Raw genomic sequence first — 144,179 nt, forward strand, 5'->3', positions numbered from 1 at the left:
CATTTAGCTGAAAAGCCATTTAACATCATCTGTAATAAGTGACAAAGAAAATTATGATAGAGAACATCTCTTGAGAAAGATGAGAGATGACTGAGAAAGGGAATCTGATCTGTAATGAATGCAGTACAACTGCTTGTTTACAGTGATTGCTGCATTGTAGCTAAAGGGGGTGCATGACAACCATGCAGCGCCGCTGTGACAGCTTCCATTTCACTAATAACATCACAGCCTTCCTGGTATTACTCTATCAGATGTAACATATAAAATAGTGCATATAATTTTCAATAATGTGATATAATTATATGGACCTGTACAGATGAGTAGATTACATGAGCGAGACACCAATTTTCCAGCCAAAAACAAAGAAAGACAAGATATACAAAGATAAATCTAATACAATTTACACCTTCTTCTTAATGATTATAGACTTTCAGTCTAACAAAGCCTTATTTTGAAAGGAACTGTTATTTTGCCTTTTTGCAGCAGATCTTCGTGTAAACACAGACACTGATATACTCATTGTGCAATCACATGGGAAAAAAATGAAGTTGATAAAACAAGTTTATTATCTGAGGGTCCGTGATCATCATTCAGGGCCTCTTTTCTTCTTTGAAGTCAGTGGAATTTTATCATTGCCATTAGAGGAAATACAATCAGATTCTCAGTCCACGTGGATATATTTGCTATGTATTATTACTTTCATCACAGAAAGAGCTATTTCAGAACCCCTAGTCAATCAGGCATTGTTAGTAAGCACACCACCCTAAATCCACTTTCATGCTGTGTATACCCCCCACTTCCTATTTTAGAGAGAAAGCAGATGACACCGAGAAAAAGGAGTGGGGCAATCTGGTAGAACATGGCATTGACCATGCCTAGATCTGGCAGCACTAGCAGCTGAAGCAGAAGAAGAATTAAGCCTTGGAAAGACCTGACAAGCTTGTCAAAATGGAAACAGAAGTAGATGATATGTGTGATGATTTGCCTTTGACACAGATGAAAACATTTGACTTTTGATAATCAGATAATCAGCTAATAAAGCTTCGGGCTGTGCTAATTTGTTGGAGTGGAATGTGTTTAGACAGGATGATGAACATGTTTTGATAAGGCATTTGTGAGACAACACAGTAGTGATTCCAAGGAATTTTGTAAGATGCTTGTAAAGCCACTCTAACCCTAACAGTGTAGTCAACGTGAAGGTGATGTAAATGCAAATGAAACTGGTCTCTAAACAACCAGAGTAGAGGTGCAAAGTGTATCTTCCAATATATGGCCATGTGTAAAAGTAAAATAATGTACAGATCAGATGGCTTTGTGTATAAAAACCATGTATTTGCACTGGTTCTTTGGAGGAGGCAAAGATGAGTGATGAAAGAGGGCGGATCGTTTAGATGCATGTGGCTGTGTGTGGAAAAGAGGTGTAATGTGAGAGGACAGGGTAAGAAAGCATTGGGTGTGAGAGACTGAGTAGGAGGATAAAAGATGTAAGAGATAAAAGGGGGAGATGCAGACAAGAGAAAATGTATGTCTGATTTTAAAGATAAGGGTAAATACCTTCAGTTCAGTACAGCAAGCAATAGGAAGCCAAGCAGTGATTCATACAGCCGAAACAACAGGAGAGGAGATGACACAGAAGCCTAATTTTGGAGAGATTCTTGGAGAAGATAAGCTAAAGGAAAAAAAAAAAAAAAAAAAAAAAAAAAACATTAGAAAGGCAATTACAAATGAGTACCCAGCTATATATGAAGATACTAATAGGTACTAGTCGTAAAGCAAATATATTTCCAGTTATCCCCTAAATATTTGCAGGAAGTCTTGATTTTATGGCATTTAATATTATGGATGAGTTTAATTCGTGGCGTTTCTTTCTGAAAATAATACCAAATAAAGGTGTCTATAGCCATGTATTTATCATTTGCCAAACTTAGTTTTTAATTAAATGCATTAATGTGGTATATGAGAGCATAAAGGAGAAAACATCAAAGTTGCTCTGCTTTGCTACTGTTAAAATGGGAAAACTGTTTTTTCCTTTGGAATTTTAAGTTTTGCATTACATGATTTAGCCCAAGGCAAATATATTTTATGGCTGAATTATAAACTTCCTGAGAAACAGGTTTATAACAGAAGTACAGACAATCTTCAAAAAGGTGCTCTAAGCACCAAGTCAAATTATGAAGCAGAGATGGGCCTCGACCCAAACCCCAGAGCTAGCCACTCCATTAACTTCTACATGCATGGGATTCAGACTCAGTCTTTGTAACACTAACTCATCCTTGCCATAAAATCCCATTACTGATGTGAAAATGGAGAGCTGAACGAACGTGTAAGCAGTTGCAGGATCAGAACCTAAAATACTAATACTAAAATGTGAGAAGTGGATTATAAAAAGAGACTTCTGAATGTTTCATTTGATGACAGTTCATATTCAAGATGATTAAAGCTTAAACATTTTGAGATAAGTGTATGTAAACCAAGGAAAGAATGTCTTCACTCATCATTTCAGGTCAGTGCATACACGGAAGATGTATGTGCCTGTGTTTGTGAAACAGAGAGAAAAAGACGGGTAGAAAAAAACAGACCGACGCCATCCACATTGTGATAGGAAGGGACATTAACGTACCAGAGCTATATTGGCACAGGCTGCTCAGGGAGGTTGTAGAGTCACCATCCCTAGAGGTGTTCAAGAAAAGGGTCAATGTCATACTGAGGGACATGGTCTAGAGCGGCCACAGGCACAGGCTGATGGCTCGACTAGATGATCTTACTCTTTCCAACCTTCACAATTCCATGACTGTATGATATTCTGCTGTATTTCCTAAGACTCTCAAGAGTTTTTTTCAAGAGAAAAAAGGTGTGAAATCCAGAAAGCCTACAGAGTGCTGAGGAAAGGCTGAAGTCCTCATCCATGGCCACAAAGGAGACAGCCCTGCCCGGCTGTCCCTGCAGCACATCTCTGAGCATGAAGAGGAAGCACTGATATTGGAGACCCGAGTGTGCTGCAGTCAGGCCTGGTGTGTGCATTGGTGGCTACAAGGCACTAGCCCTGCAATTCATCACACTGCACCATCTCACTAATGTACATGCTCTACCTGCATTTTAGGTATTTAATTTTTCTTTGAGATAATGGAACTCCTTTAAAATACACCATCTAGCAGTACACTGTGCCTGAACCTATAGAAAGTGACTTTCTAATCTGATACAGAAAGAAACTGAAAGAACCCTGCTGTTGCTTGGTTTGTTTGCAGCATCTTTAAGCTGTACAATTGGGAATGGGCATTGGCTCCCTTCAGATTCATGGGCACCGCCTGACAGGAGAGCAGTGATGGAGCCAAGAGAGCCACTGGAGTCAGAAAATAATTCTAACTGTTAATATACAGAACCTCCAGTTATCTTCAATTGCATTTCACTTACAAAATTAATTTTGGTTTCTGAGACTGAGCTTTTAAAACTAACATGTACGTATACACTTGTGTATACACCAATTAGCTGCCATCAGCAGGGAACTTCAGAATTCGGAAATAGATGTACTTTATTTCGAAACATACATTGTCTCTCAGTCAGTTGCAGACGACAGTGTGCTTCAGGACAGAACCAATTTATCTCAAGGACTGTCCAGTAGCATGAGAGCTTTAATCATCAGAGAGCACTGCTAGCTCTCCACTTCCCCCCTTTTCTGGTAACTTCGCTAAAAGAAAAAAATAAGGGGGCTTGGTGTGCTACCCATAAAATACATATCCCAATCAATCACAGAAATGCCCAAGGGCTGTATGTGATGATCCAGAGAGTGCCTAAAGACAGAGAAATGAGTCTGAACCCAGTAACTCAGTCTGACTGGTTCCGACCTGTAGACACGGGCATGGGCATGGACACGGGCAGGGGAACTGGCATGGGCATGGGCAGGGATGAAGGTCTGAGGAAGGGGATGGAGTGTGCAGAGAACATAACAGGATCAAACAGTGCTTCGGTGTGTAATATTACAGAACTGCAGTCACAGAAGAAAGCTGAGTGTCTGGCAAAAACTCAGAAAGTAGCAATGAAAGTGCGCGGTATGAACCTAGCAGACAGATTTCCTACAGACTTAATCTCCAGACTTCAGCTGACCTTAAAGTCAGGGCTTCAAAAGGGCAGCAAGGGAGAGGGAGAGGGAGAGGAAGATGGAGAGAGAAAGGCTGAGACGCGAGGCTGGAGACAAAGAGATGGAGGAGGCTGAATCTCCGTACGATGTCTGAACACAGATGTAACACATTTGTAGTTAATCTGTGCGGCTGCAGACTTACAGCTATGTTTGAAGATTATTTCAAACATAGTTACATCTTTTGAGCGGACGGGGATTTACAGCTGCGGCCGCACGGGGGCTGACCCCCAGCAAAAGCCCACTCTTTTCCCCGGCAGCCTTCAGAGGGGCTCCTTGGGAGAAGGACCTCCACGGGCCCTTTTGATGGAGCGTGAACAGGGTTCACTAGCTGTGCACCGCTAACAAATCGTTTCCAAACTTGGCAGCGGGATATGCGAGTGCCTGATATTCACAGAAGCCCCGGGTCATTTCCTAGCACAGACCCATCTTTGGGGACCACTTAACGCCATGGTTTAGCTTTCAGCCTACGAGCTCTTGGTGTAACCCCTGCCGCAGCGCTTGACCGCCTCGGCACAGAGGGAGCTCAAAACACTCCATGTGAAGGGAGCACTAGGGTTCAGCAGCACTGACTGCCAAGGCACAGTTGAGCCTCTGGGACTGGGCAGTGGGGCAGGGCAATGGGGCAGACCCCATTGCTGGCCAGCACCACCTATCCAAAGCCACAGGACTGGGAGTGAGCTGTGCTCTCCTGGATGGAGATTTGGGGCTGCACATCCTCCCTGGGGAGCAGAGCAGGCCTGGGGAATATGGACTGCTTCTCTGCTCCTTGGGGACTTTGTGGAGGACGGACAGAATGGTGACAGTCGAGGGGACACGAGGGGAGGGGGTCGGTGTCGGGAGTGGGAGGGTGCGAGAAGGTGCCCAAAGGGCGCAAAGGGGACAAGACCAGAGGGTCCGGCTGAGTCTCCAGCAGGGGGTCACCTCGCGGGAGGACAGAGAGGGCAGCGGCCGGGAGGTGGGCACGGGGCCGGGCCGGCACCGCACGGCGGCGCAGGGCCACACAGGAGTCCGCGAGGCTCAGGTGGGTGCCCCCGCCCGGCTCGGCTCTACCTGCCCGGGTGGGTGAGGCTGCTCCCCGTCCCCCCGTCCCTCCCTTCCCCTCTGAGTCTCACGGAGCGGGCCCCCGCCCGGCCGGCTGTCAAGGCCGTGTTTGTTTGTTGCCTCTTCCGCGCCGCCGATGTCTTGGGGGGCTGAGGAGGAGGAGAAGGAGGAGGAGGGCGGGGAGGGGGAGGGGACTGGGGCTTGGGAGACGGCGGCTCCTCGGCCTCTCTTATTGCCGCTGAGTTGCGCTCCTCTTCCTCAGGCTGCGAGCAGGAGCCGCCCGGGCGCTTCCCTTTCCCGGCCGGCACTCCCCGCGGCAGCGCCGCGCTCCCTCGCTCGCTCCCCGCAGGGCAGGTGAGTGCGGGGCGCCGCCGCCCCAACCCGAGCCCCAGCCCCGCAGGGCACCGCCGGGCACCGCTGGGTACCGCTGCTCCGGGGCCGCCGACCCCGCGGGATCCGCGCCGCGGATCAGAGCGGAGCGGGGAGGGCTCGAGAAAGCACTTTGCCGAACTCCGGCGCTTGTCCCCGCTCACCGCCGCTCTCCTCCCTTCTCTCCCCTCCGCAGAGCCGCCCCGCAGCCCGCCCCGGCAGAGCGCTCCCGAGGTGCCAGCAGCAGCCGCCAGGATTTTTGTCTGTCTTGTTTGTCTGTTTGTTTTTCTTTTTCTTTTTTTTTTTTCCTCCTCGTTTTCGTTTGGCTTTCTAGTCTCTCTGGGAATGGCCGGGGCAGCGGCGCCCGAAGCGGGAACAAGTGTGGGGAAAGGCAGAGGGAGCCAGAGCTGAACGCCAGGATGCGGGCGAGCTGAGGCTCAGAGCGGGCGGCCAACCTCGCTCTGCCCCTAGGACTGCCCATACGGACCGTGCCTTCTGCTCCCGACTCCGGCCGGAGGATTTAAGACCTAGGAAGAGTTGTGCGTGGAGGGCATTTTTTTTTTCTTCACATTTTTGTCTTTTCCCCGCTCTCGGAAGGGAAAATGGATTGGGGACTTCTCCTGCACTGCGCAGCCCTCACCTTCACTCTCGCCAGGGCTCTGAGAAGCGGTGAGTGTCGCGGGGACGGCGATTCTGAGCCTGGGGGGCGGCTCCGGGGTTGCGGGAGCGGAGGGCGCGCAGTGGGGCCGCTCCGAGCCACTTCCCCCCCTGGAACTTTCCGCTGGGGGACGGGAGCGGTGCGGTCCTCCCCCGGTACCTCCGGGCCGGGCATTGCCTTCTGAGCTCTTTGGGGTGCTCGTACCGAGCAGGTTGCTCGTTCTCACAAGATCAGGATAGACAGTTATCTTAATAGCGTTTCCTCCCATCGGCAATTAAATAAGTCTCGCCTTCGGTATCTCAAAGATAATGAACGCTGAAGGCGAAAGGCTCTTCCTCGCCCTTTCTTTCCCCAAAGCGAAAGGTGTCGGAGTGCCTTGCCCGTTTCGGGCTGTCCGTGTACCTGCGGGTGTCACAGCACTCAGCCCACCCCTTCCCGAGGTGCGCAGTTTGTGTACAACTCACGCAGTGCCCGAGGGGGAGGGGAGAGGGGTGGGCTGAGCCGCCCCACGAAGGCTCAAATACTCTTTTAGGAGAGAAATCCTGTAACAGATGACCGATGCAGTTGGTTTACTGTCAGGCATCCCCTGCAAACACAACAAATTGAAAGCACCGCGCTCCTCTTTCCCCGAACAATGCCCGGGCACCGCGGATGTGTCTGTCACTGCCTGATGCATTTCTCAAGACGCTCCGGCTGTGGGAGCGCTGACGTTCCGCTCCCACACAGCGAGCAGCTCCTGCGAGTTTGCCTTTCCCGACAAATCCCGAGCAATTATTATTAACTAATTATCAAATATTTACTTTAGCCTGGTTGGGGTTTCAATCAAAGTAATTAAAAGAAGAGAGCACACTCCGCTCTGCGCTGGTATATTGTTTTAATAAGAGACCGCGAGCGGAAGAGAGAGCATTAAAGCCTCGTGGTTTATGACGGGAGTTCATCTCCTTCGCAGCGTTTGGAGGAGGATGAGTTTAAGTGGGAGAGCCGCCTCCCGACACAGAGGCACAGGAGCGGAGGTGTCGGGGGGTGCTCTGGTGGTGCCCCTGGCCCAGGTGAGGGGTGCTGCTCCCACATCACCCAGGGGTGCCCCAGCCCCGCGGCTCCAGGGCTGTCCTCTCCTTGGCCTTTGGAAGAAGGTGCTGGGCAGAAGCCTCCGTCTGCTGTGAGCGATGGGCGCGGGACCCTGCCCCAGACACAGAGACGATAACCTCCCTCTCACCCACCGATGCCAACTTCACCGACATCCAGCGCTGGTGTCTGCTAAATTAATTCATTAACCTTATTTAGAACTAATGGTCCAAAGTCATTAGAAACTACTCTTCTTAATCAAGTGTGAGAGAGATTGCGCAGAGCCGCGGAGCCGAGCAGGGCGCATTATCTTATTACTCTGTCACTTTCCCAGAAGTCGCAGATTAAACAGCGCTGGTGGTAGTGAGTCCACCTCAGCGTCCTCCGAACTGACTCTGTCGAGCGAATGGGAGCAGCGCTGCTTTATTTCAGGCGTTTTAGCAGATGCCAGACCCTGCCATGTTGTTTGCAGGGCTGGAGTGGGCTTAATGAGACGGGATCACTTTCCAAGGGTGCTTACAGCGGGAGGAAAAGGCAGGGTTCCCCGGAGCCCAGGCGGCGGATTAGCGAGATCACCAGTGACAGCTTTGAGCTCTGAGCCGCAGCGCCTTTTGTTCTGGTCAGGGGAAACAGGCTGTTCTGCAACGGCAAGGCGGAAATAAATAACAAGATAGCCATTCCCAGCAGCGTGCTTAGCAATATCTGGTTCTTGACCACACAGCTGCGTATGTATCATCCCCTCCTCTCTTAATTTATGGCAAATATTCTCTACAAAGCATGCAGCTTAATGCATTTTTGATGTGTTCTTCCTCACTCATTTCCATTTGACCTGGTTTTTCTACAGTAAAATCCTGTACATTCATAAATTCATGCTGAGAGTAAGGAATGCCATTTTGCTTTTGCAGAATGTGTATAAGATACAGCAGTGCAGTCTGTGTGTACCATTATTGGGATGTAGTGACATACAGGCTCCATTTTCAGTCCAGATAGTCTTCCTGTCTGTAGTTTACTGTCACATTTTATTGCTCAAAATTAAACAGTCACTCTTTAGGGAAAGTTTTCCTTCTCTGAGCATCCAGGCGTAGAAAACCATAGTAGAAAAATAAGTGAAACCAGAAATCTGCACTGGACAGTGAAGTGAGTGACGACGTAGACTGAACCTCTTGTCTTTATATTGGTCTCTTTATTTTTGCCATAAGCCCTAAAGCACAACCTTGGCAGTGCTGCCCAGAGAACCAAAATATGACATGATACTTCTCACAGTCACGCTCAGTCACTCCAGGAACTTTTGCAACTATTTTGCTATTAGAAATAAACCTTTGTTGTTGTTGGGGGGGGGGAAGGGAGGAACAGAGGGGAACGGGGAAGGATGTTGTTCTGCTCCATTACTTTGATGCAGCCTCCAAGCATGAACAAACTTCCTTGAAGGAATAAATAGTGGGTGATTTCTGCTTCACTAAAACCACTTTGTTCTCTGCCAGCCTGGGTTTGAGGAGCAGAGATAATTTTGGTCTGCCTAGATTTATGGCCTGATAAGCAAGGGGAGGGTCTGCTGCAAGGAGCAGGAATCCCTAGGACCATCCCAGTGACACTGACCAGGCTCATTTGGACAGAGGTCAGGCGGCCTCCTTTTAGTTGCCCTCCCACAGCTTTCCTTAAAACTTCATCGTTAAGGAGATTATACTTTGGGGGATAATTGGGTCTGTGACACCTCCTGAGCCAGTGTTAGCAGTGTTGGGAGGAGAGAGTCGAACACCGTATGGGCAGTGTTTGCTTGGGAGAGCTTTTAAAGATCAGGAAGGGGGGATCTTGTGCCTGATGTTGGATTTATGGATGGATGCAGAGAGTCAGGCCTCTTCCTTTCAGAAAATTTAGCAGAGATGGCTTTGTGCAAGCACACAGCAAAAGTTTGCTTGAGGAAGGCTGTCATCCCCTTGAAGTACCAAAAACAAGCCAACCTGTTTTCCTTCCACTACAGATAAATGCGGCGACACGATCAAAATTCTAAGCCCCGGGTACCTCACCTCCCCCGGCTACCCCCAGTCCTACCACCCCAGCCAGAAGTGCGAGTGGCTGATCCAGGCCCCGGAGCCCTACCAGCGGATCATGATCAACTTCAATCCGCACTTCGACCTGGAGGACCGCGACTGCAAGTAAGTGCGGCCGCCGCGCTGAGGAGCGCTATGGCGCCACCTGCCGGCGCAGCTCCGCGCAGCTCCCATCCTCCGCGACGCTCCGCAGCGCTCCGCGTCCCCCCCCCACCGCAGTGCCCGGGGCCGGTCCTCACCGCTGCCACGGGGCTGCGGGCTCCGTTCCGCTGAGCCCGGCCGGGGGGAGGTGGAAAAGTGTCTTTGCAACTTTTCTGTGGGTGATCTGACATAGGTTTGAATTCCCTCTGCCTCGTGGGAGAGGCAGGTGGGTGATGGTGTGTGTTACAGGAGTGCAATTAAGATGAGGCGTTCTGAGCTTGTTTGACTGTTTGCTTTTTTGAATAAGTTTCTAAAAAGCTAGGAGATACTTCCTCTTCTTTTAATATTTCCACAACTGCTAATAGCCTGTGGCAGAAATGGGCAATCTATAAACTGTGAACTCCTTTTATTAATGCAGAATATCTGGTATTTACTCTCACCCATTAAGGAGCAGTGAGCTGCAGATACGATAGCTGTACATCCCCTTTTCTCCCTTTGCTGCTGATTTATAGCCAGGATAGCTCTTATTCCTCCTCCTGCTCTGCTGTAATTCTTTGGGAGGAGGAAGGGGAAAATTGAGGCATTCTGTGCATACGTTTCCATTGACCATCTATAATGGGAGTGGGACTCTCCCAGAAAATTGTTCTCCACTTTTCCCCAAATCTTTGAGTGGGATCCATTTAACTTGAATAAGGCAAGACACAGTCAGGTCATTCCCCTCTTCAACATACCCTCTAAGTTCAGCCTACTTGTTTCACGAAAATATTTTAATAACTCACTATTAAAAAAATTCTTGGGTATCATGGAGTTTTCAGCCCCTTCTGACAACTGCAAGAGAGAGTCATTGTTCATTAATGCTATCAGTCAAGATTTTCTCTGCATGTCAGGAAGGGATTAAACTCAGTTCCCATTAGTGTTTGACATTTCATGAGAGTTCTCAATATTCCACAGCCTCTGGTACTGTAAAATGATGCTCAGCATCATCAGGAGTGGTTGTCATGGACTGTGAAGTGGGACTGTTGGACTTAGGGAGCAACTGTATTCAAGCACTTAATTTTTACTATGCGTGTTTCTGTTCCTACTACTTAATAAATAGATTACTTAGAACATCATTATTGATTTCCCTTAAAATGAAGTTCTTTAATGATACATTGTGGCACTTAGTTGCTTTGTTGTTGTTTCTGTAATCTCTTGTGTATCAGCATTTCAGTTCAAGTGATAATGCAGGAAAACCCTGTGCTATAAAACTAAACGGACTCTTTGTTAAAATGGATTTTTATTGTGATGTTGGAGCTGCAGCTCATATTCACACCATATGTTCACACGCTCATTTCCCGTTCTTTAATTTTTAATTTGCTGTGCTCAGGCCATGATTCACTTCCTTGTGTCTTCTTTGTATGGGTTTTACTTTCTTTCTGTGGAACGGTGCTAATGCTTAAAAATGGTCGTGTGTGTGTGTATCTCTTTGTCTTTTAGACAGAGATTGAGAAATTAAATCAGGCATATTCCAGTGTCAACCCCTTTTTTGTTCCTTGCTAGAATACATGTTCTTCCAATGCTATATAACCAATGTGGTCTTTGACAGCAGTAAAGCGGTGCACAGCATACAATTATTTAAGGAACAAGTAATCTTTGTGGCGTAGTGTTGTGCTAAATAGTGCCAGACTGAGCTGAACGGGGTCCAGGGAAGAGATTGACTCCCTCCCTTCATCGCTCCCTTCTCAATATTCATTGTCCACTCTCGCCCTTGCATTATTCCTTCCTCTGAAAGGGGCCCAACGCAGTAATGAGATGGCAGTGGGTGGGAGGGAGTCTCTGAACAGGGCTGTTTGCATTGTCTTTGCAGTGTGTGATGGTGATGACTTTACTGTCATTTGGTCTATGCTGAAATGCTAATCTTCTAGGCTATGATAAATTACTCAGCTGCTACTTCACTTATACTTAAAATTGCTCTTTTTAAGTTGAGAAGGATTGTGTTCGTGCCAAGAACCTTAGGACCAGAATAATAGAAAATGATTTCAGCAACAGAAATTTGTCAACAAGCTCTGTGGTTTCACATTTCACTGTCTGCTTAGAAAATCCACATTCCTTTTACCGAACACCGGGTGCAAGCGATGATTAATGCAGTGAAACATATCATGAGATTTTTTTTGGTTTTGCAACTAAGTACATTTTGATTTCCTAATATTCTTAGTTTATTAGCAACCCAGTGTGCCATCTCGAAATGTGCAATTTAGGTTACGCACTGGCTTATTGAAAGGTTTAGCACTGGAAATTAATAAGCACTTAAATATGAAAAGCAGATAGAAAATGAGAGATAGGGGAATTCATGTCTGGGAACAAAAATGCCCCATACAATTAAAGTGGACTGGAGGAGAAGATTAACTTTCTGGCCTAGCTCCCAAGATCCTCTTCATAATGCTGTTCCTTGCATCTTATACCTCAGTTAGAGTTGAAATAACTTCAATAACAAAAACCCCTGCGCCCGGGAAGGGGAACAGTGTGACTTTGGACAGGTTACTCTTGTGGTCTGTAATGTCAATGGGAAAACCAATAGGCCTTACCTTACTAGTGAATATCACCACGTGTAGAAGACTGGGCGTATTGAAATGTAAATCTGGTGAAAGGTCAATTCTCCAAGGAGAATCAAAAGCAGCAAATCTCAGTATCAGCTATACTGAATCTGTTCGCAGTGAGTCTCTTTGAACATGAGGGTTTGGGATTCATTTTGAAAATATACTCTTGATTTACCTATGATTATGCTGTGCTTTAATGGATACGTGTTTCTCAAATGACTGCTAGTAAAATTCATGTGTGTGTGATTTTCTCATGATCATTTGAGTTGTTTTAAGCAAACACGGTGAAAAATCCTGTTTTTCTGGAGGCAGTCCAGAAAACTTCAGAACTTTCACAGTTCTGAAGAATAAAGATACGCAAATAATTAGAAATACGTTCACACAAGCTAAGTTCATCTGACAAAAAACTTTCTAGCCAGAATTACTGAACCAGCATAATGGAAACACTAGGTCTCAACGGGAAGCATACAATCATGTCAACCACAGATTGTTATCAAGAGTATTAGCACATAATGAAAAAATACACAGTCTCTTTTTAACTTTTAACTTTAATGAGTGTTATGCCTCCTCTTCGGGAGGCAAAGAAACAGCAATTACTGTTTACTTTAAGACAGCGCTAGCTTGTTTGCTGTTTTGCCTTTTCTCAAGCAAGCATGGATAACATCCATGCATTTTTGGAGTCAGGAAGATGGTTAAAATGAATAGAAGAGACAAAACATATGTCTGAGTATTAAAATGCTCCAATGTTTGTTGCATGTGGTAAATGCTTTTCAGCACTTGGAGCAAGCTGTATATGTCTCGTGTCACTGAAGGAGCCTACTGTGTAAATGTAGCCATCTTGAATCCAGTAAAACTTTATACCTAGATAATAAACAAGAATGTCACTGATACAGTATTTTGAATTTATGGAACTTTTCCGGTTTCCCAGCAATGCACACTATCAGCATGATAATTTATAATGGTTTGTGACAAATGTTGCTGAGCAAAGAGGTGTGTGGTTACATTCAGATCAGATGTCATTATCTGGGGAGCAATAAAAATTTCACAGACACTAGGTTAAAAACATTAAGAAAATGAATGTGAAGCTTCAGAAGAAAAGAGCTTAAGAAAGGTGGAGAACAGGGTAGAGAAAGCCCAAAAGTGGTTTTCTTACTGACAAATTATTGACTTGGTTGCCAGACTTGACTATATTGCTTTTCAAGGTCTTTATATATACTCCATGCAGTACAGTTGTTTTATTGGCCATCATTTATAGATGTATAGAGTAAATATCATTCTTGCTTGACAATTATAAAAGGTGTACACAGTGCTGTCGAACTGGTCTGAACAGAAGAACTGCCCATTTTGGAAACATTTGTGTCTTAGATGGAAAGATGTCATAGATAATTTTTCTTTATACTGCTTTTATCAGGGATTAGGTACACTGATGAGATTAGGGCTGAGTAGAAATTGCAGTTAGTTATAGAATACAGAGAAAATAATACCCACCTGTGTTTGTTTATGTAGAAGAAAGCAGCTCCTGCAGATCCTTGAGTCTGCAAGCAGAAAGGCTGGCCAGACTGAGCGCAACTGTAGCCCTACAAACTTCTATAGCCCTTAATGATGTTGGAAATTCATCCATCCATTGTATTTCTAAATAATGTCAATGGATTTATGCTGCAAATCTGTAGGCATAACAAACTGAGGCTGGTAAAATAAACAGGAGCGAGGCAAGCCATGGCTCAGCCTTGCTTTAGTTTCTGCAAAGTTTAAGCTTTCATTTACTTTTGTTTAAATCCTGGTTCCTATTTCTCCACACAGTGACAGGCTGCCTTCGGCAGACTTTGTGGTTTATGTTTTTCTTGTGCAAAGGCAGTTTGAGCCCCAGGTGGCACTGAGCTGCTTTGGCTATGCAGTGCTGTCCTGGGAGACCCAGTTAAACCGCATATGTTGGAACGGTCTTTTGAACTGCTAAGGCTGCACACATTACAACTGCATTCTGACTGCCCAGAGGTGTGCCTGAGACCTGACTCCAGGTTTACCAACCCTGAATTGCTCCCAGATCTGTGCAAAGGACACCTCAGGAGTAATGCAAGATCTGGACTCCATGCTGTCTTGTTATCATTGAAAGCAAGGGGAATTTTGCCCTCCGCTTTCACAAAGCTGTATCTTCTTTTTTTTATGGCTGTGAGGAATGGTGGAGCACAGGCCCTGTATGACTGTTTTATAACTGTATCAGTCATTTTGATGGCAAATGTCAATCAGAGCTTCCTAATTTCATCTCCTTCAGTAGCTTTTGAACTCAGTAGGCAGTGAGGTGACTGCAGCTGATTATGGCAGCTAAGCAGCAGAGATAGTAAAAGAGCAGATTAATTCGGGCCTGTGAAAGACAGGAACCGTATTTCTTAGAATCATAGAATCACAGAGTAGTTTGAGTTGAAAGGGACCTTAAAGAATGTCAGTTCCAATTCTGTCCATGGGTAGGGCTGCCCTCCTGCAGCTCAGGTTGCCCAAGGCCCCATCCAACCCAGCCTTGAATGCCTCCAGAGATGGGGCACCTACAGCTTCTTTGGGCAGCAATGCCAGGGCCTCATCACCCATTTCAGCATGGCTGAACTCAGTAGAGGAGCCTGAATGAGTCAATGCCTCTGAGCTTTCAACCAGAAACATGGTTTTAGCAGCTTGCTCTGCCTGTCTAGGCACCAGTGCCATTTCTTCTAGCCATTTGTCTCAGGACCAGGTATCTAAGGCAGACATGAATGTCCACTTGCCACCTGCTGAGAGTGGCTGAAGTGATACCCACATCTTGTGTGTCTTTTGAGTGAACCAAAGCACCCAGCCCTTACACCATGAGCACCTCACAGGAGGAGGCTGGCATATACCTGATGGCCTCACTGCTGAAGCCAGGTTCGATGTGATCTCAAGAAGAATGTGAATCTCAGCACTGTCCTGCAGGAGAAGCTGTACCAGGGCCAAAGAGTCAGTTTCTCCACCCCTGGTCTCTCTCAGAAACCTCTCCCTCAACAGGAGCATCAAGCTGTTTGAGATTATTGAGATATTATTTGAAATTATAAAAGGAGTGGAAGTGATCATCGTTCTGGCCACCAAAACAAGAAAAAGGCCTTCTGAGGTAGTTTAGGATGAGAGTTGTTGAAGTGGACTTTTAACATCTGTTTCTGGGTGCACTCTTAGAGCATTTCTCTACTTTAAATAAAAGCACATTAAGGGCTTCCTCAGGCAGCGTGCTGTTGGTGACCATTATTTGATACCTATTTAAGGCTAACAGTGCCAAGTAAGGGGGTCAGCCCAGGGCCTGCTTAGAATCAGGAAAGCAAATAACTCTTGTTTCAGTACAGATGGTGTATGTTGCATACAGATAATATTTTTCCTTTACGTAAAGTTTCTGAATCATAGTCCTTTCTCCTTGCTACAGGATTCGGCATGTATTTCCAGACATTTATCAGATGCAAGCATCCAAAGATAGCTCTATTATTTTATTGTGTTTTAGAGATTAAATAAGAGTTTAAAGAAGTTGGAAATTAAATTGTTTTTGCGATTACACAGTGCCATAAACAGATTCTTTTGTTGTTTTTCCAAGCAATTAACTCGTGTGAAAGTCTCAACTGCTAACCTGGTTAACAATTCTTTCTTTCAGAGTAGTGGCAGGAAAATACGTTAGGAAAATCATGACCAAATTACCTGGTCATACCTGGACATCTGGGCATGTGTGCATTAGGAACAGAGGTACTGGATACAGAGCCTGGTTTTGCACTCTGTGGATGCGGGTACATCCCTGGCGCAGTAGAGCCTTGATTTGGGTCTCAGTACATAGCATTTTACAATTATAATAACAATCATATGCAGATGTTTATATTAATGTAGACGGTTAAGTGAACTGTGGGGAAAATTATGTCTTGACGTGCTACAACCAGATGCCCTTCAGACAGGAGAAAATCTTCAGGGTCAAATGTAGATTCCCGTGAGCCTCATCCTTCAGCTTTTCTGTGGACAGAGAGGCAAATTTAGAACAGAGGGCTGAGTCCTTTCTAAAATGAAACCCAGAGTTGCAGACATTGGCCCTATGAACCATTCAAGATGCTTTCAGTCAACCTCATCTTGCTTTCCTCTTCACCCCCCTCCCCCCCCCCTTGTTAATGTAATTAAAATAAAAATCTACGTGTTGCTGAAAATTAGTTTCTTAATTATAGCTTACTGCAAGCTATAACATTAGATCATAATTTGATAGTTATGATATAGAGACAGCTGATATAAAAGCAAATTGAATTATTTTCTTTTGTAGTATTTCCAAAAGATGAAGTTATGTCTGAAAACAGGATACAAATACTCACATGCGTATGTCTAGTCATAAATCATACGGAACAACTTGATCACAAACATACATGTTACATGCACATCTTTAAGACTGTGCATATGTACATGCATATCATATAGAATTGTTAGCTTATATAGGATTTCCTAAAGTAAATCTGCTAATTAAAGCGCTAATACCCATCTTAAGGCTGATAATTAGGTATAAAGAGAAAAAGAGACAGGATTAGTGTTCAGATCATGTTCCAAATGCCTCTTAATTGGGTGTTTGTAATCAATCCTGATTGCAAGAGGCAGTGGTTTGGCAGTACAAAGAACGAAAAACACTTAGCCCTACTATTTTCCTGTTAGTTGACTTGGCGATAGTATTTAGGTCAGGATCCAGTGTCAAACAAGGTAATTTTGTCAGTATTAGCGATCCTCATTACACATATAAAATATTTTCTATTGATAATTTCTTTCAAACTAAAAACTCTCTCAAAGTAGAGAGTTACTTTTATCCAGGATCTTAAAAGTGTTTTCAAGCAAACCAAAGAAACAACTTTGTTTCCCTGGCCCCCATCCACCACTGACTTGTGAAATCAGGTCTGAGTTCACTGTGTGTCTTTCATTGCAGTGACCTTGGCACTTTTCTCACCAAGCCACAGTTTTCCATCACAAAACCACACAGCTTGGTATAATGATTATTTCTTTTTTCCTAGTAACCAAACAATTTTTTAAATAGGGTGACAGATTTCCCTGTTGCGCTGCGGGAAGCAAGCACCTGGTCATTTCCAAATAGAGTTTTAATGAACTTCCTGAAGGAGATTTGAGAAACGTTTAATAAGTCACCTGCTAACTTTCTGGGAGCATAGGTCATTTTCTTTTTTTTCTGTAAGAATTCACAAAAATGTGAGAGTAACCCCCCTTCCCAAGTCCTATACTTCCATGGAGGAAATTGACTTTTGTTGGCAATATCAAAGGTTTATAAAATAGCAACTTCAAAAAATCAGATTTCTGATTGTGTCTCACACATGAGGTAAAGTGAAACCCTGTGAGCCACAAAGCTGGCTGTGAACTGTGTGAGGTTGATCATTATTCATTTAAAGTGAAAAAGATTGTCCTTATTTATACCTATTTTGCATGTTAATAACATTACAAATATTTTACGTAATGCTGTAAAATGAAGAATTTAGATGGCTCAAAATATGAAAGTATATGTGTATATGGAAGGACACCCATCTGATATGATGATTTCTTCTGGAAGAAACTACGTGCATCCCAGAAGCACTCTAACCAGCTGCTGTGCAGGAGAAACTGGGGCACTAGTCTGCTGCTCTCCATGCTGATGTGGAGTTGCAGTAGCCCCATGCCTCCTCAAAATACAGATGCCTCACACTGAGTGGGAGCCTGGACTTATCCTTTCTTTGTGCTCCACCAGCTCTCTGTATTGCACATTTGCACTGTGGTCTGCTCGTGGCCCATGTGCAGATAGAGCCCATCAGGGCTGTGGGGTGGACCAGGTGTAGGAGCCCCCCAGGGTACCGACACACTGCCCACATAGCACAGGCTTGCACTGGGGCTATTCCACTGTGTTTCATGCTGGAGAAGAAGACACTAATTTCTCTCCTTTCTTTCTTTTTTGTTTTTTTTTTTTTTTTTTTAATTTTTAATATGCTCCTTTGGCAGTTGGTAGCTGAGAACCTAGGGAAAATTGAGAGGTCTGTTCACAGCCATGTGATTATTCAGCCTCGAGCTCTGAGAAACGCTCCCTTACAGCCAAATTTTTCCTCATCTTATTCACATAAACAGTCCCACTGAAGTCAATTAAAAGCACAGACTCACTTGTGCAGGGCTAACAGTGCTTGAAAGCTAGGACATACGTTTATGGCAGTATACAAATTAGTAGTTACTTCTTGCAACAGTGGATTTCAAATGCTTGAAGAGTAATTTACTGTACAGTAGAAAATTCAAATTCAATCCCCATTGTCACCTCAATTTGTATCACCACACCATATGCAACTTATCATTTGTTCTCTGAAATCTTAGCTCCTAATAGCAGAGTTTTAGGACAAATTGCTAAGTGCATGGGTAAGAATCAAAGTTTGTCTCGTTGCAGAATCTTGTGCCAATCTGTCATTAAGCCAGGCAACTTCTGCCGACTTTCCTCTGATGTATTCATCTGTAACAAGGGAAGCAGATCAGCAATTTGGAAAAGCTTTAGCTTGATCACCATGCAGAAATGTAGACTACACTGCCTATTTCCATAGTGATCACTCCACTTTGCCAGATGCAAAATGGAAGACTTACATCCCCCGTGCTAAAACACTTCTTAAACAAATTCCTAGCCTGCTACATTTGAGTAGCTTTAGATAAGTCTGGAAAACAATGCAAAGGTAGCTCTTAAGTAAAAGCCTTTTTTTATTTCTCCTTTTTCACAGATTTCTCCATGACCTTTGTTTTGGAGACAAAGGCATCCGATATCTTAGCATGGAAGGCATATGTTCTGGTTGTGAAGTGTTTTTTAGGCATTCCCACGAAACCCCTGAGACTTCACGTCACAATTCTATAAACTTTATCTATTTGTATATTCATATCTGGGCTCAAATCCAAAACTTCCATATATGCATTTGTAGCAGACAGTTCAGGTTCATCCCCTTGTGTTTCAGATGGCAGGCACTTAGAGCAGGTACACGTTTTAACCACTCTACATAGTCTAGCACAATTCTAATATATTTCTGAAGTTTTCTGTTTCAAATAGCACACGCACACTATAGTGTAGGCATATAAAACAGATACAGGACCGCAGTGAGTTGAGCAGCAAGTGAAGACAGCTCCACTGATACCAATAGACTTGCACCTGCTAACAGCACAAATACAAAATACCATAAGCATATCGTATTATGTTCCTAACTGGTTTCCATTTTCATTCACCCTCTACAGCTATACTAGATGATGGCCTTCAGACAGTATAATAGTCTTCTTTATCTTATCTCTCTGACATCATTTTCAAGTTCCTTATTACTCTTGAACAGTGTTGCTAATAGTGCCCAAATTGCTTCTCATTTTTTCCCATCATAGCATGCCATTATTCAAGAAACCAGTGCTCTCCAGCCTTTCCCACATAAGTAGCTCTCCCCCAAACTAAACTTACATTTACTACCAAGAGCCAGTCTTACATTTCCCAAGCAATCAGGCTATCCCATTGCCTATTACATTTTTAATTTGTATGTTTTTGCACTTTTATTTTTAATTAACCATACTTGTGTGTTACTTAAGACTTGAATCTTTGTCTTCTAAAGCCCAATCTTCATGCTCTGGCTTTTGTACTTTTATTATTTCAATTAAGGAGTTGTTTGTGTACAGTTAAAACAATTCAGCACACATGAGGAGATAGGTTTATTCCAGTATCAAGATGCCTTATGTCAGTACTTTTGCAGAAATAAACCTTGCTTTTTTCAGCAGTGTGAAACACGTGTCTTTATCTACAATGGTTTCTAATGTGATATAGCTAAAGTGGCTGTAAAAACAGTATATAGACTGTGGTAAATAAATAGTCACAAGTAGTGGTAGAGATTTTTTTGATAATGTAATAGCTAATTTGTGAGCAGAAATTGGTAAGATTCCCCTGCTGCTTGCAAGCTTCAGACTGCCATATGCATATAAATATATGTGTACATAGTGAGTGACTTAGTGGCAAATCCTTTTCCTCCCGGCTTTGATTCTTTGAACACTGGCTCAGGCAAAGTGTCTGCACTAAGCAGTTCCTCTGCTTACTGTAAGTTATTCCTTCCAGGAAGGCTATTTTTTTTTTAACTCGCCTCACTAGGCAGCTAGATAAATTACTGCATGGTGACCTTCAGGCACCTCACTCACTCCGTGGAAATCATCCATATGCACACTCTCACCCTGTGGTATTCCATATGAAGTGCAATGTAGCTTATCCCCTTTTTTAGTTATTCCTACCCCCCACCCCAGCCGTGCAAACTAAAAACATGTTCATAGGTGTAGCCACAGCTCAGTTGACAATCACCGGGTAATTTTCACTTGTCCCCATATGCTCAGCATAGAAAGGAAAAGATATTCTCCCTTGCCACATCTCAGCTTCATCTCTTTGTCATCTGAAATAAATGTCAGATTATTTCAGTGTAAATACCTGAAGAAAGGGAGCTGTTTGTCATTGGTCCAAAGTACGTTACTGAAGCTTGTGTTATATGCCAGCTGAGTGAGGAGCTGACTGTGCAGTTCAGCAGTACCCTAGGAATTTTTCGGAAGACGAACACTGCAGCTCCAACTGCAGTAACTCAAAGTGAAGGCAGTTAAAGTTCTGCTTCAGTGCTTGTGCAGAATGGGTAGGAGGTTCTCAAAATTAGGTATAATAAAGACCAAGGTCCTCCCACCATGTATTCAAATCTCTTTCCATCAGCCCTAAAGAAGTATACAGAACTGGGTGCTAGGGCATTGTGGATGCAAACCCTCTCATCCATATTGATCTTAGGCAAGTCAGCCATCATCTCTGTGCCTCAGTTTCCTTGCAGGGGGTAATATCTTCATGTTTTGAAGTATGCTGAGGATGCATTTACTAACGTTTGTGAAGTCCGTAGAGGTTTCTGGGTGGAAATGTAATGCAGTTTAATAATTATTTGCTATTGTTTTGTGTTTCTTAATCTTCTAGCCGTTAATTTTTTTAAACAATATACTGCTGTGTATAAATGCAGTCTATTGACTTTCAGAGAGAAGCGTTATCCAAACAAAAATGAAGAATAGTACTCATGCTCACAGGAGACATATTATCCGTGATGAGAAGAATCCATAACAGACACGGCACTAACTCAAAACCGAGCACGATAGCATCCAAATGCGAGCAATTTCCAACGTGTGCATATTGCAGCACAAAACCAGGCCATTCTGCTAGCACAGCAGCCCCTGAGGAGCTGTGAACCACGCAGCAGCAGCACTAATGGTTGTCTCCTCATGTGCAGTGAGGGAAGGCAGCACTTTAGAGCCGCCTTGGGCAGCTTTTAGGTTATTCATTCTTAACTTACTTCTATAAAGCTATTATTGGGTGGAAGCAGATGACACAAAGATTTGGGGCTGCTCTGTCTGCATCAGGGAGGACTTCCCCATCTTTGCATGTAGGGTCAAATTATGGCTTCTTTTAAGTCAGTGACAAAACTTCTCCCTTCTTGCATGGAATCAGGATTTCACTTGATTTTAGGCTCCAAAATATCTTTTTCTAAAGAACATTTCTCTGTAGCCAGTGTATGTCATAGGTCTTTTCTCAGTTTGGACATTATTTTCCTTCCAATGTAGACAGTGTGTGTAGGGGAGAAAAGAGGCCCATGAGTTTCCAAATGCATTCATAATACAAGAATAATGATTAGGCAGGCAAAATACTGAATTTTCTCTTGTTAGAGTACAGTTAATCATAGAATGGTTTGGGTTGGAAGCCCTATCCCACAGGCAGGGTTCCTACCCAGCAGCTCAGGCTGCCCAGGGCCACATCCAACCCAGCACTGAGCACCTCCATGGATGGGGCACCCACAGCTTCTCTGGGCAGCACTGCCAGGGCCTCACCACCCTCTGAGTAAAAAATTTCTTCCTAACGTCAACATAAATCTCCCCTCTTTTTGTTTAAAGCCATTCCCTGTCCCAGTGCATGGAGTACTGTGCTAAGTCACCTACTTGGTTTCATAATTTACTTTCAGAACATTTTGGGCTGTTCTGTGATTTACTTGTTCTACATGATGCATGTTCCCTCTCTATGTTCTCTCTGTGGGCAATTTATTCCATCAACTGAAACAGTCGTTTTCTTTCTTAAGAGCATCCACTCCAAGTTTTGGATATCGTTAGTCCTCAAAAAAATATGAAACTTTATAAAAGTATCACAAAAAGTACTGAGGATTTCTTTTTCCTTTTATTACATTGCTGGGGATTACATTGTTGGGGATCCTTCCTTACCACAGTTGCATTACAGCAGTGGGGCTGCTCTGGTGTGCAGCCGCTGAGAAGCAGCCGTGTAGCTCTGAGCTCAGGCAGTTCTGAGGACAAAACTAGTTTTCAAAACATTTTTATGAAGTCAGGGAAATCTTAATGTCTATATCCACTCCAAGTTTTGGATATCGTTAGTCCTCAAAAAAATATGAAACTTAATAAAAGTATCATAAAAAGTACTGAGATTTCTTTTTCCTTTTATTACATTGTTGGGGATTTTATCTGTGATAATAACAGCCATAAAATTCCTTCATCTTAAATGAGAAATTTGGCATTCCCTGATATCAGCAGCTGATGCTTTAAAACCTACCATCAAGTTTCACGAGACCAGTGATAAAAATCATGAGAACTGGCAGTGCTGGATTCTCCTTACAGTCCCAGCTTCCTGCTGCTGCATCTTTCTGCAGCCACGGCCCTGGGACTTCCACTCAAGTGATAGATTTGTTGAAAAAATACAATCAAAAGGAAATTAAAGCATTAATCTCTATTACTTTCACTGCTTGGTTATGTTTCTTCACCCCTCACTGCATGATCAAAACTTTAAAAAAGCAAAATTCACCCAAGGTAAAGAAAAATCCCTTAGTTCACCAACCTCATCTCTGTATATACATGCAACAGCATAGAATCATAGAATCATGGAATGACCTGGGTTGAAAAGAATCACAGTGATTGTCTAGTTTCAACCTCCCTGCTATGTGCAGGGTTGCCAACCACCAGACCAGGCTGCCCAGAGCCACATCCAGCCTGGCCTTGAATGCCTCCGGGGATGGGGCATCCACAACCTCCTTGGGCAACTGTGCCAGTGCTTGCTTCACCATCCTCTGTGTGAAAAAGCTCCTTCTAATACATAACCTAAATCTCCCCTGTCTTAGTTTAAAACCATTCCCCCTTGTTCTATCACTATACACCCATGTAAACAGTCATTCTTCCTCCTGTTTATATGCTCCCTTCAAGTACTGGAAGGAAGCACTGGGCATCCTGTCATTAAGGAAGCTAATTTTTTGTTTGGCTCCAAAACCAACTTACATCCATGAGAAGAAAAAAAACCAAAAGAATGATTAGAGGTCAGTAAACACAAGGGTGTGACTTTGATTTTGGAAGACCCTGATCTGCAAGCTGCTGGCATATTTTTGCTCACACTGGCTGCTGCAGGGTGCTCATGCTCTCCTGCTGCTCTTCTCTAGCAAGCTGTACTGAATAGCTGGCACTGACATTAAGGGTCCTGTTTTTATGTCTGTATATCTCTAGTGAAGACAATAAAGCCATGACTGACAGTTGTGTATTTCCCACAGAGGCCGGATCCTTCCTTACCACAGTTGCATTACAGCAGTGGGGCTGCTCTGGCGTGCAGCCGCTGAGAAGCAGCCGTGTAGCTCTGAACTCAGGCAGTTCTGAGGACAAAACTAGTTTTCAAAACATTTTTATGAAGTCAGGGAAATCTTAATGTCTTTATTCTGTTATTACTTTAAAATAATAATCCCGAGCTGACCTGGGAGCTATTACTCAGTGAGCACTAGCCCCTCGGAAGGTTTCAGCTTGTCAAGTTTAGCCATTTTTTGAATGCTCAGAGGAAGTCATTAAGGCACATCAGGCTGCTGATTGCTATTAAACTCTGCGGAGAGTTCTGTGTAAAAATCAATGCCATAAGATGGCTACAGGAATCCAGGAGGCAGGAAAAGCGTTTCTTTACCCTCTGGATCTTGAAAGTGGATTAATAGGCTTTGCGAAACCTCAAAAAAATATCACCTTTGAGCTGGGGGCCACATGTAAGCCTCTGTGACAAAATAATACAGCTCAGAAAGCTCCAAGCATGTGAAAATGGGATTATAATGGAACCCTCACCGCTATAACCTCAACTGTACATTTCTGTGTTGGAGAAATCTCACACATCTGCACGTGTACCCATGCACATGCTCTTTTATTGTATCCCAATGAAGACCTTTTGTGTTCTATCGCCACTAAGAAATCTGGAGGGAGAATTGCTTTTTAGTAAGCGATGATTGCATGTAGCTCGTGCTAAAAGAGCAGTGAAGGACTTCCCAGATGAGTTCAGTCTCAGCAATAGTAAAACTGTTTCTTGGATGGCCAGTGGGTTCTGCTTGTGTGAGAACTGCACTGAAAAATGCAGCACAGTTTACTATTAGTTGAAGGCTTTTTACCAACTTTTTTTCTTTTTCATGGGAAAGAGTAGTTTAAATCATATTAGGAAGTTTTTCTGTAAACAAGTCATATACAAACAGACAAAGCCCATTGGCTAGGAGGCCAATTGCTGTGGAATGGCTAAAATTCAAACATTCCAATTCTCAGAAAGCAGAGTGGCAGCATTAGATTCCATTTGGGTCATGAATTTCATTAAATTTCTAATGAGAATATGTTGAAAATTCTTTTTAATTTGATGATTTTCTTTGATTCTTCTATGAAAATACAATTTCAATGGGTTGTAATTAATTTTTTTCATTCCATCATAGGATCGTTTGGGTTGGAAGGGACCTCAGGAAACCATCAACTCAAATGAGTTGTATTTTGTATGAAAAAAGGCTAAAATGAAGTAATCCACGTAAAACCAAATGCTTCCATTAAAAACAAACAAACAAACAAACAAACAAAAAACCCAGACATTTTCATACTCAATTAGGATGATTAAGAATCTTTATTTCATGTTATATCCCAGCCTTTCTGCTCATATCAATACTGGTTTCTTGCAATCTCCCCTTGTTCATTTTAAAACCTTATATTTCATATTTTTAATTAAAAAAAAATCTTTACTGTTATACCATTTTAAATACATGGTAATATCAGGTAGGGTTAACCACTGTAGGCGGAGAGCTGAGAGGCAAGGCCACTAGCCTGGTCCATCATCTCAGCTAAGCCCAGAAAATACCTTTTTAAAGAAGGAGCTCAAGGAGTCTCAGCACCAAACCTTGTGACAGACAGACTCAGGACTGTAATATACACTTCTGGTCCAGAGGGAGAAAAATTTTTCCCAGATCTCTCCCAGGCTGCAAATGCCCAACAATTTTCCCTTTGTCTGGGGGAGCTGCTCCCATGGATCTCCCCATGTCCATGGCAAGAGCATGGGGTTGGGGATGCAACTGATATTGGCAACCCCGTCATCAAGTCCAGATCCAAGGCTGGGGTCTGGAAAGAAGAATCAGAATTAGGCTTTCTGCTAAGGACTGACTCAAGCACACACAGTGAAAAAACTCTTAACAAGTGAGCTGTTAAGCCCATTTTAGTGCGTATGGTCTGGAGTGGCTGCAATGAGGGGGCAGCTCGCAGCATGGCGTCGAGGACAGAGGCTCCTACACTCTCATTATAGTGGGGAAAAATCCACTTTTCTTGCATGGATAATTTGGATGATATGAATCAGCCTGTTGTTTTTATTTCAGTGGAGTACAGACAAGAGTTGTGTAAAATGAGGCTGCTGCCTGTCTGTCAGGCAGCTGTAGTTTTTACCCTGCAGCCTCTTTTAATGCGCATTCTTGGCAAATTCTGAAGAGAAGCAGTCACAACTGTGCACTCAGACATTCGAGCAGCCCTCTTACCATTGTCATTGAGCTGAGGACTTCACTCGTGCATTGTCCTGTGTTTGATGCAGCCATTAGGCATCCTGACCCAGTAACCAGAAAACTGGTTCAGTATCTGAATCAAGAGGCAGTGTAAAAATATTTTATTGAATCATCCATTTTTGAAAAGACATTAATATTTTCTTGCAGTATAACTATTTTTTCCAGGTGTTAAATTGATCATTCGCTATCTGCTGGTTCTTGGAGTTTTTTAAAGCAGGTGTTTAAGGCTATTCCAGCCCAACACTACAGGGTTTTAAGGCATAAGAGACAGTTATCTGAAGAAAAAAAATGCCCTTCACTCAAATAATTAGTGTTATCTGTCAAAAAAAGAAATCCTCTGAACTGACTACAGTAAGAAAAACTCTTCATCTTTGGCCTCTTTTTCACTCTCCTTGCCTTTCTCCCTATTTTCCTCTTGCATTTTCTGAGCAGGCTTTGCCAAAGGAAATACTGATGAAAGTAACTGTCAGTGGCTGGGCAGTTCCCTGAGTCACCTCCTCCCAGTCCGCCCCCTAGATTGCAACAGACTTCTGCCTTTGTACATACCATGTCAGAGTCCAGAAGAGATATTATACGTTCATTGTTCCTCCAAAATAAACAAAAGCAGCACAGCCAACGCAAACTGGCTGTAGATATCCCATTGCTAATAATGGAGCTATGCTGCTAATTGCTAATAATGATGCAGTGTTTCAGCATGGGAATGCAGTTCTAGCTGTAATGTGGATCTGGCCTGAATAAAGTGACACAGATGGTAACGTTATTGCATATTTCTTTGTAGGGGAGGTTGACATTTTACTGTGGGAAAAAAATCCATTCCTACATTTCCTTCCAGTTATTTCTTTAATATCAGTAGTGCTGGCATACTTGATACATGAACTGTGTCAGTGGCACATAAGGAATTTGCAGAGGAGCCTGCAAAGTGAGGAGAAACAATTGTTTCCACTTAAGCAAGGAAAAGCTTAGATGCTGTTTTACACAACTGTATTTGCCTTCCTTGGCAGGGATGACCCATTTTGATCACACGCAACAGCCCAACAACAGCCGATTTGCAGCAGCTCAGACTTTAAACCTCTCTGTAGCTGCTAGCTGAAAGAACTCAAGCTCTGGAGTCCCCTCTCACTGATGCATCTGCATATCCTTGTTCTTTGCCAGCCTGCAGGCTGCAGACAGCAGGGACAGCACCTGCCTTCAGCTGCCTTTTGATGCACATTCCCCAGTGGGAGCACCCAGTGTCTTTTGTGTGGGCATGCATAAATCCTCCTGCACCCCTGTGAGCCAAAACCAGGGAAAGGGCATACTGCTGCTTCAGCCTGACTGCAACACGCTTCCTTTGAAAGGTGTTTGTAAAGCTGTGGCAGCTTATCAGAGATAAGGGAGGCAGGAATCAGGTGTGTTTGCCAAGCGTCTGCCTGCATTGGCTCTGTCCACAGAGCCGCTATCCTCACTTTTGAACTCTCTGATCTCCCTGCGTGCTCACCCACAAAAATCGCTAAGCTAACCCAGAGCCAGAGTTGTCCTTCCTGCAAGATTAGGTCACTGCATTTTAGATCAAAGCCCTCATATGCCATTTTATACCACGTGGATGCAACAATCAGCCAAGTTTCAAGTCCTCAGCACAGGTGTCTTTGAGCTGCACTATGTACACATGAAAGTTCAGGCCAGGAGCCAAAGTTACGAGCTAAATTCCATCTTGTTCCCCAGCATTACACCTTTTTCATCCACCCTTACAACTTCATTTCCAATTTAAATTGCAGCAGATTTGCAGGTCACTGCTGGTGTCAAAAGCCTTCCTGCTTTTCTTTCCCAGTTTTGCAGTCCTTTGCAATTTTCTCCCTCTCTCTGGCAATTCAGAAGTGAGGTTAATAATGTGTTTAGAAAGAAACAGTAGAGAAAGAATGATCCACAAACAAAGCTTCTTCCTGCCAAAAGAAGTGCTGCACAGTATTAACTAACATGTGGAGGGACATGCAGCAAAAAAAACGGTGCTAGTATGCATGTAGGCAAAAAGGCACTGTATTTGCTACAGTTGCCATGCACCTGGAAGTGCAAGGCTTGAGCCACAGTGATAAGCAAGTGCCACTTAGTAATGGTTAGGAGAAAAATAGTGACAAAATGCAGAAAGATTAGCCCTCATCTCATTTATTTACTCTCCTAAAAGCTTGTTGTCTCCTTTAAACTGGATCCCTGGCCTTCTCTTGTGGCTTATGGGAAGAGAGATACTAACAGCAAAAGTACATCCCATCTTACAACTGACCAGCAGAGTGAATCATTCTTTTCAGGTGCCTCTATCTCTCTGCACAGACTCCCAAGAGATAACTAGCTCAGAGCTCCTCCCTGACCTTTAGATAACTGCTGAAGGTGAAAAAAATTCCACCTGAAGACCTCAGAAGTAGCTGCCCAAGCAGACGGGAAGGTGGACAGGTTTTGATAGCTGTAGCAGCTCACTTGTGCCATGGTGAATGGAGGGCTGACTGCCAGGGCTGATGCACGCCATTGCCCATATCAGTGAGGCTAAAAACATTTCAGAATTGTTTGCCACGTGATGGGCTTGATGCACAAGCACTGTAGTCACGCTACAGTAAAATGAAAACAGAAAATGAACATAAGAACTGTATGTTCTGTTTTTGTGGAAGTAAACATTTTCTTCCAGAACTGAAACTGCTGTTATAAAATATGTCACATGTTGATGTGCCTACAATGTAAAATTACATCTGCTCAGGCACTGCTACCTGCAGCTCAGCAATGAGTCTTACTACTGTGCTCAGCACAGAGCCCTCCTGAGACTCACCAGGGCCAGCTGGCAATCTGTGCGCCCTGCTCTGTGGGTCACTCACTGCAGAGCACACACACTGCAGGAGCTCCAGTCAGCAGCCAGAGATCTCCTGTGGCAAAGCAACTTGATAGGACATAAGAACATGAAGTGGAAGGGAGTGGAAAAGAAAATGCCAGAGTATAAGTGCACGCAGCATAGTCTAACACAGTAAATACAGTTCGCCCACTTAATCTTCCTCCATCTTCTCTCAGCACATCCCAAGCCCTGTTTAGTATATGTTTAAACTCCACTTAATTTTATGTGGCCAACAGGTGCTTACTATTAGCATGTTCCCTGCAACATGACTGAATCAAGGCTCAAAGCATCAGCACATGAACACGACTGTCGTTCATAAGGAGAATCAGCCACAAGGCCCTGTAATCACTGCAGACCACTCTGTGTAGAAGATGAGGCACTGTGGAATGCTTCTATTCAAAGCCTGTTCATACAGGTTCACTCAGATCCAAGCCCAAAACTTTTTCTTAATCAAAGTAACAACCCTGTCTTACGGAATGCAAATGCTGAAGTTGCTATTGCTGCGGAATTCTCACAGACTGCACATCAGTTCATAGATTGTGGGCAGACCATCAGGGCAGCTTCCTCGGGAGGGAAAAATGAAGGATGCTGAGCGGTCATTTTCAAACTTTCTCTACCTTACATATTTAACATAGGGTGGATTTAAGCATCACTAGGTTTAGTGGTAATGACGCCAACATTTTCTTTTGCTGAGGCATTAACAAAGCCAAGGATACAGTGTTAAACTAGAGTTGTTTCTCTTTTTCCTTAAATAATATTTTTATTGAGCAAGAAGCGGATGTCAGAATGGCCTTTTGATCAACTAAAAACAGCAGTGTCTCTAGGGGAATCTTTCCTGTTTTTTGTATGTTGCTGCCTATGAAAAGTGCTAGCGTACAGTAGAAATGGACTTCTTAATATACAAGAAGTAAAGCAAAACAGGATGAGGCCAAAATGGGAACGGTATATCACAGGAACTCAGAAAGGCAGGAAGTAACAAAAGAAGTAGACATTCTTGATTAGAAATATAATTGTACCAGCTTGTGCAAGAGGATAATGACTTTAAAATGTCAGCCTTTGTGCCTGTTCATAATGATAAAGCTATTAAACAGTATGTACTGTTCTTAATTCCATTTCTCATGGCAAGTCATTTAGGATCTGCATCTATTCTGCCCTCTAAAATGTAAAGTATTTCTTCAGTAGTATATTCAAACAGTAGATTAGAAGCAGTGCTAACTGCAGTGCCAGCCGGGGCTCCTGCACAGTGGTTTAGAACATGTGAGAGATTCTGTAATAAGCCCTTATTTTCAAGGATTTAAATATCAGCTATAAAAATTCACTCCCAAGATGAAAGTCAGCCAAAGAGTGAATATTTAAACTGTGAGAAGAAAAAGACATCATTTTTGTGTTTTAGGAGATCAATGTGGAAAAATGAAGGAGGTCTTAAAATACTTTCTGCAGATCTGTAACTGGAAAGTATAACTTTCAAAAATTAACTCAATCAGAAATTAACTCTTACTGCACTCAGTGGCATCTTTATTTCTGGCAATAAATTATAACAGAGTCAGTCAGTAACTCTGCTCTGCTTTATAATTGCTGCACGGTTGAGCTTGGTCCAGCTCTGTGTTGCTAGTGGAAAAAAACAATTTACTTCAGCAGTAATTAGATCAAACACCAACTTCCTCATCAGGAAGTTCAATTCTGGATGGAAAACTAAGAGCTCAACTTTGCAATCACAATGCACAAGCAAAATATTCGCTTTTAATGTCAGTAAAGTTGCCTTCAAAGATAGGAAGACAAGCAATGTGATGGTGTCCCTAGGGGTGCTTTTACCTTCCCAGCATTTTGGTCAGTGCCACTGCTTCCTATCCTTGCCATGGGCTTTGGTGCTTCCAGGCTGAAGCTGGTAATAGCATGTTTTGTAATTGCAGGCACATGCCAACAGAAAAGCTATAGAGTAAAGTGTAATTGCCAGATGGCTCAATGTTTCGGGAGTTGGAGAAAGATGTTAGCAGAGAATTCTGCAGCAGCTTCCTCAAGTCCTACCCAGCAGGTGATATTTATGGCCTGTTTACAAGATTTTCACATATGGCACGATAAAGAAGTTTGCAGCTTTTATACTCTGCCATCCAATTTATTTATTTTTCAAAAATCCCACTCCAAAGGTCAGCTGTGTTTTGTCTGTCTCAGCAATTCCAGGTCAAAGGGAAAGTACTGGACCTAATCTCAGCATGCTGTAATTAAACAAACGTGCTTTAAAACATGGTAGAGATGTTTTTGCTGTCTTGTTCTTGTAGAGCTTAGACCTCTGTCTCTTGGCTTCAGGTATCATTTAAATGAGAGCACTGTTTAGTGCCTCTTTCACATTCAAATGATATATTTGTGTTCTTTTGTGCGGAAATGTCTGCATATTTTCAGCACTTTTCAATTCATGTGAAAGCAGACAGGAACAAACCAAGGAGACAAAGATTATGTCAAAAAGAGTAAATAATACTTAAGTGATCTTGATGCATCTATTCTTTTCTAAATCTTCAGCAGAAAGCCACTTTTCTTTTTTCAGCCTACTGATAGCACTGAGAAGTTCACTGCCGACCCTTCCAGCCTGATACAGTGCTCTTAGTGCTGTGTTTTCATCCCTAAGCATCCTCTGGTACATCTGATTCAAGCATGGAGGTGAAACCCAGACTTGGTGGCCTCTCTCCTCACCTGACAGCAAGACAGGATGGCTTCCTTTTTTCTGACCATCTTTTACCCTCACACCTGAAAAGATTCTCACTAAGTGATGACCTATAGGTGAAATTCAAGTCATGAAAAGGTCATTGTGCTGGCCTACCTAGTTCATTTTGAGGGTGCAAAATGTGCTTGCACACAGGGAAACATGGATCAGCTTTTCAACTCACATCCTAAACGTGTTCGTAGCTGTTAGTACCTTGAAGTTGTATTTGCTATAAGACCAGTTAAATTTCAACAACTGATGGAACAGCTGAGTCTTCTGATTCACAAAAGCAATGTGATTACAGTGCAACTATTATATATACAAAGTCTGACTTGTGATATATGTGTATAATCAATTGCAAATTATGCGCCTTTCAAACATCTGCTGTGGTTTATTGTGAGTCTATTAGAGGATATCTAATATGCAATAGAAATGATGTGTAAGAAATCCATCACTTCTGCCCTGGCAGGAGGGCTGTGCAATTCAGACGGAAACTGTCTGTCTGTTATATAGAAGCTCTGCAGTGGTGGATCTGAAGCTTTCTACTGAACCATCATGAAAATACTTTTCACGTCTGCTATAAAGCAGCTCCTTGCTCACCAAGAAGACATACAGAATGCAAAGATGGCCACAGCTTTGTAACAGGCATTACTTCAAAGCCATGAGGCAATGCTATTAGACTTGAAAATGCTGTTTTCAAGTCAAAATCACATAATCATTTTTTTCATTAGCTGCTAATATCCCAAGGACTGTTTCTTTTAGGAATACTGCCTGGGAATGTAAATTCCTTTTGCACTTAGGAGCCTCATGTGCAAACCTTGGAAGCAGTGTGTGTGGTTGCACATACAGTACATAGGGAGGTTTGCAATTTCTGGTTTTAGGCAAGTTTTGTCAACCACAATTTACAAATTCCACATTCTTCACTGGAGAGAGAGCACTTGAAACTGTGCCGCAGCTGCAAGGTATATAGGCAGCCATTAAATAAGCCTCTGCTATGTGTTTAAAGGTGCACTAAAGAGGATGTGTCTCGGGCAGGGAATCAGCGGGTTAAATTGGGTCCACTTAAATCAAGAGAACTGAGTCAATTTTCAACTCTGGCAGAGCTGGAGCAGCCAAACAGGACACCATGCAAACCCCTCCACTACCAGCATCTGTGGAGTTTCATAAAATGGACTGGAGGGAGCCAAGTGCAGGTTTTGTGGCTCCCTGTTTGGCAATGCCCTGGCCTGGTGCTGCGTTGAGGGGTGCCGAGGGCTCCCACTTTGCTCCCGGGCTGAGCTGTGTGTCAGGCTGACCTAGGTGTGTTTTTCCCTCTCTTTTCTCAGCCTGGAAGAAGTTCCATCGTCTCTGTGAGAATTTAACAGAGTCTGTGGGACTGGGGCCACGGCTTCCCGTTCCACCTAATTAGCCCTGGGAATTCATCTCCACCACACAGAACTAAGGCCAAGAATATAGGTAGCTTTAAGAAAGAAAATGAAGGATTTGCAAGGAAGATATAGAATATCCACAATTACATTTCACATGATACAAAATAATTAAGGGATATAAGCCATAATGGTTCATGGCACAATCCAAGTTCGAACAGATGGGGATACGAGAAATTTCCCCATGGGAAAGTGATTTTGTAATTGTAGAGGTGGGTGTATTCCTTTTACTTCTGTATTTATTTTAGCAGTGTATTTATATTTGTATAAACATTAAGGAAAAACATCAATCTGTAACCTCAGGGTATTTTCACCATTTCTTTAAAATACAGAAGTAATTGCTGCATACTTCTTAGAGAATAAAAGGGAAAAAAATTAAAACCTTCATTTTTCCTCACCCACACATTTCTCTTCGCTCACAGATCCCAGCCCTCACATTGCCCCTCCCTCTGCAAAAGCCTGGGAAAAGATTCACAAGCACATGTGAAAAATGATAGTTTCACATGGCTGCAGTAGGTTCACATCCTTATTATGTAAATGAGTGGTTTTGGTGTGAGCGCCTCTTTTGTGGTTTTTGTGCAGATGGTTAAATACTTAAGCACAGTGGGCCAAAGTGTTCCTACTGGAATTTCACTGGCTCTGGATAAACTACATGAGGATTTAAAACAGGCCTCGGACCCAAACTCTAGTTTTGCTCATAATGAAATGACCAAATGGGTAATGGGATTGCAGCACAGTAGCAGGAAAAAATTTCCCCCCGTGTGTTCAGTAATTAATGAAGTACCTGGTGAATGGGGTAGGCGTGAGGAACCTCTCCTTGCTGCTGTGATCTGCACTTCCTCCAGACAGGTAAGTGCGGAGCTGTGTGTGCTGGAGACTGAGTAATTAGCTCAAGCAAGTCGTAAAATCTTTAGGAAGCAAGTGGTGTCTGTTTTCTTTTGCACAGGATGCCAAGAGATGTATTTAAAGTGTGAGAGTCAAAGGTCAGCTTGACATCACATACTCTAAGAACTCTCTTGGATTCCTGTTTCATGTTAGGAATATCTTCTGAGAGCTGGGAAGCTATTGCTGTTGATAAGGAGCAGGATTCATCCTCAGCAAGAAAATTTTAGGTTCAATATTATGAAAAATGTTCTAACTGTGGGATCACTTAAACAAAGTAGCTGGCTGTCAAGGGAGACAGTCAAGGCTGGAAGTGACACTTTTACCTCAGAGGGGGGCTCACAGAGTAATGAATAAGCATTGCTTGTGGAATGGGGAGGGCTGTGGGCTTTGGTAGTGGTCCCTGCCTGATCAAAGGAGTCCAGGAGTAGGAAGGAGGCTGAGTGCCTCTGCACAGGGAAAGTGCAGCTCTTAAAGGTGTGTTCCGGTCTCTTCTCCGTGTCTGTTACATATCAAAATGTAAATCAAATGCAAATACTTTGAACTGCTCACTGCAAAACGATTTACGTTCTCCTGCACCAAATCTGACTCAGTGGAAATTTAAGGGGCAGTAATAATGCTGTGTATAATTCTTGCAGAATTAATTGAGTTACAACAGTGAAAAAGGCTGCTCCAATCTCTATGATTTCTTACACCTGTTTCATATTTATGTTCCCAAATTTCTTGCTTCAGTTACAATATTTCAGAGTTTTTCACAGTGTTTTCCACTATCAAAGCTAATGAATGTGTTAACGTTGCATTCAGTGACAAAACACATAAGCCAGATGTGAGGCTGAAGTTCTAAATATTCTGTTAAGGTTTTTGTCTTCAGATTGTTCAGACTTATCCACTTGCACTGAACTAGTGATAATAATGTATCTTTCTTTCTGTCTTTGCTCTGGAAAGACAAAATATGTCATTTCCTAGCATTATATCCAAGTACAGCAGATTGCAAAACAAACGCAATTACCTCTGTATTATTTTGAGGGGGCGGTGTGTGTTAAATTCAGTTTCAAAATCAAATGGCAGGAGGTTAAATCTTAGTTCCTAATTTGCGCCAAAAAAGTTGGCAAATCATCTTAAAAAGGGCCAAAGAATTATTGCTTTGGTAAAAACAGCAAATTTGAGCTTGTCAGTTTAATAGTTGGGCCTGTGTCAGAAATGCTGATGGCTTTCAGAAGGTTTAGGAGGGGCTGTTCTCCACCATTGCCAACAGAGTGATGCTTCATAAAAGCAAGCATTCATTGTGCCTGCTAACAGTGGTTTTAGCTAAGTGAAGGGGGTCACAGGCAATACAAAATATAATCCATAGCTTTCCATCCACTGCACCCTACAGAGCCACAACCAGGGAACCAGAGGAAAGAGATCAAAAGGCTCTAAAAATGTCAGGCAACAGGATCTTATTTAAATTATTAGGTGAGTTGCCCTCTTGCTTTTAACAATAGCAAAAACATATCACGTTGCCTGTTTTCCTCTCTCTCTTTTATGCTGCTTCTGACAGACTGGTGTAAATTGCGTATAGAAATTGTGTTTCTGTTTTCCAGCATCACTTTGGACAATGTTTAAAAACACATTTTCATAGAACAGTGTAAAATTCAAAGGTATTTGAATCACGTAGAAGCTGGAGGATTTGGAACAGGTTCTTAACCAGTATTGACTGAAATAAAACTAATTTGGAGGGAAAAAAAATCCAAAGCAAAACCAAAAAAAAAAGCAAACAACAAAACCCAGAAACCTGCCTTGGGTGACACTCAGTGAATACAGGCACTTAGGGAATGAAAAAAGGCTCATCTATAACTCTGTTAAGTGATTCAACTTTAGGAATTGCTTGTTTCTAATTCACATGCACGTGTTATAAGGCTTTTTGAGTTTCAACAATTGAAATCATTAAAACCACATAAGAAGACATATTTTCATTGTTGTTGTTTATATTTGCTTAAATGTAGAAAGTTAGATACAGTCGTAATTTAACGTTGGACTGCAGAGTAATAAAGCTTTTCTCCTGAGCTCTGTGTTCAAGCTCTGTGCTGCCAAATCCTTGTTCACTGAAGTGAATGTCAGGAAAGCCAAGGTGCTGTGCTATCCATAGTGTTTCATGAGTGTGTCAATTCTTGATAATATTGCTTCTATTTTGGATTTTATGAAGTAAAGCATATTGCCTACGCAGGAGATTGGCTAAATATTCAACTTCTCTGATTTACTGAGATGTTCCTAAATCACATGAGTAGCGAATAGTACTGATTTAATAAAGGACCAATCGTCTGAGACTGATGTGCTTAAAATGAAAGAAATAGAAATAAAAAGTCATCACTTTACACATAATTAATGATCGTTTTTAAAGTGGTTTCTCCATACCCCCTAGTTATGGGTTTGCATGTCTCTGTGTCTGTGCATATGAAAAGAGGGCTGAAATGAGGGCAAAGAAGACCTCTGCAACATTCTTTCTTATTTATATTAGTGCTCTTGGGACTCTGACTCAGAAAAACAGATTTAGGAAATCAGTACAAGCTATTTTTAGGATTCAGTTCATATGAAAGCATTTTCATTTACCTTGTAGCAGTTCTCTGGGTTTCTTCTCACAAGCTGTGTTGGCTTAAGGTATGGGCAGGGGACTGTGAAGCTGAAGCGAGTTGGACTCACATCCTCAGGGATTAAAAGCACCAGGAGACAAAACGTGTGCTAGAGACAAGCAAGCTTAAGCTCTGGGTGTAAAGGGCAGCAGTCAGACTGTATGACAGACGTCTCAGCATGACATATGGTAGAGAAGCGCGTTGCTAATGGTGCCTGCTTTCTCTCGTGTTGTCCCAGGTAGCTAAAAGAGTTCCTGTATGGCAAACAGAGGGAGAGCCATTTGTAACGCGACAGACTCACACTAGGGCTGGCAGGGAGTGCTGTTAACCTCCGAAGCCTTGATGTGACTGAAGAGCCTCGGGATCTGTATGGGAGACAAGTCTGAAAATTAACAGCCTCATTAATCAAATCACAATGTTTTGACAACTTCGTGGTGTGTATGTAATCTATCCTGTATACAATTTGGCGAAGGCTTTCAAGCAACAAGATGGTTTTTGCAATAACTTTATGTGGTAAAGCTCCACCCACAGTACAATTACTGGATTGTATGCTGATTATCAAAGGGCGAGAAGGCTTAATCAGCTGAGCTCTGAAAAGAAAGTACTGCCAGGATAGTGAAAGAATCACACATCTCTGTGTTTCCCATTTGTTTTTCTGAGTGAAGCGTAGTTACCTTCATCTCTTGCTTAGAAAGTCTGTGGAAAGGCATCCAGCCTTTCCCACCTGAACCCAGGCACAGGACTTACCCTTCTTCAGAGACAAAATCCCTTAAATTTATTCTCTGATTTGTTTAGTCAAGAGAGAAATGTGCAGGAAACCAGAGCTTATCCTCAGAGATCCAGTTCTGCATAGCAGCAGGACGCTCAGCACAGCATAATTTCGGGGTGATTCTTGTTGCCTTACACGTCAGACAGTCATTTTCTGCTTAAAAAGCAGATTCTCCCCCAAATCCTTTGTTCTCCAGGCATCTTGTAAGTACCCTTCCTAAGGAGCTTAGAGACAAATGGCTGCCTCCTTCCGCACCTAGGGATTTACGCAGAACACTTGTACATGCTTTTGGGTATTAATTGTGTAAATGTCTGCACATCTAGACAAGACCATATCCACAAGTATTTCTGGGCTATAATGAAATGTTATTGCTTCTTATAATGTGCTTATGAGAAAGAGGCATGATGAACTGGCAAGAGTCACACAGTGCCATATTTCATCACCAACACTATGAAACAGAGGCTCACAAAAAGTACATAGTATTACAAGTCCCTTTGTCCTTCCTGTTTATGTTTGCAAAGGTAATCTTTTAAATCATAGCTGAAAAGGATTAGGAGCAAGAATGCTGTGCTGTCAACTGCATTCGGCTGTTTACGAAAGACATATTAAATCACAGAGTTAATGACGGAGTCACAGTTGTAGCCATCTAATTTCTTCTCATGCTTTCAAGTGCTGTCAGGGAAATATCATTGTCTGATTTTCCAGACTGGGAAACTGAGGCAGTAAACAGATAATAGTAAAGTTACCTGTACCTGACTGTGCAGAATAGTGATGCCACAGGAGCAGCGCCTGTGGCTTTGGCCTTTCCCATCCATTGCTCTGCCTGCTCTATCCCTTCTCCCTGAGTGACCCAACCCCCCTTATATTGAAGGCCAGACTGGCAGCTGGTTATGGCATCAAAGTATAAGGGTTAGTGGTATGGTAGTGATGGGTTGACAGTTGGGCAAGCTGATCTAAGTGGCCTTTTCCAATCTTAATGATTCTATGATTCTATGACTCCCAGTTTCCAACCCGCCTTATGTTGGACATCTGTATCCATACTGCAGTTGAAGACGTGATTACAGCATCCATAATGGTGCCAAAACTCAATCCTGTTAGTGGCAACGCTGAAGTGCCATAGGTTTTATGGTCCCTGATGGGAACATGCAGCACTGAACAGAATCTATAGCACTGTTAGTACCTCAGCCAGTTAAATAAAAATAGCTCAGACATGTGTCCCTGTGCTGTAATCACATCTCCAAGTGCTAGAAAAGCAAATTTTGGTAGAGGTTATCACTGTTCTGAGCAGCAGCATTAATGAGAAATACTGTGATTTTCCCAGAGCATAATTCTGCATAGAAGCCTTACTCAGATTTTTTCCAGCTGATATATCCTTTTGTTACTGGCATGAGGCTCATTCCTGATCCTTATGCCTGTGGGATAAAGGAGACAATCCTTCATCAGTTCCTCTCTTATCCCTTTGCTAGCTCTGATTTTGGTGAACTGCCATGTGGTGTGTTCATGGGGGTAAGAGCCACAGGTATGAAATGCTTCTCAAAGTTGCCTGGCTGGTGTGGCTCCTAAACCAGACATATGGCAATCGTGCAAGAGGGAGGATGCTTCGTGGTATCGCTTTTAGGAGAAATGAGTCGTAAACGAGAAAAAGCTGAAATATGGGAAGTTATATGCCAAATGCGTGGAAATTCCACTCGTTGGGGCTGTTTCAGGAATCTGTTCATATTAACATGTGTTGTTACTCTGAGTCAGGCAGAATTTTGCCTCAGTAGTGTTCTCTTGACATCCCTTTGTTCTGGGAGAGCAAGATGGACTGGCTTTACCATGAACATAAGACCCAGCTCAGATTAAAGCTAACAAAGAATGCATATGTTTAATTTGGTAAAGGGGTTTTCTGCCTGTTTCAGGGAAGAGGGGGGGATTATTACCATTCCCCCCTAATGAAAAGCAGGATCCTGTATCTTGAAAATGTTTACAATGTAACAAAATGCAGTTAGTTTGGGTTGTAAAATTTTAAAGGGGAGTGTGGACGGACAGCTTGGCTCGGAGCGGGTGGAGGCTTTGCTGATGCTGAGCTCCTCCAGGTCCAGCCAGGCATCCCCTCCAGCCAGCATGGGGGGCTTAGGGTGAGGAAAGGGATGTGGCATTATCTCATTTCCTTCCCAGACTTCCTACTACTGTTTTGGGCAATTTATACCTTAAAGAATGCATAAGGCAAACAAATCTTTTTCTCCCCAGTGTGTGAAAACATGTCTTTTGCATTATTAAGCTGCAGAGGAAGGCATGGCTTATCTGGCTCAGATTCTCTGCACGTACAGGAGAATCTGGCCAAAATACATTTCACGGCTTGTCTGTCTGGGTTAGTGTGCTGCTTGCTGTGAGTGAAGGAGAGGAAAGAATCAATGCTTAATACCACACAGCCTTTCAGAGATTGCTCTTGTATGCTTATCACTGCTAAATAGACAAACAAAGCTAAATGTGTTAATAGATACCTGACTGGAAGTGTAAATTAAACAAAAGCTATCAAATCAGGATTTTATCCATTTAATTGCAGAGTAGGTGTTTTCATCAGCCATGTAATAGTTTATTGCCTTTCAAGGCTTATTTATTGTAATTGATTAATGAAGACTTAGAGCACCATTCTCTTATGGCTAACAAAAGGTATGAAGCTGCAACACCTTCTATGTTTCTAATTCACTGGGTTACTGCAAGCCTCCCTTGCTATTTGAGATAATGCGTTATTACAGCTCCGTGTCACACTGCCTGTTTCCCTGAGTAGAAAGCAAGGACAGAAGTCTGACCCATGAGATCAAGAAGGCAAATCTACATCCTTATCCCATGCTTGCTTAGGCCCACTAACAGCCATCTCCAAAAAACTGTTCTTTTCTGGATCACAGCTGTAGAAACAGCCAGAACAAAAATGAGAGAGAGTGGTTCTGTGGAAACATTTCTGTAGATCTCAAAAGCAGCAATTCCTATGCGATTGCATTAGTCCTGATTTAGTTTTTGAGTATAGAGTGTATGTGTGTATAATGATTGAGTATAGGCTCAAATGCTCAGCAAGCTTAAAAGAGCGTATCTCAAAAAATTGCTCTGATGAGCAGAGGAAAAGCAAGTGGAAAGACAAACTCCATCCCATCTAATGAACAGTGCCCTGACATATCCATGGCTCCCACTAGGAACTGAGTAGATGCATTTATGCAGTGTGGTGCCAATTATTGAAACCCACGAGCTGTGTATGTGCTTGGGTCGTATGTGTGTTCATTACCCTGCTTGCCTTCTCAGATAAGTATCCAGTGCCAGAAAAAAGCTATGCAAGTTTTCTTTCAAAAACTACTGTCAGGCTTTTTACTTAGTTTTAAAACAGCTTATGATGATGCACCCCTAAAACATCTCCACTAGACTCTAAATTTGCACCGGGAATGATGCTGATCTTCTGTGCACATTTTCCTTTCTGAAAGTCACATGCCTCTCTGAGAAAGACGTTTTTATGAGAGATGGATCACTGGGGTGGGTTTCTTTTGCACGGCCGATGTGCCCCACGTGCCAGCCGTAACAATGCGGTTTCACTGGATGCTGGGTCATACGGCAGACCTCAGCTAACAAGATGTTCCTGTTTATAGGCTACTGGGAATGTTTATTGGCCACTGTTTTCCTCCTTTCTGAACACATAGTTATTTCCCAACACCCAAATAAATCATAAGGTCACAAAACTCATAGAAACGCTGACATTCTCTGCGATACAGGACACAAAGGAACTAACTTCAAACTTAGCAGCTTTAAACATATATTATATATTTTATCATAATATAATGTATAATATCATAATATAATGTATTCACTGAAGTTATTTGTACTTTTTAGTTTGATTATAAACACAATAAAATGGTAATAAAATCACTCAGTGGGACAAAAATTATATAGTGATCTTTCAAATTGGTGCAGTTTAACTGTGGGCACTATTACAAAAAAAAAAAAAAGTACTATAACTGTTCTAAACTGAGCTTAGGAGTAATGTTAATTAGCTACATACTTTCGAAGAAAATGATGCTAAGGTTGCTGTTGAATTTCTTAATGCAGACTTAATGCAGACAGTAGAAACTTAAGAGGAGACCCCTCCTAACATGCTACATAGACAAACTCATCTGTACAAAACCCAGCTATACCAACAGGGAAATACACTCATTTATCAACTGCAGTTTTATTCATAATGTGAGTACCAAAGCTGGACAACAAAGGAGTGGAAAATAATTGGTAGACAGTAGTGGAAAACTATTGGTAGTCATTTTGCAGAAGTTTCCACTTGCTTCCCTGTCCTCATTTGGTTCAGTTGTTTCGAAATGCCTATCTTGTGGGCTGAAAGTTTCCCAGGCTGCTCCTCTGCTTGAGAATGAATTTAAAAAGAGAGATCTAGGATATGATTCAGGTCTTTTTTAGAACAAGGAATATAAAAACACAGAAGATAGGCACACACATGCAAGCATTTCCACTGAAAAAAAGAGAAAAAGAGCAAGAACTGTTTTCCTTTTTTCAGACAGATCTTCAGCCACACTTACAAAGATCAGAAAGCTGAGATTTGAAAGCAGCCTCCATGAGTAAATGTTCTTTGCACTGCTCTTGTGAAATGTTGAAATGTCATTTAGACTTCCCAAAGCCATGGCTTCTTTAAAGTTGCCGTCTACACGAATTACTCATGCTGCTTAAGGGTTATTTGTTAAAGTGGCAATGTACACAACCAGATGATTTTGTGCTGAGATAACAGCCAGCCAGGAAGCATGCAAACACTGTAAGTGGGCTGATCTCTGAACTGGAAATGCTTCTTACTCAGCTTAGTGTGCCTCCTGTTGATAGCACTTCTAGGTGCTACGGCCAAATGCTTTGTCTTTCCAAGTTTGTGTTACAGGAAAAACGTAAGGAGAGGTACTTTTTTTCTCTATTATAAGAGGCTGTCAAAGGTCTTCTCAGCATTATAGCAGTATTTAGCTAGTAAATCTCTACATTCACACACCTAGGACTTCATTTTCAAGCCAGAAAATCTTTGAGAGTTATGAGCTACTTTCACAGAATCATCACAGAATCATAGAATGGCCTGGGTTGAAAAGGAGCACAGTGTTCATCTAGTTTCAACCTCCCTGCTATGTGCAGGGTCACCAACCAGCAGACCAGGCTGCCCAGAGCCACATCCAGCCTGGCCTTGAATGCCTCCAGGGATGGGGCATCCACAACCTCCTTGGGCAACCTGTTCCAGTGCGTCACCACCCTCTGTGTGAAAAACTTCCTCCTAATATCTAATCTAAATCTCTTGTGTGTCAGTTAAAAACCATTCCCCCTTTTCCTATCACTATCCACCCTCATAAACAGCTGTTTTACTTTATTGAATTGTAATGTTTTGGTTTTTTTACAGTAGATTAAGAGAGTCCATGTTCACCTCCAAACCACCAACACCCATATCTGACCTGCCACAAAAAAGGGAGGGAAATTTTAATACATGCACACGGTTAAACACTGGCAGGTCAAAACTTTGGCAGTTAAGTTGTATGTCCTCCAATAATTCCTCTTTTCTGTAAGTATGCCTTACTCTCTAGTTGTGGGACTATATATAGGTTTTAGTTGTAGCTCCTCCAAAAATCAATGCATTCGTTTACATGTGTCACACTTCCAGGCAAGAAAGACCCAGAGAAATTATATCAATACCAACTATGTGTAGACACTAACCAAGCAGTGGATTTTTCACTTGGCCAATCATTGGCCCAAAGGGAAAGTGGCATAGAAAGTATAACAAAGGGAAAAATGTTGAGAAATGCTGAGTTCCAAGTGTCTAACTATATTAAGAGAGCATCCTTAATGCTCTCTTAATATAGTTCCTAGCTGAAAATAAATGAATAAATACCTATCATTTTGCTGCATTTACAGAGCTTCAGGACATGGTTGCCATGGAGGAAAATTGCTGTAACTTGTGTCCTAATGCTGATACGTATGTCTGCAATTTCCTCTCTCCTTTAGCCTCTTTTAGTTTCATTAATTACGACTGTTGCTCGGAGAGGTTTCAGACTGCCCACAAGGGACAAATATTTGAGAATTTCAAAAGCTTGAAAGTTATTTTATGTTCTGAACTTTCACAGTTTCTGTGAGAAGCTAACATGTACCTAATACTTTTAGAAGTCGAGTTCCATAGGTTATGATTAATATACCACATAGATCCCAAAGGGATCATTACAAATTAATCAGTGGTTCAGAACTCCCAAATGAAGTACTATAAGGTTGCCATGCCTTTAAAGCATTCCTTTCCTATTTTCATGGAAAGAAAAAGAAATCATAGAAGAGGTAAAAGAATCATAGAATCTTAGAAAAGATATCATAGAATCATAGAAAAGAATCATAGAATCATAGAAAAGAAATCATAGAATCTTGGTTTGAGTCAGACCTTTTCTGTTCTTCAGGTAATCAAGGAACCAAACCTGAGGCTTCCATTACATAGCAGTGAAGTAGGCTTTTTGGTGAACTCAGCAGTACGTGCTAACAACACTCATCCAACCACAAGCCACTAAACCAGTTAGGCACATGAAAACAGTGCTTAATGGATACAGAAATGTACAGATAGTGCTAGGCTCCCTACATGTGTGTGTGTATGTATATGCACGAGTCTCTGTATGTGTGTAATTTAGTCTACAAAAAACAGAAATGTGTTTAATTTTTAACCACGTAAGACTGTGCAGCCCCTTCTTCCAGTTCTGTTAAGAAAACTTCTAGGTTTTGAGTCTCTTTTAGGAAGCCTTATTAAAAAAAAACCACAGAAGCCGTTAGAAATCTTTCCATTATTTCAGGAGGAGCTAGACTGAGTTCTTGTATTTGAAACACAGTATCTGACTATTTAGGCTTTGTTCCTTGCTGTTTGCAAAATTTCTGGAAAGTTGTTGGCACTCTGTCTCTCTCTTCTGTCTCCACATATGTAAAATGAGAATGACAACTTTACCTCAGAGGAATGCTGCAAAGCTTTACGTATAAACAGATTGGCATACTTGGGTGAAGTTCCTCAACTAACAAGAAGCGTTCTGATGGATGGGAGTCCCTTGGGAGGTCATAAAAACAAAAACAAAACTGTGTAATTGAGTTTGGGAAATTATTTTTTTGGCTTTCATGAGCCTACTTTAATGCAAGATGACTGATTGGTCCTCCTTTTTTCTCTCCTTATCATCTATAATATCTTTACAAATCTAATTGTGTGGCTTTATACAAAACTAAGCCAAGACTTATCTGTAATGTCCATATGAAAGAGTATAAAACTTGAGCATAGCCAGCGATAAGAAAATTCCTTAAAAAAAAAAAAAACAAGAATTTTTTTTTCCAGTTTCTTAAACCGTTAAATAGATAAAGTAGCTATGAAAGAACCAGTAAAACTTAGGCTGCATTTTATTTTGTGAAGAAGACTGGAAAGTTGGCAAGAGGTAAGATTTTGCAGTGAAATAGGGAGGTGAACAAGTTGTAAATGATTCTAATATCTTCCAGATGGCATATTTTACTTGGGAACTGAATTTGGAGTAATTAGACGCATGTGAATTTCCTATAAATACTAACCTTCACCAGTTTGACATTAGAAAGCTCCACCGTCTCTGATGCCTTTCAACTGCTAAGTGTTTCTTTTTCCGCTACTTAAGTGAAAGTCATGGATTTGTAAATTTGTCTCATTTGACAGACAGAAATCTTTTTCCATGAAAAGATGGCATTTTTCTATGCCAAAAAGTTATGGACTGAAGTTCCCCACTGAAGAGGTTTAAAATTGAATGTTTCTTCCCAGAAGAGGTCTTCATTTTTATATACTGGGATTATTATATTATAATTTATTACAGTGTGTGGCAAGCAATGAAATTGGTGGAGTAAGCTTTAACTTCAAGATCAACTATTTTCACTGGTAAAATGCTTTTTGCAGATAGATGTGCTGAAGACTTTAGCAGATGAATTCTGTTCTTACTTCCCCTAGGACTCTGCAACACTAAAATGATCAGAGCTGGTGTGCAGCCTCCCATTCTGCATGATGTTGTTACATTCGCTCCTGGAGTGAATACTGATGTTCACACTTATGTTGAAGAATTTTCCAAATTTATTTGATGTAAATAGAATAGAAGTAAATAAATAAAAGGAAAAAAATTCTGTCACCACTTGTGCTCTTCAGCCATGTATCAGTGTAAACCGGCTTAGATCTACTGACATAAAGGGGCTAATCTCATTTGCAGCAGCTGAAGATCTATCTGCTGTTCTCAGTGGAGCAGTACAGATAAAGTGCAGATGTAATCTTGCTTATTTAGTTCGTATCTTCAATTCCGCCAGTCCTGGTTATTCAAAATGCACGAGCCAAACAGCCAGAAGCATGTGATAAGACGAAGGATAATCAGATTTTAAAATAGTAATGATTATTTTTATTACTTCTGGGTTTTCAATTTTTATTGGTTAAGGTATGTTGTGTATCAGATTGCTCTGCTCTGCAGAGAATTAAAAGCTTGATTTTAACATGGAAGGTGAAATTTTAAAGTACTCGATGATGCCAGAAAACAGCATAATAACAAAACTGTTGCTAACAGTCTCAATCAAACTGTTGTATTGGGCAACTGTAGATCTTTATCCATGTCTTTGTCACATCTATTTTCTTTTTTACTACAGCACTGTCATGCACTAAAATAGACCCTCATTGGTTCATTCTTAATGGAGACCCACTGTCACTTAATGGCATTAGTAAATTATTGAACAGTGGCCAAATCCCAATGGCCTTATTCCCAGAAACCTCTTAGGTTGACAGGATCTTTGTATGAGTAACTTCAGTGAATTTTGGCCCTGGGTGAAGGACATAAAAACACTAACTCACAAAAGACCAACTGGAACAAAAGCCTCCTAAACTGATGGGCACTTCAGTAACTTACAAATCTCCAACTGATTGCAAATTGCTTATTTAAATACCCAGGCCTTTCAGAGAGCAGTAGGATTCAGATGGTATACCACCTCCCTCACTGTGTTTCATCCACACCATGCATCCTGCATGACCAAGACCAGCTTAAAAGACTCCTGCTGGAGGTGCTCACTGCCATCTCAACCTCACTACCATAGAGCTATGCAGAAGTTCTGATGCAGAGCAGCCTGACAGGCACTGTGGTTCTGGGCAGAAATACAGTCTCTTTGGGGCTGCGCCTAATTTTTTATTTGTAACAGCGTGTGCTTCTTTTTCTTGTCGCTAATAAAGCGGGATTAAGTTTGGTATCCCCAGAGTGCCTGCTGTTCTGGAGTTCTTAGCTCTGGGATACAGATTGCCTTGTGTTGCAGGCACTACAGTAAATCCCACACTGCTAACCTTCAGTCACTAATGGGACACAAATCCACAGTGCGGAATAACTCAAAGTAGTGGTTTAGCTTTCCTTTTGCAATGCCTTCTGCTTGGCTAGAGTAGAGACTTGCGAGGAATAAAAGGTGTTATAAAGACAAAAGAGAGTAAAAATTCTCGTAAGCAAAGGTAGTCTAGCCAGGGTGAATAATTCCTATCAGGGAGACATTTAGCAGTTTGGGGAAAGGGGGACCAGAGAAAGAAAAGAAATAGAGAGCTGGAAGGTCTTTTCATTCTAACAGGTGAATAACCAAAATACTCATAACCAGCCTATAGATGCATATCATAGTAGGCTGCAGAAAAAAACCATGGTGTATTTTGATGTAAATTAGAGTTGTATATGCTTCACTGATTGTTTCATAAGTAACATGGCAGACATTTAGATTTCAGCTGAGTTCTGCGTGTGTCTTCAGAAGGAATTATTTCCAGGCAAAATGCATGAAATTTTGCTACTCTAATAATGTGCAGGATCTGAGCACAGTGTGTCAGGGTGGCTGTCTGCAGCACTGCAAGGCTTCCCAGCACCCCACCTTCCCTTCTGCAGCACAGCGAGTGGTTGTGTATCTCGGGTCACCAGCCTGTTCACAGCTGAAAACAGATGAGAGCTCTGTTATCACCTACCAGAAACTGGAAATGAAACATCCACCAAAATCTGTATTCTACAGCTGTTTATGTTTTTTCACTGCCCAGTGCTCATTTTTATAGGCATGGCTTGGCCTTTTCCTAGAACCTATAACTTACACTTGCTGGGGAAAAAAACAAAACAAAACAAAACAAAACAAAAACCCAACTCTTAAAGCAATTCCTTCCAGAACTTGCAGAGGAATTCTAGATTCCTTCATCATCCAAGATATCCTGTTATGGTACCATAAGACTGGGACCCATCAGTGTGCACGTGCTCAGGCACTGGTTGGGAGGAGCAGGGCAGCACTAGAGTCCTGCAATCCAGCAGGCTCCCATCAGGAGAACACTCCACGCACCACCAGGAGCGTTGTTACAGGGCAGAGTGAACACAAATGGGATATCCGGAGGGAGCCAGCAAGAAGGGAATGCTTATTACCTCTTGACACAGTAGCTCCATGAGCATACCTGCTGAACCCACCAGCACAGGCGTATCTTTCCTGGTTTCATGCATGAACTCATGCAATGGTCTTTCACCTGAAACTTGGAGCAATGGTTAGCTCTGTGTTTTTATTTACGTCTCCATGCCATAAACCCTAGAGGACTATAACATTACGAGAAATATTTGCCACACCATTGGCAGCAGTAACTGAGCGAAGAATTGCCAAGTGGGAAATCCAAATTTGCAAACTCAGTTCTCTGGGCTGCACGCCAAGGCTGTCTGGGCACTGCGGAGGTGACACATTCAGTCTCCTCGCAGGGATGCCAGCGTGCCAACTGCATCCCTGGCACAGCATCTTCTCCTGACAAACTTATGGGACTGCTACCAAGTCCAGAGGAAGATGCAAGCTGCTTCCTGAGCTTCCTTGCAAGTTGTGACTGTACTTTCTCCCATTTACAAGAACAGTTTTTGCAATACGCTGCGGTCTCCAGTACGATTTTGAAAAGTGCAGAAGTGACAGCAGGACTTTGGTTTCCAAGTATAAACTAGTAAAACCCAGAGTAAGTTAATTTCCCTATGAAAAAAATCCATAAATACTCAGTTACTGCAGCCCAGCTTTCAGATGTTGCTGCCAGTGTGGGAGAATCCAAACCCATCTGTTTATTGCCAAATGCAGGGCAGGATCCCCAGAACACGAAGGCTGTGAGGCTGATCTCTACAGCTTCCCATTTTCAAATCTTATTTCATACCTATTGTCTCACAACTCAACTTCTTTCCTTTCTGTCATTTTTCAGAGGAGCTGAAAAAATCTGAGAAATCTTCCAGTCTTCAGCAGGGCACTAAGACCTATAACTTGCAAAATCCATTAAAAGACAGCCTTTTAGCAGACAAATTGTGGAACTTAGAACTGCACAGCAGCCAGCACTGTAAATTACGTTATATTGCTATAAGGGACAGTAGAAAGGTGTGGGCAGGCTATTTGTACAGATGAGGAGATATGAGAGAGTGAGAGAATGTAATCTTAATGTTTTTTGCAGGCTATTACTTCCTATAATAGCAAAACTGGTACTTATTTGTCAATTATCTTTTTAGTTGTATGTGACTTGTTAGGACTGTAGAAGACTTTTAATCTTTATGTGTAGAAAAAAATAAATGCTGAATTCAAACTTTTTTAAAATTATAATAGTAAAAAAGCATGTAAAATGTGATTAACATTTTTAGTTTAAATTGTTCAGAACATTTAATAATTCAGTAGCAGCATTCTTCTGAATTTGAAGAATCGTCTACTTTTGAGTCTTGAGCAATGAATGGCATCAGGGAAACTAGTGAAGTAATGCTGTCAGAGAGAGAAGAGCAAAGGGTAGGGTTCAACATACCTGAACCCCGCAAGTGTCAGATGATGCAAAATACAAGTAGCTTTAAGCACCTGCTCTCCAAATAAAGGAAAATACTCTGCATCAGTGTTGGAAGTGCTGTGGCTTTGGGAGACTACACTTTCTCTTTAATGAGCGGTTGAGGATATGAAAAAAGGTCGCATTAAAAATTCCCTACAGTTGTTATTCCATAAGTCTGAAAACGAGCAGCCCTGAGTACTTCCAAGGGATGGAGGCATTCCAAGAGACTTCGTGTTTATATTCCTAAGCATATTTGTAACATAACCAAAAACGAAAAAAGAAAAGGGGGCAGGAGATAAATCTTTCTGAAGCCCTTTAATAGCTCCTCTCCCAACTTTCAGATCCTCAAATGTATACACCATAATGAAATTACAGCGAAAACAAGAGAAACAAGAGGTCCAATTTAGAAAAAAAAAAAAGGCAGCTTACTTAAAGTATCCATAACATTCATTCAGAAGTGAACATTTCCCCTTTGTATTTCCACCAATTTGAGCTGGGGCAGTGAAGCTAGCAAGTTGAGCAATAGCTACTAGAAAAATCAAATCCACAGAATGAAATGCAGTTAACACAATATTTCACATATGTTAATGCTTACGGTTCCATCAGTGTCAGCTTTATTTTCTACTTGATATACACCAAAGCTGGCACACGGTTTTAACTGATGAGGTAATGTCATTTTTAATTTAAGGAGCCTTAAGCCGTCCACTTTAACTAGTGATATCATCTCTGCAGTTGTCTTATGGGACTTCATGTAAACATAAGTAATGTGCCCTGGATGGTTTGGAACAGGGTTGTTAAAAATGACATTGGTCATCATGAAGACAGTTTTTTCCTTTGATCTCTTTAAAAATGTCAGACACACTTTACTGTCCTGTCAGTTCTAGCTCTTCCTTGTATATTAATATGCTCAGAACATTTCAGTGAACCCAACAGCGGAATAAAGGTCTAAACAAATTAATGGCTACATTTCAATGTCAGTTGTAGTAGGATAATGAAAAGTAAATGGGATTGTCTGGCTAACAGCAACCTGTGAAGTGAAACGGCAGCGTGGCTGAGACACAAAGAGGCACAGACAGGGCAAAAGCTTTTGCTGCAACCCAGCAAAGAGCAGAGCAGAACCCGGTCTCCAAATGCCACCGCATTTTAAAGAAGATTAAACCAGTTCTTCAGATTGTGTCTGCACGTCCTTCCTGCCCAGGGCCAAGTGAAATCATCTGCTAATAAAACTTAAAACCTGACCTGTCTCTGCACCTGCAGCTCGTGCCTCTCTGACTAGGATGCTCATTTGTATGCTGTGGGCTGGCTCAGTGCACCAAGCGGCAGGCCCTGCACAGCCCCCTGCAATCAAAGTGTGAGACCCAGCCCCGCAGGCTGGCATTGCTGGTGACACAGCTCAGGGTCCCTGCTATGACTGCTGCTCCCAGGCACACATTTGCTTTTGTATTGCATATTTGTACTTTCTTTTATGAAGTCCTTGGGAATCTAGCAAGTAAGCAGGGGAGGGTTTAGCCCAGCCTGTTAGGCAATCACTGTACAGGCAAGAATACTGTAGTATGCACTCCTTGGCTCGAACACCTATGCAAAGCTGTTTTGCAATGAGGGGTCGTTCATCTGAGAAAACTCAAGTGTTGTGGTAAATGTGTAGATTTTGAGTTTTGCTGAAAATTGTTTGTCCAGCTATCAGGGAAGAGAGCAGATTTTTCTATCTACAGCATGATGGAGTTTTGAAGAAAATCTAATGCTTTGGGATTTATTTATTATTCTGTGGACATATGTTTAGAGGACAGCATATGGAAATGAAAGTATTGTTCATGAAGAGCTTCGGCTAAAAAGACATTTCTGAATTCATAACAGAAATTCACAGTTTGAAAAGAATGCTATGCATTATGTATTGATAACAACACCACATAGACAAAGGAACACAATTTAATAATGCAGAATTGTGCTCATGAGATTTCCTTTTTTTTTTTTATGTTAATTGGTTACTTTAGCTGACATTGTCTGCAAGCATAATGGACACCATTCTTCCTAATAGTTCCATGTTGCCAGATGATGTCTACAGACATAATGTAGTCCATTTTAATTATTTCATTTTGCTTACATCTTTCAGCATAATGCATTTTCCAAGCAAGCTAGCATTTTTCTTGATTATCTATGTTGTGTTATGGTTTCTAAATTAATTAGGTCTCCTTCTTTCCTGGAAGTTAAAAGTTTCTTCCTTCCATTTGTCTACCAGGTATGATTATGTTGAAGTGATTGATGGAGATAATGCTGAAGGACGCTTATGGGGAAAGTACTGTGGAAAAATTGCTCCCCCTCCGTTAGTGTCTTCGGGACCGTATCTTTTTATTAAATTCGTTTCCGACTACGAAACACACGGAGCAGGATTTTCTATCCGTTATGAAGTTTTCAAAAGAGGTGAGAAGCAATTTATTGTTATATGGCTCCTAACCTGTGACTTCTACTTTCATCAAAAAGTTCACCATATTTTTTAGGAGTGGGAGGAATACAGGAAAATGTTTGAAAGAGAAGATTGTGTTACCTTTGTCATTACAATGTGGGGCATGTGTGTAATGGGTGGAAAGTGTTATGGAAGCAATGGGTCAGCTGTATGTGAGAATTGACTCCTCTGGGTGTAATTTGATAGTCTTCATCAGCTGTTTGTTTGGACCTTCTTAAAACCATTAGCTTTCTTCTTTTGTGTGATAATAATTACTGTATGATTTACAGTGTTCCAGCCCTAACAGCACTGTAACCTTCTGACTCCCTGACTTACTCTGGTTAGTGCTCACTCTGCATTCCCAAGAGACAGCTGTAGGCTCAGAAAGAACCGAATTGCACATGGACAGCAGATGATGTTGCTGTTCCTTTCACAAATCATGTTTGGGAGCTTAAGGAGTGGGGAAGGTCACACAGTTCAGAAACATGTCCCACTGGATGATTGTGCAGGGAGCACAGATAACTGTACAGGGTGCAAAGAAAGCCCAGAGAACCAATCTAGGGTTAACCAAACCAGTAAAGAGTCCCTCTTTGATAACTCTCTGAGCCAACGGCTAGGACAGTGAGATCATGTTTGGCATACACCTTCCCTATAGCTGGATGGAGATAAATAATTCAATTACTCCATTCCTGGAGAATACAAGACCAAAAGTAGATAGTGTACAAAAAGACAAAAAGCTCAGAACAAAGTGATAACAAATATTGGCTTTGGTATCAGTTTTTAGAGTCGTATTTACAAAAGCAGCTTGAAGGTCCAGACTTCCAGCACAGACCCCTCCCAGTTACTGCTACATTTTCAGAACAATTCAAGTCCCTTTTATGTACCTAACGCAGAGCCAGATTTTCAGCTGCATTCAGTGCACACACTTTGTGGCAGCCATACTGTTAATGAGGAGAGAGTCACAGTTGTGAGGTCTCTGTAGCATGCTAGTGCTGCTCTGCACAGTGCTAATTGGGGCCACAGACCTCTTGGTCACCATCTTCCCTGCCTGTAAGTCCACTCCTTGCTCTCAGAAATTCTTCTGGTGACCTTCAGGGTCAAGTATTTTGAAAGAACTCATCATCCAAGTGACACCAAGCTTTCCTGAAAAAAATATCTCTGTTTATTCTGGTGTCTTCAGGAAGCTAAGTTATTGAAATCACATCCTAGAGTTTCTCGATTCTTAGATGTACACTACCATCTTTCATGAAGATGAAGACTGAAACTCAGAGAACAAGCGAAAGAGTAGTGTGTGAAAAATCTATTTTAGCAAATTGATGTTTCCAAGAAGAAAAGCTTTTATTTATTTTCTAACAGTGAAGTTGTGAGTCAGAACTCTGACAGGAGTGTTGTGTTTATTTTCTTGTGTGGTCATTTGCATCTCTCAGTGATACATATTAACTATGATAAGATGGCATTATGAATGTGATTGTACATACACACAAGTCAAGAAACTCAAAATTGTGGCCCCCAGAGCAACTTTAACTCTAGTTCATTCCACATAAACGGTATTTTAAGGCAGCAAATTTATCACCAGGTACGGCATTAGAAAATGCTGTTTGTACACAAAGGGCACATGTTACAGTTGCCGTGGGAATGCAGCTCTTTTTAACTTTTGAGTTAATGCACAGATGCTATTCCAAATTTGCATTTTAATTTCTGTACCAAATGAAGCTGACCAGTTTACCCTGTTCTGCAGATGAAGCTCAGATGCACACATCAGGCTACCATGCTCATCTTTAGCATACCTTTATAACCTTGCTTAACCATTTCCCAGATAGGAGAGGCATTAAAGTGATCCCAATCTCAGTATCCTGTGGTGCTGAGCCAAAGGCTTAGCTGTACTCCAGCACTTCTGCATTATAGAATGTGAAAGTAAAGGAAGAAAGTAAAGAAAGAAAAGAAAAGCTTCCTTGCTCTACCAGCGTCCTAAGCTGAATCCTCAGCCTAGCACTCAAAGGGCCACATGCCATGGAAACTGTGAGGAGACTGACTATAGCAAATGCAGAATGGGTTTGAGAGTAGGATCACATGTAATCTCTGTGCCTGGAAGTATCTGTTCCATTGGGTGTCCACAGAGCCTCTTCTTCCAGCTTTCCACAAAGACCTCTCCATGGAGTTTCTTGTATCCTCAGTGTTAATTTAATTCCTGAAGTTTCTTCACAGTGTCAGTAAAGGGTCAAAATCTGTGGAGTGCATTTTAGTAAGGCAGCTCTTCTGAAAACAGTTTTTGTTTCTTGCACCAGATTGGCTTGAACATGTTTAAAATAATACAAGCTGGTACTGAGATGCCATGTGTGAGCGTAAAGAGCCTGACGATCCTGCACTCACAGAGCCAGGATTTGGCTGTATTTAATAAAGCAATAATGATCCTGGCTTACATTTTGTATTGCATCTTTTATTGGATTCCAAGAAGAGTAAAGAGCACTTTATGCCATGAATGGCATACTCCAAAGCTATTTTATCCTGGAACAGCAGCTACTGGTGGGAGTGAGGAGCAACAACCAGAATATAACCCTCCCATATGTGACAGGGAGACAAGGGAATGACGAGGAAAGGAGAGAAATATCCGGCTAATGTGTATGGGTGTGATTTAATTGTGGGCAAAATGTAATTTCCCAAATTGGAATGGGTCAGGTTAAGTGAGCATTAATTTCTACATCTTCCAAAATATGCCATGAAATGTTCTAAGCACTTATGTGATAGCTCAAGCATTTTCCATCAGTGTCTGCTGAAGGACAAAAATACCTGAACTGATTACATTCATTCAGCCCTGTCTCTTGCTTGCTGAATTTACTTGGGAGGTAGCCAAATCTGTGGGGGGTAATATGTTTGGCACATTCACAAGGAAAACATTTTCTGTGGTGAAATAAGAGTATGCATATATGCAACAAGCCAGACTGTTTTCCCTCAATGATCTGTGTTAAGCGTTAGAAATCCTCTAAGGCTACTGACTACAGTCGCTAAGGAAGCTGAGCATCCTCATCCGAACCAAAAGCTCTCACACACTCAGTTGCAACAGGCCTGTTGCAACTCAGCTGTGTTGCCTGCATCCTTCCTTTACTCCATGTCGTCTGAGCCATCCTCCCCAAACTCCCCAGGTCAGCTGCCTCTCACAGATGCCCCAAACCCCATCAATCACTTTCCATTAAACTGGAAGTGTCAAAAGACAGAGAGAGGGGTACCTGAGCTGACCCTGTGGGAAGATGTGTGGGCAGAGCCTGAGGCTTACCCACAGCACACCTGCAGGTGTGGGATCCACAGAGAGGATTCCCGAGGACATAAACAAGGGAGAAACACGATCTGTCGACAAGAGGATCTGGTTTTAGTCCCGCATGTTCACAAAGGCAATTCCAATGACCTGGCCTTTCATACCCCTGCTCCTCCATTGCTACCTGCCTCCTCCACCGAAAGCAGTGTTAGGGGCAGCACGTTATGCCATGGTGGGGAAAGGCAGCATATCAACATTGACATTAGGTGACTTCTAGCAACACCGCCTGTAATCACACAGTTTGTCATGCCTGCACTAACAGCAACATTTTACTGGTGCACCTGTGTCAACACCACTCAGAATGAGTCACTCACCCTTGGTACATGTACGAATTACCTTTCACATTTAGTTTGTCAAGAAGGCATAGGTCACATCTGGCAGAGTTACTGAGTCAGTGCTCCAGCAATCTGAAACCACTACTCCCTCTACTGAATTCACTCACCGTCTTTTGTAAAAAATTCTATTTCACCAATAAAAGCCTGTCAGCCATAAGATTTAAAGATTTGAGCTTGAAGGGGCTATAATTATTTCTCTAGGGCTCTGTTGAGATTTCTGCAGCTTACACTTTCATTGTTCCCACATGACTTTGTATTTGTCATAATTTTTTCTAGAGCTTGTACAAGTTTTCATATTGTTCTATACAAATTGAAAATTGGAGATCAGACAGTGTATGTGAGTTGCGCTTTAAAAACCTGACTATCAGTAATATGAACAAGCTGGCTGAATGACTAATACAGCAATTAAAATGAGGTGTTTCATTGAAAAGCCACCTTTGCTGCTGTGGAGACAATACAGCCTAATTTGTTTTCCAGCTAACTGCTTTGTTAGTAACATAGTGTTAACTCAGGTGAATTGTTCTTTCTCTTGCAGGACCTGAATGCTCCAGAAACTTTACTTCATCAAGTGGAATGATAAAGTCCCCCGGATTCCCTGAAAAATATCCCAATAGCCTTGAATGCACTTATATTATCTTTGCACCAAAGATGTCAGAGATTATACTGGAATTTGAAAGCTTTGAACTAGAACCTGATTCAAATACTCCAGGGGGAGCATTCTGTCGCTATGACCGATTGGAAATCTGGGACGGATTCCCTGATGGTAAGAGAAAAATGGACTGTGATACACATAAGCATTACTCCATAGTGGGCTGCAGAAGGCACATTCTCATTTTTTTAAATGCCACAGTACAGAGGTCCTTGTTTGATTTATGTGAAATGAGTTAAATTGAAGAGAAATGGAGAAAATGCTCTGTAAATTCATTCAGTAAAGCATATCACAGTGTGAATGATTTTTTTATGAAATATGTTTAATTTTGAACAGTTGGCTCAGGGAAAAACTCTATTTTTTGATAGAATATGTGATGGACCTCGTACACTGAAATAAATCAAATATGAAACCTTATGATGGATCCCCAGACTTTCACAGATAACACATTGGGATTATCCAGTAATTTCCAAAAACTTGCACATATTGGAGTTAACCCTTAACCTTAACAGGAGAAGGAATGAGGTTTCAGACCAGCTACCAAAGCAGAGGATTTTTGTGCCAGAGCAAATGTAGCAAACCTGCAGTCCAAGTCACTCTTGGTAAACCATTACCCAGGTCAACGGGCAATCCCCAGTTGGCCATTCAGGTATCATCAGTGATCGGGCACCACAGGGTTCTTCACTCACAGTATTCTCTCTTCCAGCACAACAAACAAATCCAAAGGCTTTCTTTCTCTTCATTTGTTAATTTATAATCTGATTAACCGGGCACACGTGCCAGGGTGGGTGTGGTGGTGCCCTACTGGAACTTACTTCTCTGCCATCTCAGTAATTTTCCGCTTATCTGTTGACCACACTTAACCTTGTGTAAACAAGAGAAGGGCATAGCTAGATCTTGGCTGAGGCGGGGGAGCCATTCAGCCCCATTTCACCTCGTGCCTGATCTCATACCCTTTTTTAACACTGAGACGGTTGAACGAAGTAGTAATGTGATTTCCTTATTTTTTCTTCTCCTTTTTTTCTTTTTTCCATGAAAAGGGGCTGCTCAGACTGAGTGCCTAGCCTTTAGGGTGTCCAAACACCCATACAGATTGTGCAAACAGCTATGTCAAGCTGTTTGTGATGTCTTTTTCACTGTTTCTGTGTACGGTGCAGGCTGATAAAGAGAAGTATCATGTAGCTGTCTTTTTTATTCTTTCTTTTGTAACTGCTAGTAAAATTCATTGACTGAGGATTATTGTTTGTGTTGGGTGCTAATTACAGATATTTTAGTTTTCCACTGGTATGATAACCCATCCTAAATAATAGATATTTTCTGTCAGTTTCTACAAACTGCTAATGCTGCATTAATATTTCATTGAAATGAAAACATGTAACTTTAGGGACATATTTTAATAACACATTTGAACTTGTCTGCTTTCTTAAAAAAATCCTCAATATCATTTTAATTAAGGTTTTTATTGATGCTGCAGTAAATAAGTATGGGCTTTTTAATGTATATCTGTTCTTCCTTTTTGTTTTATGCTTAATGGGTTTATCATGGCTCTTTTCAATCCTCTCCAATAAACAGGGAAGAAAGAGCCATGACAGTAACTGCAAGTAGTATTTAATGCTTCAGTTAGGAAAACAGCATTGTAGAATATAATAATGATGTCTGGAACATTTAATAATAGTTTTATTTGTACATAGGCCAAATCCTTTCAAGCTGAATTCCTGTAGAGCTTGGATTTCAAGTGATACGTGAAAAGATGATCCGGTCAATCAATTTGTGCAATATAACGCCAAAAAAAAAGAGGCATTATTGTTGGTGTCAGAGGGTTTCAAAGCAAAGTAATTTCCTGGTTCAAGAAAATGACTGAGCCATATTGAAGTGCAATTAAGAACAGGCATTATCTGCCTTCCAATTCCCTCACAAACTGTCTAAATCCAAACTGCTCGTGACGTCCAGTAAGGCTGCTTAGATGTTTGTAAATATTCAGCTGAATTTGTAGACTAGAAAAAAGCATTTCTTTAGATCCATACTGTTGTAGCTTGTGGCACTGTAGGGAAACATTTGCTACATCATCGCAGTGTAGGATGCTCCTCAGCCAGAGGTCAGGCTCTCTTGTTTAACTTAACAAAGATGAAGAGGATGTGTTTGTTCATGTGATACACACGTCACAGGAAGAGTACTTGGGAGGGAGAAGAACTATTTCAGGCAAAGAGCAAAGCAGACACAGGAAACTGCTGGGATGACCTGACTGTAAACTGTAGATAGAGATTGAAAGTTTCCAGGTATCAAAAAGAGATCTCCAGGTAATAAGGAAGTCAACATAAATCTAATTTATATCCATGTGGAAATAGTACATTTCTGAAAAATGTTAGATAATACTCCCTTACGTGGTTTTTCACCCACTTCAGCCAACGCTTTCCCCAGCAGTTCCCAAGCATGGTTTGAAAAGCAGCAGGTCTGGATGGCACATTGAATGCAGCTATCCTGCTTCAGAGGGAGGAGCCATCTGGGAGCAAGCTGTGTCACTCTGGATGGTTTGCTCCTGGGAGCACCCTCTGGCCACTGAACACAGGTCCAGAGGGTGCTCCCTGACCACCTTAACTTCCTGATATGGACATGCAGGAGAAAGCTATTTTTCTTTGCTGAACTGTGTTACTGCTCACACTCCCGGTTGTGGTAGAGGATAAGCCCTCATTACACTGCACTTATATAAACAGAGTAGAAGGATGTCTAGCTCTAATAATAGGGCAGACAGCTGGACTTAGAGGAAACAAACGCACAAGAAAGAAGTTTCAATTTCTTTTTTTTCATTTTACTATAAACTTTTATTTAAAAAAATTTTTTTTCAAAAAAAGTATATCCTTCAGTTCAATTCCCCAGATCCAAGCAGAACATCTCTGTTTTGTAGATATGATTAGTTGTTTTTTTTTAATACAACACAAAGAGCAGTTTGATGGAAACTGTCATGGCTATATCCAGGTGAGAATGAGGTGGGCATCCCCTGTACATGCTGCTCCACTGTAAAAGCAGGTGTTCCCTGAAAAGCAAGTGTCAGTGTGTGAGCTGGACACTGCCAGTCCCACTGTTCAAAGCAGAGAACAGGACCTCACTCTGGTCCTGGTCTCAGACATCTACTGTAGGGTCCGGGTAATGCTCCTCTGGAGTTGCTTATCTCATTGGCTATTCTGGGAGCTGTGAATCACTAACTCACTTATAAACTTTAGGTACCTAAGTCAGGTAAAAGTCCTTGTGAGTTGTGTGCTTTCACTCTAGAATTTGGTTACAAGCACTAAGAATCAACAGAAGATGAATTTGCTGTTTTCAAGAAATTCTGTTATTTCTGTTAACTAAAATTTATCAAACATGCTTTCATGTATATTTTGCTTCTCCATTGTTAAAATTTTTTTGATGGAAAACAATTATTTTTCAGAAAATTTTCTAGCAGCCATAGGAACCATTCACAAAGAAGTTAATTCTGAAATGCTCTGCTATGATTGTAGTCCTCAGCCTCCCTGGTTATCCTTCTACTAGATGGAATCTGGCTGAGGCTGAATACCTGTGACTTGATTCTGCAAAACAAGTGCTTATTTTCAGAGCACATGAGTGGTTAGACTGACTTCAAAAGGAATTCGCTGAGGACACTTACAGGTCTGAAGTTAAGCACTAGTTTAAGTGTTCTGTTGTTTCAGGAGGGGAATGGTAGGCATTCAGGAATGCCTCGAGCATGGCATTTTCTTTCCACGTAACTGTATGCCAAGGGCACCCTTTGGTATCTTTGTTAAAAGAGAGCTTGAAGTGAAACAAGTCCTGTCAGAGAATATTTGGGAACTACAGGTGCATTTTGCAAATACAATACAGAAAAAGAACCATGGTTGGGAGACAGAAATGAGTAAAGTTGGAGCAGAAGAGTGTAGATGACAGAGTAGAAACAGATGATTTCACACTGATAAACTAGACACCAAAGATGTCTTTGGCCAAGGCACAAATATACCTCAGTCAGCCTTGGCCGAGAACACCCCATTGATGGTTTGGAAGAAAAATAGCCCACTCAAAATGAGGGCTAGCTCAAGTGATGAATTGCATCTATTCATCATGCAGCGTTCTTTGAAGCTCTATGGACTATCTAGTAGGTGCTCAAAAATAATTTAAAGAACTTTACGTATGGTTTGAGAACCACAGGCTAAGCATTGCTGCTTCAGTCAATACCACTGAGTTACAGAGCAAAACAGAAGGCTTCACTGCAGTTGTTTACATCAGTGCAAATGAAGGTTGCTATTAATCTGGGTTTTTCTCCTCAGCTATGGTTACATTCTACATTCTTATGAGAAGCCATTAAGATTTCAGTGTATGCAAGCTCAGTGTGACTAGTGGACTGTGAGAACAAAACTCATTTTTCAGTTGTTTTCTCTTTAGCATCCTAAATTATGTGCAAATGTTTTGTCAATAACAATCACATTGCTGTGAAAATACTGTTTGCAGTACACTAGCACACTTTCATAAGCTTTTTAAAATCCAATAAAAGCACTGGTTAATATAACATTTTGTCTGATATTTTAGTAGTTTAATACAGGTTTTTTATTTGCCTTTTTTTTATTTGCCTTTTTTTTTTTTAATGTAGCCCTAAAGCTTGTGGAACTGCTTTCTTAGTTACCCCTCAGTCTTTTAGTCTGGAAGTAACTTGGGTCTCCATTCTATCGTATCATGCTGAGGCCCCAGAAATAGCTAGAGCATGGGCAGTCAGTGAAGTAGCTGGCTCACAAAAATGCCTCTGTTCTGCAGGTAATGTGGAAGTGACCTTGTGTGAGAACATCTCCAAGTGGCTCACATTTGGAGTACACCATCCTGCAGGATGCCTGCAAGTCACCTGATTGTCTACAGGCACAGGCTGCAAAGAGCTTTCTGGGCCTAATGACTTCTCAGCACCTGCTAGCCTGAAATTCCTATCTGTAGCTATATCTGGTCCATTATGAAAACCCGTCTCAGCTTGCAGAGAACGGTCAGGAAGACAGCACAAAAAACAGTGGCATAGTCTTAAGCAGTCAGCAATGCCTTTCCCTGGATGAGTGCTCAGTGTTCCCCATGCTGCATTTGTTTCATGTGGTGACACCTGAAACGTGTCAATTTACCGTCATTCAAAAGTCATCAAGAGTTGAATAGGAACAAGGAGGATTTTAATTGCATTAGCTATTTATGTAAGAAGAGTAAGAATCTCTATTTGATCAATTTCTGCTTAGATCAATACCATATTAGCTCCAAACACTGAGGTTTACATGCTGTGCAAAAAATTCAATACCTCTTTGTCATGTTCTGCAAGTTTTTGCCTCTTCATCTACACAGCTAGCAAAGGGGATAGTACTGTGATAACAGTGCCAATTTGAAGAAGACTGAAATGCAGAATTAGTGAATGTGTCTTAAAAATTATAAACCAGTGAGTCATGCGGACTCTTAAAGCCTGTCTGCTTTAAACAAAGTTCTCTTCTGTTTGTCATTTCAAAGAGGCTTCCCTGCAGGAAATGGGAGGAGGGAGGCTCAGAGTGCCCTAACATGGTGGCCTTATCCTCCCTATTTTGATTCAGAGCAAGATCAGCAGCTGTAATGTCAAAAGGCCATCATAGGAAAGAGCAGTGCCAGAGCCGTGTGCACATGCAAAATTTTTAAATATATATATATACTACCAGTGACACAATTGGAGCCTGAAGTGGGGTATAATTTTGTCTTTTTAAAAAAGACAGTAACTGTGACACTCCAGAATAACTTCGTCACTCCAAATAATAAAACTCTTCAGCTTTATTATTTCTAGAATGAGAGGGAATCCAACTCATGTGCTGTACAGGGTGTTTCAGTCTATCAGCATGACAATGAACAATGCTGGTGAAAAAAGACTGGACTGGCAGCTACTCAAAATGCCCTGGGATTTCCAAAGCAAGTGAAGATTATGTCCAGAATATGGGTTGAAATATATATGCTGGCAGCAAAAGCTATATCATATGAACTCCCTCTTTCTGGCAACTCAAGAGCCTTACAGAAGTGTGTAGCTTACAAAATAAAGTTATTTCAAGCTGGAACTGTTTTACTTGTTGAAAAATGCCAACAAATGACTATAAAATGATGTTAGCTGAGGATTTTCTTTGAACTGTGAATAATTAGTATATATAAACATTTTATAATTTAAATTGAATGTTAAATGAAGTTCCTAAAGAAATGACAAGGTGTTAATTTAAGTCTAAAAAGCCAGTGGTATAAGCATTAGAATGATTTCATACCATTATTTTTATTATTGACTCCGTGCATGGGTTTAACATTATCTTTTCTTATTGTTTGTAAGCAGAGATGTGTCAGTACTCAACAGCCTAGCTGTAGTGAATGCTCAAGAGTTAGAAGACTGCATATGTTGGTTGTGATTTGAGTAGCGTAATTAAGGGAAAAGATTCTCTCCCTGCATAGGAAAGCCAAAAAAAAAATTGCAGGAACCAGTTTATATGTTATGAACACTAAAAGAAATCATGTATGTGTACTTGTTCTGTGACAAGGAGTTCCACTTAAGAAATCTTTCCACTGTTGAATGGATTAATATTTTCCACCTGAATTCTTCTACAGTATTATTTAGTATTGAGTATATAAGTGAAAGATCCATGAGGATGTGCTGAAGGTCTAAATAGGAAGGGAAAAAGAGAATTTGGTCTTGGGCTCAATACGAGTACAAAAATGTTTTTCTAAATTTGCTCTAAAATTAAGAGATTGGCTGCAGTATTGGGCAGAAATCCTGAAAGATGCTGTTTGCACTTTTACCAGAGCTAAGAATGTTCAGCATCTTGTAGGCTATGTGGGCAAATCAGGCCATTCCAATGTCCTTGTCATAAATAGGTGCTTCAGTCACTCTTTGGAAAATAGTTCTGCTGTTTTGTACGTGTAATTTTGTGCATCGTTACCCTTTCTGTGCACCTTAAGGACACATTTTGAAATCCTGATTCTTTATGTTTTCTGAGGTTTTATGGAGTGCTATCTGGAACATTTTAGAAGCAAGACTATTGGGGCAGGATAAGCAATTTATTGTTCATTGCTAAGTTATTGATGAGGCTGTTATTTTAAGCTATTGTGGAGTTTCACTTACTCCTGCTGAGGGAATCTCTGTAGGAGGCTATTGTAGCATCATCTATTGTTGTAGTAGAAGTGCTCGTTTACCATTGTACTCTGTCTCTTTGCAGTTGGCCCGCACATAGGACGTTATTGTGGGCAGAACAACCCAGGCCGCGTCCGTTCTTCAACAGGGATTCTTTCAATGGTATTTTACACTGACAGTGCAATAGCAAAAGAGGGATTTTCAGCAAACTACAGCGTGTCGCAGAGCAGTGTATTGGAAGGTCAGTATTTATGCATCCTGCAGAGCTTCTTGGAAAATATTCTCTGTTATGTCTTCTTGCACACCAGGTGTTGCATGAAACTTTAAAGAAACCTTAAATAAATAAGATGATAGGGGAGGGTTGGTTCTGTTTTGCTGTCCTGCTTTTTTTTCCTTCTTTTTTTTTCCTTTTTCCTATCTTTGTTTTTTTTTTTTTTCTTTAAGACCAGCTACACTTTGAAAAAAATGTGCAAGAAGCAGAGTTCCTCTGACAGCCTTATTCCTCAGTATTGCCAGGAAGTTGAAACAGTTATTAAAGCCTCTGCTGACCAAGGAAACACAGGAATGCTGAGCAATTGAACAGTTGCATTAAAACAATGAAGCATGTACAATGAACGCACTATCCAAAGCCTTCTTTTATTATGTGGAATAAGCTTTGACGATTGATTTCATGAATAAAAAGAACCCATTTAATATACATGCACTTGTTAAACCATTTCATAAGCTACCTAAGCTTTGTTCTCTGTCTATTATTTTTCTCCCAGTTGCCTCATTTTCGTGCTTGCTGCTTGGACAGAGAATGAAATCAAGAGAGGGAGATGCAGGAAAATAATGGGCTATGTTATGTTATGTCCTTGCAGATTTCCTTGCTTTGTTACATGATAAAATACACACTTTAAATCAAACTCTCTCCATTCTGTGACTGAGTTTTGTGCAGATTCAGAGTTGATGTAGTTGTTTAATCAAAGACAGAACAAAGGAAAAATTGACAAAGAGAAATTATTCCAGTTTCTCCCCACCTTTTCTCTGCTTTGCATCTTCAATTTCTTCCTTGTACATTCATAGCCAGCAGGAGGTAACAGGACATACCCAACTGGCATGGATGGGAAAGCATCCATCAAACTGGACATCTCCTTTTCAGATATTTTAATATGACTCTGACCTATCATGCCTTGGGTCCTTTGTAGTGGCCTTCTGATTCTGAACAGAAGAGGATTAACACTGATGTAAGAAGTCTTACCTAAGAAGACTTATGCTAACATGCTACAGTTTCAATACCTCAGCAAAGGCCTCTAATGTTCTTTAGCAGCACAAAAAGGGGGAAATGCTTGGTACACCATGGAGAATGTGATTTCACCAGCAAAGCTGATAATTCAGTTATCCTCCTTTTTGGGTCGAATGCCCAAAAGAAGTGAGCTGTACATCTCAAAACTCAAGTTTGCATTTGTTCAACATATGAGATGAATCAGAATCAGCAGCAGATCAGGTTTCCCATACTATCATGAAAATGCATCTCAGTCCTGAATTCAGTACTGAATCCAGCCAACAGTATCTAGTGGTTCTGAAGCCTTTGGCTAAGCACCCACCTCTCTGTTGGAAATGAAGTTCTTTCTTTCAAATTCGTGTGCTGGCCTTTTGTCTTAAGCTATCAGTGATTAATTCCCCAAACTGTAGTGCAGGCATATGCTCTTTTCTTTTGCCCTTGCAATAAGGTGGTAAGCCTTTGACAAAGGTCCATATGCAGCTGGGTGTGAGGATCCATCTAAAGCCACTAGTCTCTGTTGCTTCAACAGTAGTATTTCTGAAGAGTGAGAGAATTTAGACTCCATGCACTATCAGCCTTTGAGCTCCCAATATTGACAACATTGTCAATTCTAAGTTATCTAAGGTATATATATGATTCTAAGTTATCTAGGTAATTTTTGTGTGTATAGAAAGAGACTGGATGGAAATGGTCAACTCATTAAAAATGCAGCACATTACAGAAGAGGTGGTGATTCCTTTGTGTCAATACTCTTCTGAACTGGATTCAAATTTTGTTGGTCTGTTTCCTTCCAGTGTCCAGGATCAAAAGAGAACTGCTGCAATTTTAATAACATTTTGAAACATTTTATACTTTTTGTACTGGAGTATATATGTAGTTCTAAAATTGAATTATTTTGTACAGTCATCTAGTTTGTCTTTCCTGGCTTTGTGCATAATTATGGGTTGAACATACATTGTTTTATATTGTGAATTTACAGAAGTGCCTCTGCTGCTGTAGAAAAGAAAATTCTATTGTCCTATCCTGAAATGACTACAACACTGGTCTAAAAATATTTGTATGGCATTATTATTGTAGGAATTGCCATGGCAACTTGAATGACAATATTAAGAATGGCACCACAAGTTCCATATTGCTTCACTTAAAGTTGCTAAAGAATTCAAAGTCACATAAAAATAAATCCAAAAACCTGACCATAGTAATGATGGTAATTTATTTTTCTTCAGATTTCCAGTGCATGGAACCACTAGGTATGGAGTCAGGAGAAATTCACTCTGATCAAATCACTGTCTCCTCCCAGTACAGTGCTATCTGGTCTTCAGAAAGGTCCCGGCTAAATTATCCTGAAAATGGATGGACCCCAGGGGAAGATTCTGTCAGAGAATGGATACAGGTAAAAAGATAATGCTTTAAAGATATTGTTGATACCTGATGGAGTTTACTGAATGCAAAGAATGCAAAAGAAAAAGGAAAATAATACAGTAGTGTGAAGTAGTCCTGCATAATCTAAGAATCGCTGCAAGTGAATAGTTCGCATTCCCTATTAAACACACAGAAAAACTGACTCCCAGAGCTATAAAAAAAAAAAAGGTCAGGAAGATTAATTCTTCTGCTTCCCCCTTCTATTGTTTTTCAGTCTTCTGGGCACAAATAGCAGATTTTGGTTTAGTGGAAAAGTCATTATTAGTTTAACATGCACTTAAAGTGGAATGTCGCAGTAAACTGAGCATGTGCTATGTCTCAAGCTGATTATAGTTAAGCATTAATATGGCATGGTGTTTTCATGCACTCAGATTTCACCTCAGAAGACTCAGGTCCTTTCTAGACTATCTTAAGCAGAAGGTGAGTTTACTGGTATCTGTCTAGTGGCAGTTCTTCCACATCCTTAAGCAAAGCAGTGTTTAGCACGATTGCCTGCCTCAGCTTTGCTCTGATGGGACAGGAGCAATAGCAATCCTGCAAACACTTGTCCCCATGAAGAGCTTCCTTGAGGTCAGTGGGTCCACTGAAGGTTGTTGCAGGTCCTTATTTTCATGGTGCACGATCCCTGAACAGGTTAAAGTTGTTTGTATGAGTTACTGTATGCAAATAATAAACTATAGTAGCACACCAATATTTATTTCATTAGGTGAAGAATACTGATTTACCTTGATTATGTAGGTTGACTCCTTAGTTGTGATCTAGTTTTCTTTTCTTCTGTTAAAAATAAATTAAGAAATAAATAAAACGAGAAAGGTTCATGCATATTAGATTAATATTACAAATATTGAAAGTTTGTTCATGTATTTGAAACATTTCTCCTGCTCCTGTTGTTTTCTATAGGAAACTGCTAACTGACATATAAAAAAGGTCTCATTAGCTGTCAATAAGAATGTTCACATCAGTGTTTCCTGTGAGGTTTGCTGTCTGCAAGAGAGCTTAAAAACGTGTTGAGCAGTAGTTAGTAAAGGAGGGAAAGAAGGGGAAATCTTTCATTTCTGATCCTTGGCACACAATGGGACTCTCAGGTGTCCTGCCTGGGGGCCCCTACACATCCTGAGCTCTTGTTGATGGACCTAATCAGGCTTCAGAGAGGCAAAAAAAAATCTTTTGATCCTTCTTCTTTACTTAGGAATAAATATTAAAATCTCCCTACTCTTCTCTAAGTGCTAGGCTTGTTATTAATCATTGCTGCTTGAAATCCGTGGAATGCTTGTAGAAAAAGGATGGAATGCATCAGAATCAAAGTCCATGTGTTTCATCTGGTCAGAGGGCCACTGCTTTTTTTTTATTATTTCCTTCTTTTCTACTGTCTCTTCCACATTTATGGCTGGATAATCAAAACAAGAAAGCTTGTCAAATCTCATTCATGTGTTCTATGTGCTTATTAACTTTAGTAAGTTATGATGACCATATACATATACATATAGCTTAATCCTTTCAGTTAGAACTAGGCCTTTCTTAGAAAAAATTTCAAAGGACTTTTTTAACTATTAACTTCTTTAATAACAAATGCTTAACAGAATCCAAGCCACTCGGGGATTTATGCTTAAAACAGTAAGGGTACCTCAAGCCTCCTAACCAGAAATTTCTCACCCTCCCTTGTGTTTTGCCACAAAACAGAGTGCCCAGGGCAGAAACAATCACCAAACAAAATTTAGAGCACCTTTATGCTGCTTTCAGCTACCCCATCAGTCAAGAAGTTGGTGGTTATTTGTATGCTGTCCTGCTCAAGCCACAGTTCTCACCTACTTCACCAAGCCCTTGATTTGAAAAAGGCAGCATGAACCACTTCCCGGAGTGTTCTAGTGCTAGAACAGTGCCCAAAAACCATTATGAGAGTACAAGCAGCCCTGAGGCAGACTTTGTGCCAGAACTGTAGCAGTCTTTACAGTGGAGATAGGTTGTGTTTGCAGGATCAAGCCTACAAAATACTACTTGCAGATTCATTGTGTTGACTATGTGTGCTTTATACATGCTGCAGAACTGTTAATCATTCCACTCATCCTGTGTAGTGTCTCATTATCCTACCATTCATTGTCTGCGTAGTAGAAGCAACCATAGTTTGGGGACTTGCCATCCTCTGGCCTTTCTCAGTGTACAATGGCTTAACACATCTTTGGTTCCATTTGTGTGAGAAGGACATGAATTATAATTATTTATTTATTAGCATTTAATTCAACACTCATTGATAATTCAAGCCTCCAAGCATTCTTGATGCTCTCCTGTTAAAGTTAACTGACAGTCTTCAAATGGATGCTAAGTACTTCAGACCACCAAGTACCTTGGTAGCAGTGTCCTTGTGCATGGGAAAAGCCATCTACAAAGGCTTGATACCATTGGCAGCGAGCGCGTATTGCGAGTTTGTATCTGGATATGGTAATGAAAGCCCATGTTTCCTCTACACAAATATCTGCAGGAACAGATGTTCATATCCATAAGAGCTTACAGACAAACAACCAAGGACATGCAACTAATAAAACACTCTGAAATTACCCATTGAAAAAAAATCATAATATTTTCTAAAAGGAGGGAGGCACTTGTGTATGAAGGACTGAGATCACTTTGTTCTATGTGGTTCTGTATGCTGTTGTAAATTAGTCATTTACACAGTTTTTGCTTTTGTGCAGTACAACGTAAACAGATTTTTGTGGGACGCTGCAAGACCTCTGGAAAATATTCAGTGGGAAAAAACAAGCTGAAGTATACAGCAATGCTGAACTTGAAACTTTCAAAGTGAAAATTTCTGCCTTTATGCCATCGCCTGAGAGTTAGGGATTTTATGTATCTTACTATTCATTAATCAGTTCACGTTTGCAGGTTTGCATACCTGCACACACTGCAGCTGGTTAAGTAGCAATGTCTGCCTTTAAACTGCCAATACGCATATACAACTAGGGCATATATTTGAGATATGTACAATTATACGTGGGCAAAACAGCTTGAAAATTCAGCTCCAAATAGTAATTTCCTTCGTGTATCATTTTTTGTATAAGGGAAATATTATAGTTCTCCTTTCCCTTCCTTTTACCCCTCCCTTCAAGGTTAATGTTTTTGCTAAGACAAAAGAAACAGAAAACCTCAGTTAAGTATCAGCAAAGGGAGATTGGTATCTACAGAGGACGTCTAGAGGGCATGTGATATGATTGTCTCCTTTGAGGTGTTGACGTCTTTTGGACCATTTCACTGAAAATAATTAGGAAAATAGCTTTGGCTTGCTGTTAGCAATGGATTTGCATGAATTCCATCTGTGAACGTGAAATCCATTCTTTGGTAGAAAAACTGGGTGGCTCCTTTGTGGCTGACAGAGCACGAGCTCCTGGGCGCATCTGAGTGCTGCCTGATTGCCAGGCTCTGCAAAATGAAAGCTGTATGTCCACTCCTTTCTTGTTTTGAAGTAAATGTCAGAGCTTAGATTCAAAATATCAGTAGCACGGTCATACCATCAGTCTGCGTGGTACCTTCTCCTTTTTTTTTTTTTAACCCTCAAACACACTTTTTAAAATAACTGGCTCGAGATTTGGAGTGACTCCATAATCAGAAACAGAGTCACTCCAGATTGAATTTCTTTAAAATCACATTAATAAAGTCTGTGGATTTTCTAATATGAACAGACTAAAGATATGCATGAGACAAAGGTTGTCAAAAATAAGCATAAAGTTAGTTTATTGTCATATGGAATGTTATTAGCTCTTCAAACTTAAGCTAAACATCCCTGTTTATTACACTGAGGTTTTATACACTCAGCTGCCTGACAGTGTGAAATAGCATAATTTAAAATAAATAAAAAAAAACCCAACCCTTTAATTTAATCAAGAGCAGAGTACTGACATTGCATTGTAAGTCATTGTCCCTCATTAACGTATCCTTTCACAGGAAAAATAGTATAGTGTTTCCATTTCTGTAATCTGAACAACAAACATGTTAATAGGTATCAATTACCAGCCAGTTTCAGTACTTAGAACCAGTAAGAAGGCCAGCACAAGGGTTTCACATCTGGTTTTAGTGAAACTGTTCCTGTCTGTGGTATTTAAAATTTAAAGAACTGCTGTTATTGTGCAATTGGGAATCCTAGGGGAGTACAATGTTAATGAAATCCATAACGTGCAGGGATTTTATGATTGCATTTTCAAGGCATTCCTTCAAAAGGGACAACTGATTTCTGCCATGGCAGCAGTAATTGTGCTTTTACAGAGTAGATTTAATGTTTGCATTTAAGAATGGCAGTTATGTTTACGCACATCTGAACAGGCAGTACGTGAAATCTTTGCAATTAGGGAACTTTCTGCATCTTACCTTTGAAGCCCTGGAGCAGGAGCCATAGGTGCCGTGCATGGAAATCCTTTGCATTTCTAGGCCATATGGGTGGTGGCAGTGGCCCACATGGGCAGGGCTGTAGGCAGATACTTGAGCCCCATGTGTGTGTGGTTTTGACGGGAAACTGATTGCCTATTAACAGGGTCACTGGAACTTGTGCTATCATCAATTCTCATAATGATGTGGGTTTTCAAACCCACAAGGAGCAACACCTTCTGGGTACTTTTACTGCAGCATCTGTGTGCTTTCTGACAAAATCTTTCTCCTAATGCTTATGGCACGAATCTTTATGCTCCCACCGAGCTGAGTGATAGTTTCTGGGTGGCATCATTTGTCACTCATTGACCCCCAGCTTGCCCAGATAGCAAAGATGTGTTTGCACAACATCTTCAGTTCGTATTATGACTGGAGTTCAACAAAACCATAAATCCAGCTTTAAGAATCTAGAACCAGATCAAAACTTTGCAGCCACAAGACAAAAGGCACTAATCTGGTATAAACACACTCTGCTAGTTCAGATTTGTTCCAAAAGGTTAACAGAGGGTTAACATAAATAGACGTTATACTCTGGATTGGGTATTATCTGTCATTCTGCAGCTGACACAGGGTCATACACTACGATGAATTCCATATTGTGCATTCTGGCTAACATGACACAAATGGTTAATCCGGTCCAAATCTGTGTACTAGGTTTTCCAGCGGAGCAATGGAATGGCCAGGTTGGAGGCCTGCAGAGAGCAGGTCTGGCCCAGAAGGCTCCCAGATCCCAGCCTGCTTGCCCAGATCCCTGCCTGCCACTCAGACTTCCTCCCAGCATCATGCCTCGGGCACCCAGGCTTGCACAGGGCCATCCTCCATCCCAGCCAGCCCTAAAAACAGCAGCCGACCCGGTGTAAAACTATCCTTCTGCATCCTGCAGCAGTGAGGTCTCTGGAGTACAAACGGGCCTCCTCACAAAGCAACCTGGGGGATCCCCTCGCCTCCACTGATTGAAATATCAGTTGTTTATTTAACACAAACTCTCCCATGCAAGGAAAATATACTTCCATTGATTTAAAACACTTCCATGTATACAGTGCTTCACAAGAATGAGAGGGACCTCTGAGGTGGAATTTTTCTTCCACATTTGTCTTCATTCCTTTAAATTTGCAGTAACCTACCTTCTTCATTACTTGCTCCTTTGTAAGTGAAACACAGAAACATGCACCGTTGATGTAAACTGGTATATAGATTAATATAGATTTATTCCTGCAGCACTTCTGAAAATAATCACAGTTTATCATTTGGTGTCTCGACCTTTCATCAGTGTCATAGCCTATCTCCTTATCAGGTATTCACTTAAAAATGCAGTCAGTATTTATATTGCTTCTGCACAGCACATTTGTTTCAGTAACAGGTTTATTCTTACATCAGGCAGCTGCTCAGGTTGACTTTCCTGAGCGAGCTTATCTAAATATTTCACGTGAAAGCTCAAGGAAGTGCAAATCAACACTGCCTTTGCTTCTACTGCTATTATTTCTGCTTCTTTTGGAGTTTGATATTGCAGTGTAGTACATCATATGTCTGCATAGAATAATGGGAAACCTGGGAAACCCACTTCTGGCCTTTGAAGGACTGCCTGAGAGCTGAGGCTCAGAGGCTTCATGGCAGGGCTTGCCCATCATTAGGGAGCACACTGACATGAAAGCACAAAACCTGCCAGTCCTTTGTCTTCCCTACCACTTCAGAATGCAAGTCATGTATTTGGTTCATGTCATTTTACAGTTCATAACTGTACTTCAGCAATTACAAAAAGCAGAGTTAGCTTTATGTGGAAGAGTGTTACAGTTATCTTATAGTCTTAACATGTGTTTGCACATGGGCAAAGAATGACAAAAGAATATTCCTTTCTGGAAATCACAGCCAGTACAGACTGTGACACAGTGCAGAACCGGGGTTAATTGACCCAGCAGGATGCATTCGTACCTTTATTTACTGTGACATGGGAATAAATGGTACAGTTTCTCAAAGGCAAGTACTGAAATTAGGCAAGAGGGAGAGGGAGAACTAAAAGGGCCCTGCAAAGCGTGAAGTTTTTTGTTGTTGTTGTTTTTTATTGTTATTCAAAAGATTTTAAGAGCTATTTTAGTACCACAAAGTTCCCAGCCATAGATTTATCACTCTGGGGAGGCTGGAGGTATGCTCAGAGTGCTGTGTGCAACCACTGGCAGCCTTTTTGCTCCAGAAGTGCAGGTGCAAAATGCTGTTTAGAGGAAAAGCCTTGCTGCATCCCACTGACATGTTTCTGCATCAGCCCAGGTACAGAGGGGAGTCCTGCGTGGCTTCGAGCAATCCTGCATGCAGCATATGGTGGAGCAGCAGAAGCAGAGCCCCTCCGAGTCTCCACCACCAGCCTAATCATTATAATAGTTGCACTTCTTTCAGGGGATCCATTATGCAGAGATCTGAGCAGTTTGTATATAACTCCGTAATTACCTATGCATCCACTTCCCAGTCCAGCCCTACATCCCCTCAATGGCTGCAAGACAGATGGCCCTTTAGAGCTGAGGTAGCAAATTAAAAATGAGTCCAGCAAAAGCACTGAATCAGCAGCTACTAAAATAATCTTGTAAATTTATCTCACTTCCACAAAATAGTTCATTTCAGGAGGCAAAGAAATTAAAACCTTTAAATATGTTTTTAAACTAAATGTTTTTTGTTGTTTTTTTTTTTAATGAAAGCACTTTTTTCTTCTACTTTCTTTCACAGAAATTAAAGTTGCTTGAAAACATTAGAAACAGAATGATTCTTCTTTTTTCTTCCCAATCATGCTCATGTGTTTAGCTTGACTCAAACCATTTGATATTGCTCAATGATATTTTTAACTGCCATGAATGCAAAAAATCAGTTGTTTGTGCCATTCTGCTTGGCAGGGGAGCTCTCCTGGAGGGTCTGCAGAGCTTGTGTGGGCTGAGGCAGCCTTACCTATCCCACACCACAACATGTCTGTTCCTCTGAGCCCGTGCTTTACACAGAGGTGAGGGAAGATATCTCAAAAGGAGATTTTTTTTCCAAGTCCAGCAGAAATAAATTAATCTACAAGACCAGGCAGGTGTCGGGCTGCAGGGAAAGCAGAGCTCAAGGCTAGAAGTTAAATGACTAAATGTAGTGGCTAAAAACACAGTCTTGGGTAGGAACACACAGCTGAGGCATGTTATAATAAGCAGAGTTGTTACTGAGCTAAAGGTCTCTGCTCTCACAGGGCTGACCTCGGGCTGGAGATGATAGGTGCACTGCTGAGTGCTTTGCAGAGACGATTGTGTGGTTTTATTCACTCATTCCACACCTGCACTGCAGTACGAGGCTGAAGAGTTCATGAGTCCTGTGGGTCCTTCCCCATCCCAGCATCCACGCTCCGGATTTTCTGCCATTTGCCTCCCCTACCCTTGTGTTATCCTGCTTCTGTATCCCAGTTTGATTCTGTTCTGCCCATTAGGTGACATTTTCACAGCAGTAGAAAAATAGGTATAGTGGAAGGATAAATTAGATTTCTTCCAAGTGGCAAATAGATTCCCTTCAGAAAGCAATTTATCTTCTTCTCACAAAAAAAAAATAAATATATATATATATATATACACATGTATATACATATATATATCATTAGAGAAATACTTCCACTTTTGCTTCAGCTTTAACATTTTTGTTCAAGCCTTTAAAAAATTCTTTAAAAAAACATCACTGGAACTTCATAGCTGTCTGATAAACAAAGCCTATAGGCAGAGAAAGCACAGCTGACAGTCAAGAAATTGTTAAGCCAAAGTTGGGTTCCTTTGCTTTCAGGAGTGCCTGGCTCTTCCGCAGCCCTGTTTGCACGCAGCTCCCAGCAGCTGGTGATACCTGTGCAGTCTGGTCTTTCTCTCCTCTGCAGCCTCCTGCATTGAACACTTTGGGCCAAATTCATTTCTGGTGTTGATCCTTTGAAGCTGCTGATAAGATTAATTTGTCGTGTTGCTTATAAAACCTAGGCATATTTTAACTGGTCATATTTAGGTTAGAGATGATTGAAATGGAGACTAAGGTGGCTTTCAGCCTTAACAAAGGAAGCAGCAGGTCTTCCATTGCAAATCCTATTAAATTCAGACTATGGGTTGAGGGCTGACAGAGCATAGAACAACTTTAAAATGCTGTTATCAGGCTGTAAAAATTAACAGTCCATAGTGGTTTTTCCCCTTTCAGTGATATGCTTAACTAAGAAAATACATCCTGTGTTTATTTTACAAAGTCACAGCACTTAAAAATCAATGGCTTTGCCCTTTGCATGGCTAAAGATAGAGCAACTTTTAGAGAGGCAGGGTGGGAGTACACAAACCAGGCACGTTCCTTGGCCCAAGAAACCCTGGAAACGAGATCCCAGAAGTCTGAGCAGGCTTTGCTGAGAAAAGGGCAGAAATGGAAAGGAAGCAATCTTCTAGTGCTTTGCTTTAGCACTACAGGGGAAGCACTAGAGGGAGTCTATAAGGAAAAAGGGGAGACACTCTTTAGCAACATCTGTTGTGACAGAACAAGAGGAAATGGTTTCAAACTAAAAGAGGGGAGATTTAGATTGGATATAAGGAAGAAGTTTTTTACAGTAAGGGTGGTGAGGCACTGGCATAGGTTGCCCAGAGAGGTGGTGGATGCCCCATCCCTGGAGACACTCAAGGTCAGGCTGGACAGGGCTCTGAGCACCTTACCTAGTGTAGGTGCTCCTGTCCATTGTGGGAGGGTTCCTTCCAACTCAGATGTTTCTGTGATTTTGTCCGAGTGGTCACCAACCTGTGCATCACTTCTGCTATCCCTGTACTCTTCCAAATGCAAAAGCACTGCACTCACCAGCAGGTCTTCCAGATCCCTGCCTCAGAAGGACTTCATCAACAGCTGAAGCTATGAGAAACGAACCAAACAAGATGATCTTGGCATGTCAGTCCCTTTTCTCTGAGCATTTACAGTCCCTTCCGCACATCATCTGACTGCAGTTACCTGACATTTTCTCTAGAAAGTAGCAAAAACTCATATTTTAAAAAAAGCAGTGACTTGTTTGGTGACCCAGTAGTAAATTAAAATCATCATACACAATGTGTATGAAATAGAAAATCGAATTTTGGTGCAACAAAACTGACAGTTCCATTTAACAGAGAATAAATGAATGCAGACTCCCGTGGATGACTGACTGATTTAAAGAGACTGCACCAATTTTCCCAGATGAGAAAACTGATCACAAGAAAATACATATATTTCTAAGTGACACAGGTTGGACACCTTTTCCAATTCCCAGTGAAATTAAGCTTAAAAAATATTAAATCGTAGACACTGGCATTTTTTCCACGTTTTGTTGCTGTATACATAGAAAACTCAAAGCTCGAACTTTGTAGCAAATTCCAGTGATTTCAGAGGCACTTTCTCTGCATCTGTGATTGCACAGTCAAATCTTTCTGGTCTGAGACAGCAGAGGTTTAATTCCGTATGGCACATCACACCCTCACTTATGAGCTTCCTACATGATTAGCATAGGTATGCTGCAAAACAGGAAGAAGTAGAGGCAGTTCCTATGTGTTTATGCGTGTATAATATTGTACTTACATTTAGAGTGCCAAGATACATTTCAGATCAAGCCTCTGCCTCTGATTACAACAGGATAGTAGCTGGCAAACAAATGCTAGAAGAAAACATAGATAAAATTCAGTGTTTTCCACCCAGAGTCTGGTTATTCACATGTGAGGAAGTCTGGTAGAAAAGCTTTGCATTACTCATTTCCCATTTGTGCATAAGCTGCTTGGTACAGTTGGGAGAGAAAGAAGTCCTACAATTATGTCCCTCCCTCAGAAAAGAGTGGTTCTGCAAGTATTGCTATTGAGTTTCCCTTTTCTATAGTTTCTAACACAAACTGGGGAAGGTTACATTCAGACTGCACTAAATAGTTGTCTTCATTCCAGATCAGAGGATTAAACTCAGGTTTAAAATTAAATGTAAATTACAAATAAGTATTCAGAAAACGTTAATTAAAAGTATTACGTTCCTGACTCATTTATGGCTCAGCAAGGGTTCCTAAGTATCTTAGCTGGAGAAAGGGGCCATTCACATTCCTCTTTTTTTGACCAAGTCATTGTACATGTCTTAGGTTATCCATTTGCAAGTTAATGTAGTGCTGAAGCAAAGGTTTTCATTTTAAAGAAGTAATATTTCACAGCAAGATATGCTCCTGCAAGACGTAAAACAATCCTTTTCTAAAGGACTGGGAGTTAATCAGCCTTTCTCTGCATTGCTACAAAGAGGTTTTGAATGGCACAAGATACTGATTACTTGTATCCCAGAGTCTATAGAAATCCCAATACTATTACATTCTCCTCTCTTTGTTATCGTAACTTGGTGTTCAGATTTGAAGTAGTTTTGAAGTAGGAAATAAATTAAAAAGAAGGTATTTTCTGAGTCTTCTGAATAATGATCATGTTACATCAGAGCCCTACAGGACCACGTCAGGTGCAGCTTGGAATCCATGAAGAGTGGTAGGAGTACTCGGTCTCCACCCGCCAACACAGTCAGCCCCTTCCAGGGGACCAGCGCACTGCCCCTGCTCTTAAACTGACCCTTTCCAAGCCCCACACTGAAAACATCACACTGAGCTAATGTGTACCAGTGGCAGCACTTCTCCCAGCCTACTCACAGTATTTCTCCTTCGCATTTGATCTTTATAGTTTCCATACTGGAGCGATTTGGTTTGCTGAATTCTGGAAATGTCTCAAGTTGAAATGCTAGTGTATTAACCTGCTGTACTGAGTCTCTTTTGTTTCTCTTTACCAGAGTGCTGCTTGCCAATTTTTACAACTACAGCAGATTTTACTATTCAAACAGAACCAGATGGAACACCAGTTCAAAGAACATGTCAGAATTAAATATTTCTTTTTTAATTAGTTGCTTCTGATTTATGCAAAAAAAAATTAACATAAGAGTGGGAGAATGTGCCATGAATCCAGATGCAACACAGCCCACACAAGCATTATCTTTTCTCTGTCAGAGACACAGAGGCCTTTTCTTTCATTTTTTTCTTGTCTTTTTTTTCCCTTTCTTTCTGGATTTCATTTTTCTTATACTTTCTGCATCTTTTCTTTTTCCAGGAAGCCCCACAGTGACGACTGAGGTTCATTTATGTCTATTAGTCATACTTTTTCAGGACGATTTTGACTTTTCTCTTGTAGAAACTAGCTGATCTACCTCTGAAAAAAAAAGTCTGTACTCAGTACTGTAGTCCCAGCATCAGTATCTCAGTGTGATAGCCTCCTCTGAATCAGTTCTTTGTCTTCAGGCACACAGTCTTTACACTCACGTTTTTCCTGCTCAGAAAAGCATTTGGGCAGAGGGCAAAGATTGCAAGGAATATTTCAAATGCTAAAGAAAGTTCATTTGCTTGTTGCTGCCAAGCATTCTTCTTTGGCATGAATATTTGCTCATCTTCTTGTTCCTACCTTCCCACTTTTGCCAAGTCACATAGGCATCAGTTCAGTAAAGCATGCTGACTGAGGGCAGTTGTTTAGCACAGGCTAGAAGTCGAGCACATGATTAGCTGCTTTCTCTTGTCAGGCTTTCAGGATGTTGCTGTCAAAGTCAATGAGAAAGACTTCAGTGACTCAGGAGAGATCCTACCAACTGCAATATTTTTATCTTGCTTTGTTTGTGGAGCTGACACAAGTACCAATGAGAATTTTGCACAAAAGCCTTCACTACTTTCACTTAAACCCAGGATGAATATTTACACTCTGTCATTAATCAAGGGGTTGTGCTCTTTCAATGACAATTCAATTCAGGGATGAAGGCTTTTGGAAATAACACTCAAACCAAATTAGTGAAACTCCTTTCAGAATTTCTACTAGAGCTTGTGCCATTTTTACTTAGCATTGTAATCTTTTTTACTTAAAGCTCAATAAATAAAGCAACTAATTGATAGCTGTATGTACATCATGGGAGCATGTGATTGGTCAAAACAACAGCAACATCTAATAAAAAATATGGGCTTAACAAATGAAAAAGATTAGCTCTTGATTAATTAAAATATTTGACAGAACAGTGAAGCATCACAACAGTCAATATAAATCAGAGCACTGTATGCTATCTGGGGAAATGACACAGTTCTCTAAAAATATTTACTTTGGTGTGTTGTGTCAAGTGATGGATTATACAGCTTTTCAAGCCACAAGAGATGCCCACAACAAAAAGCTTCCTGTTGTTAATCAAACTCCAGCGCTTTGTCCTTTATTTTCTCAGGCTGTTGAACAGACCTACAGTAGGAGTGTTAAAAGCTCGTGAAACTGCTCCCTTGCTACAGCTCACTCAGCAACTGTATTTTATTTAGGGAGGCAGATTTTCATTCTGAAAATAAAGTCTTCCAAACAATGCCATGGTTATGTATGACGACAGGGAGAAGCAATATTCATTTTGTGCCTTGCGTTTTGTGTGTTGTTCATTAACCAGCAGTTTTGCTAAGATTTGCTGCATGATATATTATGCAGAGCTAAATGTTATTCTTTTTCTCTCTCCTTAAATGGTCTCAAAATCAAATGTGCATGCCACCCGTTGCATATCTGTGTCTTACAAGTGTGTCACCCACCCACATATTTTGAAGACAGTAAGACAGCATTAAAAATATTTTTCCTGGAAGCTAAAAGGTATTGCAGTATAAATATTGTGGAAGTAATTCATATGCAGAAATAGTGTCTTGCAATATGATTTCACAGGAAATAAATTGATTTTAGAAATAGGAAAAACTGAGACTTTTCTACACGAACATTTTTCTTCTGGAGAAGAAACACACACTGGAGATATTCCTCATTTCTTGGGGCCCATTCTTGTAGGTAGGTCTGCTCCCAGACTTGTACTTACCAATAGAGGCGGTCACATTGCAACACAGGCAATTATCAAAGCAGTTTGTTGGATAGGGCCCTAAGGCACCATTTTCCAGAAGAGAGAAGCTTTTTAATCTGAATGAAGGAGAGCAAGATTTCGAAAACGGACTGTCAGTATACTGCAGCTAGTTAAAGCAAAAATTCTGTTCGTGGAAATGAAACGTCGTGATTTCAGGCTTGGAGACAACTGTCTATCTCAGACCGTGACCATACAGCATGCAGTAACTTAGAAAATTGTTTGCATCCTGTAAAATAAATTCCAGATGTTTGTTTATCATATGTGCAGAAAGCTAAATGTCAAATAATTGCAGGGAAATGCATTTGATGTTCGTCTTCAAAAGTACTGTGATTCATCACCATCTCTGCAGTTCATTTTAACATGAAACGCAAGTTCTAAACACAAATAAAGGACAAGAAGTCCAAAACAGAAAGCTAGCTGTTAAAGATTCATATTAACATTGTGACTAGAGAAGAATGGACATGAAAAAAAATGGGTCACCTGTGGTCATATTAACACTCTGTTGAGAAGGCACACTGAGCTGATTGGAAATTTAATTACTTGTGGAGCAAACACCCCCAAAAAGTATAGGAACTCCTACCCATTTGTGACACGTCTGTACTAGAGCTGCTGCAGTGGTTCCTCTAGGTAACATAGCACAAAAGATCTCTGTTTTACAACCTCTACATTCTGGTACCTTCAGGTTCCAGTTGTTAATAGCAGTTAAAATGGTTGAGCTTCAACCATGAAAAAATAGAAAGAGAACAAAATACATCAAGAAATGACTAGTAAAGATTAATTTGACAGCTCTTTTAAGGTGTTTCATGCAATTTCCAGGTTTTCTTCTACATAATTTATTTAAATACCTTACTTAGAGAGGATTGGTAGAGTTTGATTTTCAAACACAGAGGTACCACAGAGAGGTGTTCAGTATTACAATTCTATTTTCAGGCACCTGGAGAGAAGCAGTTCCCCTGTAGAGCTGTATTCCATGTCACAGTTACTGGCGCAAGGAGCACAATTAGGTTGCTTCTTCCATAGCTGGAGGCAGTGAACTGGAGGCCTACTCACAGTCTCCCTCTCTCAGTTCACTGTTAACTTTCACCAGGATAATTTCTACCTACCTGTAGAGTTCTGTCAGCTTTTAGGTCTGACAGTAGCTGTCAAAACTTACTGTGTACAGGATTTTGCTCCGGGCAGTGGGATGGATGGCTTTCAGGATTTTCAATGCCTCAGGAGTTAAAGGAGCGTTTTGAATATCAGCATTTGGGCCTTAGCAAAATGTGGGCACCTGACGTTCTGTGATGGGACAAGCCTGAGGTGCCTGAGTGATCACAGACCACTGGCTGTAATTGTTCGCTCAGACATCAACTAATCAAATCTTCCCCTCAATCCGCAGTGTTAAATTTTAACTTAGCTTTGAATATCTAGAGTTCTTGTAATAGGCCATTGCTTGACTTTATTCACAATGAAGTACTTACTGTATATTAAAAAGCCCCTACTAGAATCATTTCAAATCAGTTGGAATGGTACAGGCTTGGGACCCTAATCATTTCAAAACTGAAGAGCTGTTTCAAATTGTAAGAGAAGCAGATCATTTAAATAACTTAGCTCTGCACTCCCTCAGACTTCCAGATTTTCAAGTGCACTTCAGTCTGGAAGTGAATGTGGTATTGGACATAACTCAGCGCAGCACACTTTACAATCAGCAGAGTACAGTTTGGAGAGCATTTGAAGTTAAGCTGAGATTGCTCAGCGCAATGATGCCCAGATTCCCCCATTAACTTTCAGATTGCAACAATCTAACATCTGAGACTCTCCAGTTACTTTAAATCACTTGATTGTTTTTGTAAGGCTGTGCTCTGATTATTTTTTTTTTAAGATTGATTTTTTTTTTTTTAATCACGAGATAACAAAACGTTGCACTATTTCACCTCTACAGACCAACGCTTAAATGTTACATATAGGCTTCATCAGCCTTAAAAACCATGGCAGGGGCAGCAGCTTTGTGCTGAAAGCTGGTTCTATCTGTCACACACAAGGCTTCTATTCTTGTGTTGGAAGACTTCAGAATGACTTGCATATGACATGGGCATTGAGAGAGCAGGCAGTCTGTCCTCAATAGCACTTCCTTCAGCCTTTTGAGAGAGAATGCAGAGCATGTTGATTTAACTGCTCCAGCGCCTTTGGATATATGACATACATCCAGGAAAAAGGATGCCTGTGGGACACAGGGGATGCATGTGCCCCATCCTGCATACTTTGGAAATAATGAGAAGGCCTGAGACATTCTCTGGACATTCATGTGAGAAGGATTAATCAACCTATTATTATGCTCCTAAAGCCTGGTCAACAAGTTTAAGTGAATTAATTGCTCTGATTAATATTTTGTGAACAGTGTAATTTGTATTGAATTTAAATAGTTTGCTTTAGGAAACAAAGAGAAGGTTCCAGCTGTGGAGAAAGCAGAGTGATGAATTTGATTTTATCAAGTTTGTTTTTATGGCTAAAGAAAAGCAGTAAGGAAATGGAGTGTTTCAAAGCTGTGGTCATCAGCCAGACAGTGTGAAAGTTTCATGCCTAGGTTCAGCTATTTGGCATCTGGACTTGTGCTCTGAGACATAGGTTTCTCTTGCCAGTAGAGCTGACTTGAGTAGTGTTGCTCCTGCACCCCACATCATCCTCCCAGCTATACTCATACAGCTTCAGTGACTACATATGATGACATAGATCTGGATTAGAAATAGTTTTTTGAGGGGGAAATTAATATAAATCACTTGTAATATCATGAGGGAAAGACAGAGAATGGTTGAGGAAGAGAGATGGCCTCTAGCAAGCATTTGTGTGCACACAATAGCATTCATTTCTATAGCAAGTTCAAATTGCCATTATTTTGTAAAGCTTGAAGTTCATTACATTTGTCAGTTGGAGCAAAATTATTGTACTTGTGTTAATGCCTCCTTCTTTTTTCTGCAAATGCCTCATAGTGTACAAGCTAGCAACTCATTTGCCTTTCTCCCAACAAAATTGCACAGTGATTCATAATTATCATGTGACTAAATAATGTACCATGGGATTCTTTTCTCCTCATCTGTTTGCAAGTGATGAGCTTGTAGGCTTCAGCAGAATTCTTTTTATCATTCCCTAAGTGCATGACTTCGATATCGTACTATTAAATTTTATCCCATTTCTAATAATCCAGTCCTCGGGGTCATTCAGCTTTCACTGCATGGCTCTCCTCTGTATTGACAATGCCTGGTAGCTTTGTGTCCTCAGCAAATTTCATTTGCGTCTATGCAAGACAGTTAATGAAAGTATTAAGTAAGATTGTTCACCAGACTGGTCCTTGAGGAGCTTTGCAAATAACTTATCTACAGTCTGGTGCCTGGTTGCAGTGATGGGGTTTCTGATTCCTCCTCCATAAAGGAAATCCTCTGCCATGTGTGTAGCTGATCAAGCAAATGTTTCTTTCTCCTGTGATGGCCCTGTTAGCAATAAAGAAGACTAGTACTGTCATTAGCAACGATATACTGCAGTTTCCTTTATACAAACCCCTATTACCTCTGTGAAACATAGGGATGGGAAGGGTCACTTATGCATTGATGGTCCTCACATTCCTCTTTGTTCACTACCACAGGTAGATCTGGGCCTTCTCCGCTTCGTTTCTGGAATTGGGACCCAAGGAGCTATCTCAAAGGAGACAAAGAAAGAATATTACCTGAAAACATACCGTGTAGATGTCAGCTCCAATGGAGAGGACTGGATTACACTGAAGGAAGGAAACAAGCCTGTTGTAAGTTCTTTCTCTTTTACCTTTTTTTTGCCAAAAAAAATAGGCTGTTGAATTCCTTAGTTACTTTTAGTTGTTAAATAAGGGGAAAAAAGAAAAAAAAAAAGAGAGGAATAAGGTATCACAGGTTTAATCAGCATGATCAGTGTTAGCAGTATCCCAAATCCAAAAGGCAGCAATTTTCTCGGTAGCAAACGGCCCCAGAAATCGTTTGTGTGCAGCAGCTGGAAAGGGTGTGAAGTTCTGCTTTGCTTATTGTAGCCACCAGAACTGGAGTGGTTTGGATCTTTTCCCTAGAGTATGCTGCTGTTTCCCTGTTGACAGAAATTTCCGATGTGACCTTGAGAAAAAGATTATGGGGAATCTTTTAGAAAATGTATCAGTCCTTTATATACGGTGAAGCTCTGGATATGCGCTGCTTTGGTGCCTCAGCATAGTCACAGAATGGCCAGGGTTGGAAGGGACCTCAAGGATCATGTATCTCCAACCCCCCTTCCACATGCAGGGCCACCAACCTCCCCATTTAATACTAGACCAGGCTGCCCAGGGCCCTTTCCAACAGTTCCCTGTCTTTCTTGTACTCGGGGCTCCAGACCTGGACACAGAACTCCACATGGGGACTTACAAAAGCAGAGCGGAGGGGGACAATCACCTCCCTTCCCTTCTGGCCACCCCTCTTTTGATGGTGCCCAGGATACCATTTGCCCTGCTATCTTGCAGGAGTGCCAGCAAGCCATTAGTAATTTGTTAGACTTTCAAGCATCTCAGTGATGGGGTCATGCAGGCAGATAATTAGGCTTATCTTTCCATCCTTATAGATTTTTATCACCTTTCCATTTATCAGCAGATTTGCTCCCTGTAACCTCCCAATGAACCAGCTTTAGACAGTTGTAAGAAAAATCTTCATTATCCACTACCATGAACATAAAGCTCATTACGGAGAAGTCAGTTCTGTCTCAGCTCTCAGTGAGGCTGTAACTTGCATTCCACCTCACCTGGGATACATCTGAGAGCAGCATCCCCAGTGGCTGCTGGAGGCTGATGCAACGTAGAAGACTTTCTGCTGTCTCTCCTCAAAACAGCTTTTTTTGTGACCCTTCTGTAAGGACTCAGATTGGCTGTGTAAAATTATGCTCTGTCAGCGTAACCGTATCTAACTCTAAATATTTGGTTACTGGTTTGTCCCTTATTCATCTGTAAGTGTTACGCCAAGTCTGCTGCTTTTATCTAATCAAAATGGTAGCAGTGTTTAGCACATTTATCTTTCTTCTTTGAAATACTTTGTAAAGAAACAAAGAACAAGAATCTTGAAAGCCTCCTGAACAGGTATTATCCTGGTTTTACAGATGAGAAGGAACTTTAGAAGGTCAAATGCCTCAATGTAGGCACTGTGTAATGATGTAAAAAGGTACAATAACTGACTTGCCCAAAGTCACAAACGAGCCAACACTACAGTGGGTACAAGGCACAGGGTTTTCTGGCTCTGGTTCCAGTAACCTGAACAAATGCCTCTTTCAGAGTCAGACCATGCCTGATTTTCATTACCAGTTTCAATCTGTAAATTCTCCAAGAGTGTATTTTACACAAGTTTCTGTTGTACGTGCTGTCCTTCATTCGTTCTTAAATCACTTACTTTTTCAAAGGCTTTATTAAAAAAAAAAAAAAAAACAGGTTTCTTGAAAGGTCACATTTCTAAAATGACCTTATTTTGCTGTTGATCAGGACAAGGAAAAAAACCTGCACACTGGTCTCCCTCTAAAAGCTTTGTCCAAACCAATGAAGGAGACTCAGCTGCTGAAGGGATGACAAAAGCAGGCAGCCGCCAGCATTCTAAGGAGGCCTCATGGCAGCGTTGCACTGCACGCTCACAAGTTAGGTGCCTTGAGAGACCCATTTCCTTGATCAGATGCAAACCTTGAGAGAACTACAACAGGTCCTTCCAAGAGAAAAAGAAAATAGCTGCTGAAAGTAAATGTAGATCCATTTAAAATCTTTTTCTGTGTATGAAACCCCTTTATTAAATTATTTAAGAAATAACTGAGCCTGGTGAGCTGGCAGCTGTGTGCTGCTGGCCTCCGCTCCAAATTAGTGCAGTTACTGCAAGTAACAAACAGGAAAGTAGACACTGTATGTAAGAAATGGGAAAACCTCCTATAAAAAGAGAGGGGACTGCATCTATGGAAAATAACAGGAAGCTTGTCCTCTCTACGTGAGAAAGAGGCAGGAAACTGAATCACTTTCTTTGGACTGGAACATTGCAAGATCTCAGCTCTGCTAGGAAGGAGCATGTTTGCAGGATCCTCAACATGAAAGAACAGCACAATCCTCTCTCTTCTTGTGGAAGTCTTATTGTTTATCTGATTTGACTGTTAGCCTCAGGGGACACACAGAGGCTAAATCTCAGAACCCGCCATATAGACTTTAAATAGACTTCTATCTCAGAATGCAAGGAGAAAGAAAGACTGAGCATTTGTTAAAAAGGAGTTAAGCCCAGAAGGTCATCAGATCAAGGCTTGCATGACACACTCTGAAAAACTCTGAAACCTAAGGACAGCAAAACAAAGTGTTTTTAGCTTAATTCCATATAGGGAATTTTTATATGGTCTAATTGAAGTCCAAACCTTTAATTTGGGCATGAGGCTTTGTAGCTTTTGGCATCATTCTACAAACATTTGAGTAATCAAATTGCCTTAATTGGGCAGCGAGGCGTTTGGCCAGGACATGGCAATCGTTGGGTGGCAAGGACCAGTGTCTGCCAGTCCCACACAGAGGCCTGGGCGTTGGGAAGGTGTTAACATAGGCAGGGAGTGGGCAGGGCCTTGCTGTGCTCAGGTGAGGTGAGTTCCTGCTCTCCTGACGGCCTTGAGCTCTCCTGCTGTGTTCTGCCGCGTGCTATGGGACATGGCTATTTTTTAGTACCACCAAACATCTTTTTCCTCGCAAAGGAAAGCTTAGCTGTCTGCAAAAATTATGCTGAGTTTAATGAAATACTTCCCCATGCAAGATTTTTCTCTCATCTCCCACAGAAATAACCCTGGTTAGATCTTATGTCTCTAGTATCTATAAAATACAGAAATCTAAACACCATTTAAAAGAAAACCTAACAAATATAAACCTTTTCTTTCCACACAAAGGTTTTTCAAGGGAATAGCAATCCCACCGATGTTGTTTACAGACCTTTTGCCAAACCAGTTTTAACACGTTTTGTACGAATTAGACCCATGTCTTGGGAAAATGGAGTATCACTGAGATTTGAAGTGTATGGCTGCAAGATAACAGGTAAGTCTGGGGAAGGATTTTAGAACCAAGGGAATTTCTTGTGCCTATGCTGTGTTTTTTATTTTTGTTTGTGAAATACATCTTCACTATTTGTGCTGTGGTCTGACTGTAGGAATGTGAACAAAATGAGAAAGGAAATAAAACCCAACAACCCAAACGTACAGTGTTATCAGAATATTGTTCCAGCGTTCTCTTTTGAATGTTCTGCTTTAAGTTAAATAAAGTGTAATTACTTTTCATGCAATTACTCTACAGCTTCATGCAAAATGCCTCAGATACACACCACTCTTTTTTTCCCCTTCCTACTCTTCAGTCCCCCTCTCTTGCCTGCTGTTTGCAGTTTGTTCTCAGCAGGTTGCCCAAGGAACAGACATATATACCTACGTTTAAAAACACTACAAGGTAAAAACCCCGGGATCTAAAGCCTGTTTCAGTATCTATACATATAAATTCATGTTCTCAGTGATAATCAGTATTACTTTTTGGAATGTAACTCCTTTGTATCACACAGATTACTCCCTACAGAACAACATTATAAATAATTTGCAACTGTTTTTTGGTTGATTTAGGAAACTTTCCCTAGGGAAAATTCGAATTCAGATATGACCCTGCACTCTTTGACTGAGCAAAAAGAATAGAAAACAAGAATAGAATAGGATTTTCTGATCCTTTTGGTTCCCATAAGGACAGAAATACTTGTGGTATTTTGGTACTTCCATTTCCTGCCAAAACTAGGAAGTGCATGTTTGAACAAATGAAAATTATATACAAATCCAAAAAGATTATTTTGCATGTAAGAAAGTAATAAATAGCTTATCAGAGTTGAAATGATCAATATGGCCTGTTTCTGCTTTGGTGCTTGTTCAGATTAACAGTTTAGTTCCTTTGTTTTTTTCTCTGTAGATTATCCTTGCTCTGGGATGCTGGGCATGGTGTCTGGGCTCATACCTGACTCTCAGATTACTGCATCTACTCAAGTTGATAGAAACTGGATCCCAGAAAATGCTCGCCTTATAACAAGCCGTTCTGGCTGGGCACTGCCACCAACTACTCATCCATATACAAATGAATGGCTTCAAATAGACCTTGGTGAAGAAAAGAAAGTGAGGGGCATTATTGTCCAAGGAGGCAAGCACCGAGAAAACAAAGTGTTCATGAAAAAATTCAAAATTGGCTACAGCAACAATGGATCAGATTGGAAAATGATCATGGATTCCAGCAAGAAAAAGATAAAGGTAAGGAGGAATGCTCTGTATAGGGAACAGCTTGCAGTAAATTTTTATACATTCATGTCTGATCTGAGGAAAGGCGCGTTTTTGGGTTGAAGCTAAGGTAGGACTCCTAGGACAAAAACACCAAATTGGTTGCTGTGGAAATGGTACAAAGCCCATATACCATGTACCATGTGCAATCATCCCATGACATCAAACACCACAGCAAAGGTTTTGTTTGTTCAGCATCTAGTTCAAAAGACTTCTGACAGGAGTAGTGTGCCTGTGTGGCCTCTGGGTTATTCCAGAATCACATGTAATGGTAATACCCAGCACAGCCAAAAAAGTAGTTACCTCTGCATTTTTTTTCCATTGACAGTGAGTGAGCTCATTTGAGATACAGTTACGTTTCCTTTGCTGGTTTGTTTTTTTTTTTTTTTTCTTTTGATCTATAGAATGAGGATTTAACTCTCTAGGATACTTGCTGAATTTCTGAGCTGCCTGCTTTGAGAGCTACACAGGCTCTCCACAATGGTCTGATCGAAGCTGAACTGAAAGAAAATGATGTGGTTTTTGACATTATCCCATCCTAGGTGGAATGTACCAGTGGAGATTACTGGTGAAGCACCTTGATACATGCTTGGGAATAAGAGGCAGCTGGTACATAGTTTGAAGCAGAAACCACAAGATGATATTCGCAGGGATGGGTCCTATGAATTTCTGGGTTAAATGCTGAGGAAAAGAAAATGAGTGTGCTCCAGAAATGTTTCTGGGAATGTTCTTGTCTTTTTTTTTTTTTGTCTTTGAATGCACGTTCTTCAGAACATCAAATGCACTGTTTAACATGTTTACCCAAAATCCCTTTTATTGCGTTCCATACAGATTTGCTGTTGTTGCTCACAGAGTCCATTTTTGCCTTGAGAAGCACAATTTTTTTCAGTCTTCCTTTTCGTTCAGGAAAGGAGCAGGCAGTACTGGTGCTACAGTATTGGAAAGATCAGGGAATCAGATAAACCAAAAACGTTTCCTTAAAAGGCAAATCATTATGGTGCTTGGCAAACAGAAACCTTGAGAGTTGCTCCATATCTTAGCAGTGTTAGTCTGAAAAGTCGATGTAAAAGCTGTTTTGCTATATAGACTAACCAGTCGGGCAAACCTGTGTTTCTTTAATGGAGAAGCTGTGTGTGCCCATGGATGTGGCTTTTCCAGGCATATTTGGTAAATATTGGGCTTCCTTCGCTCCTGTTTTAATCTCACTGAATCTCACTTTTCGTCATTTGTTACGAGGATTAAAACTAAATGAATTCAGCCTTTGCAATCAGCTCCTTTCTCTTGTTACCATGAGTTTTGACTTCATCATAAAGTGTGAAGAGAGTGTAAATCAACAATGGGATCTAACCATTTTCTTTCTAAAATAGATGTTGTTTTGACATGTACTTCTACACTGGGGCTCAATGAGGGAAAAAATAATGCCATATGCTTTCAAAGCAGTGCGCCGTCTGCTGCATGGCTTTCTGTTTTCTAATACAAGCACTTGCCATCATTGTCAGAAGTTAGCAGTTTGACAAGAAAACTAGAGTGCTAACTAACACACTGAGCCCATCCTCAGCTTTCATCACTACCAAAAATTAACTTTCAAAGGTTAATGGAATGAGGAGGGCTGGAATTCAAATCTCTTGCGGCCTAATTATAATCCTTCCCAAAAATTCAAGACATTTAATAAACTTCCCTCCAAAGTACTAGTTTTCTTAAAAGAGAATTAAATAAATCCTATGATTTGGGAGTCTGAAGGATTTAAAATGTTAATACTGGAATGTAGCATTTTTAAATGTAAGTAGAGCTGGATAGGACAGAATGCTATAATGAGTCACAGCAGGAACGTGGATTAGAAACAGCCCCATTTTATGAAATGAAACACATCATTTCACTTGGTTAAAGTCTTGACTTTCAATAAACAAACAACTGCACTCAAGGAAAGAGAAGAGAAACGACAAGCTAAATGTAAAAACAGAATATGTCGAAAGGATGAAACATCACCTCAATACTATCTTGTCATCCATGCCTGCAGCTCCTTCCTTAGGACTACCGTAACTCTTTTTTCTTTGGCTGACCCAATTTCTGCTATTTTTGCCTGTGCAGAATGTTTCCCCCTTCAGCCTATCTCGAGCACTTGAAGGAGTGAATATCACTCAAATCCTCAAACAACCACGCAGAACCCCACATTCATTTCAAAATCCAACTTGTTCTTGTTCTCCACAGGCTTACTCTAATTCACTCCGTAAATTCATCTTTGTCTTTCATTCTTCTTTCCTCCTTCCTCTTGCCAACTGATGACCTTTTTTTGGTTTTCACACCACTTCTGGTCATTTACTGCACATGAAAATTCTAAATGTCCTGCCAACTGGAACAACCTTTTTAAATTTCTCTGCCATACTTATTTTGATTTACAAATCTGTTGGGGAAAACCTTTTTTTTCCCCTCTTGCTAATTTATATTCCCTTTTGCTTTGTGATCATTTATTGTACTTATCTTTGTAACAAAGTAAATCGATTTGTGACATAGCATATATAAAAGATGCTCACAAAGTGAAGTATTACTGTGTACTCCTCTCTCCTCCCCCACAAAGAATATCAGTATGTATTTTAAATGAACAGTCAAAATTGAATCACAGGCAGCTCTTCACTACAAAGGACAATGATTCAATATAATTATGATTCAATATAATTCTAGATGCCTATTGAATTCTAATGTCTATGTGTCAGTACTCCAGTATTGATGTCTTTTATAAAACAGTTGTCATTATTATATGTTGCTATTAAGACTACTATTAAAAAGGAAGCAAGAATTCCTCAGATACGTCTGTCTATTTTCTGCAGATAAAATGGCATTCATTCTTTCACATGCGGTAGGTAGCTTTTTTGATCATTTGCCCTATATTGGAATTCAAATCTAATAATATGTAATTGCAAGTTAATTAGTTCTTGACAGGCCATATACATGTGAATTCTTGACAACTTTCTTCCAGGCACTGTCTGAACACGAGGTCAGGCTGTGTCCCTTGAACCACCTCAGAGTTACAGTCTTCACTAAGAAATAATAGCAAAAGCATTTACGTAGGAATCACTTCACCCATCAACACTGGCTTATGTGACTGCAACATTGTCTTATGCGACTGGCGCTCTAACCAGTGGCCAGAAGGGATTCTGGACCGTTCGGTAGAAACAAGTGTAAAGCAAACACAACAAGGCTTTTAGGACTGCACTAAAAGCACAAGCAGCTATCAGTTTTAGCTGTGCTCTTGGGCAATATAGCCAATTTTTTCTGTGGCTTCAGTTTTCTCTGTCCCAGCTCAATAGGAGGGCCGGGTTTTGTTGTCATCTAAAATGAAGGAAAGACAGGTGCTGACTTCTTCCTGAAGAAAGCTTCAGACCTCACAGCTATGAATTGGAAGTAGCAGCACTTCTAACATTGAACAAAGAAGGTTATTTGTATTGATTTGTAATTTAACTATTAACAGAAAGAAAAGCTGAAATCATTTTACTTTTACCTCTTTTATATACATTTAATATTTTGTTATTTATTCTCAACAGGGCCTTCTGAAATTAAAAATTAGGCCAAAAATAACTCTCTTTAGCCATCTAGGCTTGTAAACACATCATGGAAAAGACTATTTCTTTGTACAGTCAAATTCATTCTAAGGACCTATTATCTCCATGGATATAATATAAAGGTGTTCGTTTAAGTATGAATTACAACTTGTCCCATATACAAAATGTCAATGAAAGGAGACACTGAAGGTATCAGACAGATGCCACTGAGAGCTATATTATGGCTAAAGAACTCAGAGTGCAACTCAGACAAGAGATTTTTGTTTGAAAGGTACCTTCACTGACCTGCCTTACCTGTTAAATTATTATATTATATTGCAGTTTTGTCAGGAAGCAGCTTTCTTCTTTCTTTCATTCTTTCTTTTTTTCTTTTTTTCTTTCTTTCTTTCTATTCTTATTCAATAGCAGTCTCCCTGGAAGAACTCTTGCAGCTACTGTTACTGGAGTTTAATTTATGCCTTTTGAAATAACTACAACTTGTGAAACTCTGTCACTGGGGGAAATCAGATTGAAATTTTCTCTTGAATAGTTGGATTATTATTGCAGCCACTTAAAAGGTGACAGGATCTTCACCTCAGTCATTTTTTTTCCCTAAGAAGTGTTGAAAATGTCACCCAGTTAAACCCCAGATCAGAGCGTCATTTAAAAACATGTCTCATTAAACACTCAGCTCTTGTTATGACCCTGATGGATTGGTTGCTACTGAGTTTATGAAAAATGAAATGCATTACTTCTCCGAGAAGCTTTAACTGTGTATTTTCCATTCTCGTTTAGGATGGGGAAGTCTGACACTTATTAAATGGTTAGAATCTGGCCTACTTCTCACCTAATTCAAAGACTAGAGAATGAAGAAAACGTTGAAATATCTTTTCTTTTTTAACAAGCAGCATCTGTCATGCCTTGCAGACTTTTGAAGGCAACACCAACTACGATACACCTGAACTGCGGACTTTTGAACCTGTATCGACGAGATTCGTCCGCGTCTACCCAGAGAGAGCCACACACGCAGGATTGGGACTTCGAATGGAGCTGCTGGGATGTGAACTTGAAGGTAATTGCTCTGCTAGAGATGAATGCACTTTATTATTTTCAGACAGACATTCTGTACTTGGACTACTGCTGAACACTGCTGTTCTTGTACAGGCATAACATCATACTCTTGCTTCCGTGACTGCCATTAGTGCTGTTTCTTGGACTAATCAGTTCCTTCTGGGCAGACGTTCGAATATGCTGAAGGCACAAATGTTATTCTCTCTCCCATCCTTTGTTGAATCACAGTGATACTCTCCACATGGTTTCTGTTCCCTCAAGCAAACTTATGATTATTCTTTCGAGAAGCATAGAGCTATTAGGAGAAAATAAAGACAGAAACTTATATTTTCTGTTACCATGATAGAACCCAGGGAGAGATATTTTATGAGAATGCAAAGGGAGAAATTATACCTTTTGCTCCTTCAAAGGATGTGAAAATCAACCAGACAACATGGTAGGCAGTGATTACTTGTCTGGACAGGGTCTGTGTTCTTGCTTTTTAAGGGTGAGGAAGGTCCTTTTTGTTCCCTACCATGCTTTAATTTTGCAACAGTATGTAAAGAGATGAAAGACCAGGAAAAGCAAAGTTTAGACATTTATCCTTGGACTATGACATGAGGTATTATTATGCTTTGATTTTTGTTATATAAACAAGAGTTATTTAACATCATAGATAACTACAGATAGCACTATGTGAATTTCACAGTATTATCTGATGGGTGAAGGTTCAGTGGCTTGGCTTATAAATCACGGAGCTTACCAATACACAGCTAATAACAAACCATATTATCAAGGGTTTCATATGATACCTCAGAAAGAAGTCGCTGAACAGGCTCCCAAGATGAATGACTGTTCCACCTCTGTTTCTCTCTCACTGTCTCATTCCCACAGTGGAGGAGTGGGAAGCATTACTGTGAGAACTGCTGAACTCTCTGCTGTTTTTTAGTGAAGGCCAAATTGAATGTGTGCTTTTTACTTGGCCCAGAAAGTTGGGAGTTTGAAAATTCTTCTCAGTTCCTGCAGGAAGTCCTAATTTCCTGTGAGAATTCTTGGTTCCTGCAGACTATTGTACTACTTGCTCAGAAAAGAGAAAAGAAAACTCAGCACCTGCCCTGTGTAAACTTACAACCTGTGGGTAATGTCCTCCTGCTATGGGGGTTCTGTAGCCACCTACTCATCAAGAAGTGAGTTTATGGATCACCTTACAAGAACATGTGGCTCAGTGAGGTGGAGGAGCCAGAGAAGACTAAATAGGCAAACTGAAGCACCAAGTATTTTGTTTCCCTGGGACTCATCTACTTGCATTCATCTTCCCACTCTAGAGCACTTCTGAAAGTTGCTCACCTGAAGGTCATCCATGGACAGGCAGGGTCAATTTCCATTCACCTACAGGAGAAACATAATAAGAAAAATTTGTTGTATAACTGTATCTTAAGGAGGGAGTTGAATGAAGAGAAATCACTTGAGATTTACTGAGGAGGATAGGTGTTGAGCTGAGAAAAGAGGCATGGAGATAGGCACAGACAGGAGTAAAAATCAGCTCTCCAGCAGTAATGAGCAAGGGGAAGCTTTGTGTCTTCAAAGCATCCCAGGGGGCTTATGTGAATTGATGGCAGAGACATAGGCAAGCTTGAGGCTATACAGGGGCATGAAGATCAAGATAAGAAACTTAACTTGATGTAGAAAGCTAGAGGGAGCTCCCAGAGGGGTTTTCAAGGAGGTATGGGGAATAGATGCTCTGAATAATTTATAGCAGGTACAGAAATGTTTCTTTAGTGCTAGATTATACCTGTAAAGCACAGGTCGAGGTCCAAAAAAGCTTCGTTTCATCCCAGAATAGAGCTTCCGCAGAAACTGGCATCCCTACTGACATTTTCAGGCCATGAATTCAGTGCATCAGATCTTATGTGGACAGTGGGCTCTGGAGGCAGTAGAAGGGCAAAGAAGAATCCAAGGAAGTGAAGCATTATTATAGAGCTATAATCACAGTAAAACATTGTTAATGAAAATAGCAGTAGTTGAAAACAGGCAAAAGCCTGGACCACATTCCCAGACTGGTTATCTTAAGAAGAGGAAATATACTTCCAGCATAAAACATAACTTGTATCCTGATTTTCCAGATGTTATATGTTTTGCAGACACTGGGATTTAGATATGTTTTCTGGCACCTTGCACAAATCTCAAGGTCTTAATTGCAATAACAAAGGTCAGACTTCTACTGGTTGTGCAGCAGCTACCGGAAAGTCATCACCAGTGAGAAGCAAGCAGGTGGCCAGGAGGGATGACTGACATCATTGATGTCTTACTTATTTATAACTAAAACAAGAACAAAAGAAACTCCTTGCAGACCTTCTCAGTGAGCACAAAGTGATTCCACATCACACTGCCTTCCTGCTACTGTTACTGTCTGCTCAGACATTTCCTCCCTTACACGTGCTATGTGGAGATTTCTTTGGCAGTGTGGTAGGTGCTGGAGAACTACCACCCTGACTGCACCCCTCCTACTGCTCTGTACAGGCCTACTCATGAGCACTTCAGCCACATGATAAGATTAAGGGCTTTCTACCCAACCTTGAGACTTCCATCCCTTCACTCCTTGTTTGTAGAAACAATAAGGTGTCATCAGCCAATGAACAGATAGTACAGGGCTTTACTGTCCAACTCCATCCAGCCCTTGAGCTCACATACAGCAGAGTGCCTTAGTGCAAGAGGAAGAACAAGTACTGCCCATTGCAAAGAAATATTAACTAACCTGTGGAGTTGCTCCTTCTCTCAAAAACAGCACAAGAAAACACCGTATGGTGCTCATCAAGATGTTACTGCCAATTGCATGCTGATTCTGCAGCACACTTTTTAACTAACAACTGGATTTTCTTTCAGCTCCAACAGCTGTCCCTACTGTTTCCGAAGGCAAGCCCGTAGATGAGTGTGATGATGACCAGGCGAACTGTCACAGTGGCACAGGTGATGACTACCAACTGACAGGTGCAGAAACCATCCTCATTTCATTGCAGCTTCATTGTAGCTCATATTCATCACCAGTAACCAGCTAAACATTTGTACTGATTTAATCACTCAGCATAAACGGACATTGGTATGCAGTTTATATTGTTGGTGCTGTCAAAACAGAGGCATCTGCCTTTTACATGTGACAATACTTTTGATTGTTTTCTCAGCTATGTAATTTTGGAAGCAAATAATAGCGACTAGCTGGAGCAGAGGGCGCTTTTTTTATCAGGAATTCTGTCTAATCATAATGTCATAATTAAACTTTCTCTTACTAAGAACAAAACTGGATAAACCTTTTGAGGTTTATTGTCTGAGGTTGAAGAACTCAAAATGAAATATTGTTTAGGTTCTTCCATGTTGTTAAACTCTTCCATGCATAAAATTTAGCACAGGACTCAAATCTCAGCCCGAAACCTTACTCACACAAAAACAAAGCAGATTTGATTCATCAAAGTATTCTCACATGTACGCCACCAAAAAGATTTTCATGACCTTCCCCATCAGCACTGCATTACAGCCACAGAGGGGCTGCCATCACTAAAAGGAAAACAGGACATAAGTTTATCTATCTGCATCTGGAAGGGAGAAAGCTTCTTAAATTTCATATTTTCTCACTTCTGCACAGAACCACTGTCCTTCTGAGACGGCTGATTCTCCATCACTACGTTCTCGATCACTTCAAGCAGGTCACTTACTGCAGAAAGCTCTTGTACTAGATCCATACTTCTGTAGCAGCTGAGCTTATTTTTGGACATAGCAACACTGGTTATTTCATCGCCTCTCCCTGGTGCACTTATCTAATAAAAGTTTACTGTTTCTTATGTCTATGGCATAAAATAGCACCACAACCTGACAATAGCTGTCCACAAGGACATTGAGAAACCTTAGGTAAGAGAGAGATTGACTTTTTGGAAGCAGTCAAGTAGAACATCTGACAGCAGATATGAGTGAAAGTGCAGTTTCAGCATCACACCCTTTCTGAGATTTGCCAATGTCTCCTGTAAATGTATGCTGCAAATCAAAAATTGAAAAGCAATTTGTGGGCAGAAAAGATGCCGCATGGTCACTGTCACTGCTTTTCAACTCAGTATTCCAGATGAATCTTATTCTTTGTGAAAAGAGCCATGTAGAAAGTCTAATAAAATAGTCCATATTGTGTTAAGGTAGATCAGAAAGCTTTCAGTATTACTAAACATTGTAATTTTGTAATTTTTCTGAAAGCAGAGCCAGGTCAGAAAACCCTGGGGCTTCCTGCAAAGCTCTGTGATGAAGGCTGGCTTGCAAGACCCAATAGGTAGAGTCTGTGTGAGGGCAAGGAAACAGATCTGTGCAAGCACCTTCCTGTTCACTCACTAATAGTCTCTGCACTTCAAGCTGTTCAGGACTGCATCCCACATGTCCCTCAGGGAAAGGTTATTGAGCAGAAGAAACTCCCTCCGGCAATTTTTGCAGGCTGTGCTTAGGGAGCAGTTTATAATCTCTAAGACAAGGGAGCAGCCATCACCCTTCCTGAGCACCAGATTTTCTGGTAACTGAACCTATTTCACTACTCACATTGAAAATTATTACACTGCCCTTCTACAGAGTGCTGGCACTTCCGTATAATTTACGACCCCACCTAGAAACCCTGGCTCAATTGTTCCAAGCACAGCAGTAATGTTACGTTTTATGTTTGATGTCACATACAACACAAAAAATGCACAGAAGTGATTTTACCAATAAATGTACTGCAAACATTCCCTCAAAATGCATAGACTGAAAGTATGTAAGTCTCACAGCCCATGAAGGATGGCAGAGCAAGGCATCAGTGCCATCCCCTCTTTCCTCCACTCCCCATGAGTGCAGTGCCAGCATTCTTATGGGTATGGCTGCTTGAGTCACTTCCCTGATGGTACTTGCACATATGTGAGTATCACAATGAAGCCTCCCTTGCAATTAACTATAATTGTTTTGTAGGCCAGATTCCTTCCTGCTCTATTTGGACCCCATACAGAGCTACTCTATTTGCGTGTCTTATAGCATTTCCCATCAGATCACTCTCACAAACATAAAGCTGATATAGCTTGGGCATTCATTCTCACTGGAAGTCATCATACTCATCCTTTCTATAATGCTTTAAGTACTTGCTTGCTGGAGAAGAGAAAAGCCAGTGACTGGTAATCAGCACCCCGCTGTGCATTTATAATTGCACTAGTTTACTTTTTGTTTCCTTTATCAATATGAGGCTTACCTTTAAAAAGTCAAGTATTTTTAAAATATCAATTAGTGAGCATAGAGAGAGGGCCATGACCCCTCTCATCTCATGTTCATCTACTTGAAGAATAAGACAAAGTTCTTAATTTCCCCTGCTCTTTGAGACAGAAGTGAAACCTGCCTAAAGAACAGCCAAAAGCTGGGCAATTCCTATGCAGCTCATCTGCAAGCTGGCCTCACAAAGTGGTTGTGAAGCGGTGCAGGGGCTGGAGGACCCCAGGTGTCTGATATGGCAAGCATGTGCTTGCTGAATGCACAGATTCGTGAGTGTCATGGGGGCTAGGGAGATCAGTCACTGACATCCCATCTGATTTTGACAAATCACTGTCTGTAAAGTGAGGACAACCGTAAGGGCACGATGGAGATTGATTAGTTGGTGTTTGCGAGGACTCAAAACGTAGAAAGCTTTATTTGAGTTTTAGGTGGGGTGTTTTTTGGCCTGTTTGTTGGGTTTTATTGCTTTGGTGGTGTTTTTTTGTTTTGTTTTGTTTTTGTAAAGAAAACCAGAAATGCAATGTCATATTTTCATGCTTAAGGTACTCAGTTGCCTTCATGCCTAATAAAGGTGGTCATATTTCAGATTTATATGTAGGATGTTCCTAATGACCGCTGTGTCCTTTGTTGTGTCGCACGTATCATGATATACATAATTTCTTTTCCAGGTGGAACTACAGTGCTGAACACAGAAAAGCCGACAGTAATAGACAATACATTACAACCAGGTATAAAAAAGAGTTTTTTTCTTATTAAAAAAAAAAAGAAAAAAAAATTCCATGCCTAAATTTCATGCCAGAGACAAAATAATGAATTGCAGCTTCCTGACTCCCCAGTCCCTAAAAGTCTCTGAAGTAAAGAAGCATCTGGTCTTTCAGCTCTATACAGTAAATATTTTATTCCTTTCATCCACATGTAGACAAAGCAGAGAACAAGATTTCCTTTTGCATCAGCAAATGGTAAATGTGACAAAATTAAACTATCTTAATCAAACAGTGGATTTTGTTAGAATGGCATCTTAGCAATACAGTTTGTTTGCAAACCTGTGGAAGACAAAAACAAGCCACACAGGCACATTCATTCTTAATGTCTGTGGTTTCACAAAATGGACAAGTTTGCCAGTTTTATCCACCAGAGAGCTGGCAGTTTTGCAACATTGTTTTCTAGCAAGCTTTCTCAAAATAGGGTTAAGTAAACTACTACCATGAGCTTGAAAAGAGAGGAACAAGTTGTCACTGGCAGCACATCCTTTCTACTTAATCAATACAGTAACTAGCAGCTTTTAAAATCCTTACTTTTCTGCTTCCAGATCCTTCATGGCATCTTTTTAATATCCTGTTCAGTTTACTGGGAATAGGGGATTGAATAGATTTGGTCAGAATATCTGAACTGTAAAAACTGGTAACACCAGCTTAAAATGCTGTGCGTTAGTGAAGGTGGAGTGGTAAAGAGGTCAGCTTTCAACAACTCCCATTTCCTCCATTAAAGTATGCACAGCTTTGCAAGTGATTTGTAGCAGGGTGGGCACGTGTTTATCATTGTTTCCTCAAATGTATGACAGAAACCGTTTTTGCTTCAAGTGAAAAAAAAAGGTACTAATAATGGAACAGTTTCTTACAGAGTGCCAGCGGTGTCAATCTGACAAAGAGATAGAGCCAGCTTCTCTCTGACGTTGTTCCCACTCTCAACCTCTGCATTCCACTATTGCAAAGGCAAATGCTTTTACTCTCCCTAAAATTTGTCCCCAGGGCCATAACGTTTGCTTTGTCAGCATATTCTATTCCTAACTCCGACTTCTGTATGAGTGGGGCAGATTGAGGGGTACCAGAGCCTTCACAGAACACTTCTTCATGCTGCTCTCTCACAACCAGCACTGCTGCAGGGCTGAGGAACAACTAGCGATTCCACAGTTTGGGGATGGTGAAGGCAGAAAGGATATTTCAGTGGGCTTAGAGTAAAATTTTGGATTCTTCTGTCTGAAATGAGCTTTAAGTCTTCTACTTGACTGAAATGAAGGATTTTTTAGTTCTTTTTACTGTCTCCTTGCATTCAAACAAATGCTCATACAGTTCTCCTCGCCCCTCCCCATTGCCAGTTGCAGTTGCAGGTTGTGTTTAATCCCTTTGGCTTGGGTGGGACTGTCTGTGCCAGAGATGAAGATGTCCTCATTTTCCCTCCTTACTTCCCTCCTGCACCACCTTCGTTTACTTCACCATGAGCCAAGTTTTTTCTCTACTGAAGAAGTTTACGAGGTTCCCTTCAGAGCATGCCAATGCTACTTCCCTGCATTGTGCTGGTAGGAGCTGTTTCCTTCTGAGCAATAAGGGACAAGCTCACATCCCAAACACCAGGCTCCCACATGACACTACAGTACAAAGATCGTAGACAGAGATCACTCAGATGCTAATAAATAAGAATAGGGTTTCCAGAATCGGCAGTTCAAGACATAAAGGTTTCCAGCTGCTTTGCAATCCCTCACTGAAAACCAGCCAGAAAAATCCCAAAAAGGGGCAGCCAGAAATTCCCCTCAGTGCAGGGAAAGCCCTCCTGGCAGAGAGCTGATGTAAGCCACTGCCAGCCACGGCATCTCATGCCACGGTGATTTGAAACACCTTTGCCAGCCCTTTCAACACCAGTACCTCCCGTGGCACAGGTACTTCTGCAAGATGAGCTAAGGCCCTGTACTCCTGAGCTGTCTTCCTGCCTGTGTTCAAGCCTTCAAGCACCCCTAATCATGTTATCCCAGACTAACGTGCTTGTCTATGTCAAAGTCTTGAGCTTATCCTATTCCTGCCAGCTTTCATACACTATGGAAACAGTTAAGCGCAAATTGCTGGAAAACCTCCACATATAAACAAGCTTTCCATCAAAGAGACTTTTACAGTTCATTCCAAGGAGACTGAATTGTAAGAAAATAAAAAAGAATCATTATTTCCAACTGCTCAAAAAGTTTAAAGCTTTGGATTTTTTTTTTATTTTTTTATTTTTTTTAATAGGATCTACTTTCCTTCTCAGACTTAAAAATGTGCTTTTAACAAACCTGTCTGTCAAGGTAAATACCTTTCAGACCTCAGTCCTCAGACTCACCAGAACCTCTTGACTCTTAGCTATTTACATACGGAGCAAGCTGTTCATTTACATAATGTGCTCTTGGAGCATAAGCTCAGTTCTTTGTAAAGCAGACTGTTCAAGAAGTAACGTATCTTGTTTTTCACACATATAGTAGCTATTTTGGAAAAATGTAAGAAATCTTGAGGTTAAAATCTATACGAAAAAATCATTTAAAGGTAGAAAATATCAGAACCTCTTTTATGTCAGGATGACTTTTCATCGATAAAGGATGTAAAGGGATATTAAAGCACTTAAATTATAATTTACTATCATGTGAGGTAATTCCAAGCTGCCAATATAAATAGTATAAAAAGGTGAAATGCAAATAAGAATCAGACCCAATACACTACTTTGAAGTGTTTCCTTTTTTAGTGTTGATCTACCTTTTGGCAAGAGCATCCTATAGGTAATTTTCATAGCATTTTTAATGCCATCATGCTCCTTCTTGCCTTTTGTTGGAGGAGTTATAAAAATATGTCGAAGTCTTTGGGCCACAAAAGATTAATGGACTTGCAAGAAACTCACTCAACTAGATTTTCAAATGACTTTCTTGTTCACGTGCAGTAATGATTCCAGCTGTGAGCAAGATGTGGTCAAGAAGTACAGCTGTTGGTTACTCTTTGAGAGGATAAATCTGTTTTAATTCAGTATCACGTACCCTACATTTTCAAAAAGACATATGGGATTTCGTCACACCTCCGTCTCAGATTCTCATCTGAACTGCTGCTATGCAGTTACATAATAGCTGGTTTTCTTCATCCTCTGAATGTACACAAACCCCAAGATCAATCACCTGCCGGCAAGGGAATTATCTTAGCAGGGGAATAGGACAGCGCTGCAAAGGGAGCTCACCACATCCTGCTCATCCTTCCCTCCCCTCTTCTTTCCTTCTTTCCCCAAGAGCTACCAAGCTAGAGTTCAAGGACAAAGAAACAGATTGCCTATAGCGTACTGTGAGCTACTGTATCAGCCTCCTGGGACGTTTGTTAGAATCACTGAACTATTCTGTCTTTTGCTGGGTTAGACCCATTGTCCATACATCTAATGAACCTATCCTGATGTTACAAGTGTCTGTTATTAATTGGTTAGCAGGTCCGTTTTTTTTTTTTTATGGGTCCCTGGGAGAAGCACTGGAAGAGTCATAAGAATAGACAGTAAGAGATGGCATGTTTAAGGAGCCCATAAAATGAGAGCACTCTGAAATAAAAGCCTTGCTTTTGATTTCCAGTCCCATTGCTGTGAATGTCTAAGGAACATATTAACGCAATCACTTTTGAGAAAACAGTAGGGACCTAGCAAGACGTAGCTGACAAAGAACGCGTTACAGGCCAAATCCTGCTCGATTTCAAGGGGTTCTCGTTAACTTCTACATAGAAAATAAGTTCATTTTAGTGCTTCAAAGCCGCAAAGCCAAGGAACAGGCATGGCCAAAGCATATCAAATTTAGGCATTTTGCCAGTTTCCTGGACTATATATTTAAAATGAAAGTGTAAGAAATACTTTATTACATGATGCTGTGAAATTTAGCCCTGCTTTGAAGCTCTCATTCTAGTCACAGTGTTCAGAGCTTGCTTCAGACCATGAAGAAGGCAGCTTTTGTCACTCCCTGCATGTTAGAATTAACAACTAAATTCTGGATATTTTCCTCATGCATTTCAGTGCCCATTTCTCTTTGAAGCATTCGAAGCACCCTTAGCAGTATTCAAGGGAAGAAAGCGTTGTTCGCACCACATGAGGTTTTTCCTTTGATTAGTACCGAACTACACTGTATATCTCAGTTCTCAGGCTGTGAAACTGAGAAAACAGAATATTGTAATTCTCCTTCTCTAGATTCTTTGCCCGTACTTCTTCTGTGTCCTCTGCTATTTACTTTTATTCAGAGTTGAACAATCCCAGTCCTTTCAACCTATTTGCACCATGTGCTCATTTATGCTGTCTTACATCTTCAGATGGATGTGATCTATCCACCATTGTTCTGCTTTCTTGTGGTCTGAATACCACACAGGTTATCACAAGCTTCACATGATATAATCCTTAGGGATTAATAAGATTAATTTTGTTTTAGGTCCTCTAAGGCCTTTTTTATATTTCTGTTTCATGACTCTGATGACAAAACCATGCAGTATAGCTCTCTCCAGGCTCTCCAGGCTTCCTTGACAATGAAAGGAAATTTTTCAAAAAATTAAAACCCTTTAATTCATTTCAATGTTACTCTATTTTTTTAAAAACTCCCCTTGATTTTCAGAAGTCCCCTTTCAGGGAAGATCTCTTTGATCATGGCCCCATTGTCTAGGAAAAGAAAAAAAAAACATATACTGAAGCAAGAAACATAATGGATTGCGTTTTTGTACCATGTGTGCACAGGCTGAGTTCTGCTTCTTCAACATTTTGAGCCTAAAGAGACATTATTCACCACAATCTGCCTCTTTCCTAGAAAAGGCTGAGGTCCGCCAGGAAACATGTTTTCTCCACATTGAATTCCTGTGACAGACAGTATCTGTTTAATTCATTTGCTCCCAGTTAAGATGCCGCATCCGTGACAATGTCGGGTAGACCCCTCCAGAGGCCAGCAGGAGGCCGGGGAGTTGGGTTGGGATGGGGCAGATGAAAGGTGGGGGCGAGGAACAAGGAACAGGGATTGCAAAGATGCTGCAGCACAGCCGAGGTGGAGGAGAGGGACAGGAGCTGCAATGCACTCAGACCTCTCTGCTGACAGAACAACACTGGGGGGGGGGGGGGCAGAGAAGAGAGGGCACAGTGGCTGAAATGCAGGAAGCCTCTGGATTTGGCTTGAGCGAAACACATGTCTCAGAGCAAGGATTCACTGAACAAGGACACAGCGGGCAAGGAGGAAAGTGATAGATGAACTGCTTTTATATCTGTTCTGTCTTGACCTACTCACCTACAGGTTTTCTCTCTGTTCGTAAAATAGCTCTATAATACTAATTCCAGTTTACTTCCTATTAAAATCTAAGATGTGAGTTCAAAAGTCTTTCCAGTCTTCCCTGGGCTCCTTTTTTATGTGGAGCTCTTTGCCACATCAGACTGGAAGAGACTCACCTCAAAAGTCTGCCCAGTTGCAGGTGCCAGCATACTTCCCGTATTTCTCTATATTTTCCCACAATAAACAAGAGACATCTATCCTAGGAGTTACATTTTCTTTCTCTGGGTATTTTGTTTGGTTTTTTGTTTGGTTGTGGTTTTTTTTCTTCTTTGTTGTTGTTGTTTTAGTAATGGGAAAGTCAGTAGAAGAACAGAATTCTTCTCCCAGACCTGATAATGGTGGGAGAAAAGAGTCCTTTGTTCTTAGTTCATACTTGCACAAAGCATCTCATTAAAGTAAATCTAAGTTTTTTCCTTTAATAAAGCATGAGTCACGCCTAAGAAAAAGACTTTGGGATTTGGTCACATTGCTGTGGGAGGGGTATTACTCTACTGGGAGCCGGCACTGCTCTGGGTGAGGTAAAAGTTCATACCAATGTGGTAGAAACCAAAAGCCTAAAAGATTTCAAACTGGTTATTAAAATAAGAAATGTGAAGAATATGCTATGTTTGTATAATCTTTGCATACAAACTCCAAGTTGTAGTGAGTAAAATAAGCTACAATCTATTAAACCTTTGGGCAGAATTGAAGAGAAGCTGAAAACAAGATATGATCTCATCCTGACCATAATACCAGATTTCCCTTGTTTTACATGGAGCTTGTTTTGAAGCTTATTTTGAGTTCATTTGGCAATCAGCCACATTTGTCCCTTTTCTGTCTCTATTTGTCCATTTCAATGCTGCCATCTTGTGGGCCAGCTTGTCTGGAAGATGCTGCAGTGCTATTCCTGACTGATGCCATGAGCTTTGCATTTCACCAGAAATCCTTTCCTGCCCAGGACATTTCACTAGTGTTCCTGAGTTTTCTTATTTTTTATCCAAATCTTATTGTGGTTTGTTGTACTAACATTGTACAATTACAGTACAAATGCACATTAACAACCAGCGAATGTATCTGATAAGTGAGCCAGAGTTTTCTTTTGGAGTCATAGATGTTTTAACAGAGTTACCAGGTAACGTGGGGACATTAATCTAACAAAAAAAAAAAAAAAAAATCACAAAATAAGGTTCATAAAGCAAGAAAAAACAGGCACACTGTTTACTAGAAATAGCCCTCCTTTTTCCTAGCAGGACTGCTCTTGCTTCTGTCTTCTCAGACTTTCAAGTGGGAATGGCTCTCTCAGTGGTTAAATGAATGCATTTGGTTTTGAAATGCAAAATCTGAATAATGCAATTTATAATCATTTCCACCCTCTTTTTCTATCTTTTCCTGCAGAACTGCCATTATACAACTTCAACTGTGGCTTTGGCTGGGGATCCCACAAGACTTTGTGCCAATGGGAACATGACAACCAGGTGGATTTGAAGTGGGCAATTCTGACCAGCAAAACAGGGCCAATTCAAGACCACACAGGTAATCTTGAGTTCATGATTTAGCCATTTTACATGAGAAGAAGTTGTTCTGTTAAACACCAACATGGTTTCCAAAACCAGAAAAGTCTTGTTATACCTAAAATATGTATTGTGGGAAAGATAAGTCTAGGCAACCTGATCCATTATGTGTGGACACAAATGTCCATAATTATCTCTTTTTGGGGGGAATGAAGATCATTCACTGTCAGTAACTCAAGATATATGCTTCTCCTGACTATCCTTTCAATAACTGCCATCTAGGCTGAAAAAAAATCTAAATAATCAAACATTCTGCAAATATCACTTACCAAGTGATATGATCATGAGCAAACCCCACGCTGTTCCTATTTGTGGTTATAGAAACTGCCCACCATGGAAAGGTGTTGTGAGTGAAACTTCTCACAAGGGCTTGTTTCCATACCCTCCTATTCTCCAATGGGGGTTGGAGATTGCAGCCATCCCTTCGCTCACACAGTTTTTCCAGAATTATTACCCTGGGAAATTGATTAGTTTGGTTTGTAGTATCTAACTCATGGCTCTGCATAATCAGGCAATAAATATGCCGCTGGCTAACAGAGAAGGGAGTGCATTGTGTGACCTGCATGGCCTCTCACTTCAGTGTTCTCCTTTGCATACGTGCAGATTAATCAAATGTGTTAGGAATGAATACCCCTTCCCACTTCTGCAACCCCTTTGCTTAATGAGAATGACAAGGAAATTAGACAAAATTGGACTTTTTAAATTCTGAGACACTTTCAATTGAATCTTAAGACAAGTACAGTAGTTTCTGGGAAAAAAAAAAACTTATAATACTTTGACTATAAATGGCATTTTACAAATAAATGGCATCAAATTAACTAAATGCAGTTAGCTGAAGTGAAGTCTGTAATGGTGGAAAAATTGATGTAAAGTAAAATGGCTCAGCAGGATCTGACATTGAAAGGAGGTTAAAAGCTATGTTAGCCAGAGACTGACAAAATCTAAAAGGCATGCATAAGTAAAGCTCTAATTAAGACAATGAAGACAGAGTTCCTGACCCAGTACTACAGTAATATTCTGGAAATGAGAGCTATCTGCACTTTGCCACCAAGGATTATAGAGAGACTGAACCTGTCTTCAATCAAGAGATGAAGAAATGATATTCTGCAAATGAGATTTTGTTGTTTCCTCCGGGTTTTGCTATTGCACAAGACTTATTCATTCCATTAGCTGTAGCTTCAGTAAGTCTTCCAGGCAGCTAATTTTGCTCCTTGCTACACTCTTTTTCAATATTTTCCAAAATTTTTCTTGAACTCCAAGAGTACCTTCATCTGCCACATTTGCCATAGGGGTGGAGGGGGTGTGAACAGACCACAAGTGATCTGAATGTCACTGCCATCACAAAAGTGCACTTCAGTGTGCCTGTTAACCAGTATACAAGGTATACTGGGAAAGCTGCAGTGAGCAACTCCCTGCTGTACTTCTATAAAACTGAAGAAACTCCAGAGAAGTGACCTTCAATAGCAATTGCTTTAAGACAGCAGGACACTATGTACGCCACTTCAAATTCTTCATGTTATGATTAAATCTGGACAGAGTTAGGTCTTCTAACTGAGATGCCATCCTGATGCTATGATTATTTTCCTTTTTTTCCTGCCTTTGGTGTTCTCTATCACCGTTCTTTGATGAGAGAGATTTGCATTTGCGTTGTGCTGTCCTCTGCAGAGGAGTAAAGTTGGAAAAAGCCTGTCAGCACAAATACTCCTGCTGAAAAAGCTGGACAAGGTGCTACTGCACTAAAATAGGGGGAAAAAAATTCTAAATTTTTGGCAATTTATCATCAATTTCCCCTACAAAATTCTTTGAGAGATCAGATACTTCCATGTGTATTGGCCAGGATAATTCTGACTATTCACAGAAAAATCCAAGTAAAATACTCACGTTTCATGTTAGAATAAATATTTCTCTTTTTCTCTTAGTAGGCCCCCTCTTTCCAACGTCTAGATTTAACCCACTTGTTTTGTTTCTGGTTAATCTTTTACTATGCTGTACTTCTTCACTTGTTGAAAAAGCCTCACCCTTCTAAAACATCTTTTGCCTCTTTTTTTAACTTTTCTTTAGCTAAAGCACTGGTATAAGCATATACTTATTTCAGCAGATCACCAGCACTTTGCTTCAGTCAGTATCTCACCTAGTATTTTGTTGGCAAACTAATCATGTTCCCACATGCTTCCCTACCCAAATAAGCATTTTTAAAACCAAAGGTATCTAGTGTTCAGATTTCTTATGTAAAATCCACACATAAACCCATTCTGCCATGATTATCTTATGGGAAGTGGCTCATAAGAATACAGAACCCAGTATGCTGTTGCCAAAATCAAAGGGATTAACTCTGGCACCATTTATGACAATACTATGGCTCAGTTTAGGCACCCCATTTAGATTTCAGTTTCTCATCTCTGACCATGGCTGCTCAAAGATATTTTATTCTCCACTAGTGTTCCCATCCTAGCCCTGCCTTCTCAAGAACAGCCTAAATAGACACTAAAAGCAGCTCTTTACACGATCGGTGTAGAGTAGGCCCAGGGGACTTCAGCCAGGCCTACTGCATGAGGACCAGCCCTCAGAAGCTATGCAGTGACTGACGAAGCACTCACTGTCACTCCAAACCATGCCCTTGCAAACATGCCCCTTCCTGAGCAAAAGGAAACAAATTCTGAGCGCTTCATGGCACACGCTTGGCACAGGGCATCTTGTTGAGCAGCAGGAATACACTCCCTCTGGGGCATACTCAAAACTTCACCCTCAGCTGTGAGACTTTGGGGCAGAATGCCAAGTGACTGGGAGTGGCAGATTTGAGATTTCATAGTTGAACAAAGAAAATGACATCTGGTCACTATCCCTAATGCAGTCCCTTTGTCATAGCAGGAGATGGCAACTTCATCTACTCTCAAGCTGACGAAAGCCAGAAAGGCAAAGTTGCCCGGCTGTTGAGCCCCGTCATTTACTCGCAGAATTCTGCGCACTGCATGACTTTCTGGTACCACATGTCTGGCCCACATGTTGGCACCCTGAAGATCAAGCTGCGCTACCAGAAGCCGGACGAATATGACCAGGAGCTGCTGACCCTGAGCGGGCACCAGGCAAACTGCTGGAAAGAGGGCCGCGTTCTTCTGCACAAGTCTGTGAAACACTATCAGGTGAGCCTTGCTGGTCATGCTTTAGCAGAAAATGTCACTGCAGGATTTATGTTAACAGTATTATACCTACAGATGAGGTGCTATTGCTGTGAGAGTAATAATAGTGGCATATTTCATGCTATCACAGATGACAGTGATACAAGCAATTCATTATAGAAGGCCAAATAAATGCACTAGAAATAATTTCTAAGCTGTCAAAAAACTGCATCCTTGCCATAGTTTTGCTGCTGATGTAAAATATTTCTGGGAAGTTTTGACATTGTATGAATTCACATTTGTGCATATAAGTTTGTAGAGGCACATAGCGCTGATTGACAGGCCACAGTCAAAGTGTATGCGTAATGTGGCATCGTGACAACTGGAGATGTGTGTTAACAGCTAATTAAGAATTCCTGAATGCTTATTATATTTAGTTGTGTGTTAACGTGAAAACAATGTGAAAATTATATTATTTTTCCAGGTGGTTATAGAGGGAGAAATTGGAAAAGGAAATGGAGGAATTGCTGTGGATGATATTAATATCGACAATCACATATCTCAAGAGGATTGCCAAAGTAAGTATGCATAGCATGGACGTATAGAGATCTAATCCAGCACACTTATTTACTTGGATTTATTTAGATAGCTCATTTTGTGGGTTTTTGGTTTTGGTTGTTTCTTTTTTCTTTGTGAAAAGGATACATAATTATTGGCTATATTGGAAGCTTAGCACTGAAAACACCCTGATCTGGTCCATAGTCTAATTGGTAGGCTGGCCTCAGTTCTACAGTGAAACAGTCTTTCCGATCAGAACTGGCATCCCCCTGACGGGTCACTGCACATTTACATCCTCACATCTCTCCTTGTATTTTTTATTGCTGTACTCCTTATATTTTTCTGCTTTTCCTAAGGTTTGCCTACCTTAAGTAATGCTCAAAATTCTTCACTCCTTTTAGATCACTTATCCTAGGTTTTTTTAAACACTTCATCAAACCTACATTTGATACACAAACCTACATTTGATACACGTGGTTCAATGGCCTCTGCTGTGTCCTTTGCTGCCCTGCAGCACAGAGTTTCCTATTACTCATTTACCATGGTCATCAGCTCCCAGAAGCGTGTCACTGAGCAGTACTGGATCATGGTCTGTTTTGCCTCTGAGCCAGGCTGTTCTTGAGCCACTATTTCAGTCATTTTATTTCTGGCCAGTCTGGAGTTATTCCACTCTCAGCCAATCATATGTGCATTGCATACTGCGTGTAATTTGGCAGCAGCACTCCAGATAAACACAAGCAACTAAATCCTGTCCTTCATGATGGAGATTGAGCTATGACTTATATAAGAGAGAAAATAGAACAGAGAACCTTCAGCATCAGAAATGTAAACTTACACCACTTGAGTTGGCAGCACATTGGAGAACAAAGATAGAGGTTGTTCTCACCCTTTGTGGCTAACAGCCATTTGAGGATAATATGACAGGCTTCAACTACATGGTAATTTCATAGCTGAATAAGGCTGCATAGTCTCTTCATTGTGCAGTCCGTCTCCTCGATTCATCCTGCAGAACAAGTAAATGTTACCAGGAAAGAAAGTCAGAGCACACTGCTTGGTCCTCCTGCAGTGATTTCAGTGCCAAGCAAGATGCTGGGACCACAGTGATGGCACTGATTTGACTGAAATGAAAGAGGCAAGTAAATTATTTCCTACCTCCTCATTTCAGATATACGAACTGAAATCTCAAGCAAGAAAAAAAGACAAATGGAGTTTCTAATTATATCATCCCAACCAAAATAGTAATAATAATAATAATAATCAGGTTAACTGTCCACCAGGAAAGGAGGAAAAAAAATTCAACCCCCAACAGTAAAACTCTAATTGGCATTTGTATATTTCCTCCTTTCAGATATACAAACCGAATGGTGAGCAGAAATTTTGGCTTGTGTGAGCTAAAGCTCATTCAGCAGTCCAAACACAAATGGTCTCGCTGCAGTTCTTGTGATTAAATGTGCCTTCACTGATGAAGTGTTGTGGAATTGGGCTCCAAAATTGTAAATACAATGAATGAGATGCTAATTTATCATACTGATTTCTCTTTTGTAGGCATGGAAAACCCCTGCTGATAACTCTAAAACTGTGCCAAGATTGGGTGGAGAGAAGTTTTAAAATCTTTCTTTTTTCTCCATTAATTTTCAGAGCCCGTCATAATGAACAGTTCTGTCAAGCTGACATAATGATGCTCTGACACAGAAAAATCTGCTATACCATTATTGCCAGCATGATAGTCAATCAGTGTTTGTAACCCTAATAATCAATGTCAATTCTCTTTGCTTCATTAGAATCAACTGATGAGGAGAATGAAATAGATGATGAAGACCAAGAAAGTAATCAAACAGGTAAAAATTATGCTATTGTTACAAGGAAATGAATTACACTGTGTATTTTCACATGAATTTGTATATTCTATTTCCTTATTTATGGATTGGTTCTCTTAATTGCATATGGCACTAAGTTTTTGTTGTTGTTTTTCTAGAGCAGATAATTAGAAGGCTTACATTTATACTAAGGATTTCATAGTTTTATTCTTCTATGCCTTATAATCTTATGGATTTTCTGTCATATATAAATATTTTAGAAATTCAAATTTTGTTTACATATATTTGTTACATTGTATATTTATATTTATATTTATGCACACACACACTATAGAGCCCTAATATTTTTTTATCCAGAGGGCATACCCACAGATGAAGAAAAAGCTATCACTGTATTTTATGTCTCATGCAGTGTCTAGGTAATTAGGCTCAAAACTCTTCAGGCTAATCATTTCTCAGACCTTGCAGAAAATATCATTTTATAACCAGTCTACCAAAGCGTTATCATTTTCAATGATGATAGCTGTAAATGGATCATTAAATGCATCATAATTGTCATATTGTCCTAGCAATAAAATACATTCGCGTTTTTCCAGCGAAGAGCTTCATTTTTTTTTGTTACAGTCAACAAGATGATCATTGGGTTTAGTGAAAGAGGAGTTCATCCAGAAATACTCCTTTGCTTTTCTTACAACAATTAGCAAGTTTTATAAGCTTAGCATATCTCCTTAATAAATTGAATTTAGGGAAAACATTGTGATATTCAGTGAGTATTTGACATAAGGAGGCAGAGTGTTCTCCTGTGTCAGTTCTGTCACTATCCCCATGTCTAGGTTCATTCCTGAAGCCAGTGAAGCAGAGACAGAATCAAACTGGCTGGTGATTCCTGATTGATGTCTAAGACTATAAACATTCACACTGAGCTGTGTAATATTTAACATTTTGGAGATAAATACTGCAGACAAGCAAAATATAACCAAAAGGTCTGGTTATTCATTCTTGAGACTCCCACATAAGTCAAGGCAGAATCAGACTCTTGCTACCACGCAACAGATTTAATTACTGGAGAGCAGCATGAAGAAACTAGCAACTATTTAAGCCCCAGTATAGTTTTCAGTTGTTTGTGACTACTTGTAAGAAGCTAGGTTTTCAAACTTCATAGCAATTTATGCCAAAAGCTTGATATCCTTTCTTCAAATTTCCAGCTCATCAAACAAAGATCTAACTGGAATCAATTCTGAACATTTTGCAACTCTTACTCTATTTCAGGGTTCACTCCTTCATACCATACAGATGAGGAGTACGATGACATCTCCAGGAAACCAGGCAATGTCCTGAAGACGCTAGACCCAATCCTTATTACCATCATAGCCATGAGTGCACTTGGTGTGCTTTTAGGAGCCATTTGTGGAGTTGTTCTTTACTGTGCCTGTTGGCACAATGGGATGTCAGAGAGGAACTTGTCTGCACTGGAGAATTACAATTTTGAGCTGGTCGATGGTGTAAAACTGAAGAAAGATAAACTAAACACACAGAATTCTTACTCGGAAGCATGAAGGTGTAAAGCAACTTGAGAAGTTTCAGAGAATCGGGATGGAAGGACATAGCTCGGTCGTGCTGGGGAACTGTTGATCATCTTTTACTGTACAGGCTGTAAAGTGCATTGATGACACTGAGCCAAGCTTTTCTCAGGAGCTTCAGCAAGTGTGTAACCGATAAACATGGACAACAATCTGTGTTAACAATCTGAATCATGTACAGTCTGCTTTTTCTGTTGGTTTTATTTGAAATAATCAAATGCTGGTGTTGAGACCAAGTATGATTGACTTCTAGTTCATTCTGTCTTTCTTTCTCTCCCTCTCTTTTGTTTTCTGTTAATGGGTAATTTTCTTTTTACTGTGCAAAATCCAAGATGCTGTCACAAAGTGTATTCAGTGGGGTCCTTCGGATGGACATGCTGTCTGTAGCTCAGTGCCCAGAAATTATTGACATAACAGCAATTTAGTGGACTCCTGCACCTGTATTTGTGTATAATTGCTCGTGTTGTGCATAGGCAAAGAAGGGTTAGGATGTTTTTGAAAGTACTGCTGCATCAGTACCAATATAGTGTGTCAGCTCTGTTTACAAAGCAATACAGTCAAATTTTATTGATGTTTTTCAGTGTTGTACTAAATTTTGTGCTTGTGACTCCATAAAAGAGTATGTGCCATCATCAGACACAACTGGTAACCGAGTATACTGCCTAAAATCTAAACAGAAAAGTCCTTGGCACTGGCTAGTGTATGTCCTCTCAAGTGCCTTTTTGTTTGTACTGCTTCTCATTGTGTTAACATTGACTGCAGCTCTGCTTCTCTCCAATTATGCCCTTGTCTTTAATCATATTCTGATGGCTCACTGAATAAAAGAAAAGTATATTTTAGTGTAAGAGAGCAGCCTCGGCAAGGCAAGGGCTAATCAGATTTGACCATCTGGCTTGATTGTTCTGCTTTCTGTATTTCAACTTCATGTCTCTTGACCCTTTTGTATAAAGCTGCAATATCCCCTTTTATTGTTCTTTCATATAGAATGTATTTTCAAATGTAAAATCTCTCTACCTTTCTCTTCTTGTTCTCTCTCTTTCTCTCTCTGAGTAGATTGCATAAACATTTGCCATTGCCAAGGAAAGAAAACTGCAGCTTTAACTTGCTGGTAATGGCAAAAGATTTTATTAGGGTTTGTGTTAAAAAATAAGGGAAAATTCTTAACTTTACCCTCCAAAGTCGAACTTTGGATTTCTTCTTAGCGGCATAAAGTGACAGTATCTTTTTTCCTGAAGTCATGAAACGTATTTTATCCTAAACGACTTGCCTGTTAATTACACTAGGGAAATTAATTCCAAGCTGAAAATATTGCCTATAAAATAAGAAACTTTCCTCCTCCTGTCCCTACCTGAATCAGAGTTCTCTCAGTTAACCTTCATTTTCATGCTAATCAGTGCTAATTGGGCCTGCACATGAGTTCTGAGGGCAGAATAAAATCCCGCAGCGTATGCGGGAGATGTCCTTGCTGTTCTGTTATATCCCACTGGCATTTCCTACCACGAGGTTTCTGTTTGACTAGAAGTGCAGATAGCAATAGATTTGGTGAGCAAAGCTAATGTAAGCTGTCAGGACAACATACTCTACAATTATGTGGCGATTTTTAATATTTCAGGACAAGTATTATTGAAAAAATAATATCCAGCAGTTGATACAGCTGGTCTGAGAAGGTAAAAAGAAATAAAATGATGCTGTGCTCAGAGGAGCTCTCTGCAATGATCAAGATGCAGCACAGTCAGAGCTGGGGGGCTTCAACCCATGCAGACCTGGGGAAAGGACTGTTCTGGAAAGAGCTGAACTCCTGTTCTTTCTCACTGGGTTCCTTCTGTGGAGCCAGGGAAGAGACTGTGATTTTTGGAGTTAGTCTTTTCTGAAATGGGTTTTGTAGGTAAGCAGTGAAATATCCTGCCCAGGATTAGGACTATGAAAGGAATAATTCAGCCCTGAACTGCAACAAAATCCACCCTTGCTTATCAGTTAAATGTTTTAAAGCATATCATGTAACCAATACTAATCACAAAACAGAAACTAATCACAAAACAGAAAATCTACCAACTTAGAAATTGAAAAAGAGGGAGGCTGAAGGTAAAAAATATGAGTTATGTAGCTGAAAATATTTTAGAGGAAGACTCAGTAAAAAAAGCAGTAGATGGTTGGTACTTCAAAGGACTCCTGAAAGCAGCGGCTGTAGCAAATACTGAAACACACACTTCAGGTCATCACACCTTTGCCTAAAGTGGAAGGGTTACCTCCCCAGGCTCTAGGCCTCAGCCCCTCCAGAAGGTGAGGCAGAGCACCCATGACTTCAAAGTTAAGCCCAAAATTTAGACCATGAAGCGGCCCAAGAGGCAAGCTCACTTGAACAGAGGCAGAATTTTCATTTACATCCACCAGTGTAAGCTGACCATCACTGTATTGCAGCAGCTAGTTAATTAACCCAAAGAAAAGAAGGATTTTTCAGGATTTTATTTTCAGGACGCCGCCATGTTATTCGGTTGTGTTGTGTTAGAATCTGCTCTCCTTGTCTCAAAACACATCCACTATGACCGAGAGTTACGTTTATATATTGCCTTGAGGAGAAAATCCCACCGGGGAGCCCAGGCCCAAAACTTTCTGAAATGTTCCCACAGATTTCAGTAGATTCTGGACCAGCTCTTGGTCTTAGTCCGTTTGAACAGTAAAGCTGACGGTTGTTTGTGTGGTGTTTTTTCCTTTGCTCTTTTAATGTACTGAGGATGGTAAACATAAAAAAGAATGTTATCTCCTTTGTAGTCTTCAGACTTTACTATGATAATGAGGATCTAGCACTGAAGATTTGATTTCTCTGAAGGTAATAGAATGAAAGTTGCCCTTCAAAAAAGGAAAAATGATACTGCAACTTTACATTGAAAAGTATCTTGCACTGATAAATATATTTAAAAAAATATATGTTTATAAAGTTATTAATTTGTAAAGGCAGTGTTACAAAATGTTCAGTTTATATTGTTTTAGATTGTTTCATAATTTTTAAAGTGTAAAATAACATATTTTTTTCTTTATTGAAAAACTATAAAAATCTTCTGTAGTAAAATGATTTCATTTTACTGGTATATTATTGCTTCATGTTTTGTACCATCATAAAACTTTGTGCAAATTTTTTTTACAGAAATTTTTATTTTCTATGACAATATGACACTTGTAAATTGTTGTTTCAAAATTAACAGCAAAGCCTTAACTTTAAATGACATTTGTATTCTCAGACACTGAGTAGCATAAAAAGAATCACATAGAACTGAACTGTAACTTAAATTTCCAAACTATGACTACTACATTCCAAAGAAACAGTTGAATTAAACATTTTCATAAAATATCCCCTACCTGATGTATTTTATTATACCAAATGCATTTGTTTTATTAAACGTCTGTTTTTCTTTAGAATCTTGCAACAACCACATTTTAATCATAGTTAGATATGTTTCAAGGCAATTAGTTAGAATAAAAGTTAGGATATATCTTGCTGGCTCTAGGAGCTTCCTGAAGTTAACCTGAGAGCTCATTGTTTAGGATGGTTTTAACAACGTGGTTTTAATGCTGACCACTCTGCAAATTAAAGTTTGTCAAATCCTTCCTTTATGTGCACACAGAAACAATGCGTATATTGCCACTGTGTCACTACGTTGAGTGCTCATAGACACATGGTTTACTTTATCTTCTGCTCATAGACACATGGTTTACTTTATCTTCTTTGCTGTTCCTGGGAAAAATAGTGTACTTACTACTGTGTTTTTGATGATTGTGGCATTTGAAAAGAAAGCACAAAATCTTCCTTGGGAGAGCAGCATTTTGGGTGCCTGTTTAAAATAGATGGAGCTACAGCAAAGTTTCTGAGCAAAGCCATGCTTCGTGGTCACAGTGGAGGTTGCTGAAAGCATAGCTGTGAGAGTTATTGTCCATATAATCACTAAATCCAAATTCCATAGGAATATACTTCATCACTTCCTATTTGTTTCTCTGATACTCAGCCACAGGGCATCTTGAGGAAATATAAATGGCACTTAAATTAATTAGTGAAAAAATGAATCTATAAAGTGAATCCATCAAGAGGCTGAGAAGAGATAAGTATTTCAAGTTAAAAATTCACTTTCTTAGGGGAGATGGATTAGTCTAGAAGCTAATACTTACCTAGCACTAAGCCTTCTGTTTTCCGCACTGAACAGGATTCATAAAGGAAAAACAGAAATAGCACAGCGAGTTCTGGTATTCAAACCCCCCTGTGCAGAACTGAAGCTTACATTTCAGAACATAACTTGTAAACCTGAAAGAAAATGATGAGCAGGCTGGAAAAACAGATGGGTCAGCTGAAGAAAAATAAAGCCAGGAGCACCTAACTGAGGCTCCAGTAGACCCCAAAGTCACTGACTGCAAAAAGAACCTTAGGTGGGTAGAAACAAGTAAACACTTCTAATTTTACCAATTAAACATACCAGTCTTAAAACAGCAGCCGTGCAGCTGAGTCCTGAACCCACTCTCTTCTCCTTCCCTTTCACCAGGACAGAAAGTAGTTACACAGCAGATGCACAGGAGAGGCAGGGGGGCCTGGTTGGCACATGGCTGGGTAGGGCCTGCTGGCATCCATCAGCAGGGCCTGTCCATACAGACCTACCTGCGGGTCCAGAGCTCCCACTCCTGCAGAAGCAACTCCTGACCCTCAGTCCTCCAAAACTACTATTATAGTTCTAAACTTGATTCCCGTATGTTTTGTCTTAAGTGCAATCAGTATATTTCTAATTCACATCTCCTTATTTGCTTTTGCAAAGTCAAATGGTAAAATTGCTCTTGATTTTCAGATCACTGGTAAATTTGCTTGTGTGGCGGATGTTTGAACCCAGAAGTAATTCCCTTCCCATTCCTTAATTATCCTATCCTTTGCAGTGCATTATGCCTAACAGCAAATTGGTTCAAGCAACATTAATTTATTAGAGCTTCAATTTCTTTTTTTCAACCATTTTATGCATCAAATCACCCATAACCACAATTTTATCTACAAGTGTTTGTTATTTATAACAGAGTGTATCTTAATTTTTTTGCCATGGGATACTTTGTACTGTTGTTTTATTTGCCCATTAGTTTCTCTGTAGATCTTAATTGCTTTTCTACAGTAGGTCAGTTCCCTATATACACTTCTATTCTCACAGTAACACACAATCAAACTCTAATCTTATCACCCAAGGACTGATGGTGCCCCAATGTCTATGGCTGAAAATCTCATTAAAAAATCTTCTGGCATTTTGCACGGATGAATGGATTGTTATCATGTGTTCAAACCTAATTTCACCTTCAATAATCATATTCTCCTATTTAAATTTACATTGTTTTTATTCATCTCAAACATTTAATTCATGTCTCTATCACTGTACAGCATCGCTGTGCAGCAACACTGTTCTTGGCTACAGACAGCTGCACTTCCATCATGAGTGAGATGAATCCTATTGAAATAGGAATTACTCCTTACTGAAGTCAGAGAGACAGGTCAGGTAGTGCTCTCATGGGGAGAAAGCAAGGAGGAGGTTTGCAAGTGTTGTCATAATGCAGACTGAAGGATTTAATGACAAGAGGCTGGAGGATGAAGGTCTTGCCTGAGGGAATAAAAACTTCAGGTGATAGGAGTTGCAAAGGGAATTATCAAAAAGCTCCTGTGTTTGGTCCACGACTCCTCTGTTTTCCCCTTGAAAAACAAGCAAACAAAACAAAAACAACAACATAATTCTCAAAAAAACGTCTGCTTCACAGAAATCTCTCAAGCAGTCACCACGCACCATGCACCATGCACCGGTCACCTCATGCACAGAGGAAGGGAATGGAACCAACACATCCTTAGCTGAACTTAAATGGTGAACTTACACACTCAAAGAGGCAAAAGAGGGAAAGAGGCAAAATGGGTACAGATGTGTCTTTGGAGACCCTGTTAGCATCTCAGGACAATACGATACACGTTCTTCACGCATCATTTTCATCTGAGCACCTTTGCTCTTTCCTCAAGTTGCTTCATTCCATTTGCTCCATAAATAAACTGCTCTGGCAGTATATTTTGTGATTTCTTAACATGTATTTTTAAGTGCATTTTTTGCTTTCCTCCCTGCCCAAACATGTTTCTAAGACATGCATAGCATGAAATAGCTCTGCTCAATGCTAAGCACAGTCTGTGTCAGAAGAAAGGAGAAGACTCTACCTGGTCTCACCCCTCCTTTCCACATCTCTACCAGGGCTGTGCTCTCCATGTCAGGGGCCCAGACAAGATGTCTTTAATAAAGTAATCTACCTTGCAAGAAGCTTCACTGTTTACTAGATCAGGACTGATATATTTGTACTAATCCATTAATTAAATATTGATGTCAATCTTTCTGCTTAATATTTACTTACCAGCTTCATAACTGTTAGCATAATAGAGCGGGTCACACTCCCTCTGCCTTTTGAGATTGCTAACTAAACCCCAGTGTTTTATCTTTCTCTCCTTTTAACCTTCTAATATGACTGTTTCCCACAGCTCTATTAGCGAGGAATAAAGAACTGAGAAGAAATGAAGACATGGCTGAGCCCTTTCTATCTATGAGACTGGAAGATCCTTTTGACTAAGTAGAGAAGTTAAATTTATTCTGAAATATGTTTTTGTGGAATGAAAAGCAAAGGCATCAGACTGATTGGAGGTGATCTTTGAGAGGGCAGGGAAGCAGTAAGGAGGCAGCTTCCAGAGCTGGAAACTATCCTGTAACACTTGAAAAGGTTTAATAATACTGCTGAGTCATGGGAGCAAAGGAGTACCAAAGTAGGCAGGATATGAAGATATTGATTTACTCCAAGTATGACTGGCGAAATGGTAAAAAACAGAAAAATACTTAGTGCTAAGAGAAGGTCAGAGATGACCTTCTTGTTATAAGATCTCCTAATGTCTCACAATCAGTTTTCAACCATTCAGTTCAATCTAGAGCTCATGCTGACTAATTCATGTCCTGCAGCACTGAGACTGAGACAAGGAGAAGCTGCTCACCACCGCCCTTTGTGTGAAAAGTTTCTGACCCTTAACACCAATTCCCTTGCATGTTCTTCAAATGGCTGCATGCAGGAAAAATACCACTTTGCACACATTGCCCACATACTCAAATTTATTTAAAATATTTGTTGTGTGTCATATCGTCTTCCTTTTTCACTTCTTTAGCCTTTCTTTCTATTAAGACAGTACTTGTCAAGTAAGCCATGTTCCTCAGGCTCTCTGCCTTGCATGGTGCAGTGCAGCCCAGGTCCTGTTTTTCAGCATAGGAAGCCCCACGTGGGACCAGAGTTCCCATTTGCTCATCTAATGCTGTTCTACTGCCTGAGCTCTTCAGGGCCTGCTGATTGTTTTGCATCACTATCCTGTTTGCAACAGGAGGTCATTGAAAGTTCACTTGAAATCTAGACTATTCCAGTGCCATTATAGGTAGACAACCAAAGACCATCTTTGCTACTGTTAACAAGACTTTCACAATCTATTCCCTTTTTTTCATGCATACCTAGGTCATAAAATGGTCTTAAATCCATATAACTTGATAAAGTGCTGAATTATTGCCATTGAATTGTAGGCCATTATCTACAATTAGTTTATAGCTCTTAGTAGCTATTATTGCAAATTATGGACTTTTCAATATCATATCTTACCAAAGATCCTGTTATCTAGTATCTTATCTATAATATCTAATCATATCTTGCTTATGGAAATTTAAGTTGCAGCTGCTTTCTGGAAAAGATCAGCTTACTCTCCAGGCTGAAAAAAAACTGGTACCAGCTAACCACCATGGGTATTATGCAGGTTATTTACTCTATGAGGATTATTTGGTTCTTCTTTGTTATATATTGTATGTAATAATGTAAGTGCACACAGCACTAGATAGCCTGACTGAAGAAACGCTGTCAAGGTGTCACCACCTAGTTTAAGAGGATGTCTACCTGTCAAGGAAGACATGCAGTAACTTGTTTCAGAGTAACAGCTTTTCTTTTTCTGTTTATAGAGGTATGATGATAGAACACTTAGATTCTAAGTGTGTGTCATTTCAATGAAAAAAACTCTGGATTTATGGATCTCCTTGAGGAAGTGCCTTCCGATGAAGGACATGAAGGAGCACAGAGTAGAGGCAGAGTAGATGAGGTCATGAACTTCATTTTACTTCTCATCATGAGTAATAGTGCTAAACTGATAGTCAGTCAGATCTCTCATTTTCTTTAATTTAACGCTATTCTTCTTGCTCCTTGCATTACTGACCCCACATTATAACTGAACCATGTGTTTTATTACAATGATCAGCACTGTTTTAAATGCACATGAGAAGATTTCAGTACTTCTTATACTGCACAGTTATGTGCAGTGAGTTTTGTTCTTTCCATATAAAGAACCATCTCAGAGCTAACAACTTGTATTATTTTAATCAAGTCTCATTTCACATAGATTGTGAACTTTAATACAGACTGCTATTTCTTCTGAGTTTCAGGTTTAAGGCACAGCTCAGCATAAGTCTAACCTCTGTGGTTTCATCTCAGTACATACTGGCTAAAGTTACTTATATTATATATATAAGGTATACATATATATATTATATACCAAGGGTGACAAAGCTTTCAGCTTTACTGCTATCTTTCTTTGGAGCTGTTGGTGATTACCAATACATACCTTTTAACCAGTAACATTTTGTCTGTGTATTACGTACAGAAAGCACAGTACCACCTCTCTTAAGAAGCAGCAGAAGGCAAAGCAGCTCCAGAAGCACCGGAATATAGAATTTGCCTAAAAGTAATCTATGCATAATTATTAAACACATGAAGGTTTTAGGCAGGTTTGGGGCTTCCTTGTGAAAGTGCAATGCATTTAGAAATGCAAAGAGCACCTCTACAGGCAGAATTATTTTCAGACTGCTTTTATGTTGCTCTCTTCCGTAGCTCATTTCTTAGCTCAAATTTTGCAGGCTAAAAGGAGAATTTTTAATATTCAGCAACTATTTTTCTCTACTGCTTTACGGATCCAACACTTTTTTAACTAAAACAATTTGTATTTAATGTTTATGTGATGAAAGTGCCTGTGGTACCACAAAATTGGAGTCCAGTAGTGCAAAACAACATAAAAAGACGCAGAAATGTACATTCCTGCTCCTCAGACAGAAACTGCAATGTGGTTGTTATGAGGAAAGATGATTCTGAAGCCAGAGTCTTTGTCAAGCACCTTTGCTGCCAGGTTTTTTGTATTTTCCAGAGCTATTGCTGATTTTTATGATCAATGCACCAAAAGAATGGAATGCCACTATACATTGCTGAACACTTAAAAGCTGACTGATAGTTCTGAAGGCTTCAGTTATCTACCACTGGTAGTGAGACATCATACCCAGAGCCTATGCCATAAGCACTGCTACAGACATCTACCTCAGAGGGGGGTGAATTTCCTCTCATAGCGTCAATTTCTCCTGTCTACACGATAGTCTGGACTATAGTTCAAATAATATAAGGACTATGTTTTAGATGCATAAAATGAAATGGATAAAATTTCCCAACTATTTATTGTGATGAACAAACTGGTGCTGGTTTTATTTGCTTTTCCTGGGAACAAAGATTCAAATTGCTTTGGTTTATTTCTTTCATAGGTTTTTGTTTGTTTGTTTTGACATCTTAAAGCATTGGTACACTTTCTGCTGTGCTAGCTGAAGGGAAACTTAACTGTTTAGTTTGCAGTTGGATTCTCTAATCCCACTGGTTTAACTTCAGTAGAGGAGGCAAATAAGTTGTATGAAGGTAAGTAGAGCATCCACTCCTTTATAATCTTCATAACTATGTCATTCACTACTACCTACAGAATTAAAATATGCCTTGAAGAAGTCTTACCTGCCCTCACACTTAAGTAGACTTGGGTTTGACTGTGCCTTTATTCAAGATCTAGAACTGAGAATTAAACTTGAATTTTTATAGGTTTCTTTGAATATGCATCTTAGATTGGTTTTGTTCCAGCTGCTATGAGCTAATTATACTGCATTCCTACAGTGCTGCAGGTTACACTGTTGCCTCCCGCGCAGTCATCTATTCACTTTCTCACTTCCTTTTCTAGTGTTTTGGTTTTGTTCTGATCTGTATGTATAACTTTACACAAAGCTGTTATTTTTTTCTTCTTCGAGATTTGATCTACTTACAGTTTTATTATCTTATACTCCTTCTGAATGCTTGAATGAAAAGCGTGCATTTCTGAAGTGCAGCTCTCTGCTCTCTCTAGGAAATCTCAAGCTTCTGCAACATACAGCTATATTTCTTAACTTGCCATGCATTTCAAACCATTATATTAGATGGTTTCCTGAGTATTTTTCTCAGCAAGAAAACACGCTTATGTCAATGACAGTCTGCATGAGGGATGACCCAAAATCTGACTGCCTTTCATACCAGAGTCCTAGTGAACTTATTAATGAAACCTGACAGAACCTTGAAATGACCTGGAAGAAACTATCAGAAGTGTTATTAGGGAGCATTTTAGATAATGTTATTGACACCAATAAGCCTTGCAGCAAATTTCAAGGTCTTTTCTGATTACCTCTGTTAGGAAAATCCATAGTTCTTATCTGAATACGCATTGTCTGAATACACATTTTAAAAATAAGGTCATGTCTTCCTTCTTTTTGTATTTACATAGGCAAACAGAATGGGCTCCAGTGTGTGACATGTTAATCACCATCTTCGGGAAGTTTGCTCTGATTTTTCAGTGTTTGCTACACCAAAAGGACAGAGACATCCAAATTATTTCCATGCTGCTCTTTAATACATTTAGGAGTCTACAAGTTTCAGAGAGTTATGACTTTCAGCCCTTCCAAGCCCATTTTCTCCATATTCACTATGGAACATGAGGATAAGAATTTGCTTTGTCTCTCTTCAACAATTCTAAAAAATACCTTTTATAATTATTGCCTCAGGTCAATGCAAGTTCTAAAGCGAATATAAATGCACTCACAAGGCAGCCATGATCTCTAAGGTGCATATGCTATCAAATGGCTGAAAGACATTGTACAAAATACATAAATGATAGAGAAGTGGGAACTGGCTCACCATTTTCAAGTCCTTTAAATAGCAGTGATCTGACATCTCAAAATCCATTAACTCATGCTGAAACTGAGGAAAGCACTGAGCAATCAAACTACTTGTGCTCTTCCTTCCAGTGGTGCTGATGGACGCTGTTCTGTGGGCCTCAGTCAAGAAAAACAGCCCAGAAAATCAGATGGAGCTTTATAAGGAGAAAGATTTAGATTCACTGTCCACTGTTGCCTGATGAATAAATTATACCAATGTTTCAGAGGACTGTTAGCAGATAAGTAATTCGTGCTACAATAAAAAGATTTTAGAAAAACTGGACGAATGCAAGGAAGTGTTGGCCAATTGCAGAAGTTGAGAGAACTGGTCATTAGTAACTCATGGAGACTTTCTGACGTGAAATAAACATTATCATTTGCAAGGAACACAATTTTAGCTGTTAGCATTATAGCTTATATATAGCTCCCAGTACTGAAACTATTTTTGATATTGAAGCCAGCATGATAGTTGATGTCACTGTATGAAAACCAGGACCTGTAAGTTCAGAATGTACATTCAGAATGTAAGAAAAACCCAGATGGCAAGTTTCAAATAACTACTGTTGCTAACAAATATATAAAGCCAGTTTTTATGTCATTTCCTAAACTTAGTAGCTCCTCATTCTCCAAGGAGTTGAAATAACTTTTATTCCTTGTTACATTGCATGATGCATAACGGCATACAGACAGACGCTAGTTCAGCTCAGGCACCTAACTCATTGAAATCATTAAATGTCCAATTCAGCTGTTCTGAATTACTGTCTGCAAGAGCAGATTTCTCTCAAAACAAATGAAATGGTCAAAGAAAAGTCTTCTCATCTCCTTTCCCCCAGAACAGTTCCAATGTTCTACTCCTGCTGTAAATTACTGTTCAGTGTAAGCCAAAGTCTAAAGAACTTACTGGCTTGTTTGCTATTGGCAATCAGGTCATGAACATACAGCGGTTTTTCAGATTTTTGAAACTCTTCTGTTCTTAATTTCAGTGTAAGGAATGAGAACAGCAGCAATTGATTAACATACATATAGAATCCATCTAAGATTTTTTGACCCGAGAACCTGGCTGCCATCATGTGCAGGAGAATAAATAATACTTTAAAATGCATTTGTAAGACTTGGCATCATCTCAATATTCCACACACAACAAAACTGTATTGCTCTGAAATGCATTTGATGGCCATTGATAGTGACAAGACTTGTCTTTTTGAATTCCATCTCATCTCTGGAGTAATTGAACTCCAGTGCAGCTGCTAGAAGCTCAAGTTCAACTTTCCAATACACCATTATATTTGATTGTAACGCCTTTACTCTTTTTCCAAGCACTAAAGAGAAACGCAGGACCAACTCTAAGAATAAATATTCCAAAGACAATGAATATTTTTAGTCCTCTAAGACAAGCCACCCCTGTGGACTGAATAAAAACATATCTTTTCAACCATTCAAGACGAAATGATCCCCTGAAGTAGATTTGACATTGCGAGAACATTTTTAAAGCTTGTTTTGGAACCTGCTTGAATGCAAATTCTAATATACTGAAAGTTACTGAAGCATTTTAAACATTGTATATTTAGTATGTGACCCTAGTTTCTATGTGACAGTGATTAAATACAAGTAAAGAGAACTTGTTCATTAAGACTGTGACCGCAGTTTCCTGCAATATGTCCTCATCTCCATCTGGACAATAGTTTCTATTGTTTTCTCTGGCTTGTGAAATACAACCAGCTGTCACAAATTCCATTGTCTTTCCTGTGAAACAGAGCACTTAGCTGTGGCAAATAGTTCAGTTTTTTCTTCTATTCAATGTACAGGTTCAGTTCTTTCTTTTCTGAAGACTTTACACTGAAGCTCTAACAAGAAGATACACAACATAGTCATATTACTGCCTTCAGTTCTTAATTAAGAGGGTGCTACTAGAAAAGTGGATTTAATTCCAGTGTTTTAATTACATTGTAGCTTGGCACAGATCCACCTGCCTGGATTCAATTGGATATAGTTCTGTCTCCTTCTTAAACCAGACATTCCCATTCCCCATTCCCACTGAACGACTACTGTAATTCTCCCATTGCATTTCAGTGCAATCAAAGGCAGTGTTCAGAAAGCCATTTGCATGAAAGCTACACCAAATCTACCATTTAAGATTAACGTGTCGTACTGTTCACACGTTCAAATTTTGTGTGCCAGGCAGTTGTGTTCACGGTCAGATGAGTGCAGTGGCACAGCCATGCAAGCACAAAGCTCAGTGCAGACTACTAAAATCCACTATCCTGCAAACACAAGCCATCATTTCAGATGGCTACTGGACTTGTTCAGATAAGCAGCAATGATTTCATTCTGAATTACAGAGATAACTGATATTTGCCCCTCAGTGGGAAATCTGCAGTGCAGAGGAGCTGAATATGGCCCAAGGTCTAGTCTGGTTGATCTTATAGTGATATATATGAGTATACGTAGTCACCAGGCTTTTTTTCTTTCACCAAAAAAAAAGAAAGAAAAGCAACACAAAGTGTAGTTCTCGTTTTTTTCCACTGCATACAAGGAATTTTAATACTGACTCTTGAAACAAAAACGTTGGCCAGTTTCTGCTTCTTGCTATAAAGTTGCTTAGGCTTATAATGGGGAAGAGGAGAGGACAAGGACAGAGGAAGAAAGGAAAGAGTTTTGGAAGTAGAAGACTAGAAAGGAGTGAGTTTACATCCTCCTGCAAAGCAGCAGAGGAAGACATCGTCTTCATCCTTTCCAGTCATCCAAAAGCGGGGTCAAAGCAAGACATTCAGTCTTCTTCTGTAACTAGAGATGGGCACCTCCAGATGGAAATTCAGCCCACCACGCTTTGATGTTTATCCTAGGAAAAGACGAATCCCTGATCTGCTCCGGCAGCCTCGTATCTATGTGCCACCACTGACTCAACACTTCTTAGTTAATTGGAGTTGAAATGTCAACATATGTATGCATCGCTCACCACCCCCGCAGCCTTAATCCTCTCTCACATCTAACTGTTAGCAGCTCATCTTTTTACTCCCTTCTTCAGGCACAGTTTAAAGATACTTTAACTTCTGATACGCAGAAAGCAGAGAGCATGTGATTTACTATTTTCTAAAACTACTGAAAAACAGGCTAGTTTCAGCATGGATACCAGTGTGTACCAGCATGATGGCTCTATTTCTCCTTAGGTGACATGTGTGAAATATTGAGACTACACCCCCTACCCACATGAAAGCAAGTATTGAGAAGCTCACATGTTTACCAGCCTGCAGCTCGTGCCGCATAACACTGCTGTGACCTGGCATGCACACATCAGTTTCACACTCAGAAAAGCATTATGCCACTCATAGTTTATCTGCCCATTCTGCTGTTAAAAAATAAAAAAAAAAGACTTTCTGCCAGACAAAGGAGGCTAGAGCCCATGAAGGCTCTATTATTAAGGGGGAAAAATGAAAAAGACATTTCTTGCTGAAAAAGCTACATAATTAACGAGTAAATCATACCACATTGTTAGGCTTATTGAACTTACATGACTCCAACACATGAAGAAACTAAATGCATTCTGTTACCTGGAAGGAGGCAAATGTCTGAGGCAAGGTTGCACGCACCCAGATTCATCTTTACAGAAAGTTATAAAATAGCTGGAGGTATGTTTTGTTGTGCTGTTATAGTTTAAAGTTCACAAAAGCTGGTTGATACATAGGGTTACTTACTGATCAAGTTCTGGAGATTAGAAAGCATCTTCTGGACTCATCTAAATTTTAAATGCCCAATAACCCCATGCTGCTAGGAAGCACCCAATTTCAGCATTCAGCCACGTGGCCCAGAAGTACTTGACTCACTGTGCCCTTCTGCACAGTGTATCCTGAAGGCGAAGCTGTGATCCATGTCTGTGTTTTTGCCGTTCTTCTCACTTTCACGACTTCTAATCATAAGAAATATCAGTGCCACAGGCAGGCAATTTTCTTTTCCTCACTGAGGCAGTTCCCTCCCCTACATCATGTTGCAGGCATCTCACTATGTTGTGAGTGACTTTGCTGCTGTGATTAGTCTGCAGCCTCTCGGAAGGCTGGAATTAGAGACTGTCTGCCCTTAGAGAGAAATGATCTGGAAGTGTTTTCATGCTCTTGGCTCCTCTACCATTTGTTGGACTATTACTTGGGCAATTCATTTATTCTACTCTAGTGCAGGAAGGCATCACAAAAGAGAAACTGATACTCTTAATCAAATGAGGACCTAGGAAGTCTCTGTGATCTTTTACCCATGGAGCCCGAGAAACATGTTATAGACACTAAACAGGAGTCCTGTCAGAATTTCATAGATCATTCTTCCCTTGCTCCTGGAATAGCTGTGACACTTTCCTGTGCTCCCCTACCTACCAACCCACCATGTCTGCAGAAGACTCAGGATTGGCCCCACACTTTCTGTGGCAGCCCCACGTTGTTTGGAGAGGCGGGAGTTCGACAGTGAGGGGTTTGGTTTGGTGGGAGGATGTGGGAAGAGGAAGTGCGACTGCTGTGAGGTCTGGGAAGGGGCCTGAGGTGGGGTAGTGGGGCCTGCAGGGTGGCTGAGGGGCACTGGGGATGGACAGACTCCCAGGCAGATGGAAGCGTTGGATCGTGGCTGGTGGGACCTGGAACCGCGGGCAGTCCTGTCATAAGCATTTAGAGGCACTTCAGGCTCTGTCTCTCCCAAATGAGTACTTGCAAGCTGCCTTGATGTTAATGAGAACTACATGCACACATCAGGGAAAGAATGGTCCCTGTACAATGGGCATGTGACAGCTAAAGTGCATCAGTCAGCGGGGAAACAAAAGAGGTCATAATTTATGTAAAAGGTTCATTTTTAATGTAAATCCTGCCCCCAAATGCTCTGCTTACCAGCCTGAATCTGCAGTATTCGGCAGTGGAAAATGAAAGGGGTGAAAAACTCACTGCTGGCAGGTAAATGCATAATGTGATAGATTGATTTAAAATCCTTGTCATCTTCCTTTTTCACCTGCATACATAACGATCCTCTGTTAGTCATTAGGGCTCCTTGTACCTTCAGCGCTCAAAAAAAATATTGGCTTTGAAATGATATCTCATTGTTAAGGAATTTTTGTCAGTCAGCTCCACTTATCGATATATCAAAGCCATTTTACAGGAGATAGGCTCCGCTTTGGCTCCGGTAGCGCATACATTACACGCCTCGCAAGGACTCGCATCCCATTCCAGCACGGAGTTGAAGCGCCAGGAGCCACGGAGGTACAGAATGAGACATGTCACCCGCGGTGGGGACAGCGAAGAGACGTGAGTGAGTCGGCCAGAGATGAGAGGAGCAGGGGCACGATGACGGCAGGCACACTCTCAGGGCGCATCCTCGCGCCAGAAGAGGACTCTGCTGCAGAGCCCCAGGGTGAGGGGAACACATGCCACTAAGCCGAGTCTTTCTGTTGATCTATTTACACCTCCTCCCCAGACAGCAAAGAGCCAAGGCAGCGAGCGCTCTTTCCTCCAACCATATGTGCGTCTGCAACAAGGGCTTTTTTCAGCATCCCGGTGATAACTGGAGTGTCGCACTGTTTTGTGAGCAACATTTTGTAGCGTAAGCCAAACCACAGAAAGAGAACTGTGGACTAACTACCTCCAAAACTCTTTAGGCTGTCTTGTGAACTAAATCATGTTTCTTTGTCCTTTTGTTTAGATCTTCACCTTGTGTTGCCAAGCAACTGCATGGGGAAAGCTAATGGCAAAGCTCCCCTTTCAGACCAGGCAGTGTTTGAACTGAGGCAGACTGGTGCGGAAAAGACAAGGATTGAGAGAGGAGAAAGAGTCCATGTTCGTTTGGATCTTTTTGACTTTCCCATGTGTCCTAGAAATAGGGGATGCTGTGGCAGACAGAGCCAAAGACAGCGCTTTCCTGAGCACGGTTTATTACCACATCCATTCTAGGAAACTGAACCCAAGTGTAGGCTATGCACTGAGAGATGTCAAGAAGAAAATAGTGTAGCACCAGTGATTTCTACTACCAATTATCCTACCTGTCTCAAAAGGAAAAGGACCCAATTTGCTACTACCACTCATAGCCTCAGCCTCTATAGCCCAAGAATCTGTCTGAACTAAATCATAGCGATGCTATAAAGGATGCCATACCTCCCTGCCAGCAACACCTACTGCACTTCTCAGAAGACAGACTCAAAGCTCATAGGCTCCCTGTGATTTGGGATGTGTATTTTTCAAATTGAAGGTTCATAGCTTAAATAGGGAAGAAGAGCTCAAGGAAACTTATACTTTACACAGGCTTCCTCACTCAATTTTAGCAACTCAAGGTTCCTGAGGATGCAGACCTGGAAGCAACCTCATCCCCTCTCTAACTGACAAAACTTTTCTGAAATGAACGTTATTCTATGTTCATTATTCTTCATATTTGAAAGCAAATGTCTATTGCAGACAAAAAAAACTGTAACGTGATAAACAGAAACCACAACAAACCTATTTTTTGTCACAGAGTCATCAGTGCAGTTCTGAAAGTTGTGCTGAGACTTGGCTACAAATCTATTCCTATTGCGTTTTGCAAAGTTTTTAAGCTGCTCTGACAGTACAGTTCTTGTGTTCTTCTCTGGTCCAGTATCCAATCTTGAAGAAATTCTAGCAGCAGCAGCTTAAGAGGCCAAGGGAAGAATCCTGTAACAGCCAAATGGTATGGTTTACTCCATAAAAATATTATCCAGAGCCTCAAGAGCAAAAGATTAATTCTGAAGACAGACTAATTCAGCTCTATAATAAATGCCTCATATGCCATAATAGCAAACCATTTATATTACAAATCACAGAATCACAGAATTGTAGGGGTTGGAAGGGACCTCCAGAGATCATCGAGTCCAACCCCCCTGCCAAAGCAGGTTCCCTACACCAGGTAGCACAGGTAGGCATCCAGGCAGGTCTTGAACGTCTCCAGAGAAGGAGACTCCACCACCTCCCTGGGCAGCCTGTTCCAGTGCTCCGTCACCCTCACTGTAAAGAAGTTCTTGCGCATGTTTGTGCGGAACTTCCTATGCTGCAGTTTCCAGCCGTTTCCCCTTGTCCTGTCTCCACTCACCACTGAAAAGAGTCCGGCCTCGCCATTCAGCCCCCCACACCTTAGATATTTATAGACCTGGATCAGGTCCCCTCTCAGTCTTCTATTCTCAAGGCTGAACAGACCCAGTTCACTCAGCCTTTCCTCATAGGGGAGATGCTCCAGGCCCTTCACCATCTTCATGGCCCTCTGCTGGACTCTTTCCAAGAGATCCCTGTCTTTTTTGTACTGGGGAGCCCAGAACTGGACGCAGTACTCCAGATGAGGCCTTACCAGGGCAGAGTAGAGGGGGAGGATCACCTCCTTTGACCTGCTGGCCACGCTCTTTTTAATGCACCCCAGTAAGCCATTGGCCTTTTTGGCCACAAGGGCACACTGCTGGCTCATGGCCAACCTGTCGTCCACCAGGACACCCAGGTCCCTTTCCGCAGAGCTCCCCTCCAGCAGGTCATCCCCCAACCTGTACTGGTGCATGGAATTATTCCTCCCCAGATGCAAGACTCTACACTTGCTTTTGTTAAACCTCATCCGGTTTTTTTTTGCCCAGCTCGATAATATCAAATTTCTTTTGATATTATCCAACATTTTATTCTGGTTTGATGTTTTATTTTTTCCTAATAAAAATATTGGTCAGCATAGCTAAGACAACTCCTTAGTTCTTTTACTACTAAACAGGAAATTACACTGCAGATGTTTCTTCCAAGATGTCTGATAAAGTTGACAAATGTATAAATATGCCTATATATGCATATGTATGTGTGTTATTAAAACCTGTGGTTTTTACACTTGTATTTCCTTGTGACGAGATGTATTCACACCTGACAAGTCCCTTTAGCAGAACAGACAATAATAAATTTCTTTGTAAACATCTGCTTCTTCTGAGCTACCTAACCACCATTACAGCCTTGCTGGTTCTTTGCTCGCTTGCCTTAATTAATATTAATTATATATCACTAAGAACATTCTGTGGCAGACACAACACTGTGATTCTAGTCAGACTGCAGACAGACCACCGTGGCTCTTCAGTTGAAGTTGTACTTCCAGTGTTTTAAAACTTGAGAAATATGAATTTTATGTAATGTTACTGAAGCTAAGAGGGCTGGAAATGCATTGTGCAGGTCTCTGTCCTTCAAAGGGCCATGAGATAACCCACTAACAGGAAACCACCAGGAAAATACATACACAGCTTTGAAAGAAGGTGCTGCATGAGTTTCACAGGATTCTTTCTCCCTCCTCCCACACACTGGTTCTTAGCAGACAAACAGATCAATGCAAATTCAGGTAACATTCAGTTATTCATTCATAAATGCAACGTTTATAGTAACATTCAGATTCAGTACATCTCAGGTAACGGTAGGCTGCTTGCCTGCAAGGCAGTGTAGGGCCCCAATACTGAGCTAGTCATGTTAAAGATCTCAAAAGACATCAGACTTGACCTGAGAGAGGTTGCTGCACCAGGGCCAGCTGCTATGAGAGCATGGAGAACACAACAGGCCACTTCCAAAGAAACCTGTGGAACAAAATGGAGAGGAGTCCTCGTAGAGGAGCCATGCCACTGTTTTGCTCCCAGGCTGGCAGGCAGGAGTAGCAGCCTGGAATAGTTCCTGGAAGTCTGAGCTGCAAAGTTTGCTGGTGCTCAGATATAAGGACAGGAACAGAGCCTGTGGAATAAACAAGATGCAGACTTTCCTGTTATAACGGAAGCAGCCAGTTTCAAGTATTAATGACTATGCTGTACTGTCTATGACTAAACGTACCGGCAGACACTACTGGAAACTCATGGTCCCCTCTGCTGATAAGCTGCCTTCTTCAGGTATCCAGAGATGAGATTTCAGGGTGTGAGGAGCTATTGGGGGCAGGGATGAGCTATGGAAGAATGCCCGGAACCAGCTGGCGCATCGTTGTACATCTACAAATAAGGATTTGATCTACCTCTCAGAAGTGCTGTACAAACAGCTCAGTGCTCTGATTTGGATGTTTGATCCTCACAGTAATCTTTGTGTCATTCTTACCCAGAAAGGCAGTTGGTTAATATTAAACAATGAGGCCAGGGAACCAAGGGCTTTTTCATCTGCTCCCAGTTCCAGCACAGCTTCTCCCCGTACCCTCTGCATCACTTCAGGCCTCTCACTGTCCCTGTGCACACAGAACTCTTGTATGGTTTGGAGAAGCTGGCTGGTTACACATGATACAAAAACAACCCCATACAAATACCAAGAGTTTTAAGTGCAAGGAACTCTCTGTACGCCATATGGCATTGATATTGATATATCAATAAACTCCTTGCTAAGTGCAGCAGATGCTCAAGTCACACAATACAATGTACTGTTGTGTTCTTTTCTGTGAACAAGAGTAAGCCAGATGCTTTTCCAAAACATATTGGCAGAAATAGACTACTATACAGCCAGAGAAAGTAAAGTTTATCTCCATTACAGATGAGCCCCTAAAGAACAGCATTTTAAATCTTCCTTTCATAAAGCTGATTAATTTTGACAGAAGATTTACCCACTGATAGCTATCCAGATGATCAAATACTTCTGCAGCTGAGACTGATGTATCATCAAGGAATACGAAACTCCCCTAATGTCACAATTATATTTTTCTTATTTCTTTTTACAATACCATTAGACAAAGGAAACAAATTAGTGGTGTTCATTTTTCCTCCATTAACTTTCTTTTTTTTTTTTCTGTATCTTCTCTATTGACTCTCATTTATTTTCCTTCTCATTTCCTCGGAGAGCAAACAATGCTAACCTGCTTTCCTGCTTCCCTCATTAAATACAATTTTAATTATTTTTTCTTCACCCCTATCCGTTAGTTCTCTAAGTTCTCTTCCAGCTGCATACATTAACACCTCACTACTGCAATCATTCTCAGTTGCAAATATCACCACCTAATTTTGGCACTTGAATCTTTGCTCTTTGATCCTCTAATTGGCATCCGCTGCCAAATTCCTATAGGGATTCGCTCTTTCACTACTAAGCTCCCAGCAGCTCACATCACCAACTTCTAAGGCTCCATACCCATCTGTATTTCACAGTGTGCTTTCACAAAAGGTCACCTGAAGACCATGCAGTCTCAAAGAAGCAGTGACACTGCCATCGCAGCATTCCTGAGTGCACATTCCCATCCCACAGCTTGGCTTTACCACCTGTACAACCGCATGGGCAGCCAGACCACAACTGTGCTTTCAGTTCTTCATGCTTTTTTTGGTAATCTTTAGGCAGACATGAAAAAGCATGCCCAGCGTGATACAGCAGGGCTGCAAGTGAAGGAAGGTTGCTAGTAAAGAAGGGGATGGATCTAGAATATCTTTGAGGTCCCTTCCAACACTAGACTGCATCTCTTGGCTTTGGAGCATACCAATGGGCTTACAGTACGCTCAGAGCTGCTGCTTGCAAAGCCCGCACAGCAACAGGGAGCGATGCACATTTGAACTCTCTCCAGCTACTGCTTTTCTCCTTAAATCACAATTTTACACGGGCAACGAACTGCCTTCTGCAGCAAGAGGTTTGCTGTTTGCTTTGCTGAGAAACTGAGCCTTCAGCTCGGCCAAAACCAAAGCTCACTGCAAGGAGCAGACAAGTCGCAGTCCTTAGTCATCAGCCTCAATGGGATCTTGGCTGGAGCAGGGGAGGGAAAAATGTTAACGAATAGATCTAAAAATAAATGTGAGAGTTTCCTGACATTGTTTTTTGGCCTTTTGTATTCTCCTAATGAGAGAAAAAGAACAGTGAGATTCAAACTGCATTTTAGTCTGTTGTTAACACTCAGGTCCAGAAAACATACATACACTGTAGGAATACTCCAGAAAAAAGAGGGAGTTGTGACAGATGCCATGATGACCTTCACTTCCATTGTTCTGCAAGAGAGAAGTCATTCACCATCACCAATACCTCTTCAATTACTTAGGAGAGGATAACACCAAACTTAACACCTTACAGGTTATTTTTCCTTCAAAAACTCAACACATTTCTATTATAAAAGAAACCGGTGTGTTACTGTCTCGCTCCAATTTATAGGAGGGAGATGAGGTTCTTTAATATCTGTATACCCGGTGTGAGATTAAGAAACAACGGTTCATATGTTGTTGCATCCAGTTTATTACTAAGACCTAATCAGGGAGACGGGGAAGGGAAGGAGTGCGATAGAAAAGGTGGAAAAGAAGCAGGAGTTGCGTAAAGCGGGGATAGTCACCAGCAGGATCCAGCAGCGGTCCGTTGCACGGCGTTTGAAGGTCCCGGGCAGAACGCAGCAGAAGACGAGGAGCAGCAGCGTGGCCGGCCTTGGGCAGCAGACAGGTAGACGAAGAAGTCGAGAAGCCAAGTCTTGAAGCAGCAACAGCGGTCAGGCAGCAGGCTCAGGAGAGTTCAGCAGCATGCAGGAGTCACCTCACGAGGAATCTGATCGTCAGGAATCCCTCTTCTTCTTCAGGAGGAATCTCTTGTCAGAAAAACCTCCCATACTTCATGAGGAGTCTGTTGTCAGAAACCTTGCGTTCGTCATGAGGAATCTGTTGTCAGAAACCTGCGTTTGTCATGAGGAATCTGTTGTCAGAAACCTCCCGTTCTTCATGAGGAATCTGTTGTCAGAAAACCTCAGTTCGTCATGAGGAATCTGTTGTCAGAAACCTATCCTCATGGTTTTCAGTTCCTCTTTTTATCCTCCTTGTTCTCCTGCCTACGTGACAAGGATGGGCCTCGAGCAAGAGTCATTGAGTACCTCCTGAGATGGCCATCATCCGGAGATAAGCCCACACAAAGGAGCACTTCACAGCTATTCAGCTGCAGTTCATCTCGCTCTCGTCGCCCCTGGCCTTGTCCATCAGCGTTCCCCCAGACAAAGGATCTCACAACCTTTGCCCAGGACTTGCCTGAACTTGTTCATCTGTGTCCTTCAAACAAAGGATTTCACAATCCTTGCTCCGGACTTGAACAAGTCCATCTGTGTCCCCAGCAAGCTTTGAGACACAGAAGTTAACAGTATAGTCTCTTACACCACCCCGTGACTCAAAGGTTGCTTTAAAATGGGACACAGATGATCCATGATGGTGAGAGAAAAAGATAGCAAGCATAGGGGTAAAGAAGGGGGGAGAAGGGGGGTAGGGAATCAAAAGTTTCATACAATCATTACAAGAGATTCATCAGGGTGGGCCCTGATGTGCTTGACTTCCCCATCAATAGAGGAGGTTACAATCTACATAGGTGATACAACACATCTTATAAAACACGGAACCATACAATTAACAAACATAAGAGTTGCGACAGGTCACAATATCAATTTGCCACAGGCACCGCTCGGTGATACCTCGGGAGTGTTGATACGTATGTTACACGGTGAATAAAAAGTTGAAAATGAAAAGAGGCAACCATACATTCGGCAATAACCAATAACAAATAAATATAACAAATAGAGATACAACATTACTACCCACAACAACACAAAACATAGTACTTTTGCTACCAAAATACAAAATGTCTAACATGATCACATTTTCAATATTTCTGTCACAAAACATTAGAGTTCTTTCTGTGTTCAGCCAAGGTCCATAGGAGTATTCTGAAAAAATAAAAATGAGACACCGACTTGCCCTTTTTTGGGGGGGGCTTTGTTAATATGGTTAACAAATGAGGGAGCAATCCAGCAAGAGTTAATTTTATATTCCTTTTTCGCTGTGTCCTTGGCCTTCCAAGGATATTTGTTAAGGTATCCCTTTAAGCTTAGGGAAACAAGCCTCAGGTTAGCTGAGCCAAACACAGGCTGGCCCAGGCGATAAGTGTTTCCCCTTTGTTGTGAGCTTTCTAATACAACCACCCTTCACCGCCCCGACCCCGCTCACTTGGGAGGGGCGGAAACATCAGTTTACTAACGGCTTGGAGAGCCCTTCAGGTTCCCTGAGAAAGGCCCTAGGACCTGGAGTTTTGCTTTCCTCAAGATTCTCGAGATTTTGTTGTGGCCACCAGTTAACTAATTTCTCTAACCTATCTGTTGTCAATCCATCCATCAAATTTCGTGGAATGCCCTTTTTCCAGCCCAGAGTCCAAAGTCCATTACGTTTATGAAAGATATTCCGCCTACCGGTTTTTACTGGCAATGAGACCCTTCCAGACCCACTGAGCTTTGGGCTAGGTGGCCTGGGGGCAAGACTGGCTGCTGCAAGCCTTACACCTGTGGGCTCAGATTTACTGGGAAAAGAAACCACTTGCCCATATTTTCTTCCATAATTAATTAACTCTTGGGCTACCTCCCCCCACGTCCATACTTTGCATCCTGACTGCAGATGGTTGGGGGTTACAGTTTCTTCTAACACTGCCCGGGTTCTTTCTCCCTGTGACATAGCTTGTATCCTTGCCTGTAATTGTATGCCTATGGGTTTCAGTGATTCTGGAAGTCCTCTAATTAAAGGGGTCATTCTCTCAGGATCAACGGGCATCATCATGGGCGATTCATGATGTGGCTGCAGCTTTCTATCATACATCAATTGGAGACAAGCAGCCTTTTGAACACTTTCTACTAATTGGTCAGTAGTTCCAGTAATGGCAAGAGGGTCTCCCCTTTCTAAAGGGTTGAGACCACCTGCCCAATAGGCAGCCCTTTGCGTTAATGACCAGGGAGCACGATTGTTACCAGTAGTTAAAAATACTCCTGGTCCCCAATAACCTTCTGCTTCCTTTTCTGTTAACCGAATCTGATCGCCACCAGTGAGACTCACCCTCCATACATATTCTGTTTCTGATTCCTTTGGAGAGCGGCTAAAGTCCTTTTTGAGTTTTGCTAGTTCGGTGGCCGAGAACGGAATTTCCTTAACATTCATTTGAGGATCTAGATCCTCACTGTTATCGAACGTATATTCTGTTTTTATCAAGGGACGCAGTGGGGCTATTGGGATTTCTAATTTGTCTAGTCTTTCCTTTATTTCTTGTAATTCCTCCTGAGGAAAAGTTTTTTCTTGAGGCAACCTATGGGTGACAGTATCGCCAGTATCTTTACGTGTTAACAGTTCCTTGAAAGCCATCTGCAACAAGGCCGAATTATGTTTCTCTCTTTCCAGTTGTTCCTCGAGATTAACTATTTGATTCTGCAGAGTTTTTACGAATTCTTGTGTAACTCTAACCGACTCCTGTAATGCTTCTATGGTTTGGAGTTCTGCCGAATGCTTTTCATTTCGGAACTCCACGGCAGCTTTTAAAGCAGCCCCGAGAACGGCACAAATAAACGACTTCCCTTTCCCAGCTCGTGAACGAGCCTCATTCTGTAAGACACTAATGCGGTCCGAAACACTCTGCAAATTATGCCAATTTTGGCGTGCCCAGTCCACCCCTGACAAAGAGGGACGAGCACCATGCTTTTCTAAAAGGTCAAATAACACATCTTCACTTTTCATACTGGCAATACTGTTACTCATTTCTTAATACAATGAAAGATCTACACTAAGGGAGGAGGAGGTACACGTGTTCAAAAGCTCAGTTACTCTTCACCGCTCCTCCCAGGGAGATACACCACACCTAAACAAATGCAAATGCTCCAATCACTCCTCCCTTTTGTTGACAGGAGCACACAAAGACAAGAAGCTAGAACAAACTGTAAACACCACACCTAAGTTACAGTTCACTCCTTGCAACTCCAGGAGGTGCACACAACTCAAACCACTCCTCCCTTTCTTTGGGGGGAGCACAAAAAATGTGAAGCTAAAGCAACACTTTCTAGGTTTCAATAGGGTAAATAAAACTTCTTGGAGAGGCACACACGTTTTAGTCACAAAATATCACTACCTCACTTCCCCAAGAGGCGCAAGCACGCAGACACACCAAATTTCACACTTCAGTTACCAAATAACCAGAGAGGTCTTCCCGAGGAGGCACACACGTATTAAACAAAATGCAAATAGTCAAAATACGTCCCCGAGAGGTACACACATAAAAGGTAAAGTTTCAGAATATGGAGCGGTCTTCCTGGAGAAGGACTCACGTCTAAATTTTCAAAACTATCGCTCCTTGCAACTCCAGGAGGTACACACAGAAAAAAAAGTTTCAAACTATATCTGGAAGGACAACACTCTCACAGCGGGTATCCTGCCGACTACGCCAATAAAAAAATGACTCGCTCCAATTTATAGGAGGGAGATGAGGTTCTTTAATATCTGTATACCCGGTGTGAGATTAAGAAACAACGGTTCATATGTTGTTGCATCCAGTTTATTACTAAGACCTAATCAGGGAGACGGGGAAGGGAAGGAGTGCGATAGAAAAGGTGGAAAAGAAGCAGGAGTTGCGTAAAGCGGGGATAGTCACCAGCAGGATCCAGCAGCGGTCCGTTGCACGGCGTTTGAAGGTCCCGGGCAGAACGCAGCAGAAGACGAGGAGCAGCAGCGTGGCCGGCCTTGGGCAGCAGACAGGTAGACGAAGAAGTCGAGAAGCCAAGTCTTGAAGCAGCAACAGCGGTCAGGCAGCAGGCTCAGGAGAGTTCAGCAGCATGCAGGAGTCACCTCACGAGGAATCTGATCGTCAGGAATCCCTCTTCTTCTTCAGGAGGAATCTCTTGTCAGAAAAACCTCCCATACTTCATGAGGAGTCTGTTGTCAGAAACCTTGCGTTCGTCATGAGGAATCTGTTGTCAGAAACCTGCGTTTGTCATGAGGAATCTGTTGTCAGAAACCTCCCGTTCTTCATGAGGAATCTGTTGTCAGAAAACCTCAGTTCGTCATGAGGAATCTGTTGTCAGAAACCTATCCTCATGGTTTTCAGTTCCTCTTTTTATCCTCCTTGTTCTCCTGCCTACGTGACAAGGATGGGCCTCGAGCAAGAGTCATTGAGTACCTCCTGAGATGGCCATCATCCGGAGATAAGCCCACACAAAGGAGCACTTCACAGCTATTCAGCTGCAGTTCATCTCGCTCTCGTCGCCCCTGGCCTTGTCCATCAGCGTTCCCCCAGACAAAGGATCTCACAACCTTTGCCCAGGACTTGCCTGAACTTGTTCATCTGTGTCCTTCAAACAAAGGATTTCACAATCCTTGCTCCGGACTTGAACAAGTCCATCTGTGTCCCCAGCAAGCTTTGAGACACAGAAGTTAACAGTATAGTCTCTTACAGTTACATTTATAAGTAACATCTTCAACTCTTACATGTCAGAGAATATAATTAGAGCTTTAATTGTTTCTTTCAGTATCTTCAGGGAACCTGTCAGAAATTCTCCCCCATCTGCAGCAGCCAAATAAGCAACTTCTCCAGCAATGTATCTGTCTATGTCACAGGACAGGCTTAAAAAAGAAGCGGCAATATTGATCTTCCAACAATCTATACAAAAACTATTTAGGTTCATCTATCTCGAATACCATAATTACAGAGCACAGCTCTGGTCATTAGATTCCTTGATACACACTGAAAGCTCGAAGTCTGAGCATTTACTTTGTCCTTCTGATTCAAGTATTTCATTGCAACTTGCCCTAAAGATATTCAGAGAAATCCACAAGTTCTTCTAATGGGATGTAATACTTTCTAAGAGAAAAGTATTATATTCTTTTCTAAGAGAAAGTATTATGTGCTCTACAAATTTGAAATAGGAAAATATTGTATAAAACCAAAAATTATGTAAGAATATACAGTTAGGGGGAAGGCATTTGCTATAAAGCTATGAACATAATTTAAAGCTGGAATGGACCACTGTGATCATCTAATTTGATTTCCTAGAGGGCACTGACTAATGGAATTCCCTGAATTCTTGATTTAGAAACACAATTTGACAGAATTTATTACAAGCCTCTGACCAATTACCATCCTTACCAGTAAATTACGTTTTATCAGCTAAAAATGCAATAAAATGTTGCAGTGCCTTCTAGAATGTAAAATGGTAAAACACTGGTTCTTTTTTCCATAAAACACTCATTTACATGTTAAAATTCATATCTATTTTTAAATACATAAATAGAGATTTTCATTGCCATGACAGCCTTTAAAAATAGTCAAATCCCTGCAGTGTTGGCATTATTGAAAACCTGTTTGCATCCAAAGTCAGTTAATCTCTTTCCAAAACACATTGTAAATAACAATTGATTTGGTAACATTTTAAAATTGTGTTATCAACAAAGCCAGGCCTAAACGTACCATTTTAACTTGATTTGCCATTTCTCATTATCATTTTACTATTTATTTTGTCCCATGTTTCAACTGAATGACTTAAGTATTGCCCTTGAGATGCTCCTATTTATAGCATATCTTAGAATTTATTAGGTTCACAGAAATTCAGTCGATGATGTTGACCTTTAGAAGAAAGAATCACTCAGACTCCTTAATTCCATTTCACTGCATTGCAGTGGTAGCTATCTTTCTCCATTTTCTCAAAATTTTCCTTATTAATTTCACTATCCTACGGCTGTCTCAAACCTGAGGATATTTTCAAGCTTCTTTTTTTTTTTCCGCAGCTTCTTTATTAAATGCAAATGTTCTTCTTTTGTGGTTTTCTTCTCTTAATGAGGCTTAGGATGTCAGACAAACTATCTAAGAAAAACGAGTGCTGGTTAGTGAACTCCAATTGCAGGACTATTTGCAAAGGCAGAGAAGCCCCACTTTTCCAGCAAAGCCAAGTTCCATTAGAGAATCAAACTGAAAGAATGATCACCTGGGTCAGCTTACACTGATGTGGGTTATCTCCTTCAAAATGAATAGAAAGAACGGGAGCACTAGAAATACCAGCATACAAGAAAAATCATCATGCAAAACTGAATTAGCTGAGTAGATTGTGAAGAGGTTGAATAAAATGTCAGCAGAGGGAGGAACATGCATCACTGAAAACCTTCAGCATAGAGAGAGGTTAGTGTGACACTGATTCACAGAGAGGAAGGTGATGGCAGGTTAATTAACCACGTTTCATGCATCTGTGGAAAGATCACAAAAGGAACAGAGGCTAAAAAACAGTAGTAAAAGCTGCTATATTTTAACTTTCAGAGAAGGAATCTGCATGGAGTTTGCTTGTAATTGCTGTTACTAGCTGCTGACTGCTTCATTCTGGCATTAAGGAGGACCTGCCCAGCAAGTATTGCCTGAACACAGAGGTTCATTTAAAAAAATCCAGGGAAGCTTGGAGGATAGCAAGCCCAGTCAGAAGCAGTGTATTTATTCAGTAAGAGCCAAACTCAAAAGCAAGAACTCCAGTGCAATGACAGAATGAACTTACCATTGCACAGAGTGGTAGATTTACCACTGTCATAGGAGAATTTTGCCATGCAGAAGGACCAGATGAGAGCACAGTCCCAGCATTCCTTCCCACCTTTTTTACTGATTACAAAGGAGACTGCAAAAGAGTATCCTCTCTGAAAATGTAATATCCTTTCTATCCTGCAGGGTATGTCTGCTACCTAGAGTCTCCCCATACCCTCGGCTGGGAGGAAAGCCACTGTGACAGCTGTGTGAATGGGCAGCAAGGGGCAGGTGAGCATCCCAACCTTGCTGAGCCATCACAATGCAAATGAAGTGATACCCACATCCAGACCCTGGAAAGCACTCCACCCTTTCAGCTTAAGCAAGCAAACTTATTGGCTTATAGCATGTGTTTGCAGACAAATGGACATTCCCTTACTGATGCTGGCACCCTGATCCATCTGCAGCATGTGGTACTCTGGGAGGTATCCAGCAATTGTAATGATCAGAATTATGGTGCCTAATGTCTTCCCAGTAACAGTAAATCAGTTCATTGCTGTAAAAAATAGGGATAACTGAAAAGGAACACTTCATTTTGTCATACACTGATTAAAACATGTTTGCAATAATAAAACTGCAAAAGAAAAATAAGAGACAGGTGTATATTCTGCAAGATTACATTTGTCAGTCAAGATTCTCCCAGCTGCATCTACATAGGAGCTGGCTTGTGGTGTTGGGCTGTTCACTTCCTCACCCTGGGAGTGGATCTTTTCCAGAAAGGACGACACTTTCTCAGCTTGTATGGTCAGACATGGCTGTCCCTGATGACATTTTTGACACATTTGGAAAATCTCCTTTTCTATAAAGGTTTGCCACTTCATCTTCTCTGACAAGTCACATGGCAGTGTGAAAAACTAGGTTATTTTCCTTCCCATTCATCACTGAGGTTTCCATGAGTTACCTATCCATTGAATCCCTCAGCTACCTCTCCTGTGAGGGGTATTTCTAGGGAGGTGAAATATGTTATCTTACAGACAAAAGTCTCTGGAGTGCATTATTTATGGGGCACGTCTACCTTCTCACTGACCTTGCCTCCTTTGCCAATTTATATATCCATTAGAATTTATTAACTAAGGATACCTTAGGCTCCAGGTGCATTACAGAGTGTCTACAAAACATATTATAATAAAACATCCAAACAGTATGTCCAGGTAATGCCTGCAATGTCCCCATATGTCTCACTACGCAGATCACACAACTCAGTGTCCTGGTAATGCAATGTGCAATAGGTGCCATCAGCTGTGCTCATTAGCAGTTAAGATAGGACAGAAAGGCAAGGTACTAATAAGTGGTTTCAGTTTTCTAACTGTTCTATTTGCCATTTAAGTGCATAATATTTTAATTAAGATTTTTTTTTCCCCATTATGGAAATAATTTTGAAGCAACCTTCCTCCTGGTTGCTTAAGCAGGTTCATTACAATGCAGTGCAATTTACCCAGCTGGACAGGTCTGCAGGTGGCCAGAAACCCATTAGAGAGGTATCTACCTACTACAGGGGAAACTAATATTCAGGAGACAGGAAATCTCACTGGGACTTCGATTTTGCCAGGCATTAACACAGCTGACTGGGTAGCAGGTGGCTGGAAGCATAAATTTCCCTGTAACTTATTTATTAGGGGTCCCTTGCTTCCTTCTTTCTAGAATTATAACATGCTCTTGGCATTGATAAACCCCAGCAAGGGCATGCTGTAAAGACACAAGTAGCAAGACAAGACTTGATAAATATGTTTTATCTGTTTGACCTAAAATCTTTGAGCCAAACTGGGGCCTGGTATAGATGATTTTTTTTCTTCCCAAGAGATGAGAAAATAAAGTATTCTTATGAAGCAAACGTCCTCATTTAGAAATAATATATAACAGCTTGTCTTCCTCTACATAAGATGAGTTATAGAGGAATTATGGTTTTCTGTAACAGCTCCAAGCCTCTTTTCAGCCAACTCTCTGCTTGGAAATCTCTCCATCACCTTTTTTTCCATACACCATAACCTGCATTTCCTCTGTGGCCCTTTTCTTTCTCTGTTTCCACAATGTTTTCTTGCCCACTAAACCCCTTTGCTCCTTCCCATGAAAATCATTTGAGTCACATATGCCTGTGAGCTGTTCATATGTTTCAGATATCTAGTGCCACAAAGGGACTCATCTGTAGCCTACAATTCTTGGGAAGAAAAGCTCAGCACCCCACACACCATGTTTAAAAAAAAAAAAAAAAAGATGTTTATTTCTGTGCACAGTGCAAACATAGAAAAGAACATGCACTATTCGTTCATCTCCTTCCCTCATTTTCTTTACTGTTTAAGGGACAGCTGGGGGAAAAGCATAGAAAACTCCCTCATGAGCTCCTTGGGGCTAGCTCAAACTCCCTGAAATATTCTGAAAAATTCAGCATTAGTTCACAAATACCAAAGCCTGTATGATTGTACTACATCACAGGTGTGGTAGCCTGTGCACTAGCACTCACAACACCGTAGTTCCCATGGCATATTCACCTCCTCTGCCAGAGCAATGGTGAAATGTTACATTCAAAATATTTGTTCAGTCAACTCAGGACAACCCCCCTTTCCCTCTCCAGTCCCTCCAATTGCCAGGCATGGGTGGCTTTGGGTTTTGCACAGGATGTAACGACACAATCATCACAGAATCATTAAGGTTGGAAAGACCATTAAGATAATCTAGTCCAACCACCAACCCATCATCTCCATGCACTAAACTATATCCCTCAGTGCCATACCCTTTTCTTGAACATCTCCAGGAATGGTGACTCCTGGGACAGCCTGTGCCAACACATCACCCCTCTTTCTGAGAAGAAAATTTTCCTAATATACAACCTGAACCTCCCTTGGGCAAATGAGGGCACTGCACTGCCTTAGGGCTGCCTTAGTCCTGCATCCCGCTCACACCACTGCTACCACGCATAGCACAGGAAGAGGTCCTGGAGGGGCCTGAGAGAGCTGCAGCATTCATCCTTCAAGCACAACACTCTGAAAATACACAGCCTTATGCAAATCAAAGTAATACTTCCCCCTGCCCACCCACATCCACCCTGCTAACACCCACACACCTTTTCCTGGATCTCATGTTCTCCAAGTAAGCAACAGATGAGGAAAGTTGATACAATTACTTGTAAGTGATTTGGCAAATGGAAGTAGGTCTTATGTCTGCTTTTAAGGAATTTCATTAATAAGTAAACAGATCCATAAATATTCTGAATAAAACAGAGACAAGCAAGACCTGCACCTCAGCCACCTCGAAGCG

General features: G+C 41.0%; 1 protein-coding gene across 2 annotated transcripts; it reads left to right on the top strand.

Annotated features, from left to right (window-relative positions):
• The first annotated feature begins 5,393 nt into the window (after nucleotides 1–5,393).
• On the top strand, nucleotides 5,394–114,944 carry NRP1 (neuropilin 1). Of its 2 annotated transcripts, none has more exons than XM_048952287.1 (18): nucleotides 5,394–5,530; nucleotides 5,742–6,214; nucleotides 9,247–9,421; nucleotides 51,165–51,346; nucleotides 55,549–55,776; nucleotides 62,862–63,017; nucleotides 65,267–65,433; nucleotides 82,384–82,539; nucleotides 85,671–85,815; nucleotides 86,719–87,050; nucleotides 91,541–91,685; nucleotides 94,547–94,651; nucleotides 97,591–97,650; nucleotides 104,352–104,489; nucleotides 107,396–107,667; nucleotides 108,128–108,221; nucleotides 109,983–110,039; nucleotides 111,288–114,944. In XM_048952287.1, the coding sequence occupies exons 2-18, from the start codon at nucleotides 6,148–6,150 to the stop codon at nucleotides 111,572–111,574; spliced, it is 2,766 nt and encodes a 921-aa protein (XP_048808244.1). In that variant the 5' UTR covers nucleotides 5,394–5,530; nucleotides 5,742–6,147; the 3' UTR covers nucleotides 111,575–114,944. The 2 variants fall into 2 exon arrangements, with proteins under 2 accessions (XP_048808244.1, XP_048808245.1); XM_048952288.1 differs by having other exon boundaries at nucleotides 94,547–94,630.
• Nucleotides 114,945–144,179: the final 29,235 nt, after the last annotated feature.

This window comes from Lagopus muta, chromosome 7, assembly GCF_023343835.1.
Source record: "Lagopus muta isolate bLagMut1 chromosome 7, bLagMut1 primary, whole genome shotgun sequence".
Classification (NCBI taxonomy): Eukaryota; Metazoa; Chordata; class Aves; order Galliformes; family Phasianidae; genus Lagopus; species Lagopus muta.

What these genes read in the sequence shown, in the direction of transcription:
- NRP1 (XM_048952287.1), top strand. Translation starts at nt 6,148, where the DNA reads ATGGATTGGGGACTTCTCCTGCACTGCGCAGCCCTCACCTTCACTCTC. An exon ending in CCAGCAAGAAAAAGATAAAG is followed by an intron (nt 87,051 to 91,540) that starts GTAAGGAGGAAT and finishes CATGCCTTGCAG; the next exon opens with ACTTTTGAAGGCAACACCAA. An exon ending in AGTCTGTGAAACACTATCAG is followed by an intron (nt 107,668 to 108,127) that starts GTGAGCCTTGCT and finishes TTATTTTTCCAG; the next exon opens with GTGGTTATAGAGGGAGAAAT.